Here is a 130,157-nt window from a genome sequence, read left to right on the forward strand (position 1 = left end):
TTCAAAAAAATACTTAATTCAATGCTCTATCAAACGTCAAACTGCCAGTGTCTGTGTGTGTGTACAATACACTATCCCACTTTGACAACTCTGCAAGGCTTTGATTAATTACTATTGTTGCCATTCGTTAAGCTCTACAACTCGTGCCCAACTTGAGAAATCTGATGTTTGAATCTCTCCTAAAGCTTGCACAGTTTCCATGACTCAATTTGATTGCACTCTGCACTCGCTGTTCAATTTCAGAGGCTAAGGCTTGCTCGATTTTGAGCTTGTACCAGCTCATGAGTGCCCACTTACTTCCAAACTTGCTTCGAATTTGGGTGTACTAAGAGTGTGGTCACACACACACAGTCCCACACTCACTCAATGCTCTACAAACCTTTGCCAGTGCTGACTTTTCAGCTTAGCTCCTGATTTCATTGCACGACCTCACTTGCAGAGTCTTACTTGATTGTAAGCTTCACAAGCTGCTTGACTTGCTATTTGCTGCTCAATCTCGTGCTTGCTCTCAATTCACCTGCTCATAGGCCTATTGCCAAAAAAAAATATGATCCTTTCTGTTAACCCTCACGGCTCATGGACACCCCATCACCTACGACGGACGTGTATTATGTATTTGGTAGAGTCAAGTACCGGGCTTGTCGGACCAATAGGAAAAGGGTAAGAGTGATCGCTGATGAGAGGCGCACTCTAACTGGGACATTCAAGGGATTAGCTGGCTAAGCATGGGCGCCCAAGTGTGAATGGGGTGAGCTCATATAAAAGCCAACTAAACCTAAATTTCACTCATTCTCTCATTTGTGCAATAGAAGAGTGCTCTTGCTCCATCTCCATCTCCATCTCCATCTTCTTCTTCTTCACCTCCTTGTGTGTGTGTGTATGTGAGAGAGAGAGAGAGAGAGAGGGAGAGTGTGTGTGCGATCGAGCATTACGAAGGCACAACGGCGGAGAAGCGGTTGAGCGCGGCACGACTGCAGCTTCTTCTTCATCGCGGCGAGGAATCCACCACGAAGGCGAGCATAGAGCGGTGAGTGACACACCCTTTGCTCTCTTGAGCTTGCTAGTTTAGGCTTGTTGTGTGCTTAGAGCCATTTGTGGCTCGCACACGGTGTATCGGCAAGTCCTTTGCTTCGACAGTGTGGCAAGGAGCACACATTTTGGCGCCGCTGCCGGGGAATCGCCCTGCACTAAGCCCAAGAGGCACTTTGTGCTTCTCCTATGAGTTGTTTGTAGTAGGAAAGAAGAGGAAGAGGAATAAGTTATTTTTCTGCAAGTTGTTAATTTCTGTATTGTCTGCAAGTTCTGTGATTTCTGCATAATGTTGTGTTTCCTGTTTACACACAGTCTTTGCACGGTTAGTAGTCGTTAGCTTGTTCGCAATGAATGAATAAGTAGGAAGGCAGTTAGCAATTTCTGTTTGCACACAGTTTTCTGTCAAGGTTTGCCTGCACACAGTCTTTGCACAGTAAGGTAGTGAGAGAGGAAGTAGGTGGACAGTTAGCCCACTGTCAGTAAGCAGTTATTAGAATGGTTAACAGATTAGTTAGTAGATTAGTTAGTGGTTAGCAGCACTGTTAGTAAGTAGATAAGGTAGTGAGTTGTCTGTGAGCTGTTGACAAAGAGGTTAGGTAGGTGTTGACATTGTGTGTGGCCAAGAAAGGGTCACCTAAACCGCGCGCGGTCGTCGTGACTGGGGGGACTACACTAAAATTTTGATCGGGATCGGGATCGGGATCATTTCCCCAAGTCCAAGCCCAAGCCCAAGCCCAGGCCTCAGGCCTCAGTCCTATGATATATACTAGACTCACTCTTATATATATACCCTACCCCCTCAAGAGGGAATGAGAGCATGTGGGACAAGTCCTCCACTCTCCTCCCTTCTCTTCCCACTTGTACCCTTAGACTTTCTAATTTGGGCCTAGTTCCCTACTAGAAATTGACGGTTTTAGGGATTCCGAGGGCATAAAGTGACCAAACGGAGGGCTGTAAAGCACGGCACGTCCCTCTGACCGAGACGCTCGTTTTGAGCTATCATACATTCTATTCTATAGCTCGGTCAAAAAAAAAGGACCAAAAAATCAAAAAATAAAAAAAAATTTAAGAAAAGACTTGGGTTGCAAAACACCCAAAAATACTAGGTGAGCAGCCTTCACGGGCACTCACTGACACTTCTAGGGGATCCAAGTCATATGAACCTACGCTCTGGACGAGTGTTAGAGCACGAGCATATTGGTAGTGCCTCCATTTACGCGGGCACCCATTATTCCTCCACCCTGGGTTCTGGACCTTCGGCCGGGACTCAAGGTAGCGCGATCCAAGATCCTCATATCGCGTCTAGTGATTCTTCCTCTGACTACGAAGTCATGGAGGGGTATCCTACACCAAACCCTGATAGTTCAAGTCAAGACATGCATGCCATGGGCCCACGGCCCGGGTCCAGCGTGTTTAGCCGCTTAAAAGAGACCCTTAGTAGAGCTACTCGCTCCGAACATGCGGTTAATGAAATAAATGAAGGGAGTGGGGAAGTAAATTCGTCATTCATGCCTAAAATAGACCCTATGCTTCTTGAGAGTGTTCATGTGAATGTTCCATCCACTGCACCTCCTGATCCTTTAGGACTATCTCCCTCTGAGGTTTTACTACCCGATGGTAGGAGTCTTGCCAAAGTACAAGAGATCGAACGCTATATGCAAGCAACAAGGGAGAGGGAAATTGAGAACCTACGAAGGCTAGAACAAAGTCGAGCCCTGAAAGCAAAGGCTCCTATGACAACAATCATGCCAGCCGAGCAACCGAGTGCTCCCAAGGTAGCAGTCACGGAGGGGCAAGCGATGGGGAGCAATAATGCTTCCACTTCAAGGGAAACCTCCAACACGCCAGGCCTAGATGGGATATTCCTAAACGAAAATTGGGAGTATGACCTACAAGCAAAAGCTTTAACTGATCGGTACACAGGACACACCTATCATGTGGGTTGGTTAGATGTTCTACAATCCACATCGGGTGCTACTAGCATAGATGAGCAACAACAGAAAGTCTGTGATGTCCTCCATAGGATTGTCGAGTTAGAAAGACAGAACACAGGGATCAACATGCCTTCAACAGGCCTAATGAGATTCTTGGATACGGGAAAGGCCAACCAACCAACCCTATCACAAATGGAGACTCCCTCAGTGAGCCCCCTTGATCCTCCATATGTTGTTTCGCCAGGAGCCTCAGTACAATCTGAGCCCACAAGTGGCAGCTTTACCTTCCCAGATCTAGCTCATCTTTCTCTTAATGACACTACGGCTACCATGCATATCCCAGTGGTGAGCATGACAAGAAGTACACCATGGAGTTCATTTGTTAACACTGCGCCGATGCCTAGTAGCACAGTGCCCCCAACTATACCTACATGTATGTATCAATCATGTGCACCTGTCGTACCTCAACCTCATGTAGCTCCTACACCTCCGATTATTCCAAGAGCTTACAATCCACAATGGCATTATCCAAACTCTTATACAAGTGGAGCCATGCCATTTAATAATAACATGCCATATCAGGCACCCCCTATGCCTAGGGCCACGCCTGTAAACTTTGGACCACCGTTTGGTACACCACCATACGAAATATGGGACCCAAGAGCCGCGCGTATGCCAAGGCCAAGGCCAACTCCCATCTCACATGTGGTTCCAGGAGCACATACACCCATTATACCTGCTCAAATAGGAGATTTGGCAGCATTTGCTCAAACTATCGGTCGCTCTATTGCGGAAAACATGCGTAGTGCACCTGATAGAGAGCCTAGGAGCAAGGCAATTCAAGTAGCTAAGCTCACACAGAAATTCAATGGAGACGGAGATGCTAGAAAGCATATGGAAGTCTTTGAACATGTGTGCGATTCCTTGGAAGAGCACAATGAGCTACACAAGTGTAAGGCTTTGAGTTTGACCCTAAGCGGAAAGGCTGGAGATTGGTATAGAACCTTAAGAGTAGAAGAGAAAACGATCTACTCTACTCTTAGGAGACTGTTCTTAAAAGAATACATACGAGAGGGAGTACTTTGGGGTGTAGCCTCTCAGCTCCAGAAAGCCCAACGAGAAGAAGGTGAATCCGTGAGAGACTTCATTAGTCGCCTAAAGAATTTGAATTCTCGATGCAATCCAAACGAGCGATTCAACAACAACCAATTGCTCGATAGATTCATTAGGGGACTACGACATGAAAGTATTTATAATGGCCTAGTCATTAGAGGTATCACTACTTGGGAAGCAGTCACCATGAATGCAGTCCAATTGGAGGATAATTTAATGATTGCAGGAGAAAGAGTGTCTGCCGAGCCGAAGTCTAGTAGCTCGCAAGCGTCAGGGCATGAGCCAATGAAGATAAATCCAATCGTGAAAGAGCAAACGATATCTGAGATGACTTTGGCAGATCTCACCAAGGCCATCCAAGAAAGCCTTAGGGGTAATCGTGCTCCACAAAACACTCATATGTATCCAAGAAGGGAGTTTAACGGGACTTGTAACGCGTGTGGTAGGTATGGCCATCAAGCGAAGGATTGCCTAATGCTTAAACACATCATGGAAAATAGACTGCCTATAGCTTGGGCAGACTCATCTCGAGTTTCTACATTGATGCCTACCCCACCCACGGAGCAACAGTTGCCATTATAGCACATGGTCCCTAGAACCCAAAATGTGGTCCAAACCACACCGTTGCCACCTCCAGTGCTAGGACCGCAACCCCCTCATCCAAGAGTTACACCTATGAACCAAATAGGTTGCGAGTCATCTAGTACTTATGTAGATTGCGAAGAGGACATAGACTCTAGTATCACCTATGGAGTCGACATGCTTGAGGAGTGTCCCATGTACTATATGGAAGACCATTGGGGACAAATCAAACCGGTATATCAAGCTACTGCGCTAGCAGCAAGAGGCCAAAACATTAATAGTTTTGCCAGGAGACCACCTCTTCAGTGCTACGAATGTGGTGGACCACATCGAGTAGCTGAGTGCCCCATTAGAATGCAAAAGAATGTTGCACTAATGCAAACAAGTCAAGGGAGTGCATTGGCAATGCCAATACTCACTTGTAATCGTTGTGGCATAGATCATTTGATCGCACAGTGTCCTAACAATCCAAACGCACCGAAAATCACACCATTGAACTTAATAGAGATTGTTGATGGGACACCACCAACTATAAACATAGCACCAGTGAATGCACTCACACGGTCGATGCTCCAAAAGCAAAATTACATCCTCGAAGAGAGAGATGTTCCCGAGCGAGAAAGAAGAAAACACGAAGAAAGAAATCTCTTAATGCTTCTAGCTCAAAACCTAGTTCAAAGACTAACATAGGGACAGGAGAGGATCCCGTGTATATGAATGACCCTGAGGATGACTCAGATTCGATAGAGACCACGGAGGCCAAAACTGTTACTACAAAGGAAAAAGCCAGTGAGGAGGATCACGAGAGGGAATTACGACGAACACCAAAAGAGTATTCAAAGTTAAACCACCCAGTTGCGAACCCCCAAGATAAGCCACGAGAGACAAAAAATGAGGATTGCAAGAGAAAGATTGGAACCTATCCAAACCCAACAGTGGAAATTGAACGAGTCCAACAACTGAGGGGTTTGGTGGAAGAAACTCAACGAACATTAGAACCTGAACCCAAACATATCCAGATGTCGAACACAGTGTTCCCCACACAAGTTCAACCTCACAAGAACTACAGGCCGTTAGCTATACCCAGTATCATTCGGGAAGAGAGTGAGGGTAGGACATCTGAAAGTGGACACACACCTTTCCTACTAGAGAGAATGTTTGGTGAGGGAATGCCCGACCCCCTTGAGGAAGTGGAGATTCCATCTTCACCATTCTCTTGTCAGGGTCCTACGTCCCACAAGATGCCATTAAATGTTGCCAAATTGATGGATTTCATGTCTTCAGAAGTTAGAACCACCATCATGTCCAAACTATATAAAGACCCCGAGCTAGTCTCAGCTCTTCGAGCCTTCCTCAATGGAGAATTATAGGCCGGATTACCACAGTTTGCACATATGAACAAACCTGACTCGGTAATGAATGATGAGGAACATTTAGCACCACCATCTGACCTAGCGGGACATGAATCTGTAATTGAAGTACCCGTTAACAAGTTGGGGCAATACTTTGAAGGTGATGAATCTAATGCTACTCTACCAATCACTACTAAAGGATTAACTATAAAGGGGTTCCTTGACGGTGGTGCGGGAGTCAGCATGGTGACAAAGAGTTGTTGGGAGTCTATGGGGCGACCTCACCTTGAAGCCACAAGCGTAGTGGTAAAAATGGCTAATGGATCTATTGTTACGCCTATTGGAATGCTAAAGGATCTCAGAATCAAGGTCTTGGGACACAAGGTAAGGCAGACTTTCATTGTTATGGATTTTTCCAAGCATACTATGTCATTTGAGATGATCTTAGGGCGTCCATTCATGAGGGAAGCAAAAATGGTGCATGATTGGTCCAAAAACCACGTCTACTTACAGTTCCAAGTCTCTGTCATTCGAGTTGATCTTTTAAGTGGTCGAACGCATCCTCTAGGAAATAAATTCATCATTGATAATCGATCAGACACAACAATTCACTCAGCTCCATTACAATATTGTTACACGTGTAACGAAGACACGTATATTGGGGAGAACTCTCCTTATATGGATATCCTACCCGGAATGGCTGAGTCAGACAATGTCGATTGGGTGCACCTAGCGACAACTATAGATACATGGGGAGCTAGAGGAACAACTTGGGTAACACCAGATGGGATAGAGATACCACAAATTGCACCAGTAAACATGTTAGGTGTAGCGCATGTAACATCTGATGATAGGAAAGAGGCACACCTACCTGAGAGTGAAACTGATGATTCCTCAAAGGCTTTAGGCCAATACACATCAGAAATGGAATCTCAGGGAGAAATGGATTCAGAACCTGAAGAAACATCGAGTGAACCAAGTATAGAAACTGAACACTCAACGCCTAGTACAACCATCTATGGTAATTTATATGAGAGTGAAGAAGATACAAGCGAAGACCTATCAGGCGAGTCGAGTTCAAACATTTACCAAAATCAAAACCTTAACAAGAAACAAAGGTCATATAATTGACGACGATATCGAGCAAATGTGAGAGCTAGGATAAACAAGGAAAGATCTACTGCAGAATGGCTTAGCTATCTAGGGGCATGTGATGCTCATCGAAAGCTAGTAGACAATTGGGGTGAACATCTCCAGAGTGTCGTGTGGTGCAGCTCGCGACCCATTGACCTCCCTCAATTGGAGGTTACAGAGCCGAAATTGAGTCGAACTATAAGAAGACGTCAAAACCGAGAGTTAGCACAACAACAAAAGGAGGCAGAACTAAAAGAAAGGTCTCCGTCAGGACAAGAGCCTGCTGACTTACATACGGCTCCTGAACATTTTAAATCTTATACCACGGGGGAGCGAAAGGTTGTGTATACCAAAGCCCAACGAATACCTACCAATGGAAGCAGTGGAGTCTATAATGGTCCAGCGGTAGTTAAAGAGATAGAATTAGCAGAACCAGGTGAGGAGTCTAAACCAGTCTTTATTGCTCAAGACCTTACCGAAACTAAAGAGGCTGTACTTAAGGAGCTCCTCAAGGAATACAAGGATATCTTTTCTTGGACATATCATGACATGAAGGGCGTTCCACCTTCTGTGGTGCAACATACGATTCCCATGATCAACACTGCTAAACCCGTCCAACAACGATCCTATCCAATGAATCCTAAGTACGCCAAAATTGTACAAGAGGAGATTGAAAAACTTATCCAATGTGGATTCATATACCCTATTGAGAACTCAGAATGGGTTTCTCCAATAGTCATTGTGCCAAAAAAGAATGGGAAACTAAGAGTGTGTGTGGACCTCAAGAAAGTTAATGCAGCTACTAGGAGAGATCATTATCCCTTGCCATATTCAGAACATGTGCTTGAGAGAGTTGCGGGCAAGGAAGCTTATAGCTTTTTAGATGGGTACTCTGGTTACAATCAAATCACAATTGCAGTAGAGGACCAAGCTAAAACTGCTTTTATCACAGAGTTTGGAGTGTTTGCATTTCGTGTTATGGCTTTTGGCTTAACAAATGCCCCTGCTACATTCCAATGATTAATAAACACTGCGTTTAAAGAATTTCTAAGGGAGTTTTGTGAAGCTTTCCAAGACGACCTTTGTGTTTATTCTTCTTGGGAGAAGCATTTGTTATATCTACGAAAAATATTTGAAAGGTGCAGATTTTATCGCATCTCATTGAACCCTTTCAAATGCCAATTTTGGGTTAAGCATGGAGTCATTCTAGGGCATATAGTGTCCAAGAACGGGATATCCACAGATGAGAGTAAGATTAAAGCCATTGCCGATTTGCCACCACCTACTAACTATAAAGGGGTTCAAAGATTTATGGGCCATGTTGGTTATTATCGAAGGTTTATTTTAAACTTTGCCGAGATAGCGCGTCCATTGTACAAGCTTCTTATCAAGTTTCACTGGACGGAAGAATGTCATCAATCTTATGAGTTATTAAAGAAGGCCCTAACAAATTTTGCTATTGGGTGTGTTCTAACTCGACCAAGAGAACATAAATTGGACTACCCTATTAGCTTTGCAAGTCGCCAATTAAATGATGCCGAGATGAACTACACTACTACAAAGCGCGAAGGTCTAGCTATGATTTACGCAATAAAGAAATTTCGCTATTACCTTCTTGCTACCAAGTTTGTGTTTTATGTTGATCATCAAGCATTGCTATATTTGGTAAACAAGCCGTGTTCCACAAGTCGAATTACACAATGGTTGTTAATTCTTCTTGAGTTTGACTTCACCGTTGTTGTGAGGCCTGGGAGGAAACATGTCATGGCGGATCATTTATTTCGTATCCCTAATGGCGAAGCTCCTACGGGGGTTGATGATGAATTGCCTGATACTCCTTTGTTCATTGTTGAGACAATGCCTGAATGGAGTGAAAAGATTGTTAACTTCTTAGTTAATGGTTTTCCACCCAAAGAGCTGCGAAAAGATATAGCTCGAAAATTAATCAAGGAATGTGAACCCTATTTCTTACTGGCTGGAACTCTCTATAAGAGAGGAAAAGATGATGTTCTTCGACGCGGTGCCCGCGAGGATGAGTATTTATATATTCTACAAGAGGCACACATGGGCGTGGCTGGTGGTCACTTTTCAGGAAAGTTGACTGCCCGAAAGATCTTACAGTCAGGCTATTGGTGGCCCACTCTGTTTAAGGATGCATCACTTTTTGCAAAGGGATGTGATGAATGCCAACGCTTCAAGAAGCCACAAAGAAGTGATAGGATGCCTCTACATCCCATCAAGGTACCCAACCATTTGAAAAGTGGGGCTTAAACTTTGTAGGACCGATTAGTCCGGTTGCACGTAACACGCAATCACGATATATCATTGTGTCTACCGACTATGTAACCAAATGGGCTGAAGCAAAAGCAACACGGAAGGCGGATGCAAAAACAACAGCTAAGTTCCTCTTTGAGAACATTATCACACGTTTTGGATGCCCCTTTGAACTTGTGAGTGACAATGGAACTCATTTTATAAATGAAGTAATAAAAGAACTCACATCAAACTTCATGATATCTCACCACAAGTCTACACCCTATTATCCCCAAGCAAATGGCCAAGCTGAGAGTACCAACAAAACTCTCATCTCCATTTTGACAAAGACAGTTGAGGCTAATCGCACTGATTGGGACCTAAAGCTTACATCAGCTTTATGGGCTTATCGTACTGCGTATAAAGTTGCTATTAATTGCACACCGTTTAAGATGGTGTATGGTCAAGAAGCAGTTATGCCATGGGAGTTTGTCATTCCTAGTCTTCGAGTAGCTTCTCAAGAAGGTTGGGATGGTAACCCCTTAGTTGAGCAATTATATATCCTGGAAAGGCTAGATGAAGAGAGGCAATTAGCTATGCGAAATGCTCTAGTGGAGAAAGATAGGAGAAAGAAGTGGTTCGATAGCCATTTAAAGGATAAAGACATCAAGGTTGGTGATAAAGTTCTTATGTACGGGGTACGTAATGAAAAGAAGAAATTGAAATACGCTAGTAAGGGACCATATCGAGTGTGTGAAATTACCCCGCAAGGTACCATTCGTGTGGAGACTCTAGATGGAGTTGAAACCATTGGATTCCTTAATGGGAGTAAATTCAAAAGATATTATGATCCTCTAAGCCAGGAAGAGTTGCAAGCCATCCATCAAAAGAAGGCTGCCAAGGAACAAGCAGAGCTTAAAAAAATCCAAGCAAGAGTTGAGGCTCGAGAACGACAACAACGTAAGCCAACGAGAGGCTAATCTGGGAATCACGCAAGCATTTTTCGAGGACACAGATGACGACTCATTAGAATCTGAGCCACCCCTACGATACCCAATTGAGCTAAATAGCCCCTATGAGAAAGTACTATACAATGCCTTATTAGATACGGGAGCTAAACACAATTTGTTATCCTATGGAGTTTGGTGTCAATTAGGGAAACCGACCCTATCCCCGAGTACGATGCAAGTCAAGGGCATTAATAAAAAGAAAACTGCTATTCTTGGAGTCCTTCAAACCCCTGTTGTCTATGAAAATGGAAGCATAGTGCAAAGGTTTCTAGTCATGCCCGCGGGAGCTATGGAAGGCAACGTAAACCTGGGACGCACATGGATGTTGGCAACCAAATGCACTATTGATTGGGATACTGGTAGTATCACGACGCGACCACCGACTCTTACCCCTATCATTCAAGCAAAGTCACCTACGTTGCAAACTCTAGCAAAGTTGAAGGATAGCCAACATTCACAAGCCAAGGTGGTTAACTCGTCTTTGTCGGCTACCTATGAACCTAGCATTTCAACATTTGTAGTTGCAGCAAGCAGTAATATTGCAAGTACTCAACGTGCACGACCTAAGAGTACATATCAATGGGTCCCCAAGGCCTTACTTCCAACTATCTCAACCCTCCCATCCATTCCAAGAAAAAATTTCCCCGGAAAACCAAGAGCGCGCCCTAGGAGAGTCAAAACCAAATCACGATGGATTCCAAAACGACTATTAGAAGCCCAAGGCTACTATGATGGAAATGAGCAAATCTGGGTACCTAAACGTAAAATGTGTCCTTCCCTATCGACAACAAACCCATATGAGTCAAACAATGTAACGCTAAAGCCAATGGCAGACCGTGGGAAGGGAAAGATCACAGAATGCTACACACCTAGTCCAGAGCTAGTTTGGGCTCCAAGGCAAAACCAATTTATTCCACCTAGCTCAGGAAGGGGGGAGTTCCATGAAGCTTCTAGCTCCTCATGTAATACATCCATAGAGGTAAAAGCTTCTACACAGCCTCCACCTACAATAGTGGACCTCCATGAAGCTACAAAGGAATCCACACCTTCCAGTGTTCAAGAATCACCTAATGAACCACTTCAAGTTCGATCCTGGGAGAGTACCTTACCACCCTTGCAACTCGACGAGGCACCTAAGGTAATAGAAAACTACTGGCAAAAATCTTCACCTATAACAACTTGGAACAACTGGTTTCAAAGGGTGACAACATCATTTCAAACGATATGATCTACCCAAGGTAGGGGGGAGTGTTTGTGGACATCCATTATTCACTTGCTTCCCTCTCAACCTTTCTCCCTAACCTCTTAATCTCCAATCTTAGGGAATGTATATATAAAGCCTTATACTCACAAAAACAAGATAAAAAAGTAAAAGAGCAAGAGCCATAACACAAATCATAAAACAAATTATGCACAAGAACACGACCCCTGTAATATTTGCACTCTAACCATCATCTATTTGCGTGTACAGATATGGCTAGTACGCTAGAGTCATCCACTCTTGCCTTGGGTGAGAGGTACCCTCGTTACTTTTCACAAATATTTCACATGGTCTTTCCAGTGCTTGCACATGTGAATGGGATTTGATAGGTACGCTAGCATGTGAGAGGAATTTTGAGGAGTTAGAATGGCTAATACGTCTCTTGACCACGTCTGATCCATACTTAGTAGAGAGCGTTTCTCCCATTGCACAAGCCTACCCTTTTGACCAAGATGACTATAGGCGTCTAGTGACCTTCTTAGTAAACATGGGCACCTATGATGAAGAAGAAAATTTACAGGACTACACGGATGGCACATATGGTCTCATGGATGATGACTTTGTTTATCTCGACGACGAGGATAGGGGTTTAGCCTTAGGGTTTCCCCCCAACCTCTACAATATCCTATTCCCTTGACTCTCTAGGGGGAGTGCAAATAATTAGGTTAGGGTTCCTTATGTTTTTTGTTGTGTTCAATAAGTGTTGGTACCTTTTCCCACTAATGTGGCTCCTGGAGGTATTCCTTTTGTTTCCTAGTGTGTACAGGAGCGTGTTGCTATTGATAGGATTTGGACCTTCATGGAATCTTTATCTCGACTCACTCTTCAAATCAAGCGCAACCATCGACACAAAGAGGTGTTTCTTGTCCATTAGCATTGCCCCTTATCTTTTTTGCATCTATGATTGTCTGCTTTAATTGTGATTGGTAGCCTAATATTCACCGCATTTGCTTAGTATCAAACATTTAATTCAATGTAATTTTTTGTCATAATCACTTGTCTAGGTTTAAAAATCAAGCAGTCCGACTAAGCTAGTTTGACCAAGTTAGGTGTTAGAGATCTTCTCTTAATACCATGGGGAATGCCTTCCTAATAATCAATGGTTACTTAGGTTCTTAATCCGATTTAGGCAGCATTGTGTGAAATGTACTAGGGCTTTCTAGTGGGCTGGACTCTATTGACCTTTAGCTTAAGTATTATAAAGGGAGTTTACTAATGTGATGAGCCTGAGGAGGTGTATCAGTGTTATATGACCCCCCAAAGTTACAAAATTAAAATGCTAAAAATGAACAAACAAAAAATCAAAGTGCCACACTGTAAAATCTTAAGCTGGAAGAGAAATCTCAGCTTGATTTGGTACTTCACTCACATATATTGCCTATGATACTAGAGTCCTAGAGGTTCCCAGTGTGGGCGCTTTTCCTTGAAAAGCAAAAAACCCAAGGCATACAAAATAATCACACACATCAAATTGAATCACTGTGAAAAGACTTTGGGGGGTCAAAGAAAAAGTAATCAGCCAGGCGATGATTTCATGAGAAATTCCTTTTATGGTAGCTTAACCACAAGGTCTTCTAGATATAGCCTCTAGTCAGCCCTCGAACATGAATACTTGGCTCTCGCGATTAAACAACTTAATTGACCACAGAAAATTAAGAAGCTTACCCATGGTCTTAATATTCGATCTCTAGTGCCTTTCGACCGTCAAATTAGCGACCCCAGACTTGTTTAATTTTTTACCTTTACATCTGTTTATGCATTTGATTACATTGTAATTTAATGTTCATTGCTGACAAATTGTTTGAAATTCTTTTACCAATCAATTTGTCTACCTAAAACTGCATATGCTTTTTAATCACTTATGAGAATGCAATTACTGTGCCAATGTTGTTTGATTTTGCAGTGACTGAAGAACTAAGGACATTCATCTCAAATGCTCTTCCACCTCGACGAACGAGCTTCAACTCAATAGCTTCCGAGGACGGAATCTACATCAGGAAGGAGGGCATGTTAACCCTCACGGCTCACGGACACCCCATCACCTACGACGGACGTGTATTATGTATTTGGTAGAGTCAGGTATCGGCCTTGTCGGACCAATAGGAAAAGGGTAAGAGTGATCGCCGATGAGAGGCGCACTCTAACTAGGACATTCAAGGGATTAGCTGGCTAAGCATGGGTGCCCAAATGTGAATGGGGTGAGCTCATATAAAAGCCAACTAAACCTAAATTTCACTCATTCTCTCATTTGTGCAATAGAAGAGTGCTCTTGCTCCATCTCCATCTCCATCTTCTTCTTCTTCACCTCGTTGTGTGTGTGTGTGTATGTGAGAGAGAGAGAGAGAGAGAGAGAGAGAGAGAGAGAGAGAGAGAGAGGGAGAGTGTGTGTGCGATCGAGCATTACGAAGGCACGACGGCGGCGAAGCGGTTGAGCGCGGCACGACTGCAGCTTCTTCTTCATCGCGGCGAGGAATCCACCACGAAGGCTAGCGTAGAGCGGTGAGTGACACACCCTTTGCTCTCTTGAGCTTGCTAGTTTAGGCTTGTTGTGTGCTTAGAGCCATTTGTGGCTCGCACACGGTGTATCGGCAAGTCCTTTGCTTCGACAGTGCGTCAAGGAGCGCACACTTTCTCTCGATGCTAAGATTCTTTGCTCCTCAATGTTGCAATCCTCCAAGATTGCTACCTGGATTTGCCTTCAGATCCCGCCATGGCTTGAACCTCGATTCACCTATAGAGAACCGATTGTGCTCAAAATGCTTCCAAGCTCGAAGGGGAGCTGCACACGATTGGGTGGGAGGGGGAAGCCGATGGATCGGGGTCCAAGCTATGATACCACTTGTAGGGAGGAGATCCCCGTGCTTGTGTGTGCAGGAAGAGGGAAGGAGAAGATGAGAGGGGATAATGTTTTTTTTTTTTTGGTGGAGCTTTTGGTGAGAGTGATTTCTCTCACCACTCCTTATTGTTCACAATATCCAAGAATAGGGTTAGTAGAAGAGATGGGCGGTCGGTCAGTTGGCCTGAACCCCAACACCTCTAACATCTATCAAGGTTTGTTGGCAAAACTTTTCTTGGTTACTGGTGATTTAGAATGTGAAGCATCTCTCTATCTCTCTTTGTGTGGAAATGCAATAGCCATTAAGGCTCGATGATGTACCTCTCTCTCTAATGTGTGTGTGAAGTGGCCTTGCTTGCCTTACAAGCTTATTGGCATCGCAAAAGATGCTAGCATGGGTGAGGGAATTCGTGAAGAGATTGCTAGTCATGACTATTGGAGTAGGAGAAACATATCTATTTTGGTCGACATGAAAGCACATACAATGCGATGTTGTAGAGAGAAGCAAGAGGCAGTGAGTTCAAAGGGGGTAGAGGGTGAGTGAGCGTAGATAAGGGAAGGTAAGTAAGGGTAGACAAGGGAATCGAAATCTCTTAGCTCAATATTTTTTTTAATGATAGAGCAAGTAGCTTGCAATGTTCTAAGTATAGATCCCCTTGAAGGACTACGCAAAAGGGTGGATTATTTCTACAAAAGCTTTGAAGTTGTGAATGAACAAAGGTTAAGGATCATGCCAAGAGAAACATTGTTGAAGTGACCAAGGTGTTCAAAGAAGACATTAGACAAAAAAATTATAGTTAGTGCAAGAGAAAAAGGTTGTTATGTTTGGGAAAAGTTTTGTATAAAGCCAAAATTTTTTGATGGCCTCTTAACGGTGAATGTTATCTCTTGGCTAATTGTTGGACATGCACAACAAGGGTAGGACCAAGAATATATAGGCTTCTTCCCAAATGGATGCAAATCGAGGGCTTCTCTCTAGTTGAGTCATCAATGCCCTCATTTTGAAGGCATGTGCGTGAAGTGCTTCAATTGCATAACATGTCCAACAAGGGAAGGGTGATGATCAAGTTTAAAGGAGACAAAGCAGGGTTGCTTTCATATGCAACTACCTATATTTACATCTCAAAGGCACGTGGTGTTACACAAGTTGCTGCAAAGATATTATTAGTCAAGGATTATAAAAAAGATGTCATGCTCGGCAATGATTTGATTGAAATGTATGCCAAATGTGTTGTATTCACAAAAGCAAGCTTCTTATACGAGATCTTGTGTATCCATGAAAGCAAGATTATTGTGGAGATAACGTCGCTTGGAATTTGCTCATGGCTAGATGTGTCCAACAAGGGCAAGAAGCTCTTGTATTTTGCAATGTTTGCGGTTGGTTACATGAAAGTCTTATTCTTGATCTAATGTAATTGTGTCTCTAGCATTTTATCCTTCTTCATTCTCTATGGCTTATTTACAAGTATGATATTGACCATAATGTCTTAAATTGTTCTTGAAACCTAGTTGTCTTTCCATTCGTCTTATAGATTGCAGAGAAAAGACTTTATTTTTTGACGCTCACTAACACCCACTCTCAAAACATCAATTTGCTATCAAGTTGTAGTTTTTTGCTTTTATATTTTGCAAAATACTCACTTCCAACCCTAGAAACCTAGCTCATAACAATGGGAATCCCTGACGCAAATGGAAAGGAGGTCACATCTCTTCATGAGCCTTTGAATATGGGAGAATAACGGCACGTCCAATGCAACTCATCTAAGGATCATGTGTATGGCATGTTATGTTGACTTGTCAATCATCTGTTATGTGCACAAAGATGATTTATAACTCAACATGAGCAATCAATCAACCACTAAATCAATTATTTATCCATTGTTTTATGATGTCCGTGTTTACAAGGAAGAACAACATTTCCCAAAAGAGTCTACATCTAAGTGCCTTACTATGGTAAGAATCTTACCTCTTGCCTCCCTTTTCTCATATGGATGTGAAGATAGTTTTTTTCTAATGACATACACCATAATCCCCCAAACACAAACATTTATTGCTTACCTACACCATATTCTTTGTGAGTTGTAGGTTTAGAGAGATTCCAATACACTATGTATCTACATGCCACCTTGCTATAAGTTGCTAGCACTCTCTCTCTCTCTCTCTCTTTCCCCTATGTAGCATGATATAAAATAATTGTTTGATTTAATCACGATTTCTATTTTGTTAAGAGTCTTTTTGACATCTTCACCCCATAGCACTTACCGTGCACATTTACACCCCCCCCCCCCCCCCCCCCCCCCCCCCAAATTTTTGGAGGGTCGAGGATGCCTATCTTTTTGTGTGAATTTACCGATCTTCTCGGAATTTACACACGTGGTCCTTGTCCTCCCAACCGTCGATCCCAAGTGGTCCTCGTCCTCTCAACCGTCGATCCCAATGCGGAGCAAAAACTTGTAATATACACTTCGCGAAAATTAAGTCCTCTGGTATACAAACGGAGCCCTACATTTTAATGCTTCGTTGTTGTGCTTCATTCTGCTGTTACAATGGCGCCATCGCCAGCCGATACGTCTGCTGCATTGCGGAGTCTTCCGGAGAAGAAGGAATCTTTGCGCAAGGTCTTTAGCGATTTAGAAGAGCACAGGTCTCTCATAACTCGTTGTTCAGGAGGGTGGAAGGAGCTCGAAACGCACCTGTCAGAGATACACGATGCTTTAGAACAAAGATTTGCAGAGATTGTAGACAAGGAATCGAAGTTTGGAGCAAGAATGAAAGAATTGCAGGAAGCCTTGGATAAGCGAGAGAGCGTCATTGAGAGTAGAGAACAAGCCTCTCTTGTGCGTGTGCAGGAGCAGAAAGATGCAGCAATTGCCGCCATCCGCGAACAGAAGCGGAAATGGATTGAGGAGAGGCAACTTTTACAAAGTCAGAGCCCTGCCAAGCCTGACCCTGACTCTGGGGAGTCCAAGCCCAAGCAGAAGGATATCAAATTCCAGAAGGATGAAGCGGGTAAACCTAAGTCTGGGGGGAAAGAGAAGGATGATTTGACTGGAAATGTAAAAGAGTCTAGCCTCAAGAATAATCATGATCCAGGTGTCAAGAAAAGCTCTAAAGAAATTGCTTCAACCAAGAGCAACCAGAAGGAAGGCGCTAATTCTAAGCTAAAGAAGGGCAAAGACAACTCTAGCACCGTTTCTCAAAAGAAGGAAGAAGCTTCAAAGCTTGATGATGTGGTAGGTTCAGATGAAGGCTCCATCTCAAAGTCTGAGGAAGAAAAGGAAAGGAAGCCAGGCACAGTGGTTGCAACAGACAGCAAGCATGATAATGTTTCAGAAGAACAATCGGAAGAAGCAGTTGGTAAACAAGGTTCTGCAGAGGAGAATGTAGATGATGTAGAGGATTGTCCGGAAGCTATGGAGGTTGGTGATGACGATGCTGCCAAGTCTGGGGATGACGATGGTAGTGATGAAGAGGAAAAAGAAGGGAGCCATAAGAAGGTTGAAGATTCAGAGTCTGCAGTAAAAGTTCGACCAGAGTTGATATCGTTTTGTGAAAAAATGGATGGACCAGGGCTTCACTCATGTCTAAATTCGCAGAAAAAGTCTCTAAAATTTCTCCGCAAAGAATTGCCCATAGCTATGAAATGTGCCGCAAATCCCTCTCAGCTAGTGGTGCAGGTGGTCAAGGAGTACCTGTCTGGCTCTGACAGTGCTCAGGCTAGGACATTTGCAAGTCGCAGATCATGTCTTGCCTTGCTTGATTCTCTTGCATTTGTCTTAGATGGCGAGAGAAAAACTGGCAATGAAGTTTCAGATGAGGTCAAGGAAGAAGCTAAGAAGGTTGCAGACTTGTGGAAACCAAAGCTTAATCCAAAGGGAAGCGATCAGTCGGCACAGGTGGATACGCACAGTTTTCTTCTGCTTGTGGCAACATTTGGGCTGGCATCAAGTTTTAGTGAGAATGAGCTTTGTGATCTTGTGATCCCTATCGCCTTCCGCAGGCAAATAGCCAAACTCTTACGCAAACTAGGACTGGCTCATAAGGCTCCAGGTTTGTTTCAGAGGTTCTTTTCGCAGCTAATTTGTGGTTTCTTCTTCATCAGCAGCTGAAGTGGGATGTAGGTTATCATAGAACCTCCGTAAGTGTACATCAAGAGCTGCTGTGCTGTATTTTTGGAGATAGTTTTTTGGTTACTACTTTTTGCCATAGAAACAGTGAACCCCTATTCCGCGCCCTTGCCGTGCTTAGTATGCATTATCTTTTCCGCTGGTTGCTTATCTATCTTGATCATGTGGCCACTTTTCCTCTTGTCAGGTGCAGGCTGATCCAGTTGTATTGTCTATGTACCACTGCCCTGTGCGGCCTCATTTCACTTAACCAGTTCAGCCCTCCCAGGCTTGTGTTTCCATTCTTTTCATGATGCCTTTGTCCTCAAATCCACTTTGAGGGCTTGTGGATGTTTCGTGTCTGAGACCAAATTGATCGGTGGATAAGGGTTGGTACAGTTCACGCTAGGATAAAAGAGTACACACCTCACTTCATTTCTCCCATAAAACAACTTCAACACCCGCCCTCAAAGTTACCAACTTTGCATGTCCATATCCTATACCTTTACTGACATGGTAGAGTAGCCTGACTGTGGTGACTGAGGTTTTGTAACTCTCCAGGTGGTGATGGACAACAAAAACAGCAAATTCAGCTCTTGTAGTGGATAAGAAACCAAAAATTCAGCTTACAGATAATAGAGAGAATAAGGTAGGAGGATCCAGATAGAGATGGGATAGGGAGAGAGCGAGAGCCGGATCTCCTCCCCTACACTGCACTGGCCCCTCAATAGGCACCCCCTTTCAGTATTTATTTATTTAGTAAAAAATATGACGGTACGAAACTCTTGAGAGATGGCGCTGTACTTATGGGAGAGTAGATTGAGAGACTGTGTTAAAAGACCCTTTCAATTGGCTATTTGGTCCTTGAAATAGAGATGTGTGTGTGTTTTTAAACATAGCCAAAGTGCCAAATGTCTGCACTTTCCTCTTCTTATTGTGTTCGGCAGATGTGGACATGTGGCCTCCTGCTTGGCTACCGGAGTATGTGTGAGGAGGTGTCCTTGGCTGAAGATGACCATTATTGGCTGCAAATGGGTCGCCTAGTTCAATGTGTGGTCGCCTATACACTTGCCTTGCATGTGTGGCCACCTCCCATGAGTGTCCACCTGCCTTGCACGAGCCACCACCTGCCATGCATAAACTCCACTTGCCTTGCCTGGGTGCCAACAACCAAGCTTGAGCTCTAGTTAACTTGCACTTGCCATGTATGAACTCCAATTGCCTTGCATGTGTCATCACCTTGTCACCAAGTGTCCACCTTCCTGTCAAAGGTGGCAGCAGAAGATGCAGTGGGACAAGAACTGGCTTGTGATCTGACGGACACCTCGACTCCGATCTAGAACAGTTGCAATGCCACATACATGAACAAGGCATTTGTTTTGAAGAGAGATCATGTCACAAACTGCTGACACATTAGACATTATTATAAAATAATAAAGCAGGACCTCCCGCTCACACACACAGACACACACATAAAACGTAAAATTGATTACGCAGCTGGCTTTATGGATGCTCCTGCGTTTTACGCTGACACATTGTACGAACGCCTCGAATCGTGTTGACAATTGCTACCGTGGTAGCGTACGAATTTCTTGCTTTTGCGCTGGTAGATTTGGAACAAGAGCTTTTGGGCCATATGCTTTTAGAGTTTGATGCTTTTCATGTAAACTGGTTTTTAGGTCAAGGAAGTACCAAGCTTCCTCTGGCAGTTTTCCTAGGTGGAAGTGCAGAGCAAAGGGGTTCCGGCAGTGTGCTGAGTTGAAACAATATAAAGGAAGACCAAAGGGGCGCTAGTGCTCTCTTATGGTGGAACTTTGCCACTCCCCGTCTCGTGTATCGTACGCTCTCTTTTAGTTCAATTGTTATTTGAAGTTACTTTGTCTGTTCTTTACCATTGGCGCGTGGTGCCTTCGCGTTACAGTGTATGAGAGCTCCAGTTGTGTGCTTTTCTCAAAGCATACCGGTTCTACAAAGAACAGAGAGAGCACCATGGCATTCATGGATTCGGCGGAGTACTCGCAGTTTCTCCTCCACGAACTTTGCGACATTCTTTCACGGCATTCATAGGAGAATCTCCCGATGCTACAGGGTTTCCAACAGATTTTGAACTACATGTTATCCCCTCTGATGCCCCAGGTGGTACCTCCTCCGACATCAAGAGCTTTCCTTTCATCAGTTTGTAGCTGACTATTGCATGGTCCCTAAGCTCTTGCATTGTAAATACTTGCTTGAGGCTTGGACAATTTTTGGTTGCTTGGTTGTATCAATTCTCTGAGCTCATGGCCTAAACCTTTTGGTGTCGGAGGAGGAACCACCTGGGAGAATTGATACTTGAAATTTGTGCAGGCTGCATTTGGTTGTATCAATTCTCTGAGCTCATGGCCCGGACCCTTTTAGGTTATTTGCGGGGGGAGTGATGAGGTAGTCGTCGAGTAGCTTCACACCGTAGACTATTTGTCTCGGGGGAGTGCTTTGTAACGTGCATATGTGAGCATTTGTGTTGCATTGTGATGTGCCAACCACCGAATATTGCTAATTGGGTGAGATTGCCTCGGTATATAATTTTAGTGCATCAAGACACCTGTACAAGATCAACGCGGTGTGTGTGATGGCTAATTTTGCTACGCTGGAATATCAAGAGCTCCGATCTGGAGTGAGAACACTGATTGCCCCTTGGAATGACCCTCAGAAATTTTTGAACTAACTTGCGTTGTTTTGCAGATATACAGTAATCGCGGACAATTACTCTTCTCTCAAGAAGGGGGGATGTCACAAACTGCTGACGTCAAGCCACTCAAGACCCAGCCGATTAGAGCTTCTCGAGATTAACCCTAGCCGACTTGCAGATCCCATGTCGAGGGGCCTAATCCCTAAGAGAAGCAATAGAAGAAGAAGAAGTCTTACCAATTTACAAATTCTCACTGAGCAAGGTGATTTTTAAAAGAACTTCCTACCAACTTGTGGGACCCCATTCGATGGGGCCCTAGTGACATTAGAATTTATTGCAAAATAAAGTAGGATCCCCCCCCCCCCCCCCCCCCCCCCCCAACACACACACACACAAAACGTAAAATTGATGATACAACTGGCTGTACGGATGCTCCCGCGTTTTACTCTGACAGGCTGTACGGATGCTGCAAATCGCACTGACAACTGCTGATGTGTATTTTGTGCTTTTGCGTTTGCAGATTTGGAGCAGTAGCTTTGGGCCAAATGCTTTTAGAGACAGCGTGTTGACGTGGTAGCTGCACTGATGTCCACGATTTGTGTTGTGGACCGTGGACGTGGCAGTTGTACGGATTTTGCGATGCAAACTTTTGGGACAAGATGCTTTTGACTTGAAGCTTTAGACTGTAAACTGCTTTTCAGCCTAGGGCCTTTAAACATGGGCCAGGCTCAGTCTTTGGCATGTCTCCTCGTGGGAGTGCAGAGGACAAAGTATCGGCGTGTACTGAGTTGCTGCAATATAAAGAAATACCGAAAGGTTTGGGGCTAAGCTCTCTTGGGGTGAAACTCTGCCACTCCTTGTCTTGTGTGTCGTGCATCTCTTTCAATTCAATTGTTATTTGAAGTGCTTAAAGTTGTTCAATCTGTTCTTTTTCGTTGGCACGTGGTGCCCATCCCGTTGCAGGAGCCTACATGGCCATGAAACCAAGCCAAAAACCCGAGCTAAACATGGCTAAACACAACCCAACATGAGAAGATAACCTCATATTGGCCGAGCACAACCATAAAACAACCCTCGCTCCCTAACAAGACCAACTATACGAATCCAGAGAGATGCCTGAACTCTAACATCACCTCTCAACTCCTAAAAAGAAAGACGGACAAGGAAGCTGAGTGAGCATTATGTAACTGTAAAGAGAGGGTTTTGTGGATGAGGGTATCTCCTATAGAACTTTGAGGTCGAATAATATAAGGCGTCGTAGTATCATCCTAGTATCGAGGCCGAAAAAAACTTATTTTTCCTCTGTTGGAGCCTTAGCACACTATTGGAAGGCTCGGCAACGCCTAGTCAACCTCACCACACCTTTACGGGCATGGCCCCCCGCCCCCCCCCCCCCCCCCCCCCCCCCCCCCCCCCCCCCCCCCCCCCTACCCCCCTTCGATTGGCTGGCCTTATCACCCTCAGGCCACTAACAGTTAACTAAACACTGGTATTGCCATCTTCGTCAAGCTTGCCTTTGCCTCTGTCCTCTTGCAAACTCGTGCATTTGCTTTTGGCTTCACAATCTCGAGCCAAACAAAGCGACCGCTTTCTTGAGAGCTTTATCCGCGCATAGGTTGCTAACTGGGTGTTGTACGGTCCACTTTCCATGGCCATTCGTTGGTGTTGGTCATTGTCGTCTCTGGCGCTTGAGCAAAGGGGGGGCCATGTTGTAGGTACGAGATCTGGAGATTTGAGTTGTCCTTCTCTCATTCCAAAAAGCCTCAAAGTTTCAAACAATCCAAGCCGCTCCAAAACTTTCCAAAGACCTAGGGCATCTTGACTGCTCAAGGCCACGGTTGAGGCCCCTTCCAATAGGCTTCCAATCTCTCAATCAAAAGCACAACAACGTTTCAAAACGTTGGTAGCAAAGGAAGTGAAGATGTCACGTGACACATCCCAACCCTATGTGTCCGTGGACAAGCTACACCACAACAGGGTTCGGTCAGTCAAGTCAGTTTAGATTAGTAGTGATCTGGCACTTTTGTGAGTCTATTCGTAGACCGTGCATGCCTAGTCACTTAGCTTAGATGCATATCCTCCGGTTGCACATAGCATGATCATCGGAATTCCCATCAGAATCCATCAGATTCAGTCAGGGGATTTTTCTAGTGCATTTAGCCTATTTTTCCTATTTTTGGGTTATTTTCACTTCTTATTTTTAAGTGACTTTCCAACAAAAGTAGGTAGGGCAATTTTGCTAAGTTAATATATAAGCAAACCCAAGTTAGCACTTTCTGGCAGAAGAGGCAGCAGGAGCTTCCTGCTCAACAGGCAACTTCTCAGCAGTACCCCCCCTCAGCATTAGATCCATTGCCACCCTCTCCCATCCCTTGGCGTTTTCCCTTCATAGCAGATCCATCGCCATCCACTTTCCTTGGCGTTTTTGGCCCGGCAAGCAGCCCCAACCACTAGCGTTTTTGGTAGCTAGCAAACCAGCAAAGGCCAGCGTTTTTGGATAGCAATCATCAGCAAGTTCAGCGTTTTACATCAGCAAAATCAGCAGAGCATCCCTGCTTGCAAGGATTTACTAACGCTAGGCTACTGCAGCAGATCAGCCATCTTCAGCATTGGAATACACCTGCTGCTGCAGCGTTTTTCAGCAGGGAATAGACCTTCAAGACCAGCGTTTTTCAGCCTTCCAGCAACAGTAGAAAACGCAGCCCAAAAGGTACAGATCCTCAGCATGATCCCCGAATGAGCTAGTCATTTTCAGCCACCAAGACAACCCCGAATTTCAGCCAATAGAAGATCCCAGATTTCAGCCATCAAGTCGTCGTCATCATCACCGTCGTCGTCGTCGGCATAGTCCCATTGCATCAGTCCATTGCATACGCATTGTACACCTTTGTGCAATCAAAGTAGACCACTCTCGCCGACGAGAGTGGGGCCTTCGGAGGAGGGTTTTACAACCTCTCGGTGTCGTATCTCTTCTCTCTCCTTCTCTCAGTCTCATTCACTTACACACACAATATCCACTCACTTTGTTCGTGATCATAGCACTCTCTACAAGACGGAAGACTCTCTCCTTCCCTAAGAACTAAAAGGAACCTTGAGCAATAAAGATCACTAATCTTGAGAAAATACAACATTCATTCCGCTGCACCTTACATTGGTATCAGAGCTTTGGAAGTGTTCTGCATTACTCAAGGAAAGAACCACAAGAATTTTTTTGCGTGTTGCAATCGCACGAACCTAAGTTCGCTTGGGCGTGTTGATTCCTAGTCGTGTTTTGTTGAAGAGTGATAGGAATCCCAAGAAAGAAGGGCTTGTCCAGCCTCCCCCTGTGTCTCTTTTCACTCATTGAGAGCGGACCGTGCACTTAGCGGTCGGCCAATCGATGTGAGGTGGGAAAAAGCAACCTTGGTGTGAGCGCAAGGCTGCCAGGGGGTGCGCCCGCAGAAAAGAGTAGAACTCGGGTGAAGAGAAGATCCTTCTCAAGGCGATTTGCAATCGAAAGAAAACCTCAAGAATCTCAAGAACCCAAGATTCTCACGAATCAAGGACCTCAAGAACCTCAAGACCCTCAAGAACCCAAGTTCCTCGCGAGCTTAAGACCCAAAGATCATAGTGTATGGTCGTCACCTGAAGCGGAATGGATACTTCGCATACAGGTGATGAGCATGAGAGAGGCGACGAAGACTCGTCCCCACCCGGAGATGATTTCTTCAACCCTCCCCCTTCGCCATCTACGCCACCAAGTGCACCAGACCCTATGGAGGCAATGGTCAAGCAGATGATGGCCATGATGGATAGATAGGAAGACAAGCGCCTTGCTTTAGAACGCGAGCGCGACGCAAGAAAAGAAAGAAAAGAACCAAGGAAGGAGGAAGCAGCAGCAAGAAACGCGGCATTGAAGGCCGATTGTGCCGCTCATAGATTGGCTTTGGAGGCCGAGCGTGAAGCTCGACGAGAGCTACGCACTCAATAATTGCTTGCCCAAGTCCTAGCCTCGAAGACTGATCCACCCAAAGATTGTGGGAGTTCGTCAAGTGGCGCAAGCCACGACGCGGATTCGAATCATCTAGTCACAGAAAAGTTGACTTTCAGTAAGTATGACGGTAAGATGGATGCTACAGTTATTCATTCTTGGTTGTATCAATTTAATGCTTATTTTGCGACAACTAAGAAGACAGAAAATAGCAAAGTTTTGACGGCAGCTATGTACCTTGCTGGTGATGCCATTAATTGGTACCAGGCATGGCAAGAGGCACAGCTAGCCGCGCACCTAGAGGCAGCCGATGATTTCACGCCCCTCTTTTAGTTGGGCTGATTTCCAAGACAAGCTCAAGGCGCGGTTTATGCCACCTTAGTACCTTGCACGATTGAAGGACGATTGGCGAGCTCTCAAGCAAAACGGTATGCCGGTTATGTCTTTCTCTAATCGTGTTTTGCAGCTCGGCACTCAATTACGCAAATCGGATGCGAAGTGCAAGGAGACATTTCTTTACGGATTGGACGAGTATATCAAGTATGATGTCGAGGTACTCGATCCAATCGATCTCAACAAAGCGGTAGCAATTGCTCTCGCCCACGAGATGAAGCACAACAAGGGAAAGCCTAAGGAGAACAAGACTTCCACAAGTACCTCGCAGACTTCTCAGAACGGTAAGAACAGTAAGAATGATACCTCTTCTAACCAATCTTGCAACTGTCTCTCATCAAAGAATTCTTCCAATGAATCTAAGGGTAAGGCTAACACAATTGCTAAACCTAAGCTTACTCCAGATAAAAAGGTAGCACAAGGAATTGTAGGAGGATACATCACGTCGGAAGAACAAAGCACTTATTCTAAGGAAGGTCGTTGTTTTCATTGTCACATTAAGGGTCGCATAAAAAGGACATGTCCTAAGCTTGACTCGAATGAATCTAAAGAACCCACAGCACCCACTACATCTGTCAATGCAATGAATGATAACACGATTGTGCCCAAAGTTTCTCAGGACTCTCCCATTGATGATTCTCTCATTAAATGTTATGGTTGTACCTCGGGGCACCGTTTTGTCATATTGTTTGACCCAGGTAGTATGCATGATGTGATCAGTTCCTCTCTTGTTGAGAGAGCTCGCCTCGAAGTTAGTCCGAGATCTCCTATCGAGGTCTCTGGCTTTCGTCTTGGTATGGACGCTCTCATCACAGAGGAGTGCCTTGATGTGTTGTTTGCAGTTCAACAGACTGCCTTCACTAGAAGATTTGTTGTTTCTCCTCTCTCAGGATGTGATATGATTATGGGCATCGATGGTTTCGTGATAATGACGCTCATGAAATTTTCGGCTAACACTATAACTCTCAATGCTGACAGTGATTCTCCTATTGTCATTCATGGAGAGGACATTGCTCCTTCTCCATCTCTCATTGCTACTATGCAGGACAAGGTTGAAAGGATTCGGGATAAGGAGATTCTCTCAATCTCTTTTTCTCCAAAGCATGACACACACAGGATTTGCATGATTATGAGAAGCATGATGATTTGGATGACAATGACAAGCGTGATGATTTGCATGATCAAGATGTGATTTCTCACAAGCATGATGAATTGCATGAAGATGATGTGGTTGTTCACAAGCTTGATGTATTAGTGGATGCTTTTCCTAGCGAAGCTAACGTCGTTGTAGATTTGATCAATCACCAAGAATCGATCTTGGCTTTCGAGTCGAGGTCCACAGATTCCCCACAAGAAGATTCGATAGATCCCGAAGAAGCGATCTTGGCTCTCGAGCCTTGGTCCAAGGACCATCACAGGAAGTATCATGTGTTCGCATGATTGATACGCACGCATTGTCCAAGTGTTTCATTCGTGAAGGTTTCTTGTATTTTAGTCAGCATCGTTATGTGATCCCTTTTGCTAGGCATAACGTATTGTATGTTGAGCACGTTTCTCTCATGGATGAGCACGAATGTATGCAGATTGTTGATGAAAAGCTGAAAAGTTTGTATGTAAGGAAGTCACATTCCATGTCTCTTCCTTGGCATGACACAGTTTCCGAAAGAGCACATGATAGTATGAGCACCAAGCATGGGCATTTCCATTGTGATTTGCCACAGTTGATTGATTTCCATCAAACAGAAACGATTCGACCTCATTGTCTGCATGTGTTTGATGAACGGGTTGTCACTCCGTCTATTTGTTCATCTACATTGCATACACAGTCTTTAGAGAAGACGAGATTTTTTTCCTTCACTTTACATGGAATGTGTATGTTCATGGTTATGTGTTGGAGATGGTTTCAGGAATTTTCAGCCATAGAGATTCTTGAAGAAGAAGGAAACACGACTCTAGACGAAGTTGAAGCATCGAAGGAACCATAGGAGACTTTGTGTCGCTCTCGGCGCGGCCCAAAGAAGCAAGCGTTGCAGACCTTTATGAAGTTCAAGTACCGCACAACCCACACAGCAGAGTGGGCCGACGAAGAGTCCCTTCTAGGATTCCGGATGCTGTTGGCGATCTCCCTCGACGCCATACAGTTCGGTACCAGTACCTCACTTTGAAAAGGAGGGATGTCACGTGACACATCCCAACCCTATGTGTCCGTGGACAAGCTACCCACAACAGGGTTCAGTAAGTCAAGTCAGTTTAGATTAGTAGTGATCTGGCACTTTTGTGAGTCTATTCGTAGACTGTGCATGCGCAGTCACTTAGCTTAGATGCATATCCTCCGGTTGCACACAGCATGATCATCGGAATTCCCATCAGAATCCATCAGATTCAGTCAGGGGAATTTTCTAGTGCATTTAGCCTATTTTCCCTATTTTTGGTTATTTTCACTTATTATTTTTAAGTGACTTTCCAACATAAGTAGGTAGGGCAATTTTGCTAAGTTAATATATAAGCAAACCCAAGTTAGCACTTTCTGGCAGAAGAGGCAGCAGGAGCTTCCCGCTCAACAGGCAACTTCTCAGCAGTACCCCCCCTCAGCATTAGATCCATCGCCACCCTCTCCCATCCCTTGGCGTTTTCCCTTCATAGCAGATCCATCGCCATCCACTTTCCTTGGTGTTTTTGCCCCGGCAAGCAGCCCCAACCACTAGCGTTTTTGGTCGCTAGCAAACCAGCAAAGGCCAGCGTTTTTGGATAGCAATCATCAGCAAGTTCAGCGTTTTACATCAGCAATATCAGCAGAGCATCCCCGCTTGCAAGGATTTACTAACGCTAGGCTACTGGAACAGATCAGCCATTTTCAGCATTGAATACACCTGCTGCTGCAGCGTTTTTCAGCAGGGAATAGACCTTCAAGACCAGCGTTTTTCAGCCTTCCAGCAACAGTAGAAAACGCAGCCCAAAAGGTACAGATCCTCAGCGTTTTACCCTCAGCATGACCCCCGAATGAACCAGTCATTTTCAGCCATGAAAACAGCAAGAAAACAGTCATTTTCAGCCACCAAGACAACCCCGAATTTCAGCCAATAGAAGATCCCAGATTTCAGCCATCAAGTCGTCGTCGTCATCACCGTCGTCGTCGTCGGCATAGTCCCATTGCATCAGTCCATTGCATACGCATTGTACACCTTTGTGCAATCAAAGTAGACCACTCTCGCCGACGAGAGTGGGGCCTTCGGAGGAGGGTTTTACAACCTCTCGGTGTCGTATCTCTTCTCTCTCCTTCTCTCAGTCTCATTCACTTACACGCACAATATCCACTCACTTTGTTTGTGATCATAGCACTCTCTACAAGACGGAAGGCTCTCTCCTTCCCTAAGAACTAAAAGGAACCTTGAGCAATAAAGATCACTAATCTTGAGAAAATACAACATTCATTCCGTTGCACCTTACAAAAGAGGACCTTACCGAAATGGGGCATCTCAAGATGTCGTTGCCAAGAGCGTAGATCAAACACTCGCAATGCTGGCTCCCGTGACCCTGCGTTTCAAATAGCATATCAAAACGCTCAAAGACCAAGTAGTCCTTTGCATGCAATGTTTCAAAACGTTGGTGTTTGTCACGAGGACGTGGCAGTTATTAACCATGTCACAGAGATGTGGCAACTGCTAACCTTGGTTGTTGGTTTCTTTCCAATGGGGTTTATTTTATTTGTTTTGAGACCCTCTTTTTGAAGTAGCAAACGGTCGGACATTGTATGGCCAATGTGAATGGTTGATTCACCCGCAGACGGGAAGTGGTCGGCACTGGAATTCGTATGGTAAGAGGATGTCCAGGCTCAGAGCAAGATCATATAGGTCTCCCCGTCGCACTTAGCAAGTTGGTGGATACTAGGAAGTGAACTCAATTAAGGAGTAAAGTCAAGGTGGGACTACCAACAAAAAGTATCCGACAGTTGGGCCACATTGCATTTTTGGATGCGGTCCCAATGAGGATAGATGGTCAGAAGACCAGTGGGAGCCCAACGGAAGCATCTCCTAAAATTTAGGGAACTACTATTTTGGGCCGTGAAATGTGTTCGCGTCATTACCTCCGGTATGACTAGGGGAACATTTTATAACTCTGCCGTGAAGTCAATTGGGCAACCGGTCAAGATATTTTTAAGCGGCGAACCCGAAACGGGAAAATGCTTGAAAATGCGCCAAGTGTCACATTTTCGTGAACTTTCCTCTTGCAGAAAAATGGGCGCTGATTTTTATGCTGGGAGAGGCCTCATTTCAGCTTTTGTCACAGGTTAAGAGCTATGGAGTGCTTCCTTTCCCTCTCATGTACAATGTGGTGCTAGGAGTGATGCCCTGCACACTACACACTACTCTCTCTCTCCCCTACGTGCAGTTACGTGATGCCCCACAAGAGGGCTCCTCATTTGACTGATGTACAATTGTGTGGGTTCATGCTTTTATGCTGAGGCAAGAGCCGTTTTTCAGCCATACGGATGCACGGACCATTGGGAATCGTGCCCCACTGGCAGAGGACAGTTAGGGGACTGTTTGGGGCTGAAAACAGGGCAAAAACCAGTAAATACAGCGTGCTGAATTTACTGTTTTTGGACAGGAATCAGAGGGTATACGCCAGTGCAAGCGAGTTCTAGCAGGGGAATTGGTTTCGCGCAAGTTTTGGGGCTGTTATGTTGCCGAAATTTGGCCAAATCAAATGGTATCTAGGTGGATACACGTGAAGAATTCCCAGGACCTTACCTTGTAATTTACCCTCCTAAAGAATAAAGAAATACCGAAATGGGCGCCAATTTTGGGGCCTACAGGTTGTCGGCGTCTGCTCGGAGCATTCTAGCTTCCGAGCCGTGTGTGTATTCAAGTGTTAACTCCCATCGCAGGTTCTCTTTGCAAAGTGCTCTCTGTGTGTGTGTTTAACGTAAAGAATTTCGGGTGAAAGCCAACGCCTACCGCCGTACGGGCCGGTTTCATGGTTCCATTGCCGGGATATCAATCACTTTTTCCTCAAAGAGTGAGCCTGGATTGTTCAGGGTAAAGACACACAGTGCAAGAATACGGGGATTACACTATGACCGACAAGGGGAAGGGAATTATGGAAGAGGGTTCCTCTCCAAAGGACAGGCAGGAGATTCCTATGGTTTTTGAGATTGGCGAGAGCTCACGGCCACGTCAGTCTGTACCTCGTGTCAACGTGAATGTCCCTCTAGTAGTAGGGGGCTTTATGACAGGGCAACTTGAGGATGATGCGTTTAAGACTCGGTTAGTTGCCGCGGTGAATGTCTTTTCGTAGCTGGTGCAGAATCCGAGGTTTATGGAATTCTTGCAAGCGCCACCAGTGCAACATCAAAATAGGCAACCTACGCCGCGTACGGAGCTTGTTGAAGCTCAAGCCCAGGTACTTCATGAGGCGCAGGAGGAAAGGGAACACTCGCATGTTGCGGAGTCGGGGGCTCCAAAGCAGGTTCCTCCCGTGCTTGAACAGGTGGCTAGAAGGCCTATTCCACAGGTTATGCCAGTTCAGCCCGCCACCTTTCAGAGCCAGCATGTTGTCTTGAATGGATAGGGAGCTGGATACCAGGCTATGCACTCAGTTTTTCCACCACCCACGGTACATCCTGGGTATTTCGGGGGTGGATCAGTGTTCCAAAGTATGGCTGGTTATGCTTCTGGAAGTCAGCCGTACATGCCAGGAACAGTGTTCGGGGGTATGCAAGGCATCATGCCAAACCCCATGTATGGTAATATCGGCATGCAGCAAGGTTTCCACGGCAACCAGGGCCAGTTTGGGGTGCCACAGGGTCATTTTGGCATGGCTGGTTTTTCTGGACAGCAGCCAGATATCGCACCTCTGACGCAATATGTGAACGGCCAAGGCGTGCCGATCATGCCTAGTACAATGCCCATGTTGCAGACCATTCCGTATGACAACTTGGGGGCACTAGAGAAGCCGAAGGCTTACAAAGAAGGTGGTGCAGCAGTAAAGTTCAATACCTTCAGTGGTTTCGAGGACAAGACAAAGGCACTCACTTTCCTCCAGCAGTTTGATACAGCTTATGCGGGAGGGAATTTTACAGAGGCCTCGAAGGTCAGGAAAGCTGCCACTTTCTTAAAGGACAATGCGCTTACATGGTGGACGACATTGTTAATGCAAGGACAGGCACCCGCCACTTGGGTTTACTTCAAGCAAATGTTTGCATCTGCTTGGCTATCAAATGAATTTGAAGCCGATGTCCTGACAGATTGGCACCAGCTTACGGCAGCTTCGTGCAAGAGCTTGCTGGAGTACAATAGGAGGTTTTGTAAAGCATTACTCAGTGACCTCCTACAGATTTGTGCCATTGACAGAGCAGATAGAGAAGTATTGTTGTGGGCTGCCTAAAGGGCTTCGCGATTACTGTACAAAGAACAGAGTGGCTACTCTTACTCAGCTTATGGAAGTTGCGAACACTGGTCTTGCCTTGTTGAAAGGAGAAGACAGTGGATTTCCGAGCAGTGATAAAGGAGGGCAGCAAAAGAAAAATTCAGCGAAGAAGCCCTTTGTGAAAACGGCTCCTGATGCGTCATAGGGGTCAGAACAGGCCACCAAAGACAAGGATTCAGTTGGGACTTCTGGAGCGCAGGCAAAGAAACAGAAAAGGAAGCCTTTTGTGCGCAAGTCGCTCGAGGAAAAGAAGGTCCTAATGGCTGAAAACAAATGCTTTATATGCGAGCAGCCTGGTCATATTTCTATCAATTGTCCACAAAGGAAAAGGCCAGCTGACTCAGAGGATAAAGAAGACCAGAAAGGCAAGAAGCCAAAACCCACGACAGGTTTAGTGCCAGACATGGTGGGTGACAGGCCCAGCACAGATGCCAGTGAGTTATGCAGGGCATGGGGTAAAGTTAGAGATCAGACGGCACTCATCTTCTTTGATCCAGGTGCCAAAGCCAACTTTATCTCACCAGAGTTAGCTATGAAGCTGGGCATCAGAGCTGAAGAGATGGGGTACACAGCAGAGGTAGGGTTGGCATGTCCTGGCCACTCAGAGTGTGTTACTCCCATCATTGGAAAACTGCGTCTGCATATTGAGTCGTATGTGGACACTGAAGAGTTTTACATCATGCCGCTGGAAGGTTGTGACGCCTTGTTGGGGATCCCGTGGATGTTCCGAGTGCATGGAGTCTTGGATGCCTACAACAAAAAGATCACTGTACAACATAGGGGCAAAACTCACATCTTGGATGTAAAGCTTAAAGGAGAGTCAGTCCCTATTGTATCTGCTTCTGCTATCACTTCTGTAATAAAGAATCATCTTTCTATGTACTTGATTTTTGCACGTGATGTCTCAGATAGGGATCAGTCAAATTTATCTGTGTTAGATAAAGAAAGGTCAGCATTTTGGCAGAAGTTTAGTGACTGTTTTTCTGATTCATTACCGTCGCAATTGCCGCCAGAGAGACCTGAGGACCATCGGATAGATTTGGTGCCAGGGTGTAGCCCATCAAATAGACCTCCCTACAGGGTTAGTGCGGCGCAGCAGAAAGAGATTATGGGCTAGGTTGAGGAGTTATTAGAGAAGGGGCTGATTCAGCCTAGTTCTTCACCCTTTTGCTCCCCAGTGCTCCTAGTGCAGAAGAAGGATGGCTCATGGCGCATGTGTATTGATTACCGTGCGTTGAATAAGAATACCATCAAGAATAGGTTTCCTATTCCTCGCATTGATGATATTCTCGATCGTTTAGAGGGTGCTGCAATTTTCAGCAGGATAGACCTTAAGAGTGGTTACCATCAGATTCGTATAAGCCCAGAGGATGTGCACAAGACTGCGTTTAGAACGACATTTGGTCTTTATGAGTTTCTAGTGATGCCGTTTGGGCTAACAAATGCTCCTGCCACGTTCAACAGAATGATGGACCGGATTTTCCGCTCGCATCAACAGTTTGTTGGAACATTCTTCGATGACATGATTGTGTATTCGAAGAATGAAGAGGAGCATAGGCGTCACTTGACCATTGTGTTCGAAGAGCTGCGCAGTCACAGGTTACTTGTCAATCCTAAGAAAAGTGAATTCTTCCTCGAAGAGATCCACTTTCTGGGCCACACAGTCTCAAAGGATGGTGTTAAAATGGATCCCGCAAAGGTCGAAGCTATCAAGACATGGCCAGACTTGAAGACTGTGCACGATGTCAGAAGCTTCTTGGGATTGTGTTCCTACTATAGAAGGTTTATCAGAAATTTTGCAGAGATAGCATCGCCTCTTCACGCATTGCAAAAGAAAGAGGTCACTTTCAGATGGACCCAAAAAGAGATTTCAGCTTTTAGTCTCTTAAAGGAAAAGTTGACTTCAGATCCAGTTATTGTTTTGCCAGATCTTAGGAAGTCATTTGTGGTCCAGTGTGACGCGTGTGGCAGTAGCATCGGAGCAGTGCTAATGCAAGATGGACGGGTAGTAGCCTATGAAAGCCGAATTTTGCAAGGGCCAGAGAGGACTATGCAAGTCTATGAGAAAGAGCTCTTGGCCGTGATTCATGCGCTTTCTAGCTGGAAGCACTACCTCTTAGGTGCTGATTTTGTTGTCCAAACAGATCATCAGACCTTGCGATACTTCTTGACACAGTCAAAGTTATCCGAAAAGCATATGCGATGGGCAAACATTCTTTCCATGTTCCACTTCCAGATTATGCATGTGGAAGGCAAGAAGAATGTTGTTGTTGATGCGTTATCAAGAAAGCCACAAATTTCAGCTGTGTCAATTCCTTATCATCATGAGTTAGATGACATGAAGGAACAATATACTGTTGATGAAGATTTTGCAAGGATCTTTGAACAGTTACAAGAGGGGCAACATCACGAGCACTACCTCCTCAGAGATGGTTTTATGATGATGCATGGCAGACTTTGTGTCACTAGGCCACTGCGACATAAGGTCATGGAAGAGAGTCATGTCCCACCGTATGCAGGGCATCGTGGCATAGATGCAACAGTTAAAGCGGTAGAGACGTTCTTCTATTGGCCTACCTTGAGGAGAGATGTGGATGCCTTTGTGCGAGCATGCATAGTTTGCCAAAAGGTCAAGTTTGACAGGCAAAAGGCACCAGGGTTGTTACAACCACTGCCGATTCCGGATAAGCCATGGGAAAGCATTGCTATGGACTTTATCTTTGATCTTCCAAGGACGCCAACAGGGAATGATGGTATATGGACCATTATCTGCAGGTTCAGCAATCAAGCCCATTTTATCCCTGTCAGGAAGAAGATAAAATCTGATCAGATGGCATGCTTGTTCATGTGCAATGTGTTTAAGTACCATGGTATGCCACAATCGATTATCAGTGATTGTGATCCTCGCATGACCAGTTTGTTCTGGAGAGGATTGTTTGAGAACATGGGTACTACGCTCAAGTTCTCGTCTTCGTTTCATCCACAAACTGATGGACAGTCAGAAGAGGCCAATTCTACTGTCTTAGATCTGCTGAAATGCTATGTGTCAGATAATAAAGGCAAGTGGGAACAATATTTGTCTATGCTTGAGTATGCGTACAATAATACGGTGCATTCATCTACTGGCAAAGCACCTTTTGAAATTGTTGAAGGCGGCAAAAAGGTTCCTGCCATTTTGCACACAAAGGACAAGATCTTTGAGGCAGATTGATATGTTGAGAACATGGATGAGATGTATAAGAAGATTAAGGTTGCCTTGGAGAAGACTCAGGCAAAACAGAAAAAGGCTGCTGATCGTCACCGTCGTGAATTGTTACTATCACCTGGTGATTGGGTTCTCTTAAGGTTCGAAAAGGCAAGGTTAAAGAAGATGAAGGGCAAGGAACAGTTGTTTCCTAAGCTCAGCATGCGTTACTATGGGCCTTTTCAAGTGCTTGACAAGATCAGCGATGTGGCGTACAGGCTGAAATTGCCTGATACGTGGAAGATTCATAATGCGTTTCACGTGAGTCTTCTAAGACCCTTCGTGGGTGATGTGCCAGAAGATATGCCAGTTGAGGATCAGCCAGAAGTTGAGGAACTTGATGAGATCCTGGTACCTGAACAAGTTTTGGCACATAAGGACAGAAAAGTTAAAGGACAAGTTGCAAGACGTTATTTGGTGAAGTTCAAGAACTATCCACCTATGGATGCAAAGTGGATGGAAGAGCATGAACTGTCAGAGTCACCAAATGTATTGCAGCTCTACCTTGAAGCCTTTGGGTTACAACCTACTTATGCCCCAACCCAACGTGTGCAAAGGAGGGGTAATGATAGAGCTAGTACATCAAATGTACATATGAATTCAGTGCCATAGATAGAAATGGCAAAAGTATGAAGGCCTCATTAAGTCATTTGTATCTATGTATGTTACGACCTTTCTTGCGGATACATGCGATGATAAAAGAGTGTTGATAGCACAAGATCATCAGTGGCGTGTATTTATGGAATGCAATCGAGGACGTTTGCGATTTCAAGAGGGGGGTATGTCACGAGGACGTGGCAGTTATTAACCATGTCACAGAGATGTGGCAACTGCTAACCTTGGTTGTTGGTTTCTTTCCAATGGGGTTTATTTTATTTGTTTTGAGACCCTCTTTCTGAAGTAGCAAACGGTCGGACATTGTATGGCCAATGTGAACGGTTGATTCACCCGCAGACGGGAAGTGGTCGGCACTGGAATTCGTATGGTAACAGGATGTCTAGGCTCAGAGCAAGATCATATAGGTCCCCCCGTCGCACTTAGCAAGTTGGTGGATACTAGGAAGTGAACTCAATTAAGGAGTAAAGTCAAGGTGGGACTACCAACAAAAAGTATCCGACAGTTGGGCCACATTGCATTTTTGGATGCGGTCCCAATGAGGATAGATGGTCAGAAGACCAGTGGGAGCCCAACGGAAGCATCTCCTAAAATTTAGGGAACTGCTATTTTGGGCCGTGAAATGTGTTCGCGTCATTACCTCCGGTATGACTAGGGGAACATTTTATAACTCTGCCGTGAAGTCAATTGGGCAACCGGTCAGGATATTTTTAAGCGGCGAACCCGAAACGGGAAAATGCTTGAAAATGCGCCAAGTGTCACATTTTCATGAACTTTCCTCTTGCAGAAAAATGGACGCTGATTTTTATGCTGGGAGAGGCCTCATTTCAGCTTTTGTCACAGGTTAAGAGCTATGGAGTGCTTCCTTTCCCTCTCATGTACAGTGTGGTGCTAGGAGTGATGCCCTGCACACTACACATTGCTCTCTCTCTCCCCTACGTGCAGTTACGTGATGCCCCACAAGAGGGCTCCTCATTTAACTGATGTACAGTTGTGTTGGTTCATGCTTTTATGCTGAGGCAAGAGCCTCCTTGAGCAGGAACGGGGGTAGCTAACTGCTGCTCCAAAGCAGGCACTGGTGAGGGTCATAACCTCACCGTACAGGTGCAAAATCAGCGCTGTGTATGCGCTGTAAATTCACTGTTTTTCAGCCATACAGACGCACGGACCATTGGGAATCGTGCCCCACTGGCAGAGGACAGTTAGGGGATTGTTTGGGACTGAAAACAGGGCAAAAACCAGTAAATACAGCGTGCTGAATTTACTGTTTTTGGACAGGAATCAGAGGGTATACGCCAGTGCAAGCGAGTTCTAGCAGGGGAATTGGTTTCGCGCAAGTTTTGGGGCTGTTATGTTGCCGAAATTTGGCCAAATCAAATGGTATCTAGGTGGATACACGTGAAGGATTCCCAGGACCTTACCTTGTAATTTACCCTCCTAAAGAATAAAGAAATACCGAAAGGGGCGCCAATTTTGGGGCCTACAGGTTGTCGGCGTCTGCTCGGAGCATTCTAGCTTCCGAGCCGTGTGTGTATTCAAGTGTTAACTCCCGTCGCAGGTTCTCTTTGCAAAGTGCTCTGTGTGTGTGTTTAAAGTAAAGAATTTCGGGTGAAAGCCAACGCCTACCGCCCTACGGGCCGGTTTTAGTGTTGGTAGCCCTCCTCAATGTGTCAAAATGTAGGGGAAAAGGGTGAATCAAGAGATGATCTCGTCTGCAACCGCGAGGAAACCTCCTCTCGGGACCGAGAGCCAACGGATCTCAGATCTATCACGATAGATCTCCTCGTACACAAGCTCCTTGCGCGAATCGTCCATTGTACGGGTACCACAATCACTAGAAGCGAACTGATAAGCTGTCCCATATGATGTATCTCTTGTGATCCCTCATGGATGAATTCGCATCCCAGGTCCTCAACTGCACCTTGCGGGCTATCCGCTTCATTGGAGAAACTTGATTATATAGTTAGGAAAGCTGATCCCAAATCAACTTCACGTCCTTCATCAATTAGATGTGACTGATACTGATGGTGTATTGTCGAGGATTATGAAAGATTGGATTTGAGCATCTTCCATAAGTTTGCTCCCGTAGGGTCCTTTGGCTTTTGAAAGCTGCTTGAAACAAAGCCTCCAAGCTCGTAAGAGTCGAAGACTGTTATCATGATCGGTTTTCAAATGGCATAGTTCTCGCCATTCAGTTGCCGATCTGAGGGAAAGGTAAGGTATCTTGATTGGTTGATCACCTACGCCGGAGTAGAACTGGGACCAATCTCCCCACTTCTTGTGACGGGTGGTTCGCCTCCATCGTCGGTCGCAACCTCATGTTGTACTTCTTCATCACAGACCAAATTCATGTCAGAATCATCTTTCCTCTCCATTGTGTTGGAGAACTTGGGCATGTGACTAGGCTAGGTCGAGGTAGAAGAGAGGAAAGCTTCAAATTTGCCACTACAGCCACAATCAGCCCCAAATGAGTGAAAAGGTGCAGAAAAAACAGCAAACCGTCTCTTTTTGTCGCGGAAATTCAGCACCAAAACTCGCTCAGATCACCAATCCGATTCAAGAGCACGCCATGGCTCCAATACCATGTCAAAGGTGCAGCGGAAAAGGGTGAATCGGTGATGATCTCATCTGCAATCGCGAGCAAACCTGCTCTCGGGACTGGGCAGGAAACAGATCTCGTATCTATCGCGATAGATCTCCTCGTACACAAGCTCCTAGTGTGAACCGCCCACTGCTACGGGCACGGCAATCACCTGCAAGCACAAAACACCACGTGTAGGAATGTCTACACGCTGAGGAGAGGGAGCACTAGAGAGAGAAGATGAGATGACTGGGAAAAACGCCAGAGAGAGTGAGATCATTGGTGGAGAGAGAAAACGCTAGAGGAAGAAAGTGGCCGCACATGCTTCAAACCGCTAGCAAGCTGAAAACGCTAGAGAGAGAGAGAGAGAGAGAGAGAGAGAGAGAGAGAGAGAGAGAGAGAGAGAGAGAGAGAGAGCCCAAACACTGGATCTTCGCAGTGAACCACATGCCAAAAGTACAAGGGGGGTTTTCTATATATAGACAATTTGCACAATTGCCCTACCTACCTAGAAAACGCCACGATCAAGAAAATGGCTAAAAATGCTAATCAATTTGCACACTCACTAAAAGTGACCTCACACACATATTTAGTAGGAGAAATGCAGAGGCCTCAAGAATCTTATCCCGCGAAACCTTAGGAACGGGGATCTTGCTGTCACGATTGTGACTATGTTAACAACAATACATCTATTCCTAGTTGTAGATACGCGAAGTGCCATCCCAAGGAGGACCCCTGCGCTTGGATGGTCACACCTCTTCGCCCAAGAGACGTGCCTCTTCGCCAAAAGCCACACTCCTTCGACGACTAGTCACACCCCTTCGCTCTTCGGGTGCGACTCTTCGCCCAATGGTTGCAGCTCTTCACCGAAAGGAAGTGTCTTTACGTCTAAAGTCATGTCTCTTCACCAAGAGACGTGTCTTTTCATTTGTGTCTCTTCGTCTCCTATATAAGGAGCCCTTGTATCACACATTAAATCAATCAACACAGAGTCTTCTAAGTCTTGTTTCTGAGTTCAGTTCAAGTTTCTTAAGTCTTAATCATGAGTTTAAGTACTTAATTAAGGATTAGTACCTAGAATCCTTACACCTGCCTCATGCCAGCCTACCTGTAAGGTGTAGCGGAAGTGAATGTTGAACTTTGCTCAAGATGAGTGCTCCGAACTATGGTCGGAAGGGAGAGCCTTCCGTTCCTTTAGTGAGAGTGTGCAAATGATCACAAACAAAGTGGATAAACATTGTGAATGAAGGTACTGAGACTGAGAGATAGAGAGAGAAGAATACGACACCAGAATGTTGTCAAACCCTCCTCCAAAGGCCCCACTCTCTATGGCGAGAGCCAGTCTACTATTGATTGCACAAATCTCTACAATGCTTTGGACTTGCCGGCGACATCGACATCCACGACGACGACGACGAGACGGGCTGAAATCTAGAAACACTAATGGCCGAAATCTGCAAATCTTTATTTGCTGAATTCTGACTCTATGTCGGTGACGATGTCGATGGCGACGATGCGACGACAACGTGCTGAAAATGCAGATGCTGAAATCTGCGTTTTTCGGTTGAATCTGCAAACTTCGATGGATCTGACCGTGCGGCGAGGATCTGCTGTGGAAAGGTGAGATCTGCGAGGTTCTACTGCGGAGTCTGACTGCGGAAAACTGAAAAGGCTGATGCTTCTGGGGGTTCTGTCGCGAAGGAATTGCAAAACACTATGTTGACTGCTGATCCAAAAATGGTAGGGCTGATCTGGGGTCTGATGCAAAAACGCTAGTGATCTGCTGTGTCTAGTTGTCGCGAGGCTGCTGCAAATGCAAAACGTTGGGTTGAATCTGCACTTGAAGAAAACGCTGGCTGTTCTTGGCTGAAAATGCTAGGTCATCCACCCCGGGGGGGGGGGCTTTGTTGAGAAGGTGCATTGTTGGATGTCAGGTCCTTGTTGCCTCTTCTGCCAAAAATGCTAGTGCTAGGGTTTCTTATATACTTGCTGTTTTAAATTGCCCTACCTAGTTCATAACAAAAGTCACTTAATAATAATAAGTGAAAAATAGCTAAAATAGGGAAAATAGGTCTATGCACTGTAAAAATGCTCGTGATGGGTTCTGATTGAAATCTGATGATCATGCTGTGTGCAACCAGAGGAGATGCATCTACTCAAAGTGCCTGGACATGCACGGTCTGCGAACAGACTCTCAAAAGTGCAAGAACATTTCTTAAGCTAACTAAATTGAACCCATGTCATGAAGTAACTTGTCCACGTACACATAGGGTTAGATGTGCACGTGACACTACCACATGATGGAGTGCATTGCCGAGAATGGTATGTCTATTTCAAATATGGTGTGGCATAGCCAGAAAACAACCCTCACTCTCTGATCTGCTCCTGGGAGATATTGGAGCCACCATCGGACAAGAATTTTGTCATGTGCGCATTGCACTTGCGCCACTTTGACAAGCTTTTGCTACAGTCTAGCCTCAGTCTCAGCTTAGGACCTAGCCTAGCACCCTTGTGAGCCTCTAGTAGGACGTGCATGATTAGGCAGGTCACAGTTGCATAACCTCAGTTAAGCACTTAAGCATATAGTCATATGAACAATCACTTAAGTCATTTATCAATAGGTGACTTTGACATGACATTTATTAAAAGTAGGTAGGGCAAATGGCTAAAAGACCTATAAAAAAATCCCTTTGGGCGCTAGAGAAGTTAGAAGAGGCAGAGGAGGAAGTAGTACCTGTAGCAGCCTCTTCTCAGCCATACCCAACGGATCTGGTGTTTTTCAGCCTCAGCGTTTTCAGCTATCAGCCTCACCATTTTCAGCCACCAGCATCAGTGGTTTTAGCCACCAGCCTCAGCGTTTTCAGCATACCGCCCTAGCCTCGTCGTGGTCGCAGTCCTCGCTGCAACATCACCATCCTTTTCAATTTTCAGCCATGGCCACTCTCGGCGATAGCAAATCAGCCATTGTCATCGTCATTGTCGTCGTCGTCGACGCAGCACGAAGCATATCCAGCAGCACCACAACATTAAGAACCTTTAGTACCCAACACTACCTGCAGTACCAAGTACCCACAATACCTACCACTTAGCCTCTCAAGTACCAAGCATCCACCGCAGTACCCTTCAATATCTATCGCAGTTGCCTTCAGTTTCTCAGCAGTACCAAGCATTTGCATCAAGCTCCTGTCAGCATTCATCACTTAGCATCATTGTATCAACATTTGTGCAAGAAATAAAGCAAGTACTTGCTTTGGCAACAGTGCAAGGGGGCCCTTGAGGGTGGTTGGGACGCGACATGCGGTGTCATCTCTCTCTCTCTCTGTGCGTCTCTCTCTTTCATTGAGTTCAATTGTGTTCTTTCAAGTGAAGTAAAGTAACCTTGTCACGTGCACAATTAACCCATGTGCATGTGGACAAGCTACTTCATGACAAGGGTTCAATTAGCCTAGCTTAGGAAGTGTTCTGGCACTTTTGTGATTCTGTTCGCAGACCGTGCATGTCCAGGCACTTAGAGTAGATGCATATCCTCTGGTTGCACACAACATGATCATTAGCATTACCACTAGAATCCATTAGGAGCATTTTACAATGCACAGAACCTATTTTCCCTAGTTTAGCCATTTTTCACTTATTATTAATAAGTGACTTTGTTGGGAAATTGGGTAGGGCAATTTGACTCGGGCAATATATAAGAAAAACTAGCGCTAGCACTTTCTGGCAGAAGAGGCAGCAGAGACCACAAGTCTGACAGTGCACCTTCTCAGCAAGGACCCTGGTGGAACAATTTAGCGTTTTTTAGCCATCAAGAAGCCTAGCGTTTTCAGCATTGCAGATCAGCCCCAGCGTTCAGTTGGAGATCATGCCTTGTGACAACAGATCACAACAAATTCCATAGCGTCTTTGCAGCAAGACAACAGATCAACCCATCGTTTTTGCAATTGCAGATTACCTCTAGCGTTTGCAGATTCTTGGTAACAGAACTCATAATTGCATGAGCGTTTTCAGTTTTCAGCATTTAGATTCTGTACAGCAGCCCCCAAACCTCGCAGATCTCACCTTCCCGCAACAGATCCTCGCCGCACGGTCAGATCAGCAAGCGTTTGCAGATTCAGCCGCAGATTTCAGCATCTACGTTTTCAGCGCATCGTCGTTGCGTCGTCGTCATCGACATAGAGTCAGACTTCAGCAGATACAAGATTTGCAAATTTCAGTCCTTAGCGTTTTCAGCCCGTCTCATCGTCGTCATCATCGCCGTCGACATCGTCGGCAAGACCATTGCATTCAGATCATTGTAGAGATTTGTGCAATCAATAGTAGATTGCTCTCGCCATAGAGAGAGGGGCCCTTGGAGGAGGGTTTGACAACTTATATGGTGTCGTATTCTTCTCTTTCTATCTCTCAGTCTCAGCACCTTCATGCAAAGTGTTTTCCGCTTTGTTTGTGATCATTTGCACTCTCTCACTAAAGAACGGAAGGCTCTTCCTTTTGTGAGTAAAAGGAACTTTTGAGCACAGTTCAGAGTACTCATCTTGAGGAAAGTTCAACATTCACTTCCGCTGCACCCTACATTGGTATCAGAGCTTTGACAATGTTCTGTATCACTCAAGGAAAGAACGACAAGATTTTCTTTTGCTTGTTGCGGTCGCACGTAACCCAAGTCCACTCCGGCGTGTCGATTCCTAATCGTGTTTTTAAGAGTGATAGGAAACCCAAGAAAGAAGGGCTTGTCTAGCCTCCCCTTGTTTCTTTTTTCACTCATTGAGAGCGGACCGTGCACTTAGCGGCCGACCAATCGACGTGAGGTGGGAAAAAGCAACCTTGGTGTGAGCGCAAAGCCGCCAAGGGGTGCGCCCGCAGGGAAGAGTTGAGCTCGGGTAAGAGAAGATCCTTCTCTAACACAGATTGCAAGCTAAAAAACGAACTTCAAGAACCTCAAGGACCTCAAGGACCTCAAGAACTCAAGAACCCAAGAACCACAAGAACCCAAGTTCCTCGTGAACTAAGGAACCCAAGACTTCAGTATATGGTCGTCACCCGAAGCGGAATGGATACTTCGCGTGGAGGTGATGAGCATGGAAGTGGCGAAGAAGAATTCTCCCCACCAGGAGGTTTTTCCGACTCTTCCCCCTCCCCATCTACGCCAAGGATTGCACCAAATCCTATGAAGGCTTTGGTCAAGACGATGATGGACATGATGTTACAACAAGAAGCGCAACGCTCGCTGCCTTGGAGCGCGAGCGCGAAGAAAGAAAGGCATCCTTGGATCGCGAGCGTGAGCAAGAGCGCTTGGCGGCCGAGGAAAGAAAGGCAATTTTGGAGCGTGAACGCGAAGAAAGAAAGTCAGAATTGTATCGTGAGAGCAAGGAAAGAAAGACAGAATTGGATCTCGAGCGCGAAGAAAGAGGGTTAGCCTTGGTGCATGAGCGCGAGCAAGCGCTCTTGGCAGCCGAAGACAGAAGGGTAGCCTTGGAGCGTGAGCGTGAGCAAGTGCGCTTGGCGGCCGAAGATAAACGAGCGGCCTTGGAGTTACAGCGTGAGGCACAGAGAGACCAACGCATGCAAGAGTTGGTCCTATAGGTACTTACCTCAAAGCTCGAGCCGGTCAAAGAGTTGGTGGTTCATCAAGTGGCATAAGCCGAGATTCGGACTCCAACAACCCCGTCACAGAGAAATTGACATTCAGTAAGTATGATGATAAGATGGATGCTATTGTTTTTTATTCTTGGTTGCATCAATTTAATGCTTATTTTGCGACAACTAAGAAGACAGGGAATACCAAAGTTTTGACAGTAGCCATGTATCTTGTCGGTGATGCCATTAATTGATATCAAGGGTGGCAAGAGGAGCAATTGGCCGCACACCTAGAGGAGGCCGACGAAGGTGCGTCCCTTTCCTTCAATTGGGCCGACTTCCAAGACAAGCTCAAGGTGCGGTTTATGCCACCTCAGTACCTACCACAATTGGAGGACGATTGGCGCAGTCTCAAGCAAAATGGTTTGCCAGTTATGTTTTTCTCTAATCGGCACCCAATTACGCAAATCGGATGATAAGCGCAAGGAGGCTTTCATTTTCGGGTTGGACGACTGTATCAAGTTTGATGTCGAAGTCCTCGACCCCTAGATCTCAACAAGGCGGTAGCAATTGCTCTTGCACAGGAGACGAAGCACAATAAGGGAAAGTCGAATGAGAACAAGACTTCTCAAAGTACCTCTCAGACTCCTCCGAACCCGTAGAACGGTAAGAACGGTAAGAATGGTAACTCTTCTAACTAATCTTCATCTAGTCTCTCAGAAAGAATTCTCCAAATGAATCTAAGGGTAAAGCTAACACAATTGCTAAACCTAAGCTCACCCCATATGAAAAAGGAACACAAGGAATTTTAGGAGGATACATCACGTCAGAAGAACAAAGAATAAAGTCAGAAGAACAAAGCATTTATTCTAAAGAAGGTCGATGTTATCATTGTCACATCAAGGGTCACATAAAAAGAACATGTCCTAAGATTGAATCTAGCGAATCTAAAGAATCCACAGAACCCACATCCTTTGTTAATGCCATAAATGAGAACACGAGTGTGAAACAAGTTTCTCATGATCCTCCCATTGATGAGTCTCTCATTAAGTGTTATGGCCATGTGAAGGGTCAGTGTTTTGTCATATTGTTTGATCCAGGCAGTATGCATGATGTGATTAGTGACTCTCTTGTCGAAAGAGCCCGCTTGGAGGTTAGCAAGACATCTCCTTTCGAGGTGTCAGGCTTCGCTCTCGGTATGGACTCTCTCATCACGCAAGAGTGCCTTGATGTGTTGTTTACTGCTCAACAAGCGTCCTTCCGCAGGAAATTTATAGTCTCTCCTCTCTCAGGATGTGATATGCTTTTAAGCATTTGATGGTTTCGTGAGCATAACCCTCTCATTGATTGGGCAGCCAATACTTTTACTTTCAATCCTAAAAGTGACTCTCCCATTGTCATTCGTGGGGAGCAAGTTGTTTGTTCTTCATCTCTCATTTCTAATGTGTAGGCGAAGATTGAAAAGAATCAAGAGAAGGAGACCCTCTCAGTCTTTTCTTCTCCAAAGCACGACACATATGATTTGCATGATAATGATGTGATTATTCACAAGCATGATGATTTGCAGGATAAAGATGCGATTGTTCACAAGGATGATGGTTTAGTTGATACTTTTTCTAGTGAAGCTAACCTCATTGCAGATTCGGTCAATCACGAAGAATCAATCTTGGCTCTCGAGTCGAGGTCCAAAGAACCCCCACAAGAAGCAAATTGTCCTACCTAGAGTTTGATAAATAAGTAAAATAAATACCTAAAGTCAATATAAATATTGGGATCACATTGGGCAATTCACTTGAGATGCCATAACTTTAACAGAAGTTACAGGTACTCTGTAGAATCCAAAAATGCCATTGTGCTCTGTCTGATCTTGGTAGGATCGGTATGCTTTCAGAAAAGCACACAACTGGAGCTCTGATACCACTGTAACGAGAGGGCACCATGTGCCAACGGAAAAAAATAGACGGAGCACTGCGATTGTTCACAAGGATGATGGTTTAGTTGATACTTTTTCTAGTGAAGCTAACCTCATTGCCGATTCGGTCAATCACGAAGAATCAATCTTGGCTCTCGAGTCGAGGTCCAAAGAACCCCCACAAGAAGCAAATTGTCCTACCTAGAGTTTGATAAATAAGTAAAATAAATACCTAAAGTCAATATAAATATTGGGATCACATTGGGCAATTCACTTGAGATGCCATAACTTTAACAGAAATTACAGGTACTTTGTAGAATCCAAAAATGCCATTGTGCTCTGTTTGATCTTGGTAGGATCGGTATGCTTTCAGAAAAGCACACAACTGGAGCTCTGATACCACTGTAACGAGAGGGCACCATGTGCCAACGGAAAAAAATAGACGGAACAAACTTTAAGCACTTCGAAACAACTGAATTGAAAGAGATGCACAACACGTGAGACACGGAGTGGCAGAGTTCCACCCCAAGACAATACTGGCCCCAAACCCTGGTGCCCCTTTCAGTATTTCTTTATATTGCTTCAACCTAGTACAACTCAAGCGACACTTCTTTGCACCTTCTACGTGGTGAGATGCCAGAGAGTGAGCCTTGAGCACATATTTAAAGGCCCCTTGGCCATGGAAAGCAATTTACATGAAAAGCATCAAGTCAAAAGCATCTGATCACCAAAAGCCAACGCTAAAAGCAGCTAGCGCAAAATACAAAAATCTGTACACCTGCCACGTCAGCAATTTGTTAGTGCAATTTATGGGCCTTCGTACAATTTGCCACGTCATCAACCAACGCAATTTGCGGAGTGTCCGTACAACAATCACTTCATCAACTTTTACACAATATTTTATGTGTGTGTGTGTGTGTGTGTCGGGGTGCTTTTATTTTTTAGGCCTTGTCGGATGGGGTATTATAAGTTGGTAAAACTTTAATAATTGGGCCACTCCGTGAGGAACTGTGAGTTGGTGAGAACTTCTTCTGCTTCTGCTGCTTCTAGGGTTTAGGCCCCTCGGCCGGGATCTGCAGGTTGGCTAGGGTTAGGCTCGGGGAGCCCCTAACCTAGTCAATCTTCAATGGCTTGACATGTCAACAATTTGTGATGGTTAAGGAGATTTTTGGAGTTCTCTGAAACACAAAAAAGTGTCAAAGTCGGCTTTTCAAAGCAAAAACGAACTTATAAGGCCATGGGAACTATTTGGAGATGAGTCCGTTTTTCAAAGCAAAAACGAACTTATAAGGCCATGGAAACTATCTGGAGACGAGTTTTGTGGCTTGCACATGCTTCTCCATGCACTCCCGGATCGGTCCGTTGGTCAAAATTAAAAAAAAAGAGTCAACATGCTACCTCTCATTAAATGTAGATAATCTTGTTAGAGATTTCATCTTCTATCCGTTGGTGGCTATCTCCAAGGAGCAGATTAGGGAGTGGTTGTGCGCGGTTGTATTTGATGTAGAACTATCTTTTTTGGCGGTACGAGCTATGTATGTGTCGACTAGATAGGCGGGCATGAGACAAGACCTCTACTCTTAGGTTTCCTCGGAGTAAGTCTCTTTTTTTTGCATTGTTCCCCTTGGTCATTTGGAGTTGGCCTATCTATGCCAACTGACATCGTTATGCCAATTATGCGTGTTTTGATGACCGGCTTTTCTATTGGGCCACCTCGAGTCGTGGGGTATGTATGGGATGAGATCGAGGCCCGAGCATGTGGAGGCCTTCCCTATATAGGGACCCTTGCCTCCCCTTTTTATGGTACCCCCCTTTTATGGTATGTACTTTTTGTAGAGTATAGCAGAATTTTGCATGTAGCGTGCATCCACTTCCGTCGTCAAGAAACCCATGGAAATACCTCCCAACACCCCTACCTTTTATCTTCACCCGCAATGTTTTCGCGACTGGACTATTCGAGTGGGAGTACCTGCTTGCAAGGCAGAGTAGTATCAAGGCTGGTATTCTGCGACAGTAGTAAGGCTACCTAGCAATTCATATGGTCGGTGTTTACATCGCAACAATACCTATCTCTGCAGTATCCACAGGTTTGGAGGAGTTTTCATCGGCTTATGCATCCACAAGCATCATAAGCATTCAACATGAAAAGTACAAAAAGTATCCACAGTAAGTTCAACAGTTGTGCCTCACTGTGACAGTGGGGGATGTGTCGCAGGACGGGCACCGCGTGCCACTAGAAAAGAACAGACTGAATAGACTTTTAGCACTTCAATAACAACCAAACTGAGAGAGAGAGAGAGAGAGAGAGAGAGAGAGAGAGAGAGAGAGAGAGAGAGAGAGAGAGAGAGAGACGGGGAGTGGCGAAATTCCACCCCAAGAGAGCACTGGCCCTAAACACTGGTGCCCCTTTCGGTATTACTTTATTATTGCTGATTCGCAAAGTACAACAGTCGGGGAGCACCTCCTTTGCAATCTGTGCTTTGAAGAGTGCCAGAGAGGGCCCTAAGGCTCATATTTAAAGGCCCAAAGCCTAAAAGCATCAAATATAAAAAGCTGACCCCAAAAGAACACTTTCTTAAAATTTCGGGATTTTCCTAAAAATCCACTGCGAATTGCGGAACGTTCGTACATGTGCCACATCATCATATCTTGTTGTGCAAAGTCTTTTGAGTGTATTCTGCTTTATTTTTAATGCCTTTATGTCACTTGGGCCCCATCCGACGGGGTCCCATAAGTTGGAGGGAACTATTCATTAAAAATAGGCCACTCGTCAAGACTTTGTAAGTCGGTAAAACTTCTTCTTCTTCTTCTTCTTCTTCTTAGAGTTTAGGCTTCGGTCGAGATCTGCAGGTTGGCTCTGTCTTCAGTGGCTTGACACATCAGCAATTTGTGACATTTCCCCTTCTTGAAAGAAAGTAATCGTCTGCGATTACAACTTATCTGCAAAACAACTCAAGTTAGCTCAAAAATTTCCGAGGGACATTCCAAGGGACAATCATTTTGCTCTTCTTTTGTTAAGGAGTTGCCTCTCCTTTCGGCTCTTTTGTTAAAGGAGTTGGCTTCTTCTTTCGTCCAAATCGGAACTCTTGATATTCCAGCGTAGTAAAATTAACCATCACACGCAGACCGCACTGATCTTCCACATGTGTCTTGATGCACTAAAATTACATACCGAGTCCAATTAGGAATATTCAGTAGTTGGCACATCACAATGCAACACAAATGCTCACATATGCATGTTACAGACACAACAAACAGCGTTGCTGAGCACTACCCCGAGACAAATGGTCTGCGGTATGAAGCTACTCAACGATTACCTCGTCACTTCCCCCGCAAATAACCTATTAAGGTCCGGGCCATGAGTTCAGAGGACTGGTACAACCAAACGTTTCCTAGATCGCAGACTGCGTCGCTTGGAGGTTCAAGCATACAACCAAACGCTCCCCAAACATCTCGTCTTCGTCGTTCCGAGGTTCAAACAATACCAAAACAACATTTCTCACTTCTCCACCCGGGAGTAAAATCACCAATCATTGAAACTAGTATTAAACTAGAGTTAAACAATTCAAATCGGCACCAAAACAGGTTCAAAACAGATACCATTCATTCAAACAAGATCACCAAACAAGTTCTCAAACAAAACTCAAACCTAAAAAGCAATCTCCACATCAGTAGAGCTCGGAAAGTTGACTGAATTTCCATCCTGAAACCTGCACCAAAAATTAGGGTTAGATTCCTTCCATAAGGTCGTAGCAAACCACAGCATGGTCTATCAGCTCTTGGACAGATAGTCTTCCTATGGCGGTGATGGCAGTCTCAAGACATAGCAATCACACTAGACCTCTAAGGTTATCAGCTCGAGAAGACACCTACTGAGAGATGTTGAGAAATTTGGAGTTATAATCTGCTAGAATTTCCATGGCAAGAATTTCAGGACAACCCACTCAGCTAGAAGGTACACTCCGAAGAAAGATGTCTGAAGGCATATAACATCGAGCAAAATTTTTCTTGAAAGCTTGCTAAGTCCTTGGAATGTGTAGCTTGGTAGCTATAAACATCCACCATTGCCTTTGAGAAAATCGGCAGCTCAAAAAAAAGTGTTTTGATCCTTCTCTTGCAAGTGATCTTTATGGCTCGTCTCCTGTAAGACATGAGCGATATAGACAGGAGCGCGCCTGATGCGCGATGAAGTAAAGGTGGGAGTGCCTAATAAGTCCGGGGTCGGGACCCGAAGATACTTCAAATAAAATTCAAGTTGTCTCTGGTTTGCTCTGTGTGCTCTTTTGTAGGACCGGTATGCTTTCAGAAAAGCACGCGCCTTATGCTCTGATACGTCACGGGACGGGCACCACGTGCCAATAAAAAGAACAGACTGAACAGACTTTTAGCACTTCAATAACAACCGAACTGAAAGAGAGAGAGAGAGAGAGCACGACACGAGACAGGGAGTGGTGAAGTTCCACCCCAAGAGAGCACTGGCACCAAGCGCTGGTGCCCCTTTCGTATTTCTTTATTATTGCTGATTCGCAAAGTACAACAGCCGGGGAGGACCTCCTCTGCAATCTGCGCACTAAAGAGTGCCAGAGAGGGTCCCCAAGGCTCATATTCAAAGGCCCAAAGCCTAAAAGCAACAAATATGAAAAACTGACCCCAAAAGAACACTTTCCTAAAATTTCGGGATTTTTCTAAAAATCCACCGCGAATTACGAAACGTTTGTACAAGTGCCACGTCATCATATTTTGTTGTGCAAAGTCTTTTGAGTGTGTTTTGCTTTATTTCTAATGCCTTTGTCATGTGGGCCCCATTCGACGGGGTCCCATAAGTTGGTGGGAACTCTTCTTAAAAAATAGGCCACTCGTCAAGACTTTGCAAGTGGGTAAAACTTCTTCTTCTTCTTCTTCTTCTGTTGCTTCTTCTTAGGGTTTAGGGCCTAGGCTTCTCGGCCGGGATTTGTGAGAGTGCGCGTGTGCTGGAGAGAGAGAGAGAGAGAGAGAGAGAGAGAGAGAGAGAGAGAGAGAGAGAGAGAGAGAGAGAGAGAGAGAGGACCACAAATGCATTGTGTAGGAAGGGGGCGATCAGCCCCCCACTGACTACCAGAGCAAGAGAACCTCAGTACAACAGATGATGGAAGTGGGTACCCCCCCCTGCCCTATAAATAGGTGCCCAAGGGGAGATAGGGCAAGGCCTGATAAAAAATCCCCACGACCCGCCCGGACATAGTGGGCAGCCGGCCCCAAACTCGGGCGGCCGGAGTAGGAGCAACCTAGACTATGGGTGGCTAGCCGGGAGACATATTAGCTGTACAAGTATGCCCTAGACTTGTGAAGCAGTAGAGTGATGTAAATCTAACACCCCTCTCAACACTTGATGCTGAACAAACCGCATGAAGCCGAAGATGTCTGCTGCGATGTCCACTGGAGGACAATACTCCAGTGAGCTCCGCGAGTGTAGCAACGATCTGGGATGTCCCAAATGCCAAGAAATCTCTATGGTAAAGTGCTGTCACGAGCAGTGTAGCAAACTGCTGTACTCCGTCGATACAAGGTGAAGATATTGCGTGAAGGTCCCGAACAGAGTGTGAAAACAACTCCTTGTCATGAAAGAAGTGCCAATAGACCGGCAAGTGTCCTGCCCAATAGGATCTGTGGTGTCTGTAGTCAAACCGTCTGGGAAAGATACAGAAGCCCAGGAACCGTCATGAAAATGCACGGAAGCCTGTCAATTGCATGAACCTGCAACTCAGTGTGGCCAGGTGACTAAGTTGTGTAAAACGCCAAGAAGGCTAGATGTAGTAATTTCGCCATAAACTCCCTCCGAATTAAGGAAAGCCAGACTAAGCAGTCTGCACTGTAGAAGCTACCGTAAGTTGTAGCAGTCACCAGGAGACCGCATGGACCACCACCGGATGGTGTCCTGTCAGTAGGTAGGGTAATCCAAGATGAGGGGAAAGCCAGACTAAACAATCTGTGCTGTGAAGGGTGAACCGACGCGTAGGGCGGTAGACTTTGGCTTTCACCCGATAACTTTACTTGAACTCTACGACACAAAGGACTTCACGAATAAACCTGTGACTGGAATTCAATACTTCAAGACAAACCACGGCCTAGCAGCTAGAGCGCTACCAAGCAGACAACGACACCCTGTTGGCCCCTAAGATTGGTGCCCCTTTCGGTATTTCTTTATTCGTATTATACTTGAGAAAAACCTTTAAACTTCTACAAGCTGTCCCACTTTTATGAGGCTGAAATTACTCTATTCAAACCCGATTTCGGCAACATAACCACGGTAGAAGTCTCCACGGACAAAATCCCAAGTAAACATTGACTTTCCACGCACTTTAGAGCACTTTGCAAAACCTGGCGAGAAATTACAGCTCGCTGAATTCTCTGTTTTGCGCTCCGATTTGTGTGCCGATCACTTTTGTGGATAGCCCTAGAGCTCTCGCACCTGTAGGGTCACTTGCCCCTTGCATTAGACGAGATTCCTCGCGGGAAATCTCTCTAAATTGTCATGTACAAGCACCCAATGCTTTCCCGAGGCTCCCCTGGCAAAATAAACGATCCAAACGCTTCCACCTAACCCTAACCAAGCTTTCCAAACCTGTCCGTGGCTGTAATTGTAGTTTTCTGACCCGATTTCGCAAGCATAACGGCGCAAAATCCCTGTAGGTCAAAAGTACACATCAAAGACACTTTCCCTTGCGGTATGGAAGCTTTCCAGTGAGCTGCAGGTCAATTTCAGCATGCTGTAATTTTCTGTTTTGCCACTATTAGGTGCCTACTGCCCTGTACACGCATCCCAAGGCCTTTCCGAGGCTCCCCTGGTGATTCCTTGTAGTTTGGGTGCGAAACCCTAAACCTGCAGAAAAACACAGCAGGCTGTAATTCTCTGTTTTGGACCGTTTCGAGCGGAGCAAGCACGCCTATGCGTGTCTCAAGTGCTCCCGCACGCCTATGCGTGTCTCAAGTGCTCCCGCACGCATTGGGATAGTTCCCCTGTAAATCGGACGAGTTTTCACGCGAAAAACTCTCCGTTAAAGCATTCCTTCGCGATGGAACTGTGCGTACTTGAAGGGGATTAGCAATTAGCGAATCCGGTTCCTGTACAGAAGGCTCTTGCCTTGGCAAACACACATAAAACCCCCAGAATTGTACATGGTCATCTGAGAAGCCCAACTAGTGGGGCATTACCATATGTGCAAAGGGGAGAGAGAGATGCGCGAGAGCAAATCGTCGCGCTACATAGAGCAAGGGAGAAGGCAAGCTTTCCATTAAAGGTGTGATCACCCTCACCCACTACTTACACACACTGTAGCACACTTAATGAGTGAAAATCAGCCCTCTCTCTTGAAATGGGCGCCCCCTCTTGGTGGCAAATCACCCTGGAGTTGAAATGTGTCCCTTATGCCTCTTGAGTTAATTTCCTGGTACCCACCAACTTGTAAGTGTAGCGAGGGGCCTAAATGACTTTCAACTGAGCTTAGACACCCTTTTACTGCTCGGATTCCAGTGCGGATTAGCCGGACCAACTTGTGGTAACCTGCCCTTCCCGATTACGGGTGAAACTCTTGGCCATCGGCCGTTTCACGCTGGCCATACAATACCCGGTCATTTGCAACTTCAAAAAGAGGGTCCCAAAAATTAAACAAAAATCATCGGAAAGAATCCAACAACTCAAGTTAGCAATTGCCACGTCCTCGTGACAGAAGGGCCTTTGAGAAGAGGTGTGGTCAGACCAAGCTGTCTGCACCGTAATAATCCTCTATGAAGAAGGGAAGCCAGACTGGGCAGTCTGCGCTGTGAAGGTCCTCTGAGAAGAGGAAAGGCCATATCAATCTGTCTGCACCGTCTTGCTTGTATCTCTTGCATCCAGTCCTCCGGTGTCAACCAAAACAGAATCCGCGCCAACAACGCCACCAAACCGCATCTCTCTCAATGTGAATGAGTTGGGAGTGGCCTACTGCCAAGGTCAGGGGATGAGTTTGTAGATCCAAGCAATGAACCTGTCCAAGAAGAGATCCAAGATCCTCTCCCTAAGTCCATGTAGATGCTCCTGTGTAAGCAAGTGATCTGACGTGTGCAGGTCAAGTGGTAAGCGCCTGTCCACCCAAGATGGTGGTGTTTCTTTGGGAATGTTGTGATTCCATGAGCATGGCCATATCTCCCATGAACTCCTCTGATGAGTGCATAGGTGTGTCCATAGCAAACCACAAGTCACCACCCCCTCTGGAGTGCGCAACCGCTGAGTGATGGCTGGAATGAATGGATCTCCCAAGGATCGTACGCCCGTAGATGATCAAGACGATGTCGAAGATACCATGTACTGCAGTAGTAAGTGAGAGGCCGCATGGACCACCATCGGATGGTGTCCTGGCAGGAGGTAACTTCATCCTCTGTGAAAAACACAAACCATGTGGCTGCTGTCCACCCAAAAATACAACTGCAAGGTGTGGAAAACGCTGCTGTCCAGCGATTTTCAGCGTGCTCGTACGCTCCCGGCATGGTCCGGAGCGGTGCATAGGGTGTAGAGACGGCGGGTAATCAATGTCACAACTGTCGGAGGGCTGAAAACAGATAAAAAACAGCAAGGGGTAATGGCTGAAATCTGATGAAAACGGAGAGGATACTCGCCGGCATTGATCAAGATGCAAAGCCGTGGTGGCGAGATCCGGGGTCCAGAAGTTGAGCGCTGCCCTCCTGTTGCAAAAATGCAGGTCAATTTGTAGTCCACTTTTTTTGCACTTGTTGGCACCAAAAACCTTTTGTTTGCTAAAAAAACAAAGGCTTGATGGGTACCCTAGGTGCTTAGCAACTTGTGGAAGGTGTCATCGATGCAAAGTGATCAATAAAACCCCCGAAAATGGGCTGAAAACCCAAAAACGCAGATGGAGCAGAGGACGTTTCGGGCGATGAAATGATTCGAGAAGTGAAGCGCTAGCAGCCTGATGCAAAAGCGCTGACCTGATTTGCAAAAACGCAGGTGGAGGGGGATCCTTCGCAACGAAAAACGCAGACCTCATCGCGCGCCTGGTTTGCAAAATGTTGGCAGATTTTTCAGAGAACCTGATGCGGAGGTGAGCTGTCCCAAGCCATGGAAAGCTTAAGCTGCTGATATCATGTGCCGTGTGCCTTGGCGACTGATACCATGTGAGTGCGCGTGTGCGGAAAAGAGAGAGAGAGAGAGAGAGAGAGAGAGAGAGAGAGAGAGAGAGAAGACCACAAACGCTATGTGTAGGAAAGGGGGGCGATCAGCCCCCCATTGACTACCAAAGCAAGAGAACCTCAATACAACAGATGATGGAAGTGGGTATCCCCTTGGCCCTATAAATAGGTGCGCAAGGGGAGGTAGGGCAAGGCCTAATAAAAAATCCTCATGACCCAACAGAAAAATGATACATGGAAATATATGAGGGCGCTCGGACAAAGTGGGCAGCCAGCCCCAAACTCGGGCGGCCGGACCAGGAGCAAGGACCAAGAGCAACCTAGACTATGTAGTATGGGTGGCGAGCCCGGAGACATACTATCCGTACAAGTATGCCCTAGACTTGTGAAGCAGCAGAGTGATGTAAATCTAACAGGATCTGCAGGTTGGCTCCGTCTTCAGTGGCGTGACACATCAGCAATTTGTGACAGGATGTCACGTATGTGTGGAGTTTGATTTCTAGGATTAAGTCTTTGAGATGTCGTATCTTTTTTAGTTTAAAGTTGAGTACTTGTTTCAAGTTTTAGCCAAGTAAGATATGCCTTTTCTAAAAAAATTTAAGTAAATATTGGTTTGTTTTATCTAGTTTTGTTTAACACCAAGTGAAGGGTTTTTTTTTTTTTGTCCCTTGCTTTTAGATTTTCATAAATGTTTTATCCCCACTTATAATTCATGAGTTTAGACTATTTTGAACTTATGAAGGATTCCAATTTTAAGACAAAGTTGTCACATAAAAAAATGGAGCCTTCTAGAATATAAGGAATTTGATGGCATGCTATATATCAATGGATAGATCTGGATGAGTGCATTCTAAATCCAAAAGGTCTGACAAGTTTTGATTTCATTTGTAAAATTTTTACTATGCACCCGTTTTGGACAAGAGGGAGAAATTCAAAGTGGCTCTCCTCTACCGTTTTCTTCATCTCTCATGCGGCTCTCCTCTACCGTTTTCTTCATCTCTCTCTAGCGTTTTCAGAAACGCCTCACCTCTCGCGTTTTTACTTTCAACCATCTACTCTTTAACCAAGTTGATTGTTCATAGTCTTTATAGATCTCTCTGGTTATTTCATTCTCTCTTCGTCTAGCCTTTCCTTTGCTACGTTTCTTGCAAGAGTGTAGGATTTCCTTGGTTGCCCAATGTTATGTGCAACGGAAGTGATTGATGGTGAATATTGAGGATGAGTGCTTAGTGCGTACTCAAGGTTCCCTTTAATGAATGAGAGAGTTCCTTTTACTTCATGGGAGATGTACTAGACTACAGAGAGAAAAGAATGATATTGTGAGCGAAGGTGTTGTGAGAGAGAGAGAGAGAGAGAGAGAGAGAGAGAGAGAGAGAGAGGGAGAGACTGACAGCAGATGGGGTCCCAAAGCCCCCTCCAAGGGCCCCCCTCTCTATTGCTAGAAAAGTATTTGCTTTAGATTGCACAAATGTTGATACAATGGTCCTAGATGCTGATGTGAACTTGATGTAGATGCTTGGTTCAGCGATGCTAAGGGCTGAAATGCAAAAACGCTAATGGGACTGATGGGATGTGCAAATGACGACGAGGCTATGGGTTGATTTGCTAACGCTGATGTCGACGATGGGTTGAAAACTGTCAAGTGCAGCGGAAGTGTTTAAGGATTTAGCTCGGATCTAGTACTTTGCACAAACACAAGGTTACTTTACTTCACTTGAAAGAGAAACCAAACTGAAAACAATGGACGAGAGAGATGCAGAAAGAGAGAGAAGAAACGACGACACGGCATGTCGAGTCCCCCTTGCTCTGTTGCCAGAGCAAGTACTTGCTTTATTTCTTGCACAAAAATGCCGATACAATGATGCTAGATGATGAGATATTGAGATGCTAATGGGTACTTAATGCTACCGATGTTGGGTATTGACGAGGTCCTGAAGGGTATTGCGTAAATGCTTGATACTGCGAGGCTAAGGATTGGGTGCTGCTGGTGCTTGGTACGGCGGGTACGTGGGTGCTGAAGATACTTGGATGCTAAGGACACGGAGGTCCTAATGATCCCTACCGTGAGCTAGGCAAGAGCCAAGCCAAAACGCAAGGGGTGCTAGATGCTAGGGTACCGCGTCGGCGTCGACGAGTGGTATTGGTATTGCGGTGCTACTGAAACCGGCCCGTTCAATCCAAAAAGGGCGGTAGACTTTACTTCAAACCTTGATTTAGCTTTCACCCATTATTAGTCGTCTATTTTACCTGTACTTTCAAGACACAACAAAGGGGAGAGGGATACAGGCTGCTAGATTGCACCTGTATGAGTAGACGGACACCAGATTGGCCCCTAACTTAGGCGCCCCTTTCGGTATTTCTTTATTGTTCAAAAGAGGGAATAAACGTTGTGGTTCCCTACAAGCTGCCCCGCACAAACTCGGCTGAATTTCCATTGTTCCAGCCCGATTTCGGCAGCATAACTGTACTAGAACCCTTCACAGTCAGTATTCCCACGCATTGGCCGACTTTCCCGACGCATACGGGCGCTTTGCAAAACCTGGCGAGAATCTGCAGCACGCTGAATTCTCTGTTTTCAGCCCTGAAATTGCACCAGATCACCTGTACAGCGGTCCCCTTGCGTCCCCGAACCTCCTCTGGGTATTAGGGTCCGTTTAGGGCCAAAACCCTAAACCTGCAAAAATACACAGCAGCCTGTAATTTACTGTCTCGGGCTCCATTTCGCGTGCCGGTCGCATCCTTAGCAAGTCCTCGAGCTCCCGCACCTGTAGGGCTACTTGCCCTTTGAATCGGACGAGATTTCTGGCGTGAAACCTCTCCGAATTCACCTGTACCTGCGGGGGGATTAGCCGCTAGCTAATCCAGTACCTGTGCAAGAGGCTCTTGCCTCGGCAATCGCGCATGAACCCACACAACTGTACATTGGTCAAATGAAGAGCCCACTAGAGGGGCATAACATATTGCCAAAGGGGAGAGAGAGGGCAGTGCGTAGCGTGCAGGGCATCACTCCTGGCACCGCACTGTGCATAAGAGGGAAAGCAAGCACTCCATAGCTCTTAACCTGTGACAAAAGCTGCAAATGAGCCTCTCCCAGCTTAAAATTCAGCGCCAACTCTCTCTTGCATTAGAAACTGCACCAGAATGTGCCACTTGGCACATTTATAAGCATTTTCCCGTTTCGGGGTTGCCGTCTAAAAATATCCCAACCGGTTGCCCAGTTGACTTCACGACAGAGTAAGAAAATGTTCCCCTTGTCATTCCGGAGATAATGACGTCAACACATTTTCAGGTCCCAAAATAGCAGTTCCCTAAATTTTAGGAGATGCTGCCATTGTATCTTTCTAGGTCATCCGACCCTCTTTGTACATTGCGGCCACATCTAGAACTGAAATGTAGCCTCTGTAGCAAAGGATTCCACTTTGGCTAGTCAATGACCCCACTTGGCTAACCATAGTCCTTGTCCAACCTTAGTGCTCTCTTGCCCTCAGGCCTGGACTCCCTCTAGATAGTTCCACACTAGCTATGCAATGCAGGGCAGTTAGATTTCCGGAGGGGTGTTTCCAAAAAGTGAAAGTAAATAGATAATAAGAAAGAAATCAACAAAAAGGATAGATAGTAGTCACACACTGGTGACAGCTGCCGAGGTGCTGCTGAGTACTGCTGGAGATGCTTGGTACGATGATGACGACGACGACGACGTCAAGGATGTGGGCTGATCTGCTATCACCGGGGACGACGATGGGCTGAAAACTAAAAACGTTGGTGGTGTTGCGGCGAGGACTAGGATTGCGACGAGGCTAGGGATGTATGCTGAAAACGCTGATGCTGATGGTTGAAAACACTGAAACTGATGGTTGAAAAACGCCAGATGTGTTGGGTACTGCTGAGAAGAGGTGTTGTTGCGGGTCTTGCTTCTTCTTTTGCCTCTTCTGCCTTCTCTAGCGCCCACATGGCTTCTTTTATAGGTCTCTTAGCAATTTGCCCTACCTACTTTTAATAAATGTAATGTCAAAGTCACTTAATAATAAATGACTTAAGTGATTGTTCATATGCCTATATGCTTAAGTGACTTAACTGTGCAAGTGAGGGTATGCAACTATGACCTGTGTGATCATGCACGCCCTGCTAGAGGCTCACAAAATGCCAGGCTAGATTCTAAGGTAACTAAGATTGACGCTAGACTGTAGAAGTAGCTTGTCGACGTGGCGCAAGTGACAAAAACTAAAAATGTTGGCTGGTTGATCTATTGTCTTGGGCTGAATTTTAGAAATGATGGCTGATGTGGGAATCTGAAAACGTTGGCTGATCTGGTACGATCTGAAAACGCTGGCTGATTTGGTGCAAAAACGCCAAAGTTTGGTGGTGTATTACCGGGAATCAAATTAATCGTGTGATCCCCAGGACGAGAAGGAGGTAACTCGCCTGGTAGGCCTTCAGAGAAACAGTCAGCTTGTGCGTGTAGAAAGTCTCGTCGTTCCTTTTCCAATTTAGACATATTTATCGTTGTTCGTCATTCAATTCTTTCAAGAAGATCAAGTGAACAAAAAGACTGAATTTCGTTAATTTGAAAACGGCCAAAGCCGATCCAAGTGGGACGGACTCACCCTTTAGTTTCACATCAAGTACAATTTCTTTGCCCTTCTCATTTTTGAAAGTCGCTTTCCTGGCCCTATAATCAACCACAACACTGTTCTTATGGAACCAAGGGATTCCTAGGAGGACGTCACACCCTGCCAATGGCATGATGTAAAAGTCCTCGTGCCCTAAATACCCTTGACAATGCAAACAAAGTTTGCCAATGACAGGTGTAACGGCAACATCCTGTCCGAGTGTCGCGAGAACAGCCTCCGCAGCAAATTTCTTTGGGAAGTCCACAGCAAAATCGCTCAATTTGCCACTCAAAACTGATCTTGTTTTGAAGGAAGAGGCAAGTAGAAAAGCATCCCAAAGCCTTTCGCAATATAAATCAGTAGTGTCTCTCTTGGTCATCCGTGATGAGCGCGCGGCGGTGTGTGCAAGTGAAAGAGCACGCGAGGAAGTGCAGTGTGTGTGCAGAGAGGGGAGGCGAAGGCCAGCTGGAGAGGAAGGGCTAGCAGAAGAGAGAGGGCTCACGTTTTTGGGAAAACTCAATAAGTGAGTTTTGGGTTTTTTCACCTTTATTATAAGTGTCCTTTAAAAAATGTGTCCAGGTTCAATATGAACCTGGACAAAGTATAAAAATGTACAAAAAGGGGTTATTTAGGCCTTTAACCCAACAACAAAGGAAGTGCAGTGTGTGTGCAAAGAGGGGAGGCGAAGGCCAGCAGGAGAGGAAGCGCTAGCAGAAGAGAGAGGGCTCACGTTTTTGGGGAAAACTCAATAAGTGAGTTTTGGGTTTTCCCACTTTTATAATAACTGACCTTTAAAAAATGTAAACCTGGACAAAGTATAAAAATGTACAAAAAGGGGTTATTTACGCCTTTAACCCAACAACCTCCCACATAAAGGCATAAATGGCGCCTTTAAGCTACGTGACTCCCACCATCTCTATGCATAGATGATGTTGTGCTTTGGGTAAGCACTTAGTGAGAGCATCGGCTGGATTTTGTGATGTATGGACCTTAACCAATGTAATAAGGCCATCCTCAAGCACTTCTCGTATGAAGTGATACCGCACATCAATATTCTTTGAGCGTGCAGGAAACATGGCGTTCTTTGCCAGACATATGGCACTCTGGCTATCATAACCAAGCATAGGTGCCTTGGCAAGGAAACCAAACTCACTGCATAGGCGTGCTAACCAAATAGCTTCTTTGGAAGCTTTAGTGGCTGAAATATATTCAGCCTCTGTCGTAGACAATGCAACAATCTTTTGCAATCTAGAACACCATGAAACAGCACCTCCCGCAAGAGTAAATACATAGCCACTTGTGGATTTCCGTGTATCCACATCGCCAGCCATGTCAGAGTCACAAAATCCCTTCAACTCCATTGGTCCTTTACCATAGCAGAGGCATTTGTTTTTAGTCCCTTTCAAGTACCTCATAATGGACTTTACTGCATCCCAATGCAACCTGCCTGGATTAGCAATAAATCGGCTCACAACTCCCACTGCATGCAGCTATGTCAGGCCTAGTAGCAACCATAGCATACATAAGTGAACCACAAGCTGAAGCATAAGGCACACTTTGCATGTCATTGGCTTCTTCCTTTGACTTGGGACAATCATCCTTGGAGATTTTAACATATGGCTGTAATGGCACACCAAGAGGCTTTGCTTCAGCCACGTTAAATCTGTCCAGCACCTTTTCAATGTACTTTTCTTGCGACAAATATAATAGGCGCTTGTCTCTTTGCGGTGTAACACGCACTCCAAGTATATGTTTAGCTGTCCCAAGGTCTTTCATTGAAAACGTAGATTTCAGCTGTCCTTTAAGAGCATCTACAGTGCTTCTTTTCTTTGCAGCTATCAACATATCGTCTACATAGAGCACAAGAATGATCGGGCTGCCATCCTCATCACGTTTGGTATACAAAGAATGGTTTGCATGGCTTCTTTTGTAACCATGTTTAAGCATGAAGCGATCAAACTTCTTGTACCACTGTCTACATGATTGTTTCAGCCCATACAAGCTTCTATTGAGCATACCAAATGTTCCTTGCCAGGGATGACAAAACCCTCGGGTTGCTTCATGTAAAGCTCTTCTTCCACATCACCATGCAAGAACGCATCCATTTGGTCCATTTCCAAATCAAGAGCAGCCACAATGGCCAACAATACATGCAAAGTGGTCATCTTCACAACAGGAGAGAACACTTCCTGAAAGTCTATGCCCTTGGTTTGAACATATCCCTTTGCAACAAGCCTTGCCTTATACTTGGGTTTTGCATCAACAGTTTTGATTTTATACACCCATTTGTTAGGAATAGCCTTCCTTCCTTTGGGCAATTCAATCAAATCCCAAGTATGATTAACATGCAAAGCTTTAATCTCTTCCTGCATAGCAAGCTCCCACTTGTCGCTGTGCTCACATGTCTTTGCCTCTTTATACGTAAGAGGCTCTCCCTCATCTGTCAACATAATGTAATGCAAAGAGGGGTCATATCGACTCACAAGCCGTCTTTGACGAGTAGACCGCCTCACCCAATGATCCAAATTATCCGGCAATGGGTTTACATCAGGTGGCACTACAAAATCATCAACAATGGGCTGTTGTACATCATTTTCAGCACCATTTTCAGCATTGTTTCTTGGCTGCAAATGCCCTTTAGGAGCCTCAATTTGCTGTCAAACATCATCTGGCTCAAACACCACTGGATCATCTACATTTTCAACCATTTGTGGTGCATCTTGAGGGTCAAAAATAGGCCTAACAGGTAGCTGGTCATGCTGATTATCGGAATGTACAAGATAAAAAATAGGCCTAACAGGTGGCTTGGCATGCTACATACATCGGAATGTACAAGATCAAGCACACAAGATTTACGAGAGACACCAGAGTAATAAGAACGCTTTACTTGCTTGCCATATTGACATTCATTACAAAAATCAAGCTTTGTGCCTTTCGCATCAAGCTTGTTCAAGGTACAAAGCTTAGAAAGGCCCTTTTGGCTCATATGGCCAAGCCTCTTGTGCCACAACTCCATGTGAGAGTTAATTTCAGCCAATGCAATAAACTTGCCCAACACGGCCTTTCCATGCATGCAGTAAATTGTCCCTTTCTTTGTGCCCTTTACAACTCAACCTTGCGCCTTTGGTCATTTTCCATGATCCTCTCTCAAACAAGATGCTGGAACCATGCATATCCAACTGACCAACAGAAAGCAGACTGTTCTTGATTCCCGGCACATATCGAACATCATGCAAGACAAGCTCATCTGTGCCATCTATGGAGAGATGTACAGTGCCAATACCCTCAATGGAACATGCATGATTGTTTCCAAGGTATACATGGCCACGCTTGCCTACATCAAAAGTAGAGAAACACTCCTTGATAGGAGTCACATGAAATGAAGCACCGGAATCAACAATCCAAGTCTGGGACAATGCATCATTGACAGTCAACAAAGCATCAATAAGGTCACTCTTGGTGATCTGCATGTCCTGTGAATGAACATTTAGAGAGGAATCAAAGTCATAAGCATCATCATCTGACAAAGTGGCACACAAGATGTCCTCTACATCTGACAGCTCCTCAATCATGACACTAGAAGCCACATTGGCCTTCTCTTTGTCCTTTGAGCTATCCTGTGCATCTGCCTTGACTTCCTTCTTCTCTTTCTTTTTGTCTCGACCATTCTTTTTCCTTTCTAACTCAGCTTTATAGTACTTGCGATCGGGTTTCGTGTGACCTTTCCTGCCACATTGATAGCAAGTCACATCACCCTTGCCTTTGCTTGCATTTCCCCTTTCTTCACTCTTACTCTTACTCCTTTTTGCATAAGCATTCTTCTTTTCTGTCCTGCCTCTAACCATGTTGGCAGAGCTGCCTCCCTCTTCACTTGCTTTCCTCCTGATTTCTTCATTCAAGATAGAACCCCTAACACCATCAAAGGTCAAATTGGGGTTATTGGACAACGAAACCACCAAAGTTTCCCATGACTCAGGTAAGGTCATAAGCAAGAAGATAGCTTTCAGCTTATCATCAAAAGGGGGCAAGCCAGAATCCTGTAACTGCGAATAATGACAAGTTCTCTGCCTTGCTCTTGGACTCATCTAGTTGCATGCCAACAAGTTTTCGCATCAAGTGCACCTGGTTGACAGGTGTCGTATTTTCATACATTCCCTTTAATTTCTCCGACACATCAAAAGCAATCGTGAGACCTTTCACATCAATGACGGTCTCATCTGTCATGGCCATTTTAATGTATGTAACGGCTTACCTGTTCATGCTAACCCATGCTTCATCTGCCATAGTCTGTGGCTTCACCTGTTCAAGTGCCGCTTCGCAATCTTTAAGAAATAGGATTCGTTGAATCCTGTGTTTCCAAATATCAAAACCTGTTCCATCGAACCTCCTAATCTCGAAGAGGTTCTTCACATCCGAAGAAGATGAGGCCATAGTTGCACGAAATAAGAGGGAAAATACGCTGAATTTTTTGGCAAAATGCACAAAAATCGGAGTATAGCCTCACAGAGATGTGCACTACAGCTCCAAATGGTCACAGGAGCAATTTGAGGCAAAATAGGTCGATTTGGGCACAAAATTTAATTTCTGAAATTTATGCGCAGGAAATTTCAGCGAGCGAATTTGTGCTCGAAAACAACAAATTTAGTTGTTTTTAGCCTCAGAAGACATACATAAGGCTAATACACAGCCTTTAGAAGCATGTAAGCGCAAAAGCCTCAATTTGTAACATCAAAATTGCATGAAATTGAGCCACAAATGGTCATACATCGACAAAATTTGTCAAATGTGCGTAAATTGCATCAATTTGCACTTTCCCAATGTAATCGCACCATAAAAACACTTGCAAAAACCTGCGTAAATCTGAAATTTGCTTAAAACACTTGTTTTAGGGCTTGTTTTTCGGCAATTTCAGTGTTTTCAGGTAGCGGGGACTTAGCAAAAGTATTCCCACACCTTAATACATCATTTGCAAAACTTGTATTTTGGTGTCATAACCTGTAATTTCCTGTTTTTGACCTAATTTCAGCCTGTTGTGGGTCAATTTGGGTTGTCGGGAGCTCTCTAGTGTCCGGGGACGAGTCCTTTGGCGACGAAATTGCAAAATCTCGCGTGAAAGTTGACCTTCTTGGCTGAAATTCAGCGTTTGCAATTTTGGGGCAAACCCTAATCGAGGCTCTGATACCAGTTGATGAGCGCGCGGCGGTGTGTGCAAGTGAAAGAGCACGCGAGGAAGTGCAATGTGTGTGCAGAGAGAGAAGGCGAAGGCTAGCATGAGAGGAAGCGCTAGCAGAAGAGAGAGGGCTCACGTTTTTGGGGAAAACTCAATAAGTGAGTTTTGGGTTTTCCCACTTTTATTATAAGTGACCTTTAAAAAATGTGTCCAGGTTCAATAATATTGAACCTGGAGAAAGTATAAAAATGTACAAAAAGGGGTTATTTAGGCCTTTAACCCAACAATCCGAAGATGATTCCAAGCTGTAATCACATCACATTCGTACTCCTAAGTGAGTCAAGAGGAAATAAAAAGTCGCTTGAATTTTAGCCACTTTGTCGGTGTTTTTCGTAAGAGAAGAGTGGACCACCATGTCTGTGCATTTCCTTTCAAATAAGATGCTACCCTCCTAATCTTTGAGTGCGCTGAGTATCAACCTCAAGAAGAAGCTATGTCAAATTACTAAATAAAAGCAAGAGCTTTGTGGGCATCTCTAAACCCTGAAAAGGTATCAAATTCGATTGCTTGTCCACCCTCCTTGAATTCTTTGGTCTTCTTGTTCTTATCTTCGAGAAAGTCGTGTTGATTGGCTCTATAAACATGCTTCCTGTTTGAATAAAACGTCTGGTCCTCAGAGTCCGAACTCTTAGAAGAGGATGAATCCTTCTCAAAATTGTCAGAAAATTGTTGGGATCTTTGGTGGGATTTGCTTTTCTTGGCCTTCTTGTTCTTTCCATGTCTCTTGTTCTTTCGTCGTTTCTTGCCCTTTCTGTTCTCATCACTAGAATCCGAAGAGGAAGAAGAGCTGTCAGAAGAAGATGAAGACGAACTGGACACACCCTCGAAATGTACATACTTCTTTGGTTTTTGTGCATTTGAAAAAGAAGACTAACGTCCCAAGTAGTCTGCTCCTTTGCTGCGTCTCCAAGTCCCCAGAAGTTGGTTGACTCGTCTTTTGACAACGTCGTCGAGTTCATCTTCAGTGAACATCCGGGGACAGGAGGTTTTGTCAAAGCTGACTTCAAGGGTGAATCGATGGCCGTCCGCCATCGAGAATGCATCTTATTAATTGGGTGTCAGGTCAAAAATTTCGCGTACTGGGGATCCTTCGAAAACTGGAGCATCTGCTTCGCACAAGCATCAACTTGCTGTTGACGTTGCTTCTCCATTTATTCGTACTCCTTATACCGAGGTGGCCCGTACTCTTTGTCTGCTATTCCATTAGAATTTTCCGTGTTGTCATCCGATCCAGAATTATCGGGTGGGCTCGTCTGATTCTTGCGGGAGTCATCACTTGAATCTATGCGTGTCGCGGAAAAAGGGATCGGACTGGCAAGATACACGAGAGAATCACTTAAAAACACTTTGCAACTTTAATCACAATTCACTTGAGTCGACACGGCCCACCGTAGTTACGTGCCCAGAGATATTGGCCCCAAAGACTGGCGCCCCTTTTGGTATTTATTTTTATATTAATGCTTGAGCAAAGTTACAAGGCCTGAGGGTCCTCTCTGCTCTGTTGCTCGTCAACAAGACTGAGCTAGAAAGTGGCCTTGGGTTCGTATTCAAAGGCCCTTTGGGGCTCTGAAAAAGCAGTACATGAAAAGCTTCAAACTGAAAAGCTTTTAGTCCCAAAAGCTAGAGCTAAACTCTGCCCGTGCGAAACATGGAATTCTATATAGTTGCCACGTCATCTGTCAACGTGAAACACCAAGCTGCCACGTCAGCACGATTTCCGCTCTCTCTCTCTCTCTCTCTCTCTCTCTCTCTCTCTCTCTCTAGTTCTTTAATGTCTCTAGGCACCATCTAACGGGACCCTATAAGTTGGAACAACTTATGCTCCAACTTATAACTTGTAAGTCCCTGGGCGAACATGCCACGTCATAATTTTGTGACAGAGTTTCACTCCCAGATTGCATTGGCCCTAATTCCTAGCGCCCCTTTCGATATTTCTTTGTATCGCTTCAACAAGGTACAAACTTTGGGAACTCTGCTCTGCTTCTCCACGTGGTAGAATGCGAGAGAGAGAGAGAGAGAGAGAGAGAGAGCAGAAATCGCGCTTCGCCTATCTAAAATCATCTCACATGAAAAGCTACCGATCTCAAAGCTTGAGGCCCAAAAGCAAGCGCCCTCTGGGCTATCTTTACAACATGGAATTCTGCAAAACGTGGGTGTCTGCTACGTCAATATATTTTACGCACATTTGAGTGTGTGTGTGCTAGTTCTTTTACGGTTTAGGCCCCTCGTCCAAGTGAAAATATTTACCCCCTTTGGTCTTCAATTGAGGTTTTTAGGCCCCTCGGCTATCTTCTGCAAGTTGGGCTTTCGTGTTCAGCTTCTAGGTTTTACGCCCCTTGGCCAGCTTCAATAAGTTGGTCAAATCTTTAGGGTTTGCCACGTCAGCAGTTTGTGACATACCCTCTATCAAGTGAGTCCAAAAAGTCGAGGGTTATTTCGAGGGTCAATCAGTTTTCTTATTCTGTATCGGAGCTCTTGATATTCGCCATCTCACCCTGACCGCGTTGATCTGTAGAGGAGTGTCTTGATGCCCTAAAATTACATACCGAGGCAATCTCACCCGATATGGAGCAGATATGGTTGGCACATCACGATGCAACACAAATGATTACAGATGCAACCACAAGACATAAAGACAAACTCTCCAATGAATACTCTCCCTGAGTATCGAGGTCCGAGGCCATGAGAAATTCCAAGGCACACTTCTCCATGAGAAATTCAAAGGCACACTTCTCCATGAATACTCTCCTCGAGAACCGAAGTCCAAGCCATGAGTTTCACTGGCCTGATACAACCAAACGCTCCTCAAGATCGTAGCCTGCGTCGTTCAGGGATTCCATGCACGACTAAATGCTTCCCAGACATTTATATGAATACTCTTTCCTAGATCAATACTCGAGCCATGAGCTACTCAGATCTTTCAATCACAAGTTTTCGTTGAATGCTCTTCCCAAACCAATGTTTGAGCCATGAGCTATTCAATTGAAATCAGGATCAAAACCAAAATCAAGCAATTCTCAATCGGGACCAAAAGAAGTTCAAAACAGGATTTTGAGTGTTTGCCGGTTGATCTTCCGTAACAAATCACATTTGTCCTTCATAAGCTTGTAACCGACCACATCATGGTCCATAAGCTCTTACATAGTAGAAACTTGTTTAGAAAAAGAGTATTCCCATAGAGGTGATGGATGTCCAATGGTATAGCGTTTGCATTGGTCCTTTAAGGTGATTAGCTTGAAGAAAGATACCGGAAGGTAAACATCAAGGAACCTTTGGTTGTAGTCTTTCATCGTTTCCGTGGCAAGCATTTTCAGATTACCCCATTATGCCAAAAGCTATAGTATATACTTCAAAAAGGGATCTTGTGTGGCTCCGAGAGAAAATATTCGTGAAAGCTTGCCAAGTCCTTGGAGCATGCGCCTTTTAGCTATAAATCTCCACCATTGCATAGCATTATCTTGAGGAGACCGATGGCTTGAGAAATCTTTGATTTTTTAGTGTAGTTCCCTAGGGCATAGATGTTGTCTAACTGTTGCAGGAATTGTAAGGCTTTCTTTCTATCTTTCACCCCTGAAAATCTGAAATTTTTTAGTGTTGATCCACTATCCTTGAAATCTTTTGGCTTATTTGAAGCAAATCCAAGATGTGGAAATGTCACGTGCACATCTAACCCTATGTGTACGTGGACAAGCTTCTTCATGACAAGGGTTCAGTTCAGTTAGCCTAGCTCAGGAAGTGATCTGGCACTTTTGTGAGTCTGTTCGCGGACCGTGCATGTCCAGACACTTAGACTAGATGCATATTCTCTGGTTGCACACAACATGACCATTAGATTTGAGTCAGAACCCATCAGGAGCATTTTTACAGTGCATAGACCTATTTTCCCTATTTTAGCCATTTTTCACTTAATATTTTTAAGTGACTTTTGTTGGGAACTCGGTAGGGCAATTTAGTCAAGCAAGTATATAAGAAACCCTAGCGCTAGCACTTTTTGGCAGAAGAGGCAGTAGGGACCAGACATCCAGCAGTGCACCTTCTTAGCAAGACCTCCACCCCCCGACAACAAACCTAGCGTTTTCAGCCAAGACAAAGCCCAGCGTTTTCAGCATTGTAGATTAGCCAGCGTTTTGCATTTGCAGATCATCTGGCGACAGCAGATACAGCAGATCCCCTAGCGTTTATGTAGCATATCACAGATCAGCCCTAGCGTTAGCAGAAACTGTTGAACCAGGCCTAGCGTTTTTGGATCAGCAGGACAATCTAGCGTTTTGCAGATTCGCCGACAAAGAACAACTAGAAGCATCAGCGTTTTCAGTTTTCAGCAGTCAGACTCCGCAAAAGAAACCCCAAACCTCGTAGATCTCACCTTCCCGCAGCAGATCCTTGCCGCACGGTCAGATCCACCGAAGTTTGCAGATTCAGCCCGGAAAACGCAGAATTCAGCAGATACAAGATTTGCAGATTTCAACCCTTAGCGCTTTCAGTTTTCAGCCCATCTCGTCGGCAAGTCCAAAGCATTGTAGAGATTTGTGCAATCAATAGTAGACCTCTCTCGCCATAGAGAGTGGGGCCTTCGGAGGAGGGTTGACAACATTCTGGTGTCGTATTCTCTTCTCTCTCTATCTCTCAGTCTTAGCACCTTCGTTCTTAGTGTTCACCACTTTGTTTGTGTTCATGCGCTCACTCACTTAAGGAACGGAAGGCTCTCCCTTCCATAAGTAAAAGGAACCTTGAGCACAGTTCGGAGCACTCATCTTGAGCAAAGTTCAACATTCACTTTCGTTGCACCTTACAAGAAAATAAAGATAGGCATACTGGCTCCAACCGTTATACCTAGGTGGCGGTGGGGGAGGTGGTGGTAGAGGCGATTGCATTGGGTAGGAATCACGTGGTTGCACCATGTTTTAGAAAATTTCTTTGATTGGAATAGAAGACTGAGTAGGGTGTTGGGTAGAAGCCCTTGTGCTTTCTGGTGCCGAAGGAGGAACAACCTAAGGCAACAAAGGCAACAACATGTAATTCAGAAATTGTTGAAAGCTCTGCAGAATCACGTGGTTGCACCATGTTTTAGAAAATTTCTTTGATTGGAATAGAAGACTGAGTAGGGTGTTGGGTAGAAGCCCTTGTGCTTTCTGGTGCCAGAGGAGGAACAACCTAAGGCAACAAAGGCAACAACATGTAATTCAGAAATTGTTGAAAGCTCTGCAGAATCGGGAGGTTTTGTTGAGGATGCTTCAAGAGTATGTCGTGGAGTTCGTCGAGGAGGAACTGCAGGTACTTTGTAGAATCTAGAATTGCCATCTTGCTTTTTCTGTTCTTGGAGGGACTTGTATGCTTTCAGACTAGCGATGTCTGAAGTTGTGATACCACTGTACGGGATGACACCACGTGCTAACTAAAAAGAACAGACTTTTAGCATTTCAAAACAAGTGGAGAGAGAGAGAGAGAGAGAGAGAGAGAGAGAGAGAATCCACATGAGACACAGAGTGGTCCACTCGGACAGCATTGACCCCAAACCCTCGCGTCCCTTTCGGTAGAATATTTTCAGAGTCCACACAATATTTTTAGAGGCCCTTGGCCTCTCCAAAAGCATCTCACATGAAAAGCTACTATTCCTAAAGTTCCCTTTGAGCTGTCCGTACAACGCTGCCACGTCAGCGTGGAACTCCACAAAATGTGGGTGGTTTCCATGTCAGCATGCTCTACGCAAATTGAGTGTTTGTGTGTGTTCTGGTTCTTTTAGGGTTTAGGACCCTCGGCCAAGTCCTCCAAGTTAATCCTAACCCCCTTTGGTCTTCAATTTAAGTTTTTATTCCCCTTGGCCATCTTCTGTAAGGTGGGCTTTCTTCTTCAATTTCTAGGTTTTAGGCCTCTCGGTCGGGTTCAGTAAGTTGGTCAAATCTTCAAGGTTTGCCACGTCAGCAGTTTGTGATAGTATTAGAGCCATAGTGTGCTCTCGAGTCGGATTGGTGGTATGTGTGAGTTTGTGGTATTGATTTTTTCTGGCAAAGAGGAGCATACAGTTGGTTGCTGCTGTTTTTCACCCTCTTGGGACTGATTTGGTTCTGGTTGTGGCTGAATTGCATAACCCTCTTCATGTCAACCTATCCTCAAGTTCAAGTTTTCCTGAACCATGGATGTGGGTGAAGGTTATGGCAAGAACTGTGTTCATGATGAAGAAGAACGTGAATAGGTTGCCTATGATGGAGCAAAGACCAAAGGCGAGTGGGATGGTCGCAATTATACTCTGTTGTTGGAGATCAATTAATCAAGATTCCTACTCTACCCACCCTTTTTAGGATCGGCAATTGAATGGTGAGAACTATGCCATTTTGAGAGCAACTACGACGGTAGTCTTTGACTCATATGAGCTTGGAGGCTTTGTCAGTAACAACTACCAAAGCCCAAGGAACAAAGTTGGGGAACCATGTCAATGCTCGAATTCAATTATTCTTTATCCTCAACAGTACACCATCAGTCATCAGTCACAACCGATTTATGAACGATGGGAAGATGATTTGAGATCGACTTGCCTCTTTATATGATCGAGTGTCTCCGATAAAGCGCATTGCTTTGGAGGTGTAGTTGCAGACTGTGGATGCCAAGCAAACATCCACGAGGGACCATATCAACAAGATGCAAGATCTCCAGCAGGAGTTACTTCATATGGGCAAGAGGGTCAGTTTGGATGATATGGCTATTCAGCATTTGGCCTAGTTGCCTCCTTGTTACACCAAATTTTATTCTTTGCTGATTATGAGTGGCTGATTGAATACTATCACTTGGACCAAGGGGAGCCGCTTAATACGGGGAGGAAGTCATGCTCTGAATTGTTGACCAGTTCTTTCAAAAACAACAAAAGCAAAAGGGTAAGAAGAAAAGCAACTTGAACAACAAGATGACGGATGCTAAGAAGGAAGCTTTTGTTGGGTTAAAGGCCTAAATAACCCCTTTTTGTACATTTTTATACTTTGTCCAGGAACCTGGACACGTTTTTTAAAGGTCACTTATAATAAAAGTGGGAAAACCAAAAACTCGCTTATTGAGTTTTCCCAAAAACGTGAGCTCTCTCTCTCTCTCTCCCTCTTCTTCTGCTAGCGCTTCCTCTCCTGCTGCTCTTCGCCTCCCCTCTCTACACACACACTGCACTTCCTCGCGTGCTCTTTCACTTGCACACACCGCCGCGCGCTCATCAACTGGTATCAGAGTTCGATTAGGGTTAGCCCCCAATCCTGCAAACGCTGAATTTCAGCCAAGAAGGTCAACTTTATCGCTAGATTTTGCAATTTCCTCGCCAAAGGACTCGTCCTTGGACACTAGAGAGCTCCCGGCAACCCAAATTGACCTAAAACAGGCTGAAATTAGGTCAAAAACGAGAAATTACAGGTTATGACAGCGAAAATACAGGTTTTGCAAATGATGTATTAAGGTGTGGGAATACTTTTGCTAAGTCCCCGCTACCCGAAAACCCTGAAATTGCCGAAAAACAAGTCCTAAAACAGGTGTTTTAAGCAAATTTCAATTTTACGCAGGTTTTTGCCAGTGTTTTTATGGTGCGATTACATTCGGGAAAGTGCAAATTGATGCAATCTACGCACATTTGACAAATTTTATCGATGTATGACCATCTGTGGCTCAATTTCATGCAATTTTGATGCTACAAATTGGGGCTTTTGCGCTTACATGCTTCTAAAGGTTGTGTATTAGCCTTATGTATGTCTTCTGAGGCTAAAAACAACTAAATTCGTTGTTTTCGAGCACAAATTCGCTCACTGAAATTTCGTGCGCATAAATTTCAGACATTGAATTTTGTGCCCAAAACGTCCTATTTTGCCCCAAATTGCTCCTGTGACCATTTGGAGCTGTAGTGCACATCTCTGTGAGGCTATACTCCGATTTTTGCGCATTTTGCCCAAAAATTCAGCGTATTATCCCTCTTATTTTGTGCAACTATGGCCTCATCTTCTTCGGATGTGAAGAACCTCTTCGAGATTAGGAGGTTTGATGGTACAGGTTTTGATCTTTAGAAAGACAGGATTCAGGGAATCCTATTTCTTAAGGATTGTGAGGGGGCACTTGAATAAGTGAAGCCACAGAATATGACAGATGAAGCATGTGTTAGCATGAACAGGAAAGCCGTTACATACATTAAAATGGCCATGACAGATGAGACTGTCATTGATGTGAAAGGTCTCACGACTGCTTTGGATGTGTGGGAGAAGTTAAAGGGAATGTATGAAAATACAACGCCTGTCAACCAGGTGCACTTGATGCGAAAACTTGTTGGCATGCAACTAGATGAGTCCAAGAGCGCGGCAGAGCACTTGTCATTATTCGCAGGTACTTCATCGCAGTTACAGGATTCTGGCTTGTCCCCTTTTGATGATAAGCTGAAAGCTATCTTCTTGCTCATGACCTTACCTGAGTCATGGGAAACTTTGGTGGTTTCGTTGTCCAATAACCCCAATTTGACCTTTGATGGTGTTAGGGGTTCTATCTTGAATGACGAAATCAGGAGGAAAGCAAGTGGAGAGGGAGGCAGCTCTGCCAACATGGTTAGAGGCAGGACAGAAAAGAAGAATGCTTATGCACAAAGGAGTAAAAGTAAGAGTAAAGAAAGGGGAAATGTAAGCAAAGGCAAGGGTGATGTTACTTGCTATCAATGTGGCAGGAAAGGTCACAAGAAACCCGATTGCACGTACTATAAAGCTGAGTTAGAAAGAAAAAAGAATGGCGGAGACAAAAAGAAAGAGAAGAAGGAAGTCAAGGCAGATGCACAAGATAGCTCAAAGGACAAAGAGAAGGCCAATGTGGCTTTTAGTGTCGTGATTGAGGAGCTGTCAGATGTAGAGGACATCTTGTGTGCCACTTTGTCAGATGATGATGCTTATGACTTTGATGCCTCTCTAAATGTTCATTCACAGGATATGCAGATCACCAAGAGTGATCTTATTGATGCTTTATTGACTGTCAATGATGCATTGTCCCAGACTTGGATTGTTGATTCCGGTGCTTCATTTCATGTGACTCCTATCAAGGAGTGTTTCTCTACTTTTGATGCGGGCAAGCATGGCCATGTATACCTTGGAAACAATCATGCATGTTCCATTGAGGGTATTGGCACTGTGCATCTCTCCATAGGTGGCACAAATGAGCTTGTCTTGCATGATGTTCGATATGTGCCGGGAATCAAGAAGAGTCTGCTTTCTGTTGGTCAGATGGATATGCATAGTTACAGCATCTTGTTTGAGAGAGGGTCATGGAAAATGACCAAAGGCTCAAGGCTTATAGTAAAGGGCACAAAGAAAGGGACACTTTACTGCATGCATGGAAAGGCCGTGTTGGGCAAGTTTATTGCATTGGCTGAAATTAACTCTCACATGGAGTTGTGGCACAAGAGGCTTGGCCATATGAGCCAAAAGGGCCTTTCTAAGCTTTGTACTTTAAACAAGCTTGATGCTAAAGGCACAAAGCTTGATTTTTGTAATGAATATCAATATGGCAAGCAAGTAAAGCGTTCTATTACTCTGGTGTCTCTCGTAAATCTCGTGTGCTTGATCTTGTACATTCTGATGTATGTAGCATGCCTACTAAGTCTACGGGTGGTGCATGTTATTTTGTCTCCTTTGTTGATGATCATTCTAGGAAAATTTGGGTTTATTTGCTTAAGTCCAAGGATGAACCTTTGCTGCATTTAAGAGATTTCATGCATTTGTGACCACCCAAACAGGTAGAAAGCTAAAATGCTTGCGTACAGACAATGGGGGGGAGTACACAAGTGCTGAATTTAATAAGTTTTGTGAAAATTTGGGTATTAAGAGGGAGCTTACTGTGCCATACAACCCTTCTTCTAATGGTGTGGCTGAAAGATTCAATAGGACACTTTGTGAGAGGGTGAGATGCATGTTGTCCACAGCTAATCTCTCTCATGGATTTTGGGAAGAAGCTTTGAAAACTGCAGTGCATATATGCAATCGATCCCCTCACATGTCTTTGAAAGGTGACATCCCTGAAGAGGTTTGGTATGGCAAGCTTGCTTCATATGATCACTTACGCATTTTTGGTTGCGAAGCTTTTGTGCATGTTAGACCTGAGTTGAGGAGTAAAGTAGATGCGAAGTCCATTAAAGGCCTCTTCATGGGATATGGTGAAGAAGGCGAAATGGGTTACAGGATTTGGTTACCTCAGCTCAAAAGGGTTGTACGCAGCCGGGATGTTGTTTTTAATGAGGCAAGGCTGCTTCAAAACAATTGTGCCTCAAAGCCTGACCATAAAAGGGTGAAATTTCAGCATGACCAGCTACATGTTAGGCCTATTTTTGACCCTCAGGATGCACCACAAATGGCTGAAAATGTAGATGATCCAGTGGTGTTTGAGCCAGATGATGTTGGACAGCAAATTGAGGCTCTTGAAGGGCATTTGCAGCCAAGAAACAATGCTGAAAATGGTGCTGAAAATGATGAACAGCAGCCCATTGTTGATGATTTTGTAGTGCCACCTGATGTAAACCCATTGCCGGATAATGTGGATCATTGGGTGAGGCGGTCTACTCGTCAAAGACGGCCTGTGAGTCGATATGACCCCTCTTTGCATTACATTATGTTGACAGATGAGGGAGAGCCTCTTACGTATAAAGAGGCAAAGACATGTGAGCACAGCGACAAGTGGGAGCTTGCTATGCAAGAAGAGATTAAAGCTTTGCATGCTAATCATACTTGGGATTTAATTGAATTGCCCAAAGGAAGGAAGGCTATTCCTAACAAATGGGTGTATAAAATCAAAACTGTTGATGCAAAACCCAAGTATAAGGCAAGGCTTGTTGCAAAGGGATATGTTCAAACCAAGGGCATAGACTTTCAAGAAGTGTTCTCTCCTGTTGTGAAGATGACCACTTTGCATGTATTGTTTGCCATTGTGGTTGCTCTTGATTTGGAAATGGACCAAATGGATGCGTTCTTGCATGGTGATGTGGAAGAAGAGCTTTACATGAAGCAACCCGAGGGTTTTGTCATCCCTGGCAAGGAACATTTGGTATGTATGCTCATTAGAAGCTTGTATGGGCTGAAACAATCATGTAGACAGTGGTACAAGAAGTTTGATCGCTTCATGCTTAAACATGGTTACAAAAGAAGCCATGCAGACCATTGTTTGTATACCAAACGTGATGAGGATGGTAGCCCGATCATTCTTGTGCTCTATGTAGACGATATGTTGATAGTTGCAAAGAAAAGAAGCATTGTAGATGCTCTTAAAGGGCAGCTGAAATCTGCGTTTTCAATGAAAGACCTTGGGCCAGCTGAACATATACTTGGAGTGCGTGTTACACGGCAAAGAGACAAGCGCCTATTGTATTTGTCGCAAGAAAAGTACATTGAAAAGATGCTGGACAGATTTAACGTGGCTGAAGCAAAGCCTCTTGGTGTGCCATTACAGCCATATGTCAAGATCTCCAAGGATGATTGTCCCAAGTCAAAGGAAGAAGCCAATGACATGCAAAGTGTTCCTTATGCTTCAGCTTGTGGTTCACTTATGTATGCTATGGTTGCTACTAGGCCTGACATAGCCCATGAAGTGGGAGTTGTGAGCCGATTTATGGCTAATCAAGGCAGGTTGCATTGGGATGCAGTAAAGTCCATTATGAGGTACTTGAAAGGGACTAAAAACAAATGTCTCTGCTATGGTAAAGGACCAATGGAATTGAAAGGATTTTGTGACTTTGACATGGCTGGTGATGTGGATACACGGAAATCCACAAGTGGCTATGTATTTACTCTTGCGGGAGGTGTTGTTTCATGGTGTTCTAGATTGCAAAAGATTGTTGCATTGTCTACGACAGAGGCTGAATATATTTCAGCCACTAAAGCTTCCAAAGAAGCTATTTGGTTAGCACGCCTATGCAGTGAGTTTGGTTTCCCTGCCAAGGCACCTATGCTTGGTTATGATAGCCAGAGTGCCATATGTCTGGCAAAGAACGCCATGTTTCCTGCACGCACAAAGCATATTGATGTGCGGTATCACTTCATACGAGAAGTGCTTGAGGATGGCCTTATTACATTGGTTAAGGTCCATACATCACAAAATCCAGCCGATGCTCTCACTAAGTGCTTACCCAAAGCACAACATCATCTATGCATAGAGATGGTGAGAGTCACGTAGCTTAAAGGCGCCATTTATGCCTTTATGTGGGAGGTTGTTGGGTTAAAGGCGTAAATAACCCCTTTTTGTACATTTTTATACTTTGTCCAGGTTCATATTGAACCTGGACACATTTTTTAAAGGTCACTTATAATAAAAGTGGGAAAACCAAAAACTCACTTATTGAGTTTTTCCCAAAAACGTGAGCTCTCTCTCTCTCCCTCTTCTTCTGCTAGCGCTTCCTCTCCTGTTGCTCTTCGCCTCCCCTCTCTGCACACGCACTGCACTTCCTCGCGTGCTCTTTCACTTGCACACACCGCCGCGCGCTCATCAACTTTGAGAGCAGCATTGGAACAAATGTGGAGAGAGAGGCCATAATTGGTGGAAATGGTCAAAGTGGGTTGGAAAGTCCTCTTCTTTTGGTGCTATAGTAAAGGCCTGAGCGTTTCTCCATAAGGAGATTATACCTTCCTTCCAAGGCTTCCCGGAGGTTGAGACAGTTCTTGCGGTTCGAGACTCTCGAGATTGGATCCTTGTTAGTGGCACTTCGTGACACATGCAACCTTTGAAGTAACGGTTATCCAACATGCTACAACATTGTGGTTTCGTCTTCGTTGGGGACAAATTAATGAGACCTATTCACAACGAGGCCACTATGGAGTTGATCCCAGGACCCATATGGCAAAGGGAGGTTGCATCCTCCAAGGTACTTTTATGTTTTGAAGTTGGGTCTTCCAACTTATGTCCGTGCACGAGGTGTGCAAGTTGGGCGTGGAGGCGGTCTTCTCGGAGAACTTGGTTGCTATTCGGGACCGTGACCTCGGCAAGGAGGTCAAAAGGAGCAATGTGGAGCACGGTCTCTACAAGCTTTGTGTGGTTACAGACTCTCCTATAGGTGACCTTTGGGATTTCGGTTAAGCCTCTTGAATATTGAAGCTCTCTAGTGTCCGTCATGCTTTTTGTGATTAGATGATAGAAGGCTTACGAGATGTTGGGAGTAATGTGCATTCTTGGGAAGCAAAAGCACTCTACATGTTGAGCTACTGTGGTAACCGGTTTTGGAGTTGATTCACACTGACCTCTGTGGACCTATGTAGATTTCATCCTTAGGCGGAGCTCTTTACGTTGTTGTTGGTGGATGATGTCAGCCTCTTTAATTGGGTATACTTCTTTAAGCACAAGGGCAAGGCTTGTGAAATCTTTAAGAATTGCCAGCGAGGAAGCAAAGACTTTGTGTGGACAAGGGTGGAGACTTGAGAGTTCACCTCTAATTCTTTTGTCCACTTTTGTGCAGACCATGCATCAAGTGAGAGCTTGCGAATACTTGATCACCCTCAAGGAATTGAGTAGTGGAGCGGAAGAATAGAACTGTGGTGGTGATGGTGTTGATAATGTTCTAGCAATGAGGTCTATTGAAGACATTGTGGGTTGAGGCAGTTGTGACAAGAGTTCATATCCTCAACTCGTCTCCTACAACTTCGCTTCCTTGACAGACTCCATTTGAGGCTCATTACGGTAGAAATCGTGATCTTTCCCATTTTCGGATTTTTGGGAGTGATATGCCTCTGTCCAAGTCCAAGTGGATGATTTTACTCGACTACAATACCCTCCAAGCCTATCGACTTTATGGTCCAGATAGGAAGGAGATCGCGGTGAGCTTTGGTGTGGTTTCCGAGCATAATCTCTCAAAGGGGGCTTCCGCTCCCAAGTCTTCCACATTATCCCCAGATTTGAGGAGATGAACCCTTCTCTCCAGTTCTCGTCCCTCAAGCTATGGAAAGTGATGCATGGGACAATCCACTCCTTTGTAAATAGATCCACAAGATTGCGAGTAGAAGTCATCTGGTTGTCTTTGTACGAGCTCTTCTTCAAGCTAATCCCTCTTTGCTTGGTCTTTGCACCAAAATTCTCCTCTAGGATGTTCCATGCTTGACTTGCAGTGATGCAATTGTCAATGAAGTGCAGATAATTATCATGCAATGCGGTGATACTTATTTCTAATGCCTTCCTTGGCTTGAGCTTGTGCACTAAGTGCTCTTGTTTGATGTCTTCGCTAGGCGATGCTTCATTGGCTTGACAACGGACCACCACAATTGGTTTTCCATAAGGTGCCCCTGTAGGTTGGCCTGCCATGTGTGACCATTGGATTTCCCTACGACCTTATCTCCCATTATGCAACTAGAGGGTCTTAATGCTTGGAGGTGTTCCAAGGCCAATGTCTACCTCTTTACAATAGCATGAGCACCATGTCATCCCCGTAAAATGAAATTGATTGCATACATTTAGAAATTCTGCTTGGATGTGCAAATTTTAGCTTAAGACAATGGAAAGGGCGACTGGAGAGAAATTTTTTGGTGCCCTTTGAAAGTTGATTCTTGAAGTCGAAAGCTTGAGTGTTGATAATTTTGAAGTCGAAGAGATTTGAGTCCCTTGGGAGAGCCTTGAATGCTTGAAGTTACTTTATTGGAACTCCTTGAAGCCCCTTGAATAGTGGCCTCAAAACTTTAAAGCTCTTTGAGAAGAGCTTAAATATTTTCTGCCCGAAGACTTGTGCCTCAGCTCAGCTCAGCTTGTGGGAACCTCCTCTAGGGAGAGAGGGAGGGCTTGAGCTCTAGTCGGCGTGGAAATGGGCCCTGGCTGAAAGATTCTTTGATACCTTGGGACTTCGCAGGGAATGGAGATAGTGGACCACCGCGGGAAAAGACCGCAACAGACCTGATTTGGGACTTTCGGCCCGATTTGATACCGCACATCGCGATCAGGACTTAACGCAAAAAAGGTATTGCTGCGTCGCGTGTGCCCAGCCCCCTACAGACCCGCGCAAGCCATAGGGGGAATTTGACCATAGTTTTGGTGTCCGTCCAACTTCCTTCATGCAAAACTGGGTGTTGACCCCGCCGCCTCCCACACTGCTATTCTTATTTCAGTCTTTGTTTTTCGGGCATAATCCTACCCTTTTTTTTCCATTTTTGGTAGCTAGCTCAGGGTTCAACGTATTTTTGGTTTTCTTTAGGCCATGCTGACAGTTGTAGGTTCTGCTAGTTCTGATTTCTTATGTCAGCATGATGTAGTGCTATGTACGCCATGAGATTACCTTCAATTCCCCACATTGCCCTCAGATAACATTACTGTCCATCAGAGTAGTAAGAAGAAATTTCCATCTTCTCACGCGTGTGATGGAGTTGTCTTGAAGGCATTTGCTAGGTTCTAAGCTGCAGAAATACCAGCAGTGCTGGAAGGAACTATGTCTAAGATGGTGTGTTTTATATTTTAGCACGTGCATTACCAGCTTGTTAGAGCGCAGATGATCAAGTTATTTATTTGCTTTTATGGACAATTGGCATTTACAAATCAAACTGTTTTGAGTAGTGACTTGTGTCCATAGTTTCTCAAACTGAACTTACACATGGATTGTAACGGTTGCAACTTTGCAGACGTTGTGGAGCACCTAATCAAGGATGGAAAAGAAATAGATGCTGTTAGTTTCATTCAAGAGTACGAACTAGCTGAGAAGTTTCCACCGGTACCTTTACTGAAAACTTACCTTAAATCCATAAGGAAAGGTCACACGGGCTTAAGCACCGCAGCGGAAAAGGTATGCTTTCCTCTGATGTCGGCCCCACAAATGATTGGTGCCTTTTCCCTGGTGGACTCAGTTAGTTTTTCTTAATTTACAGAATGAACTTCACATGAAGGAACTAGATGCTGCAAGAGCAATTCTCAAGTGTCTTCAGAAGTATAAGCTTGAAGATTTCCCAGTAGAGGGCCTTCAGAAGAGGATTGTACAGCTGGAGAATTTGAGCTCGGACAAAAAACGGACCTCAGATGCGAACACGAACACTAACACTGCAAAGAGGGCACGAGCCAATGGCCCTGGTGGTTCTTTTCGGGCTTCAGATAGGTTTGGTGGAAGGGGAATGGGAGGTCACAATTATGGATCGCAATACGGTCGAGGGAGTAGAGGTGGGTATCCATATCCTGGTGGGGTGCCCAGCTTTCCTTCATCCTACTCTCATGGAAATTATCATTATGGTGGGGGCCCTCCATCTTATCAAGGGCCTTATTTGCGCTGAAGTGAAAACTGCTATGTCATCTTCATCAGTGTCATTTTCTAGCTGGTGTAGATCATGCTTTTCAACCAAAAGGTGCCGACTTGAGTAGTGCAAGGTGGTAAGAGGCGGGCTAGCAGCTGTTTTTCATATTTGACTGTGCATTGGCAGTTTCTTTTTCTTCAGTTTCCTGCCCATGAACCTACGCATACATGGCGGTGGGCTCATTGTGTCAAAACTTTTCTCTTGTGTGGTACATGTGCAAAGCAGAAGGTTCATCGTGTGTCAAAGATTTTCTTGTCCAGAACAGCAGGTTCTATGTTCGTTGAAAGTGTCTCTTAACTGAGTGAATGTGTCTATTTGATAGTTTCAAGCTTGGGTTGTCCAATTCTTTAGCAATTTAAATGCGATGTGCTGTTAGGCTTGCATGAAAGGTGTACTTTGTTAAGATACACATAATGCCACAGATGTGGATCATGGTTTCTTGAGAGTGTTCAGGAGTATCATCTCGTTCTGGTTTGACTGTGTTGTTTAAGGGTAATCTATGTGAAGCCTTACGTGGCAAAGCTTTAATTTGCAAGTTTCGAGTCTTGTGCTTTATGATTCGAGGTTAGAAAGCAAGGTGGGTAGGTGACACTGGACATGTCATAATCGATTTAACACATTATTGTGTGTAAAGTTTTTTATGGCTTCATTTTATCTTCTTGGTAATGATTACATGTGTCATGGCGAATGCCAATTTCTAGAGGAATGTGAGCTTGTGGTAGCATGTGGCATTCCTTGAAATCTTGGAGTTTGCTTCGCATTAATGTGATCCTTATGTTAGTACGCTTAACAGGGACTTATCGAAAACATGGCATAATGTGCAACAATATCCAAGAGAGTCCTACTTGTCTTCAAAGATGACTTTGCACCGAGCTTTGTCTACATAATGTTTTAAAAGGATCATAGATTGATGAAATCTCAGAACTTTTGGCATGGCAACGCCTTATAGAATAGAATCTAACCTATTCCGCTTGCGAGTATACTTGGAATATTGACAAAAGTAAAAATTTTCACAAACTCTAATAAAGATTCAATTTTAATCTTCTAGAGATATAGTAATAGAAATTCACTTTTGACTTGTCACTTGCAGTAGTCAAGAGTAACTTGTCCAATTGGTCGTGGCAAGTTCTTAGTGAGCCATAAATTTGTTCTCCATTGGCTTGTTCTTCTTTGATTTTATGCCTTCGGCAAAACCTCACATTTTCTGATATCTTTTCAAAAGGAATTGTTCATCTTTCAATAAATCATAGAATCCATCTAATCTTGTTCACACTTCACTAATTTGTTCATCTAAACACATTTTAAAATCCATCTACGCCCGTCACTACATGGCCACCAAAGGACTTATACAACCGGCAACAAGGTGTGCCAATACAACAACGAGAGCAAACAATCTTTCCCACCTTGAAGCAAACGCCACTTAACCTAGAAGGTTATCGTCACAAGGAAATGCACTCAATCATGATTAGGTTCATCAATGGTACATGGGGCACCATTTGTTAGATCAATGTTTTCAGAAATTATTTGGGCATTAATTGCGATGGCATCAAGATCATGGACCTTTAAACCCAATGGTAAAGCATGCTATATTTTTGTGTATGCATGTCAAACTATGTAATTTCTCTAGGTATTAACATAGGTGTAGTGATGTACGTTCAGCTGATACAAACTACACATGCTGAACTATGGATGGAGCTTGAGATGTGACATAACAAATTTTTGCAGTGCTTGTATACAGGAGATAATTGTAAAAGGTCATCAAGCAAAATGATGGATTTGTTAATGAAACTATTGAGCAATGTCCCATTGGTTGTGTGGTCCATCAAAGTCCTACAAATCTTGCTCTTAAAGCTTCAAACATGAGTTGTTCTCTAAAATGTTACTGCTAAGCAGATTTCATGTTGTTAAACTGCTAATAGAGGAGTCAAAAGAGCCATTGCTAGTCATCCCAAATGTTTATACAGACGTGTGAAAAGTGAATGCAATACTACATAGTATTTCCATGTAATTGAAGAACTTCCAAATTCAATCCAAGGATAGTCGGCATGGATTCAAATAATCTGCCAATACCATATTGCTAGACTTAATTTTGAATTAAAAACTATAGGTTTGGTTTTGCATGACGTGTCACAGGCATGAACACATCGATTCAATGTAGACTGCAAAACGAAGACCTTGCTCGATACATGTACTAGACTTTCAGAATTATAGTGAAGTATGCTATTTGATTCCCAAACCTTATTTCCAAATATGGAGAGCGTACCTCGTAAGGCAACCCAAAGAGACACTTAAGAAATTTGACTCTGGGCATGGTTGGCCTTCATATCCATGACATTTCTTATTGCAAGGTAATGTACAAACGGCTGTAGATACAAGTTGAAAGCCAGAGAGCTTCAAAGAGATAAATATACCATGTTGTTCGGATCATCAAAATGCACAATTCACATGTATACGTAAGTTTTTTGAATAAATAGTGGGTGAGAAACATGCTGTCAACACCACCGATATAAATTTCTCAATAACAAAATTATTATTCTTCAAGTACCCTAAGGCAATATAAAAGTAAGACTTCAGATGAACCGTACATGCTTTTTACTGACGTTTTGGGGTTGACATATGCATAAATAATAAGCAAACAAATATTTTGAAGGCATGTTGCACCACCCAATTGATCCTTTTCGAGCTTACATTATCATAGGAACTTCAACCTAAACTTGCACAGCTAGAAATGAAGCTTGGTCTACCTTTATCAGCCTCGTAGAATATTGAAATATAGAAGCAATTTATGTACATTGGCACTCTCTACTATATAGACTATGGATGGTCGCACTTGGGTAAATAAGGGAGATCGATACTTTTCTTGGCGTTACACCCACCCCCTCATCCTTTAGTAGAACTTCAAGTTAAACCTTGCTCATCTAGGAAATGTACTCCTGTCATAATCAAATCAGGCACAAATGGCCGACAGGCAATGTATGACTGGGGAATGGTCCCTGAAGGACCATTTTCAGGGACCATTCCTGGCCATCAAGAGTCAAGGAAGGAAGCCGGGAGGGGGGGGGGGGGGGGTGGTGGTGGTGGTATAGAGAAAAAAACTTGGCGCTGACTTGGGCATGCTAACTTTGCAGGTGTAACAGTCGCTAGCTGCTCTTACTGAGCACATGCAGTGTTGCTGAGCAGATCATGGCGCAACAAACTAGTGCTGCAGGAACCATTCCGGAAGCTGAGGTGTCAGTACCTCCTTGCATTCCGGATGCTAGGGTGGCAGGATCTTCATGCATTGCTGCACACCTCATTGGAGGGCAGATACCAATTTTCCATGCGCTGAGGTGGCATGCATCCAACAGTGCATGGGAATGTACGGCAGGAATGGAAGTAGGGGTTAAACACAAATCATCCAGTCATTACCAACAGCTCTCCAGGTATTTGATGGAAGCCCTGGAAAACAAAATACAGCCATTAAACAAACGTCATCCAGTGAATACCTTTTTACTCTTTCTACCCTCGAGAAACTTCTGCAAGTCCTGGAAAGAAGATGTGAAGCTATGCCCAATCCATGTCATTTTCAAAGCGTTCATACCATGATCCTCCGTCTCCTCACAGCTTCCAAACAAGACAAAGCCAGATTCTCAAAAAATCAATTCAAAAGACCCTGTTCAATCTCTAATTCCACCTGTGTACTTTTTTCGGATATGAAAATGTTGCACTAAAAAAAAGGTTTTCGAGACACCTTTGGAGTGTATTAACAATACTGTTATCCAGTGGAAACATATCCATACAAATGTCTTGATGTTCTTTGCAGTACAAATAGATATATCCAGAAGCCCACTACATTAAATTCTTACTAGCAAGACCCTCCAATTTATATGCTGCTCCTTGTATAAGAAATTATGCTGATATTCATCTTTCCAAAACTATAAACTGCATGAAACTTCTGGTCATGCTGCCCACTTCCAAGTTTAAATGAGTCCGTAACAATCAGGAGAACTGCGATTCATATTTTTCAAAATAGCGGCAGATTCAGGTGATCATGTCGGTTACACGGATTGCAGTGGGGAGGTAAGTATAACTTTAGAAAGCAACAGGTGAACCGACGGAAGAAGATTCCTAGCAGTCAAAGGCGAGGTATGTCTCCGCGATCTATAAATGAGGGGAGAGATTTAGGCTCAAACCCCCTTTGCATCAGTACATATTTACAGGTCATCTTGAGCCAGATTGCCAAATGATCCTAAAGCTCAATTTTACACTTGGTAAAACAACCCATATCAGAAACAGCACCCAATAGCTTCTTGAGAAAGAGCCTCTTGAGTTTATGGGCTGACCAAATAGCTGCTCAGATCTTCCACTGCATAGGCAACAGAGCTTGGGTTATGAATATTAACATCAGTTACCTGCTCACTTATGTGGGCAGAGTTTTGGGTAGCTTTTGATCCTTTTTGTTTATTCCTAGAGTCTGTTGTTTTTGTTTCAGAAACCCAGACCTTACCATCTTGTGCAGAGAGATTAGCTGGTAGTCTGCCAATTTGATTTTGTAAAGCCACCACTGGGTCATGCTGTGCCTTCGATCTATTGCCCTTTTTATTCATGTTGACTTGCTTCAACTCAAGTCTATACAAAGCACATGCATCATAATGGGTAAGTTCATACTCATACAGATGCCACTCGAACTGTGGGGTCGGCTGAGGATCCATGTAATATGACCTCTTTAGCCCACCCAAATCTTTCATGATCTGCTTTCTGGATTCATGCCACCCCCGACCGTTGTGATCTGGCAGAGAGCGTTGCTTCCTAGTTCCACTCTCGAAGGCCCTGCGAGGCTTGTCAAAGAAAAGCCACTCCCGTATAATCTCAGCTTGAAGCATGGAGGTATCGAACAGCTCTGATCAAAAGCAAGCACCCATTAGCTACAAAAACGCAAGCTTGAACTAAAAGACAGAGGTTACAGACAGGAAGCTTTGGAAAGACCTTGCAAGCTACTCAAAACTTGCATCTCTTAATTTAGAAATGAGTATGGGCGATGTCCAACGTAAACACAAAGCTATTGACTGCAATACAAAGTGGGCAGTCTTATCATTTACAGAGGACAGACGGTGTAAAGAGTATTATATGCCATGCACCAGCATGCAAATTCATCAGGTACAAAGTGTTGAATGCACTATAAAATGACGGGTCTTATCATACGCAGATTCGTAGACTGTGAACAATGTCTGATGATGCTCAAAGATCATGGAACATCAAGGAAATTATGAACAAGTATTGCCTTCAAACACTACTTACAAGCAACATATTTCCGTAAGCCAAATTAAATAATTAAATCTTGGTGCTATTTTTTATTACTATGATGACCAATCTGTGTCTGAACCAGCTTCAGGCCAGCCATAATACAAGGAAATTGTTACTTACACCAAGAAGAAAAAACTTTTACAGCAGTAAAGTGGTCATTTAATCCTTGAAGCAGCACGCAACATCAGCTTTTACTCTGCCTGCTTGTGGTGGATGAAGCTAGAAAGTTACAAGGCGTCTCCATGGTGGGCACCGAACAAGGGCTGATGATGATCAGCCAAAACACACCGAACAAGGGCCTGCTGTGGGCCACCCTTGATGTGCCCCAGTCTGATCCGCAGGTATCGTGCTCTTTAGGGCTGCATGTGAAGAGCAGTGGTGGCTGATGAACATTGCAAGAAATGGCTGCTAGGGTTAAGGACAAGTGTCATCAAATGTCAATGCACATGAGATCAATGTGCCTCGTAGACGTGGTACTACATCCCACATTGTCGCAGATTGGTGAAGTGGCATTGTACTCCCCATACAGAAGAGCTAAAAGCAAAGACCAGAGAGCCAAAGAGAGATTGCGGAATAATGACGTAGCAGTTGCTGTACAGATCCGCCATAAAACCCACTGCAAATTATGGTGCAGAATGCAGTGTGCTGACCAGATGACGTGGCAGTTTCACACGATGCGGACATGGCAATTTCTCCATGCAAGCTTTTCTTGCACATTCCCTACGTGGAATTATTGGTGAAACCCTCAGGTTAAAGCCAACCCCAAGGTGAAGGCGACTAAGTCCTCTTATCGAATCCAATCCTTTTGCACAGTGAAGTTATGCATCTCAAGTGAATGCCCAATGTGATCCAATTTTCATTTTAGGTATTGTTGAACTTATTTGACATAAGAATTGGATCGGACAATTCGATTAGAGGTATATAAGGACCTCCAGCCCTCTTTATAATAATCATCTTATTCATTGCCGAGTGTGTTGGTTGATACAATGTGCTATTGACCAGATACACACATCTTCACACCAGCTGCGGATCAAGACTGGGAGATACAGCAGAGGCCAGAACATGCCCCCTGTGTGACATCGAGCCTGAGACAGAGTTGCGCTACACATGCCACTGCCCCGTCTACTACGAGATACGAGGCCGCTTCCATTGCTTGCTCAGAAAGGGCTTTGGACCATTCTCTAGAGTCATGCGGTACGAGGATCAGAGATGCCTGGGTTTGTTTTGCTCGAGCTGCGCAGACACAGAGAGAGCCTGATGAGAGGAGAGGCTAGCCAGTCTCACAGACAGATCACATACTTCTTTAGAGCTGCCACTGGACACCCGGAGGAGTTACTACCACAACAGAGCTCATCGCTTTACACCAGAGGCATACTGATCGACCGAGCGACTGAGCTGGGGAGATCCAGACGCCCACGACTGTGGAGGACTACACAACATCGACGGAGGCTGCATCAGAGGATTCGGATCACTTTGGTTCGACATGCACGACGCCCGGTTAGACTACTGACCATGGAGGAGATTGATGAAATCCGCTAGCGACCGATGCTGGATCTCTTGTGATCTAGCTATCCTAGCTAGCTGTTTAGCTGCTTAATTCACACCTAGCAGTTTAGGATTCCATAGTATTTTATTTTGTCATTTTGTCATCTTGTTACTCTTGACTCTGTATCAGATCCACCACATTGTAACTTTCTGGTCTCATAGGTCACTTTGGCCTTTTGAAGACGTTAATATAACATAACATTTCATTTCTCTCTCTCTCTCTCTCTCTCTCTCTCTCCGCCTAGTTTAACATGGTATCAAAGCAAGTTAGCTCACAACCATGGGAGATGCACGCAGATCAGCCCACAGCCGCCTCCTCCTCCTCGCAGTACCCCAGCATCTAGCACCCTTGCGTTTTGGCTTGGCTCCTGCCTAGCTCAGCGTAGGGATCATCAGGACCTTCGTATTCCCAGAACCCAAGTACCTTCAGTATCCAAAGTACCCGCAGTACCAAGCACCAGCAGTACCAAAGTTCCCCGCAGTACCAAGCACCCGCAATACCCAGTCCTTAGCCTCGCAATATCAAGCATCTACACAGTATCCTTCAATACCTCATTAGTGCTTAGCATCAGTAGCATCAAGTACCCACTAGCATCTCATGTCAGGTGCAACGGAAGAGAATAAGGATTTGCTCGGATCTAGTACTCCGCATACAAACACAAGGGACACTTTACTTCACTTGAAAGAACTGAACTTAACTAAAAGAGAGAGACGAGACGACACAGGGATGTCGGGCCCCAACCCTCAAGGGCCCCCTTGCACTGTTGCTAGAGCAAGTACTTTCTTTATTCTTGCACAAATGCTACTACAATGATGCTGATGCTAATGGGTATTGATGCTAGGTACTGAACTGATGCTACTGGTGCTGGGAACTATTGGGTACTGATGGGTAATGAGAAACTGAGAGGTTCTATGCCGACGACGGTTATGTTGACGACGAGGTACTGATGGGTCTATATCGATGACAATGATGTTGACGACAAGGTACTAAGGGTCTTTGTCGACAACCATGAAGTCGACGACGGTACTGTGTCGAGAACAGTGAAGTTGAGAACGGTTCTGTGTCGAAGACGGTGATGTCGACGACGGGTATTGTTGGTCTATGTCAACGACGATGATGTCCACAATGACGACAATGGTGACTGTGACGATGACGACGATGGTGTCGTCGTCAAGTCCGGGACTACGACGACGATGAAGGTGTTGCGATGACGATGACGATGACGATGACGATGACGATGACGATGACGAAAGTGTCGTCGTCAAGATAGGGATCTGCGATGACGACGACGATGGTGTCGATGACGATGGCGTCAAGGCTGAAAACTGAAAACGCTAGATGCTCTGCTGGAGATTTGCTATTGTGGCGGTACTACGGCCTAGATCTGCAACTGCTTCGCCAGGATAGGGCTGAGATGCAAAAACGCTGGCTGATCTAGGCTGAAATTGCAAAACGCTAATTGAGGTCTGCTGAATCTGAAAACCCTAGATCTGGTACTAGAAGGGGAATCTGGCGAATATCTGCAACCAGAGGATGCAGGTTCTCAGGAGGCTAAGGCTGGAAACTGAAACGCTGGTGGTAGTGGCTGAAAACGCTGATTGCTGGAGGCTGAAAACGCTGGGCTGATCCTTGAGAAAACGTTGGGACCTGTGGGTGCTTGCATGCTCTGCTGCGGGTGGCTGCCCTTCTATGTCCTGCTTCTTCTGCTTCTACTGAGTGCCCAATGGTTTCTTTTATAGCTCTTTAGCAATTTGCCCTACCTACTTTTCCAACAAAAGTCACTTATTATATAATAAGTGAAAAATGTGTACTTTGGCAAAAAGGGTTCAATGCTCTGAAAAATGCTCATGCTAACTGACTATGCAAGAGAGGGTATGCAATTGTGACTGGCCTGGGCATGCACGTCCTGCTAGAGGCTCACAAAGTGCCAAGGTAGGTCCTACGCTAAGACTGACGCTAGACTATGGCAAAAGCGTGTTCACGTGGTGCAAGTGAAGTGCGCACGTGACATCTCAGCATCTCATCATTTAGCGTCATTGTATCAGCATTTTGTGCAAGTAATAAAGCAAGTACTTGCTCTCGCAACAAAGGAAAGGGGTCCTTGAGGGTGGTTGGGACCCGACATGCCGTGTCGTCTCTCTTTTCTCTCTCTCTCTCTCTCTCTCTCTCTCTCTCTCTCTCTCTCTCTCTCTCTCTCTCTCTCAGTTTCTCTTTTCAAGTGAAGTAAAGTAACCTTGTGTTTGTGTAGGAGTACTAGATCCGAGCAAGTAAAATCCTCACTTCCGCTACACTTGGCACACGTCCTGCTAGAGGCTAACAAAGTGCCAGGCTAGGTCCTAAGTTAAACTAAGATTGACGCTAAGCTTGTCCACATGGCACATATACATTGTGACAATTAGAGTTTTTATATTCTGTCCAATGGTAGCTCCAATATCTCCCATGAGCAGATTAGGAAGTGAACATTGTTTTGTAGCTATGCCCGACTACATTTGAGGTAGACGTACTTTTCCGGTGATAAAGAGACATGTATGTGCCCACCCAGTAGGCTAGCCCCTTGTTCCTAGAGTTTCCTAGGGTCAGAGTCTCTATTTCTACATATATTCCCACTTTTTGGCCGATAGGCAACCAAATTTCGTCCCACAACCAGTTTATCACTTATTATGTAAGTAATGTGGCATATTTTCCCAACACCCCCCCCTTTATTGGGTTGTGGGGTTTTTAGTAATTAAGTCGGGCAGACCCTACAAAGGGACCCCATTACCCCTTGTATTCATTTCAATTTATGCAAAGTTGAGCCAACGTTTTGGGAGCAGTAGCGTTTTCTCTATGCCTCTCTCTAGCATTTTTGCATCACAACCCCCCTCTCACTCTTGCGTTTTTGCATATCTGTGGCAACGTTTCCAACATCTCTCTAGAGATATCTAGTAGCTTCCCATTTTCACGGGTTTGCTCGCAGGTACTTGATCGTCACCTGATTCACCTTTTTTGTTGCACCTTTGACATGGTGTAAGGTGCAGCGGAATGAATGTTTACGCTTTGCTTAAGATGAGTGCTCCGAACTGTGCTCAAGGTTCCTTTTGTTCTTATGGAAGGTAGAGCCTTCCGTTCTTAATGAGAGAGTGCTATGATCACAAACAAAGTAAGTAGACACTGTGCGTGCAAGTGTATGAGACTAAGAGATAGAGAGAGAAAAGAGATCGACACCAGAGACGTTGTAAAACCCTCCTCTGAACGCCCCACTCTCGTTGGCGAGAGTGGTCTACTATTGATTGCACAATCTGGTACAAATGATATGCATGGGACTGATGCAAGTCTAGGCGATGATGACGAGACTGACCTAGGGCTGAAATCTGCAATCTTTCTACTGCTCTCCAAAAACGCTATGGGCTGAAATCTGCGACTAGCCCCAAAAACGCTGATTTTGGGGCTGTTTTCTGTGGGTCTTTGACGCTGAAAATCTGCAGGTGTAGGGCTGAAAACTGAGGTCTTCCTGGGGCTGAATCTGCTACTTCTTCATGGGCTGAATCTGCTACCTTTCGGGGCTGATCTTGATGGTCTTTTAGGGCTGCAAATCACTGCATGTGCCGGATCTGCAAGGCTGAGGCTGAAACCAAAAACATTGGGCTGTTGTAAACCAAAAACGCTAGGGATGCTGGTCTTTCCAAAAACGCTAGCTTCTCCATGACTTCCGGCGATGAAAGACGATGCTTATGCAAGCGCTAGTGACTGAGGATGGTTGGCGATGTTCCTTGTTGAAAAACGCTAGGCAATGGGGGATCTGCTGCTTGGAGGGAATCCACCAAGGCTTGGTCTTGCTAAGAAGTGGCCTGCTGAGCTTGGCTCCTGTTGCCTCTTCTGCCATTTAGTGCTAACTTTGGTTTGCTTATATATTTTCTTACCCAAATTGCCCTACCTACTTTTGTTGGAAAGTCGCTTAAATTAATAGGTGAAAAATGTCAAAAATAGGAAAAATAGGCTAAAATCACTGGAAAAATTTCCCTGATGGAATCTGATGGATTCTGATGGGAATACTGATGATCATGGTCTGTGCAACCAGAGGATATGCATCTACACTAAGTGACTAAGCATGCACGGTCTACGAATAGACTCACAAAAGTGCCAGATCACTTCTAATCTAGATTGACTGGATTGACTGAACCCTCATCATGTTGTAGCTTGTCCACGGACACATAGGGTTGGATGTGTCACGTGACACATGGTATTAGAGCCAATGCATGCTTTTGAGTCGGATCGGTGATCTGCGCGAGTTTGTGGTATTGATTTTCGAGACAAACAGGAGCGTACGGCTGGTTGCTGCCTGTTTTTCACCCTCTTGGGCCTGCTTTGATGTTGTTTGTGGTTGATTTAGACAACATGCTTGATCTCAACCTGCCCTGCTAGCCTTTTCACATGTCCAAGTTTTCCTCAACCATCGAACAAGGCGAAGGTTCTAATAGAAATTCGATCCATGATGAAGAAGTACATGAAGAGGTTGCCAATGATGAAGAGTCGGGAGATTGGTCCAAGTTCCACTCTAGCGTAGGAGATCTGTCACAAGACGGGCACCACATGCCAACGGAAAAGAACAGATTGAACAGACTTTTTGTCACGTGACACATCCAACCCTATGTGTCCGTGGACAAGCTACAGCACGACAAGGGTTCAGTCAGTCCAGATTTAGGAGTGTTTTGGCACTTTTGTGAGTCTGTTCGCAAACCGTGCAATGTGCATGCCCAGGCACTTAGAGTAGATGCATATCCTTCGGTTGCACATAGCATGATCATAAGCATTTCCATCAGAATCCATCAAGGAAATTTTCCAATGCATTTAACCTATTTTCCCTATTTTTGACATTTTTCACTTATTTATTAAGTGACTTTTGTTGGGAACTGAGTAGGGCAAATTGGGTAAGCAAACCTAGGCTAGCACTATTTGGCAGAAGAGCAAGGAGAACACAGGCCACAGGCAGCACGTTCCCCCTCTCTCTCAAGCAAGACCCTTTCCCTCTTGGTGGCATTTTTCCTCCAAGCAAGAATCGCATCTCCTTGGCGTTTTTCAGCAAAGCTTCATCGCCATAGACTCCATCGCCATAGACTCCATCACCCTAGCATTTTCAGCATCAGCCTCATCGTCAGAAAACCAGCGTTTTCAGCATCAGCCTCATCGTTAGAAAACCAGCATTTTCAGCTTCAATAGACCAGTGTTTTCAGCTTCAGAAAACCAACGTTTTCAGCCTCACAAAATCAATGTTTTGCATCAGCAAATTCAACGACAAGAAGCATCCCAAGCATTCAGCTTTCAGCCATAGTCTCGTCCTCGTCGTCCACACCGTCGACATCGACATAGCGCCATTTAGATTTGTACCAGATTGTGCAATCAATAGTAGACCACTCTCGCCATCGAGAGTGGGGCCCTTTGAGGAGGGTTTTACAACGTCTCTGGTGTCGTATTCTCTTCTCTCTCTAGCTCTCAGTCTCATGCACTTCCATTCACAGTGTAACTTCACTTTGTTTGTGTCCATTGTACTCTTTCATTAAAGAACGTAAGGCTCTCCCTTCCCTAAGAAAAAGGAACCTTGAGCACAGTTCGGAGCACTCATCTTGAGCAAAGTTCAACATTCATTCCACTGCACCTTACATTGGTATCAGAGCTTTGGGCAGTGTTCTGTATCACTCAAGGAAAGAACCACAAGAATCACAAGATTTTTTTTTGCTTGTTGAGGTCACACAAACCAAGTTCACTTGGGCGTGTCGATTTCTAATCGTGTTTTTGAAGAGTGACAGGAATCCCAGGAAAGAAGGGCTTGTCCATCCTCCCCTTGTGCCTCTTTTCACTCATTGAGAGAGGACCGTGCACTTAGCGGCCGGCCAATCGATGTGCGGTGGGAAAAAGCAACCTTGGCCGCCAAGGGGTGCGCCCGCGGAAAAGAGCAGAACTCGGGTGAAGAGAAGATCCTTCTCTAACACAAATTGCAAGCAAAAGAAGACCCTCAAGAACCTCAAGAACTCAAGACCCTCAAGAACCCAAGAACCCAAGACCCACAAGAACCTAAGTTCCTTGTGAACTTAAGAACCAAAGATCACACTGCTTGTCCACGGACACATAGGGTTGGATGTGTCACGTGACAATATTCCTTCAAAGCGCTTCCACTCCTATGTCTTCCACATTATTCCTAGACTTGCCTCTTCTTGGTGATCCAAATGATGACCCCTCTCCTACAGTTGAGGCCTCCTTCTCCGATCCTGTCCCTTGAGCTTCGAGAAGCGATGCACACTCATGATGATGCAATGGGTGTTGGTTCTCACCATGGTGTAGATGATGAGGAAAAGATACCATATGCTCCCAATTTAGGAGGCAAACCAATCAAGTTAGCGAAGTTGTCAGGTGCGCATTGCACTTGAGCCACGTGGACAAGCTCCTACAAGTCAGCATCGGTCTTAGTTAGCTTAGGATCTAGCCTGGTACCTTGTGACCCTCTAGAAGGGCGTGCATGATCAAGCAGATCAAAGTTGCATACTCTCACTTGCATAGTACAGTCACTTAGGCATACAGGCATATGAACAGTCACTTAAGTCATCTATTGATAAGTGACTTTGACGTGACATTTTTAAAAAGTACTTGGCCTTCAATTTTTAGAACATGCAAACCCAATACCCGCAGGGACATCCAATGCCCACAACACCTCAACACCTAGCGTTTTCAAATCAGCATCATCTACTAGCGTTTTTGATATTCATTAGCATCAACATTTAGCCTTCAGCATTGTAGCAATTTGTGCAAGTAATCAAAGCAAGTACTTGGTCTGGTAACTGTCACAAAAATACGGAAGCGTAAACTGACGTTTAATTGCACTTCAAATACTCAAGAGAATTAGAGGGAGAAAGAAAACTTGACACTCCATTGGGGACCAGAAGATGGGCTGGTCCCCCCCCATAAAGAGAATATCTTTATTACTAAGGGAGAATCTTTACAAGCACAGGAACGGGGCATACGCCCGTCCTCTATTCTTACTTCTGTTCTGTTCTGACTACTGACTGAGAAAGTGTTTCCACTTTCTTTCTGCTTAAGGGATTTCCCATCTTCTGCGAGACTGGTTGGAAGCTCTCGAAGAGAGTCTATCTTCCAAAACAACTCATCGGAAGCTCTCACAGAGGAGAGTCCATCTTCCGTTATGTGTTGCCTTCATGCTCATTCATTCATGCATCGAACACAAAAGAGAAACAAGCAAAATGCACACGCACATGCTTGCTGTAATTTTCTGCACATAACCTGAAATTCTTACCTGTGCACACCCCTATGCCGAAACAGAGGTCTTCTTCGCGATGGAATCGCGCCAAACTTGATGTAGACTTAGGATAAGGAGAGAGAAGAGAATTTCTATGGCTGATCTGCTGAAAACATCCCTAATCGAGGTGATTAGGGGCTGAAAATAGAGTAAGAGAGCGTCTACGGCAGCTTCTCGCGATGAAACTTCACCAGAAGGTGTCTATGACTGTGAGATCCCTTGTTCTTGACAATGGGAGCACAAGGCTACCACATATGTCGCAAGGGGCTGCTCTCAAGCTTCAATGGAGGGCTCCACCGCGTAGAGCACGCTCACATTAGGGGGGGTAGGTGCACTGCCAGCCCTGAAAATGGGGGAGGGGGGGCTCCTAAATAGCCATCAGGGAGAGGGGGCGCTAGGAAGAGAGAGAGGGTGAGAGAGAGTGAGAGAGAGTTAGTTTGCATTGGTAAGTGTGCCACTTGGCACACTTACTTTAAAAACTTAAAAACCATTCAACTTTTGACTTTAAAAACTTCTAGCTCATTAATTAAAAAAAATGTGCAACTAACTAACAACTGCTACCAATGATTCTTTTATGAGAACACCAAAGGTCTGCCGGCACAATGCCGCACGGGCACTGCACCACCTTTACCTGTTCACACTTGTCCGCCCGCCCGCCCGAGCACAGACCGTTAAATTTAATTTCACGAAACTTACCCTAATGCTTTATTAGCTTTATTAGCTTTAGGGTCACTGTTCTAAGGACCCCATCTCATTCATGTGCTTGTACTGACGCGCGTATTTTTCTGAGCCTAAAACCTGAGGCTACTGCTTACCCCTTTCTGAAGACCCGATTTCCCAATCACTAGGGCTTCAGGGTAATTTCTGCTAAGGTCCCTCTGAGGTGTTCTAGCCCGCATTTACGCTCACCTGAGGCCTTAGAACTGCTAGGTCTATTCTGGTGTGCACACAACTAATTAGATAATTCCTCAACTGTAGAGCGTCAACATAACTATGCAAGATGTCAGGGTAGTCCTTGAGATCGGACTCAGTCATCCACTTTGCATCTAAAGGAGTGTAATTCTAGAACTTGACTAAATACTTTCAATGCAGACTCCCCGACTTGAGTTGTCTCTCCGAGTGGTGTATTATCTGTTCAGGTTGAAGGATTTCCTCAGTCTCTTCGACTTCTGGAGGATCTTCTTGTACGGGCGCCACTGGAGGAGGTCCAACATAGGGTCGGAGGAGACTGACATGAAAAGCATTATGGATTCGCCAATTATAAGGTAAATCCAATCTGAAAGTCACATCATTGACTTTATCTGTAATTTTGAAAGGGCCGTAGAATCTATGGGAAAGTTTGACAACTTTCCCTTTGCCGACCCGCTTTTTCAATCTAGCTTTCTCAAACCGAAGCAGGACATATTGTCCTTTTTCAAGATTGAGATTCCTTTTGTGCTTGTCTGCTTTTCTCTTTTGTTGCTCTTGAGTACGAAGAATCGCTTGATTTACTTGTTGATGGGCAATATCAATATTGCGCACAAATTCATCTGCGGCGAAGATGTTTTCTTTGGTCACCATAATAGGAAGTAAGAGTGGCTTCCCGTAAATAATTTCGAAGGGGGCTTTACCAGTTGAGGAATGTATGGTATTATTATACGCAAACTCAACTATTGGTAAGTACTGTTCCCATTCGGATTGTCGTTCCGAAACATAGCACTTGAGGAGATCTAAAACAGTGGCATTAGCGATTTCGCTTTGACCATCTGTTTGAGGGTGATAAGCTTATGAAAAATCAAGCTTAGTTTCCAAGTTTTCAAACAATGCCTGCCAAAATAGACTAGTCATGCGGGGATCTCTATCGCTGACAATAGTCTTTGGCAACCATGGTGTTTAAAAATCTGAGCTAGAAATATTCTAGCCATGTGATCAGCTTTGATCGTCTTTTTTACTGGAAGAAAATGTGCTTGCTTACTGAACCTGTCTACTATAGTCCAGATTGCATCATTTCCATTCTTGGATCTAGGAAGATCCGTAATAAAATCCATGGCAATACTTTCCCATGGCGTGTTAGGCACAGGGAGCGGCTGAAGCTTGCCATAAACTTTATGTCTGTCATATTTCACTTTTTGGCATACTAAACACTCACGTACATGTTTTTCAATGTCCGCACGGAGTGTTGGCCAAAAGAAATACCTTTCGAGGGCACTAGTGGTGGAAGTAATTCCCCGATGCCCGGCATAAGGAGAATTATGTGCTTCATCCATCACCTTTTGTCGTAAGGGCTGAGCTATGCATATTGCTTGTTGACGATAGAGTGTATTATTCCTGATAGAATAAGGTGGCTTTGAGTGACCAGCTTGAAGATCTGCCCAAATTGTGGCGAAGTCGGGATCTTGAGGATTCATCTCGCTGAGAGATTCTAGTTCCTCATGATAAATTGTTGTTAGTGCATTGATCTTTGGACGCCTGGAGAGAGCATCTGCAACTGCATTCTTTGTTCCAGAAGTGTGTAAAATTTGAAAATGAAACATTGAAAGAAAGTTGGCCCATCTCATCTGCTTTTCGGATAACTTTCTCTGTGTGAGAAAGTAGCGAAGACTTTGATGATCTGTCTTGATAATAAAATCAACTCCTAATAGATAGTGTTTCCAAATGGAAAGAGCATGAATTACTGCCATTAGCTCTTTTTCGTATATGGAGGCATGCAACTCTGCATCTTTAAGGCGCCGACTTTCATAGGCTATCGCGTGACCCTCTTGGTTCAAAACTGCTCCTACACAATCTCCAGATGCATCACAATATACCTCGAAAGGTTTGCGAAGATCAGGGACGGTGAGAACAGGTCCGTGACTGAGTAGATACTTAAGCTTTTCGAAAGCTTGTTTTTGTCCAGACCCCCAATGGAATGGAATCCGCTTCTTTGTCAAGTCATGGAAGGGACCTGCTATCGCGGCAAAAGCTCGAATGAAACGCCGATAATAAGAACAGAGGCCAAGGAAACTTCGTACATCATGTACCGTAGTTGGCGTAGGCCATTCTACAACTGCTTGAATCTTATCAGGGTCCATTCTCACCTGGTTGTGAGATACTATATGGCCCAAATAGTGGATTTCTTTTAGAAAGAACTCACTCTTCTTAACATTCACAAATAATTTGTGTTTGCGTAATTCTTCAAACACTAAGACGAGATGCTTATAGTGTTCGTCTTCCGTCTCTGAGAAGATTAAGACGTCATCAAAGAAAACACCTGTAAAGCTTCTGTATGAGTGGAAGATTCTATCCATCATTCTGTTGAATGTAGCTGGTGCATTAGTGAGCCAAAAAGGCATCACTAGAAATTCATACAACCCGAAGGTTGTTCTAAATGAAGTCTTATGCACATCCTGAGGAGCTATGCGGATTTGATGATAACCGCTCTTCAAGTCTATACGACTAAAGACATTGGCTCCTTGTAACTTATCAAGAATGTCGTCAATCCGAGGGATTGGAAATCGATTCTTGATTGTGATCTTGTTTAGAGATCTATAGTCTATGCACATGCGGAATGTGCCATCCTTTTTCTGTACTAGCAAGACAGGTGAACAATATGGAGAAGTACTAGGCCTTATTAAGCCCTTCTCCAAAAGTTCGTTAACCTGCTTGAGAATTTCCTCTTGCTGCATTAGACTAACTCGATAAGGGGGCTGATTTGGAGGAGAACTTCCTGGGATCAAATCAATTGTATGATCCTCAGGTCGCGAAGGTGGGAGTTCATTTGGAAGTTCATCTGCAAAACAATCTTTATATCTTTCTATTAACTTAAGTCTTTTTTGCTCTAAAGAGGAAGAAAGTTGTGAAACAGACACATCTCTCTCTCTTGCAAAAATCAAGTACACTGAAACACACTTCTTCATTTCTTTCTTGATGGCAATGTGATTGGCGATAGGAATACGCCAATCACCTACATCTGCAAGTACAAGATACTCCTTTCCTTTATGAGCAAAAGATAAGGTTTTCTGAACATAGTCAGGAATGGGATGCATTTTGTAGTGCCAAGGCATTCCCAAGATAACATCGCATCCTTCAAGTGAAGCTAGTAAGAAAGACTCTTGATCCTTGTAGTCGTCGACCTTTAGATTCAACTTCCCTATGATTGGAGTAGAGTTTGAGTTATGCCCTTTGAAAGCAGATTGCGCTTGAATAGAGACTCCAAAACGATTGGGCTGCAAGTTCAGGTCGTCAGCTAGCTTGGTAGAGATGAAGTTGTCTGTACTACCAGGGTCAAACAAAATAAGAGCCCGCTGGTTGTTGATACTATCCCATGCTTTGAGAAGAGCTCTTTCTTTTCCATCCTTGGTTGTATTTCCCTGTACATCTGGGACTGCATTGGAAGAGGGTGGTTGTGGAGGTTTGGTAGGACAGTCACCCTTCATATAACCAACTTGTCCGCACTTGAAGCATCTTCCTTCACTAATGTATGTTCGCAACTCAGCAGGAGAGAGATATCTCCCTTTCTTGGGCTGATTTGGCTTTGCTTCTGCTTCGGAGGCGGTTCTTTTCTTCTTTTGAGAAGCAGTAGAAGAGGTAGGCTGCTCATGGAGAGCCTTCTGCTTAGCATGGTAAGTGCTTTGCTCCATCTTCCTGGGAGTACCCTTGTCATGTATTCCATCAGCTATGCGGGCTGATTCCATAAGTATCTGCAAGTTACCTCGAGGGTAAAGCTTCATAGCCTTTTGCAAGGCTTCATGCAAACCTGCTTCAAACTTGCGCATCTTCTCCGAATCGTCAATCTTCTTGAATGGAGTGACTTTCAAGAGAACGTCCCAAAACCTATCCACATAGCGTGGAACAGTTTCGTTCTCTGACTGTGAAAGTCGATCCCATTCTTTCTTTACCTTTTCCTCATAGTCTGGAGAAAGGAACTGTGCGTAGAACTCCTTCTTGAAAGCGGTCCAATCTTGGGGTTTGCGATCTTCCAGGATAAGGGTTAACCACCAATTGTTGGCGGTGCCTTTCAGGTACAAACTAACATGGCGAAGCTTGGATCTTTCTTTAAAATTCCCTTCAGCAAATGCAACTTCAAATTGGCGGATGAAAGCCAAAGCTTTGTCATTATCACGCCGTCCATTGTGGGTGTCGAATTTCACATCTTTATCTCCCGACTTGAATGTTTTTTGCCTTTGGTGCTTCTTCTTATGGTGCTCCTTCTTTCGATGCTTAGACTCCTTGGGGACAGGAGTCCTTTCCCTTGAATGTACTTCTTGCTGCGATGGATCGTCGAGAAACATGTCTTCCGGAGAAACTATGTCTTCCAGATCCTTCATGAAAGAGAACTGAGGGGAATCAGGGGGATCCTGCTCTTGAACTTTTGGATTAAACCGCACATGACGTTTTGGAGATTTCTTCTGCCTCTCGTGCATGTGGGAAGTTCCAATCAAAGGATCTTTTCTTGGTTGTGGCGCCTTTGGGTTCTGCGGGATTTCTCCCGACCCCATCGGCATTTTCTCCTTCCCTTTTTCAAGAGTATGGAGAATCTTTTGGACTTCTGGATGGGAGAGAGCTTTCTGCAACTCTTCCACCTGCTGTTGAAGGAGAGAGAACTCTATCTCGCGTCCTCCCATTTCTGCAGTCTGCCAAGAGTCGTCAATCCCTTCAAGAAGAGAGAGAGGACCTTGCTCTGGTACCACTGTCACAAAAATACGTACGCGTAAACTGACGTTTAATTGCACTTCAAATACTCAAGAGAATTAGAGGGAGAGAGAAAACTTGACACTCCATTGGGGACCAGAAGATGGGCTGGTCCCTCCCCATAAAGAGAATATCTTTATTACTAAGGGAGAATCTTTAACAAGCACAGGAACGGGGCACATGCCCGTCCTCTATTCTTACTTCTGTTCTGTTCTGACTACTGACTGAGAAAGTGTTTCCACTTTCTTTCTGCTTGGGGGATTTCCCATCTTCTGCGAGACTGGTTGGAAGCTCTCGAAAAGAGAGTCTATCTTCCAAAACAACTCATCGGAAGCTCTCACAGAGGAGAGTCCATCTTCCGTTATGTGTTGCCTTCATGCTCATTCATTCATGCATCGAACACAAAAGAGAAACAAGCAAAATGCACACGCACATGCTTGCTGTAATTTTCTGCACATAACCTGAAATTCTTACCTGTGCACACCCCTATGCCGAAACAGAGGTCTTCTTCGCGATGGAATCGCGCCAAACTTGATGTAGACTTAGGATAAGGAGAGAGAAGAGAATTTCTATGGCTGATCTGCTGAAAACATCCCTAATCGAGGTGATTAGGGGCTGAAAACAGAGAATTAAGAGAGCGTCTACGGCAGCTTCTCGCGATGAAACTTCACCAGAAGGTGTCTATGATTGTGAGATCCCTTGTTCTTGACAATGGGAGCACAAGGCTACCACATATGTCGCAAGGGGCTGCTCTCAAGCTTCAATGGAGGGCTCCACCGCGTAGAGCACGCTCACATTACGGGGGGTAGGTGCACTGCCAGCCCTGAAAATGGGGGAGGGGGGGCTCCTAAATAGCCATCAGGGAGAGGGGGCGCTAGGAAGAGAGAGAGGGTGAGAGTGAGAGTGAGAGAGAGTTAGTTTGCATTGGTAAGTGTGCCAAGTGGCACACTTACTTTAAAAACTTAAAAACCATTCAACTTTTGACTTTAAAATCTTCTAGCTCATTAATTAAAAAAAATGTGCAACTAACTAACAACTGCTACCAATGATTCTTTTATGAGAACACCAAAGGTCTGCCGGCACCATGCCGCACGGGCACTGCACCGCCTTTACCTGTTCACACTTGTCCGCCCGCCCGCCCGGGCACGGACCGTTAAATTTAATTTCACGAAACTTACCCTAAGGCTTTATTAGCTTTATTAGCCTTAGGGTCACTGTTCTAAGGACCCCATCTCATTCATGTGCTTGTACTGACGCGCGTATTTTTCTGAGCCTAAAACCTGAGGCTACTGCTTACCCCTTTCTGAAGACCCGATTTCCCAATCACTAGGGCTTCAGGGTAATTTCTGCTAAGGTCCCTCTGAGGTGTTCAAGCCCGCATTTAGGCTCACTTGAGGCCTTAGAACTGCTAGGTCTATTCTGGTGTGCACACAACTAATTAGATAATTCTTTTCTCGTAAATAAATTAATTATTTACAAAGTCTGACTTAGTTACAGTAACAGAGCAAGGGAGCCCTTGACAGTGGCTAGGACCCAACATTGGGTGTCATCTCTCTTTTCTCTCTCTCTGCCTCTCTTTCATTGTGTTCAATTCTCTTCATTGAAGTACAATAACCTTGTGTTTGTGCGAAGTACTAGATCAGACTTCAAACCTTTAAACCCTTCCACCGAACCTGACATTGGTATCACAGCTCTGGATGTGCTTTGGCTTTGCGAACTCAAGGGAAGCATCAAGAACCCAAGGAGAACCAAGAACCCAAAGAACCTTTTTTTTTTTCTCAAAGAAGTTTCCTGTCCTTGTATCGGACTTATTAGCCACTCCCACCCTTGATCCATCGAGCATCGAGCGCGCTCCTGTCTTCATCACTAGGTGTTAAGTCTTCTTCTCTCTCGCTATCACTCACAACACCTTCACACAATATCATTCTCTTGTCTCTCTAGTCTATTGCACCTCTCTCTCATGAAGTAAAAGGAACCTTGATCCTTGAGTACTCACTGAGCACTCATCCTAAGTTATTACCATAAATCACTTCCGCTCCACATTACGACCATGAAATCAAAGCTTGATGTTAGGTGCAACGGAATGAATGTTTGCGCTTTGCTCAAGATGAGTGATCCATATTTGCTCAAGGTTCCTTTTAGTTCTTATAAAAGGAAGAGCCTTCCGTTCCTTATGGAGAGTGCTATGATCACGAACAAAGTTTTGGATATTGTGCGTGCAAGTGTATGAGACTGAGAGAAAGAGAGAAGAGAGATACGACACCAGAGACGTAAAACCCTCCTCCGAAGGCCCCACTCTCATCGGCGAGAGTGGTCTACTTATGACTGCACAATCTGGTACAAATGGTATGCATGAGACTGATGCAAGTCTAGGCTATGTCGACGACGACGATGGTGATGACGAAGTCGACCGAAGGCTGAAATCTGCAATCTTTCTACTGCTGTCCAAAAACGCTATGGGCTGAAATCTGCTAATCTATGTCGGTGACGATGTCCATGACGACAATGCAACGACGACGCGCTGAAAACGCAGATGTTGAAATCTGCGTTTTCCGGGCTGAAACTGTAAACCTTGCAGAAACTGACTGTGCGGCGAGGAACTGTTGTGGGAAGGTGAGATCTGCGAGGTTTGGGACTTGATCTGCGATGTCTAACTGCTGAAAACTGAAAACACTGATGGTATGGCTGATCCTGTCGCGAAGATCTGCAAAAAAAAGCTAATGTTGATCAGCAAACCAAAAACGCTAGGGACTGAGATTGGTCTTTCTGTCGCCATGGTTCTGCAAATGCAAAAACGCTAGGCTGATCTGCTGTGTAGTGATGGCATCGGGGCTGATCTGATCCCAAAACGCTAGGTCTCTTGGGGGGTTCTGCTGAGAAGTTGCCTGTTGAGCGTGGAGCTCCTGCTGCCTCTTCTGCCAAATAGTGCTAGCTATAGTTTGCTTAAGCCTTATATACAAACTTAGCAAAATTGCCCTGCCTACTTTTGTTGGGAAATCACTTAAATTAATAAGTGAAAAAATGTCAGAAATAGATAAAATAGGCTAAATGCACTGGAAAATTCCCCTAACTGATTCTAATGGATTCTGATGGGAATGCTTATGATCATGATGTGTGCAACCAGAGGATATGCATCTATACTAAGTGACTGGGCATGCACGGTCTACGAATAGGCTCACAAAAGTGCCAGATCACTTCTAAATCTAGACTGATTGAACTGATTGAACCCTATTATGCTGTAGCTTGTCCACGGACACATAGGGCTGGATGTGTCACGTGACACTTGATTCCATCGAGAGGAATAACACGTGGGAGTTGGTTCCGCGGCCACCAAATCAAAAGGCCAATGGTATCACGTGGGTCTACAAGAAGTACGAATCATATAAATGCTTGGATGAGCACGAAGCACGCCTCATTGCCAAGGGCTTTTCTCAGAGAGCGAGACTAGACTATGACGAGCCCTTTGCACCAACTACTCAGCTAAGTGTTAAGTCCGCGTATGTGGAGAAACTCCAGGATTCTCAGTTCCAGCATCGAGTGACAAAGTTTACATGCGTAAGTCTCTCTATGGCATAAAGCAAACTCCTCGAGCGTGGTACCAAAAGATTGATTCTTTCTTCCTATGACATTCATTTCATCATTCTTCTGTAGACCCAGATTTTTATCTTTTCAAAGAGAGATGATTGGTGACACTTGTTATCCTCTACATTGATGATCTTTTGACAACAGGTAGCCATGATCCACAAATATGTAGTATCTTTTATGAAGAAGCCCGCCAAGTCACATATGAAGCAAGAACTTTGAATCTTGCGGTATTTGAAGTAGCCTTAAGTCATTGGGCATATGGTATGCCATTGGAGGTACACACTTCAAGATTACTCGAAGTGATTCCGAATGTGGTGGAGATCGGAATTGACGACGTTCGAGAAGTTACACCTTTTCTTTTGGTTCGGGAGCAATATCATGGAGAAGCAAGAAGCAACCTACAATTGCCTTATCTTCCACAGAGGAAGAGTGTTGCCTACAATGCATTATGCTACACGTGAGTGAGTGTGGTTACAAAGGTTGCTTTTGGTTTTCCGCAATAGACGACCATGATCTACTCAAACAATCGAAGTTGTACAGCCATTGCGAGGAACCTGATGTTTCGTGCCAAACCAAGCATATAGAGATACGATATCACTTTGTTCGTGAGAAGACCCTGGATGATAATATTCGACAAGAGTATTGTTCTACATCAAATAACCCTGTTGATATCTTTATCAAATCTTTACCACACGTAAACTATCCCTTCATGCCAATTCCCTATCCAAGAGTTGAGAGAGGGTGTTAAACTTTATCCTCTCTCCGATGGTAGCTCCATATCTTAAGAACAAATTAGGGAATGAGGGCTTTTGTGGCCATTCCTCGTCGTATGTGAGGTAAACATACCCTTTCCGATGGCACAAGCCATGTATGTGCCCAGCCAGAAGGCTAGCATGAGACAGGACCCCTATTCATAGGTTTTCGAGGTCAGAGTCACAGGACCAGTTTATTCCTTATTATTTAAGTGACGTCGCATGTTTTCTTGGTGGCCCCCCTTTATTGGGTCGTTGGGCTTTAGTAGATGAGTCGAGTACATTATGGGAGTCCCTATAAATCAGTCACAAGGGACACCCATTTTTGGGCTTCCCATCCCCATTTTTCGGTCCCCACTTGCCGTCCCGCCCTCTTTTTTACACTAAAAATCCATTCGAGCCCCGTCCCCTATCCCCACTCCTCGGGACGTGTCCCTTGTGACTATGCTATAAAGGGACCACCCTATGCCTCCTTGTTGTAGTCATTCTAATTTATGCAAAGTTGAGTCAGCGTTTTGGGAGCAGTAGCGTTTTCTCTCTGCCTCTCTCTAGCGTTTTTGCAAGGCAATCCCTCTCCTCAGTTTTCGCGTATCTGTGGGCGCACTTTCATTATCTCTCTCTAGTGAACTCTCTCACCTCCTCTAGCCTCTTCTACCTCTCCTGTGTGCAGGTGTTGCAGGCTTGTGGTCACCCGAAGCCTGTGCAGTGGGCTGCCCTAGTTCAGAGGCAGTTTCAGTGGAGATCCGTTGCAGTAGATCTGAGATGTGGCTGCCCGATTGTGAGGAGCTTTGCTCGCAGTTGCAGACTTGATCATCATCCAATTCACCTTTTACAGCCATATGGCAGGTGCACATCAGAAGCACGCCATTCTACCTATCGTCACCTGTACAGTCAGCTCTCCTTCATGAAAAGCATTGTTAATAGTGTGCTTTTCTTCCAAATAAATACTAATGCATTTGTCCGTTTGGTGGCTAAAAGCCTCCCAGAACACCAATCCATTTGTGTCTACTTGTGGGTGAACATTGCACTCAAATTGCCGGCTGCATGCCAGAGCTCAAGGAAATAAACTCCCTTTGAGCACACTCAAAGTACACACACAATGTGCCTTCCTGAAGGACACTACAAAAGAACATATTACACTTCTGGAAAAAGTGCACTTACTTATGCACCTATTGTGTGGCTAAAAAAATCTCAGTTAGCTTTAAATCACTATGCACTAAGAGCGTAGGATTTACAAGATCCTTGAAAAAATTCTACAAATGTTACAGCCCCTTTCACAAATTGACTCTTATCTACAACTCTTTTACAATTTTTGCATGCTATAACATCACGAGTATAAATGCCCTCGTACAATTTCGTAATTTCATCTTATAGTTTTGGTGCATGATATTAATCAAACATAGCACACTCACTCAGCATGCAATAATTCAAAAAAAAAAATTACCATAAGCATTCCATGGCGATTTTGATGTGGCTGCACCCTCACATTCAGGAATGCCAACCGCTTTATTCTCACTCTTTGCAAGCAGAGAGGAAAAGAGGGGGCCATCTTTCAAATCAATTCCACCTGGCCGAACAACAGGAGAACGCCCACCTGCACCTTCATTGAGGGCCAAAGTTGCATGAAAAGTGCTACAATAATCTAGTAGCCATTCTGATCTTGCTGCTGGTCGAGGGCAATCCCATAAAGCACACTTTGGACCAAGAAAAGCTGCAGGAGGGGGAGACATAATGGATGAAAATGGTTCATTTGGAGAGCAATCAATAGCATCCGTGTAAAATTTATGTGAGAGAGAATCTTGCAAACACATTGCAGGGCTTGTCAACTGTTCGTCTAAGACTAGATTATTGTCATGCCGCAATGATGAACACTCTGCTTGTGTCTCCACTCGCAGTAGTCTTTCAAACATTTCTTCCTCGAAGCTCTGCGCTTGAACTCCCACAAAACCAGGATGATAGTCCTAAAAAGCAAACAATTAGCATATGTAAACATGAAACTGGTTGGTGAGAATTACAACTTCATTGATGATTATGTCCCAACTCTACGAATCTCTCTAGTGTTTTGATCTGAATACGTTAAAAATTTGCTTATGACACCTACTAACCTGTACACAAGTTGATTCATTGTTACAATAAGCGAGTGGACTACGCTCCCGTTGATCATACACAGGCTTGGCCAAACAAGCAACTAAACTGCTAGTAGCATCATCATCTTCCTCTGTCAATTGAAGAAGCCTTTGCATGTCGGAAGAGAGTTCCGATGAGCTTGGACTAGCAACCTGCAAAAAGCAAGAGAATTGTTGCAGCACATGCTATGTTGTAACAAAAAAAAACATAATCACTGGTTATGCAGGGTCACATGTTGGTACGTATTTTCAAAATGCTGAATGAATATATACAAAACTAAAACTAGCAAAAAGCAATGTATCTGGAGCATCAATTCTATCATTGCTTGGTGCAAGTCATGAACCTGTGATTTGTTTTAACGGTAGGGCTTTGCAGAGTCAGCTTGGCCTAATGAGCTCTATAATTACAAATAAGCAATCTCCTTTGTTATTTGAAAGAAGCTATGGACATGCAAACATGTGTTTAGCTCATAACAATGTAGACCCCTTTGCTAGTGTGCATTTTCAAGATTCTGCATTAACAGAATGCTCCCTTGGTCATATGAGAGAGGATCTCAATTGTGAAATGAAACCTTATAGATGAAGAAAACCCACCTCAACTTCAAGAAATCTCCATATTACATCTCAGATTTATGATCCATCGGTCAAAGTTAAACTCACGGAGTTGCAATGGCAATTAGATGGGCAGCGAGTAGACCAAACAGCTCAATGGTGCCTTCATACTTTAAACAACAACCTTTTATGTAGTATGAAAGAGTCAGATTGTGCGTGCGTGTGTGTGTGTGTGTGTGTGTGTGTGTGTGTGTGTGTGTGTGTGTGTGTGTGTGTGTGTGTGTGTGTGTGAGAGAGAGAGAGAGAGAGAGTCCGCTTACGGCCAAAGAGTTAGCCGGGGATGCTTCATGAAGCTCCGCCTTCCATTCTCGGAGCATCTGGTTGACCTGCTCTTCCAGCATCGCGACATCTCCACCCCTGTTTTCTTTGCGCGCCTGCTGCAGGCTGCAGAACAAGCCCTGCAAATCATCCACCCGGTTCTTAGCCTTGGCCTTGAAGGAGTGGCTCTGCGCGGAGGACCTGCTGCTGTGATGCCGTGCTTGGCTTCCCATCGAAAGCTCGCTTCCCTCTGTGCAAGCGATGACGCGTCAAAGCTCAAAGGACGAAGTTACAGCTTAAGAGTTCAAACCCCATGTCCCCTACTCAAAAACAAACAAGAAGCATCTCCATTATCAACCTCACTTTTCTACAAAAAGTTAGATAAAGCCTACAAATTCGTTATGATTTGATCTTCTATCCATGGCATATATATACTGTGCCCACACTCAGCTTTACAATTGTGTGCGATTTTGTTCTATTCCTAGCTTATCCTCACCTTGGAATCTCTCTCTCTCTCTCTCTCTCTCTCTCTCTCTCTCTCTCTCTCTCTCTCTCTCTCTCACACACACACACACACACACACACACCCTATGAATTTACCCTATTTCTTTTTCTATCCAAAGGAAGAGCATATGCTTTGCCTAATTGTTCAAATTCAAACTCACAAAATCGATACACCAAACTCATTTCGACGAAAGTTAAGTCCCTTTTTGTAAATGTTCAAATTCAAACTCACAAAATCGATACACCAAACTCATTTCGATGAAAGTTAAGTCCCTTTTTGTAAATGTCCATTATTGCATATTGTTAAGCATGGCAAAGCCACATCTTGACATCTTTTTCCACTCATTGTACGCACAAAATTTGAGCTTTCCCTACACGTGCTCGAAGGACTTACCTAGAGTGAAAGTGGAATATAGTATCATTATCATCAGCTAAGGCACAGATGTGCACACTCAAGCTTAATTCACATTTGAATCTTCCAACTAAGGAGTGGTGTGATGCACATAGGATGCATATCACATCACATGCTCACTCACTACAAGCAAAATTGAGGATTACCAACACTCAATACATGATGACGATGGAATAAATGCATGATATTGGTATAGTCATCGGTATAAGAATGGATAAGTGTGTCAATATGTGTAGGCAAATTGATATCCTCACATATACCAATGTGGTTTTTAAGGAAAAGAAATCAAGACCCCTTTGCTCATTTCTAGCCACAATTTGTGCAATGCAAACGCATGCCTTTAGAGATAGACAATAAAATTGTCAGGTTCTGCAATTTTTTATCTTTATTTGTTTATTTATTATGATAGTCAAAAGAAGCTCTTTCATTTCAATTTTATGAACCTTACTTTAAATTCAAGGTATAATATTACGAAAGATGCTCTTATTTAAAATTTAACATGTCACTGTGAGAGAGAGAGAGAGAGAGAGAGAGAGAGAGAGAGAGATATTAATATTGTAAAAATAGACAAAAAGAGAGACAAATAGAGATCTACGATATTTATATATGTAGAGAGAGAGAGAGAGAGAGAGAGAGAGAGAGAGAGAAGGGAGAGGGTAGAGAGTAGGGTAGATATATGGATGTGTGTGTGTGTGTAGAGAGAGAGAGAGAGAGAGAGAGAAGGGAGAGGGTAGATATATGGATGTGTGTGTGTGTGTGTGTAGAGAGAGAGAGAGATGTAGATGCGGAGTGCAAGAGAGGGAAGGAGAGAAGGGAAGGGGATGAGGAGCATGCACAAGATGTGGTGGAGCTTGTGAGAAGAACCCTTCTCACTCTCCTTATTTTCTATTAAGCAAGAATGTAATGGGCGGCGCCCGTCAGCCACAACCTGGTCACGGAGCCTGAAACCCAACAATCTCCCACTTGAAGGTCAACGTGGCTCAAGTGGCTAAAGAATGTAGGGACTATTATGTACAATTGTACAAATGTGAATCATGATTGTAGCTTCACCCTACGCCCATCATCTCTATGCAATGTGCAAACCGCTTTGAGGCTAAGCTCTTCGTTAGAGCATTCGCTGGGTTTTCATCCATGTGAACTTTGACTAACTCAATGCGTTTGCTAGCCAAAATATCCCGTACCACATGATACTTGACCTCTATGTGTTTCGACTTGGAGTGAAACACGGGGTTCTTTGCTAACGCAATCGCACTCTGACTGTCGCAATGTAGCACTGGAGTCTAGTGTATACCAAGGTCTCCCACTAGACGAGATAACCACACAGCTTCCTTACTGGAACTGGAAATTGCAGCATACTCTGCCTCAGTGGTGGAAGACGAAGTGCAATTTTGGATACATGATCTCCAAGAAACTACTGCTGTAACGACAAGAAAACATAACCAGATGTGGATCACCTAGTGTCCACACAAACCGCATAATCCAAATCAGTGTATCTAACAATGGATGCATCACTATTCCCAAAGTGTAAGCACTGCTAGATAAGCCCTTGACGTATCTCAAGATGTGCTTCACTTCCCAATGCTCTCTGCCTGGATTTTTCATAAACCTGCTGACCACTCCCATTGCATATGCAATTTTTGGCCGTGTGTTAACCATAGCGAACATGAGACTGCCAACTATCAAAGAATACGGCTCCTTTGCCATCTCTGCCTTTTCAATATCTGATTTGGGACAATCATGCTTGCTAAGTTTTTCGTATGCAGCCATTGGGATGCTCAATGCTTTTCCCCCTTGCATATTAAACCATTGCAAGACCTTGTGAATATACTCTTCCTACGAAAGTTCAAGTATACCACATTTGCAATCTATATTGATAGAGACATACCAAGAAAATGATGTGCATCGTCCAAATATTTCATAGAAAATTGCTTGCTTAAAGCATCCTTGAAAAGTGAAATCTCATCTTTTGACTTCCCGATGATGAGCATATCATCCATGTACAAAATCAGAATGACAAGGGAACCATCGTTCAACCTCTTTGTGTACAAGGAGTGATCCTCTTGGCTCCGTACGTAACCCTGAGACTGAATGTACTTATCGAACTTGATGTACCATTGCCTTGTGCCTTGCTATAATCCATACAAAGCTTTCTTGAGTCTACACACCAGTTCTACCCGTGTTGGCTTCTCAAGCTTTATCGCAAAACCTTATGGCTGTTTCATGTAGACACCCTCTTCGGGATCCCCATGAAGAAACGTTGTCTTCACATCCATTTGGACTAATTCCATGTCCTCGATGGCTACTAGACCAAGCATAAGATGCAATGTAGTCATCTTGCCCACTCAAGAAAAGATTTCATTGAAATCCACGCCTTTCGTTTGCTTGAACCCTTTAGCAACCAATCTTTATACTTAGGCTCGGGATCATGTGTGATATACTTCTTCTTGTACATTTATTTGCATGGCAATGCCTGTTTACCCGCAGGTAACTCTGTCAATTCCCAAGTTTCATTTGCTAAGATCGAGTTATACTCAGATTGCATAGCCTCTTCCCACTTCATGTTACCATCCATTTGAATGGCCTCTTTGTAGCAAGTGGGTTCACCGCAGTCAGTGACTAGCAAGTAGTTCAATCCTGGCTCAAAATGCTCAGCTGCATGAGATGTACGAGTAGATCTTTGGAGTGCCTGACTATTGGACCGCTCTCTCTAGAGCAACATGTGTGTGTACTAGTGGAAGGTGCATCACTAGCATGTCCAACAATCTGTGTAATTGGCGGTGAGGAAACATCCTCAAACCGTACTCTACGATACTCAATGTCTTTCATTGGCTTTCTATGCATCTTAGACTCGTTGAATACTTGTGAGCTTCATATAACCTTCTTAGATTCTGGGTGCCAGGGACGATATCCGATCTCTCGTCCACACCAATATCCAATGAAGATGCACTTGTGTGATTTGGGATCCATCTTTTGTCTAAGCACTTTTGGCATATGTGAGAATGCCTCACACCCAAATACACGTAATATGTCATAATTGGGCTCTTTGCCCGGCCACATCTTACGAAACCTTATACTTTAGTGGTATACTAGGTAACCGATTGATCAAATAAGCAGCCGTCGTAACAGCTTCTCCCCAAAATTCTTGAGGTAAGTTGGTCGTAGACAACATAGAAGTGACCCGTTCCTGAATGGTTCTATTCATTCTCTCAACCACACCGTTTTGGGCGGGTGTGTAAGGCGTGGTAAACTATCTTTTGATGCCTCTTTTACTACAAAAGTCCTTGAACTCAGAAGGAGATATACTCACCTCCATTGTCACAACGTAAAGCTTTAAGCTTTCTACCCGATTGGTTCTCTACCAATGCTAAGAACTTATGAAAGACAGTAAAGACGTCGCTCTTTGCTTCAAGAGATAACCCCACACCTTTCTAGTAGAATCATCTATAAATGTCAGGAATTATAATGCTCCCCTAGAGACTTGACTGACATAGGTCCACACAAGTCGCTATGAATCGAGGTCTAGAGGACTCCCTAACTCCTTGTCTAATGGCGTTGATGTCAACCTAGTTTGTTTGCAATGCTCACATAAAGAGAAGTTAGAGTAATCTAACACATGAATATAACCAGAACCCTGTAAGACTCTCATTCTCTTTTTGACTCATATGTCCTAGTTGGTTATGCCACAACTTTGTAGACGACAGCTCGACTACACAAATAGAATTCTCTTTCACATAATAGACATAAAGTGAGTACAATGCCTTTAAGATGGCCAGATTTCCCTTCTTGATAATCCAAGAACCATGAGCAAATATGGTAGTATAACCCAAATCATCCAGTTGTCCAACTGACACCAAACTCTGTGTCAATTTGGGTACATGTCTGACATTGTGCAGCATAAACACAGTGCCATTACGCATAGAAAACTTGATGATGCCCACACCACATATATTAAGCTCATAAGGATTGCCTAGCTTCACTGTGCCATGTGTGGTAGTGTATGTAGAAAACCACTCCTTGTGAGGAGTCACGTGAAAGCTAGCACCTGAGTCCACAATCCAATTCTGCACATAGCACTCATCAAGAGCTAACGATGCATCAGGACTCAAATCCGACGTGAAAATCAACACATCATTTGGCACGTCAACAGAAACTATCTCAAGGACTGGAGACTCAACCACATTAAGTTCTTCAATTTTCACGTTGCTTTTGGGTTTGTCAGACTTTGCTTTCTCTTGCCCTTATCATGCTGCATTGTGCAGCAATCTTTCTTCAAGTGTCCCTTTTTATGGCAGTAGTAACACTCAACATTTTTCTTGTCTTTGCCGCAACTCTTGATACGACCTTGCCTGCAATGTTGAGAACGACTGCGGCTGCGACCATGCTGCCTTTGCTTGTCACGATTTCCACTAGCCGCATACGTATCACCATGCCCACTTGCATCAAGAGATTGACATCTAATCTCCTCAGTGAGCAATGTACTTGTGACATCATTGAACACTAACTTGCCATTCAAAGCTGAATTGCTAATGGCTGTGCAAAATATGTCCCATGAATTGGGTAGAGAGCATAACAAGAAAATAGACTTGAGTTCGTCGTCAAACTCACTAAAGCCCTGAGATGTCAACTGATTGAACAAGGTTTTGAACTCATTTAAGTGTTCAGAAACTGTGCTACCTTCTTTCATGTTGAGCTTCATAAGCTTTTTCATGAGAAAAACTTTGTTGGATGCACTTTTGCTCTCCCATGCTGAACATAAGCCATCCCATAGAGCCTTGGCTGTTGTCGTCCCTATGATAGGGAAGAACACTGACTCACCTAGTTGTAGATGTATAGTAGCCATGGCTTTTGCATCCAAAAGATCCCACTGAGCCTGCATATAGCCATCACTCTCTATACGCTCTTTCAGTGGTTCTGATAGACCTTTGTTAGTCAAAACATCCTTCATGCGCTCATTCCACAAGGCGAAGTTGCTACCATCAAACTTGTGGATGAAATACTCCTCCTTTTTTTTTGTTGAAGAAGCCATCACTGACAAGAGGGTTTAAGAGGTGCCAAATTATGGTGAGGAGCTACAAAAATTTGGGCAGAGTAACCTTTGTATCGAGAGCAAAACCTCAACCGAAATAGGCTCAAAAGTGCCAACAATGAAAGTCACGACTCGCGAGAAAAATCCGACAGAGTCTCCATTATACGAGGAGTCAAAACTCAACTCAAAAAACACATAGAATGTGCCAACTGCAATAACTAAGCATCAAAAAATTGTCACTGTCACTACCGTGTGACCTTCAACTCGGCTTCAAAAGCATAAGAAACCGCCCAGATACATATCCTATGGTGAGGGTACCATAAGAGGGAACTCCAGCTACGTGTATCACCGAAGGTATCTCAACATTTGAGAATACCCCAGCACAACAACCCGCTATTCGACTTCACCTAATTGCCTTGGCTTGCAAAGTTGCGTGCTGCTGCCCACCTTGCTTGTGCCTCAACCCATGTACACAAGGCTCACGGGCTCTGCTCACTCGACTTGCTGCCCAAATCCCGTCAATTCTTTGTTTGCTCAAGTCCCCCTAGTTTGCCTTCGAGTTCAATTTCCCTCTCATTGCTCTGCTCGGCTTTGCCCACTCACCAAACTCCTTCAATCTGCTCGTGACTTGCTATTGCCCGAGAGGCCTTCAAGCCTTTGGAGATTCCAAAGCTTTGCTTCCTTGATTCTGCTGCTATCGACTCAACTGCTCAACAATGCTTGATTAGCCCTTTGCTTGCTTTGCCCGCTCTACTGTCATGTATGCACTCCTCGATCGCTTCAAGCTCTGCATGCAGAGATTTCCTCACTTGCTACCAAGGAGGTGTTGCACATGCGGGAGGGAAGGGTTGGGGCTCGAGATCGGAGGTTGCTCTAATACCACTTTTAGATGCGGATGCGGAGTGCAAGAGAGGGAAGGAGAGAAGGGGAAGGGGATGAGGAGCATGCATAGGATGTGGTGGAGCTTGTGAGAATAACCCTTCTCACTCGCCTTATTTTCTATATAAGCAAGAATATAATGGGTGGGCGCCCGATCACAACCTGACCAACGGGGCCTGAAACCCAGAGAGAGAGAGAGAGAGAGAGAGAGAGAGAGAGAGAGAGAGAGAGAGAGAGAGAGAGAGAGAGAGAGAGAGAGAGAGAGAGAGGCATAAGAAAATTAGACACAAAGAGATAGACAATTATAGAGAAAGAGGCAGAGATAGTGGTGCATAGAGAGATAGGGCGAGAGGGGGAAAGAGAGTAGGAAAACAAGATACATAATCAAAATATGGAAGCAAAGAGAGAGAGAGAGAGAGAGAGAGAGAGAGAGAGAGAGAGAGAGAGAGAGAGAGAGAGCATTAGGTAGGGAAGACGAAGAGAGAATAGGATGGCAAACGCAAAAGATAGTGGGGAAAGAGGGAGAGGGATAAAAAAGACACTAAAGGGAGAGAAATAGTGAGTGAAAGAGAGATATGCCAGGGGAGAGTGTTGTGAAACTTGAACTATCTAAATGAAACCTTAGCACCTATATTAAAATTTAAACAACATTATGCATCGAGGAGACCTAAAATTATAGGTGAGACCTGACAACTTAAACAATATCTTATCAAGGCTTGAACAATGTAGATGTTCCTAAACAAGATCTACCTAAGACAAAAAAATGAACTCTAAACTTTGATACCATAAGACATGATGCAAACCATCCAAAAATGACATTCAAGGCCACTCACTCAAGTCTCTTTTATAGATACATGATGTGTTTGCTATAGACTCTATTGTGCTTAGAGAGAGAGAGAGAGAGAGAGAGAGAGAGAGAGAGAGAAGAAGAAGACTATGGACATACATATTAAAAAGTTATGTGTAGAGTTTGGTCATGTACTTGATGCCCTAAGCACTTGACATTGAGAAAATTTATCAAAGGGTAGACCTTTTGTAAGAAGATCTATAGGGTTGTTATATGTGTGAATCATCGTGGTTGTCCTCAAGCACCTTACAAAGCACAAAGTGATACGTCACATCAATGTGCTTGGTTTGTCCTCAAGCACCTCACAAAGGAAGTGATATATCACATCAATGTGCTTCATCTTTGCATGAAACCCTACGTTCTGTGCTAGCTGAATGACATTGATTATCACAATTAAAAACTAGAACTTCCACATCAATTCCCAAACCTTTTACTACTTTTAACCATAGAAAATTGCAAAATCATAACTAGATGCCAAGCTTGCCCCGAAGAAAACTAGTAAGACTTTACAAGTTATAGTAATTCTCACAAGTCCTTCAAACTTTGACCTACTATTTTGGCAAATTCTAGTATAAATACTAGCAAGTCCTTCAATTTTTGACCTAATATTCAACATAATTACCTTTTTTCTCCTTGAAATGTGGTTAGAGGAAAAGGTTTTGACAAGCCTTGGTTTGCACTCTGGGCACTACATAATATGTTTGCAAATTTGAAACTGGATAACATTGTTTTTTTATTTCCATGCCCATGCATGATGTGATGTGCCATGGTAGTAGTTTTGAGTGCTAGTTCAAAGTAGTACTCAAAATATATCAGGAGGCTCTTGAAAAAGAAAGATGGTACTATGCGATTTCAAATGGCTAGTTGAATTTATGTAGTAAAGACTAAGGTGCAAACCAGGGCTTGCCAAAGAGTTTTTTCAATTTGAGTTTTGAAACTGGATAGCATTGTTTTATTATTTCATGCCCACATGTGATGTGATGTGTGTGGGACAATTGAAGGTGCAACAAATTGAAATTTTTGAGTCTTCAATAGTCCATGGACTACCTTGCTAATGTGGAGTGGGAAGGAGAGCAAAAGACCGCCACCATAGATTCAAAATCTATCACAAGGCCCACAAAATAAACAAAATGGTGTTATCCACTTTCAAAACTCCAATTGAATTTATGTAGTGCAAACTAGGTCTTGCCAAAAACCTTTTTCATAGTGGGAAGGAGGGTAGAAGATTGCCATCATGTCAACAATTTTAATTGCCAGCTTAGAATAGCACTATAAATATATCACAAGGCTGATCATCCCTGCACGAATCCCAATACAACCATGACTTGCACAGTTGGTGCCCGACTATGGCCATAGCTACCATCGATTCAACCTAGCACCTCCTTCGATAACCCTAGCATGAAGCCTAATACAACCACAACTTGCACAATTGGTGCCCGTACCAAGTGCCATTCACCTTGGCCCTAGTCTCGTCCATGGTGCTCCTCCATGAGGCCACCATATGAATCTACTGCTTTCTATTTGCCACCAAGTCTGTTAATTTTGCCACCATCAAGCCCTCAACCTACCAGAAATACATATACAAATAGAATTAAAATATTTAAAAGTACTTAAATAAACCTTAGAGTGGTCTACCTTTGTGTCTAAGGGTCTTATCACACACTACATGAACAATGTTGCGAGAGGGGGTTGACAATGGAAGTATGGAACTCCACATTAATTTTGGCAGAGTTATAAGGAGAAGACGAGGGTTGAGAGCTAGCTATTGATGTAAGCCAATGGATTCTTTTGATAAGACTCTAAGCCTGAAAACCCCTTAATTCTTACTCTTTGCATCCCCTACACAAAAAACTCCATATTAATGTCTAGTGAAGCTTAATTTTCCCAATTGAGACAATTCAACTTGGAGCAATGATTATTATAAGATGATGTACACTTCTAATAAAAGGGGTATGCCCATAACAACCTAACCTATTCCTCATGGATGGTACAAGCATGGGCAAAAAACTCACTTCTTTAAGCCATACCACTTTTGTCAACATAATGGGACCAATTCCTTCAACAACAATGTAGAATCATTCCGTGATTTTGATTGATAAATCCAATATACATGCATCTTCAACAAACCCAAACTACATTGACTTGACGAATAAACTCACCCTGCACAGTTTGAAACAACTAATACTATCCCTAACAACAAGCTACAGCTCCACACTTGGCCACATATGGGCTCCATTGACTATTAAGCCATTCACAATGGGAACCATTACATACTTGCACTTTCCACCTTCGTAAGCACAATTTTGTGAGTTCCTAACCTTATGTGATAGTGCAAATCTCTACAAAACAAGTAATTTTGTAGTTTTTTGTGGATTGTGCTATATAGCATAGGTTGGTTTATAGTTTTTTGTCTACACATGCAACCATTGCACTAGGTGCATTCACTTACCATGGCTAGCAATATTGATTGTTTTTGCACGCTGTCCCTTGAGGAAAACTTGGATGGAGACAACTACCCACTTTGGGAATACATGGTACAACATGTCCTTCATGCAAAGACAATGGAACATTATGCATGATAAGACCAAGCTCTATGGATAATGGTGCATGATCTAATAGTTCAATAGCTAGAGTTACTTTGCCTACTAATGAGAAGACACATTGGGCCACTTAATATGCACTAAAGCTCATGCGCTATTCGTGCTTTCTATTAACTATTCCGTTGCTCCACACATTTGCTCAACAAAATAAAAATAAAAATGCATGGAATAAACTTGCTTCTCTTTATGCATGCCATAATGAGGCAACATAAAATATTGCCTTCGTGAGAAACTAGAATCAAAGGTTATTCACAAGGAGGATGATCATGAATGTATTTCTCGTAGAGATTGGAGATCTTAAGGAGCAGTTAATTGCCTTTGGTGATGTCATGCCTAACATTTCCCTTGTGCAAATAGTTTTTTATGCATTGTTATCAAACTCTTGCCTCCACTTGGAGACTTGTCAAAAAGAATAAATTGGATGTTATGTAATGGAAATGGCCTATGAACTTTGAGAATAGCAGAATCAAGAGAATTAGAGTGAGCATTTTTGCGAGATCACTTTGAGAACATATAGGGGTGAACTTAATTGATGGTAGCAACATAAAAATAGTACTTAATTGACTTGGCATGAACAATACTTTTGCAAGAGAGAGTATTAAAGAACATGAAAATAGTTGAGGATTGGATTTACTTGGAGCCGATCCCCCCTTCAAAAGGCGTTTGTATTATAGTTTCTCCCATCAAGAGAGACTTGGTACAATAAAATCTTTGTGTTCCTTGTGACCTAGGTAATGCAATAAAGATGGAAAACTTCATGCATCATGACCATAACATAGACTTTGAAAAAGCATTAACTATCCCAAGCCTGAGTCCCAAGGCCTCAAACACCTTCGAAGGTGGAGAGAAATAGCGAGGAATGAGGGTAGGGAAGAGGAAGAAGAATCATTTATAAGAGAAAGAAATAGTTCCTCACTTATCATCATTCTTCTTGGTTATCATAGCATAATAACATAGTAATGAAGATAAAGAAGATGGCAAGCTTAAGCATTGAAGCATGGCTCCTGGTTGGGTTTGCATTCCATAGCCAAGAGTGTTGGTGTAGGCTCTCAACTTCTCAACAAGCTTGGAGAAGGAGATGGAGCTCTTGCACTTTGCACTTCACACACTGATAGTGTGTGTGTGTGGGGGGAGGGTGGGAGAGTATACCCCCTCTCATGCTTGGTCCACCCCTCTCTCCCTATCTCTCTCTCTTTTGTATTATTTAATTATATTATTGGGACATGTGTCCTCTTTTTCTTCTTTGAGAGAAAGAACTTAATTATTTATTTTTATGCATCTAAATTCTCATTGGACTCCTTCAAAGTCTATCCAATAGGATAGGCACATCATGAGGGCCAAATGGGGAGGATCTTGACATGTGTCTTTTATGCTTCTTAAGAGATCATGTTTGAATTGAACACTTCAAGCACCTTACTCATTTAAGCACGAAAATCGTTTATGCCTCTTGAGAGATCATGTTTGAATTGAACACTTCAAGAACCTTAACATTTAAACATGAGAAGACCTCAAGCTTGGGCAAGGTTCCCACAAACACCTTAAGCACCTTACTTAGCAAGCACGACAAGCACCTCATGCTTGGGTAGGATTCCCACCTCAAGGTCACCCTAGCTTGTCTAAGGTCAAAGGACTTTTTAACACTAACTTTTGGAGGTCTTTAATGAAGCTAACCCTAAGGTCTTTAAGCTCCATTAGGTAGCATTGCTCTTTAACAAACCATCTCTCATTTGGACCCCTTTAACCTTGGCCCCGTGTTGAGACAGATCCATAAGCACATGTATATATTCTAGCCCTTGTTCCCGTTTATTCTCCCACATTAAATGATCAGTTTAATATGAGAAAATCATTTGTGTTTAGATATTAGATTTTATGACATTACTTCTCTCTTGAAATCATAGTTGTACTTGACTACGAGGTAGAAGAGATAAAGTCTTAGTCATTATTTTGCGTTTCTTAGCGTGTAGAGGATCCCTTTTCACCCTACGACATTATTCCAGAACGGATGACTAGTCCATTTGGTGCTTGGGAGACGTAGCTGCCGGAAGCATGTATGCTCTTTAGTCCATTTTATACTCCCAAAGTAGAGTGACAAATCTTACTTGGTGTTTGGGTGACGTCGTCATCACAAATATGATTCTAAGCATGCATACTATTTAAATTTGTGCACAGAAGAGGATTAGTCTTATAAGTCAAAAACATTGTTCATTTAGAAAGCATTTATATTTGCTTACTCTAGTGTAGCATTGTAGCATTGACAAGGTTCATACTATCCTTAAACTGTATTCTTTGCATCGATCTAGCATCTTCAAAAGGATAATTTTTGAACCTAGTAAGATACTGTCGGATAATCTTACCATGTCGTCGTACCTTGTCTTCATGCGCTGAAGGATAGCTTCGGGTTGTAGCACCTGTTCTTGGTCTTTGATTTATGGAGGGTCTTCAATAATTGGTTCTCGTGGTGGATCTCCTTTGTAGGGCTTAAGTAGGCTCACATGAAAAGCCTTGTGTATGAACTATAAATGGTTGGGCAACTTGAGTTGATAAGCTATGTCATTGATTGGCTTCAAGATTTGAAAAGGACCATAGTATCTTTTTGCTAGTTTAGCATAATACTTTTGATGGCCCGTAGGATTTTTGCCCGCCGTTTGCCTCAATCGAGCCTTGAGAAACTTAAGTAATACCCAATCATTTTCTTTGAACGTTAAGGCCCTTCTGTGCTTGTCAGCAACAACTTTTTGCCTTTGTTGAGAGATGGATATAGCCTCCTTAAGCTTTTGAAAGGATTCTTGTAGGTCACGGCTATACTCATCAGCAGCAGTGAAGATCTTCCCATGTATTTTAAGTAGCAAGGTACTTTTAGGTATTCCCTCTATGATCTCAAAAGGTGCTTTTCCCGTAGTAGTATGGACAATATTATTGTACGCATACTATACAAGGGGTAAGTACGTCTCCCATTGTGAGCGTTGATCTACTTCTCTAACATAATTCTTTAGTAGATTGAGTACCGTAAGATTGACTATCTCACTTTGGCCATCCGTTTATGGATGATATGCCGAAGAGAAATTCAATCTTGTACCTAGATTTTCGAAGAGACCTTTCCAAAAATTACTGGTCATTCTAGGATCTCGATCTGACACGATGGATGTTGGTAATCCATGGTGTTTGAAAATCTAAGATATGAAGAGGGTTGCCATTTGGTGCACCTTAATAGTATTTTTGACAGGAATAAAGTGTGCTTGCTTGTTAACCCTGTCAACTATTGTCCATATTCCCGTATTCCCATAGATAGACTTGGATAATCCAAAGATAAAATCCATGGATATACTCTCCCAAGGTGAATTAGGGATTGGCAATGGCTGGAGTAATCCAGGTTTCTTCCCTCTATCATACTTAATATTTTGGCATACCACACATTTTGAAACATACTCTTGTATGTCCACTTTCATAGTAGGCCAATAGAAGTACGTCTCTACTCCTCAAAGCGTAGGTTGAATGCCTCTATGCCCCTCATAGGGAGGAGCATGGGATTTATACACGAAGGGAGTGGGTAACACATAGCCTATTGCCATGGAGAAGATAACCATCCTGTGAGATGAATGGTTCCTCTTTCTTCCCCAAATCAAGGGTTGACATTACATCTTAAAGTCAAGGTCAGTAGCATACTCATCTATCATAGAAGATAGATCATCGTGAGTTGCTATAGACACCGCATTAACTTTTGGTCATCGTGAAAGTGCATTGACCACTTGATTGTGCTTATTAACAATGTGAGCAATATGAGAATAAAATTGCGAAAGAAAATTTGCCCACCTCATTTGTTTGTCGAAAAAGTTGATTTGCGTCATGAAGTACTCGAGACTTTGGTGGTCTGTTCGTAAAATGAATGGAGTCCCCAATAAATAGTGCTTCCATGTGTCTAAGGCATGTAGAACAGCTAAAAGCTCTTTCTCATAAATTCCCAAGACCCGTTCATCCGTATTGAGCCTTCGGCTCTCATATGCTATGGCATGCCCTTCTTGAAGCAAGACTGCTCCAAGGCAATCACCACAAACATCATATTGGACTTTAAATGGCTTTGAGAGATCCGAAAGCATGAGGGGCCTGGTTGAGAGGTAAGCTTCTCTTTGAGCTTTTCAAAAGCATTTTGCTCCTTACAGTCCATGAATACTTAACATTCTTCTTTGTTAAGTCATGTAATGGTCCTGTTATTTGAGAAAATTTTGCTATGAAACATATACAGTATGCACACATACCAATAAAGCTTCTTAGCTCATGTAGATTCCTTGGATTAGGCCATGCTTTTATTACCTCTAACTTTGATGGATCCATACGGATACCATCTTAAGAGATAATATGACCTAAGTATTGAATCTCTTGAAGGAAAAAAATTGCTTTTCTTTTGGTTGAGAAAAAGCTTGTTCTCCCTCAATGCTTGAAAAATCACTTGGAGATGTTGTTTGTGTTCCTCCAAGACTTGGAGTAGATGACGATATCATCAAAGAACACTCCAGTGAACTTGCTGTAGGGTCTAAATATTTTCTCCCATCAAACGATTGAATGTGGCTGGTGCATTGGTCAAGCCAAAAGGCATGACTAGATATTCATAAAGACGAAATGTTATACGAAACGCGGTCTTTAGGATATCTTCATCCACTATCCTTATTTGATGATAGCTACTTTTAATGTCAATCCTACTAAAGTAGGTGGAGGCTTGCAACTTATCAAACAGATCTTCTACCTGACCACTGGAAATTTGTTTTTGATAGTGATATGGTTTAGCACTTGATAGTCCACACACATATGGTATGTACCATCTTTCTTTTGCACTAAAAGGACTAGAGGACAAAAGGGAGAGGAGCCACGCCTCACCATCCCTTTGTCTACCAATTCTTATACTTGCCTCATGATCTCCTCTTGCGGAGCTTGGAAACTCGATAAGGAGGCTTGTTAGGTAGTGAGCTTCTCGGTAGGAGTTCAATTCGATGGTCATCATCCCCATGTTTTGAGGTAAGTCCATAGGGATATCATCAATAAAAACATCTTGGAATCCATTTAGAAAACTAGACAAGTCTAACTCTTCTTGATTCTTACCATTTTCATTTGATAAATCATCAACATCATTAGTGGATTCTTTGACAAAAATTATGTATGCAGAACCGAACTTTTCATTAACTTATCAAAAGCCGGTGAATTTACAACTGGCATAGTACGATCAGACTCATTAGCATCTATATACGTGCTCTTTTCCCTGTAGGTGAAGTAGATTCTCCTTTCAGGGAACTTCATGTTGGCAGCCATGCGGTTGAACCATGGTGCCCCTAGGATAGCATCCTCATGTTGGAGAGGAGAGATGAAAAAGTCTTCTTTGTCGACATAGCTTTGGACATGAAACCTCAACTTCCCAATCAAGGGAGTAACGGAGGCTTGCTGTCCCTTGAAAGCTGTGTCAACAGTTACACTATCTCCCATATCAAAAGCTTGAATGCCCAACTTGGTGGCCAACTTCGTTGATATGAAGTTGTGAGTAGAGCCAGGGTCAAACAAGATGAAGGCATCATGTTCCCTTACCTTTCCCCTGAAGCATAGGAGAGAGGTGATCCTTTGCAATGAGCATCCTCTTTTGGAGCTTTGATGGTGGAAGCTCTAGGAGTCTCACTGCGGGCATTTCTCTTGGGGCAAGAACAATAGCCACGTCCTTGCTCCCCACACTTAAAACACTTTATGGTAATTGCAAAAAGCTTCAAGCTTTTCAGGAGAGAGTTTTTTTGAAACTTTGTAAACTCCCTTATCCTTGGACCGATTGTTGTTATTGTTATTGGAACTACCTTGGGAAGAGTTTTGGGCATTGGTTTTCCCCTTTGCATCACTTTTGTCTTTGTTTTCCATGGGCTTGACATTTCGTCTAGCCCCTTGCTGGAAATTGATGCGGGAAGCAACCATGGTGTGGTGGATTACTTCGGTGATAGAACCAAGCCGTTGGGAATTGACATACTGGACCATTTCTTCAGGTAATCCCGCACAAAATTGTTGCTTTTGCTCGACAAAGTCTATCTTTTGGAGACAATAGCCTTGAGATGTAAATCCCAAAACTTGTCCTTATATTTGTGAATAGACTCATGGGAGAGAAGATTCAAATTGCGTCATTAGTACTTTGTCCTTTGCATCACTTGCAAGGAATTGCTTCATGATGGAAACTTGTAGAGTTTTTCCATGTATTTGGGTTTCTTCCTTTGTTTCTCTCTTCCCTTTCGGAGTGACGAGCAGAAGGACTATGTGTTGATCGTTTCCTCTTGGGAGGAGTTGATGATCGTCTAGACCGCCGTCTTTGTGGAGCCACATCTTTAGAGGAACTTAGGAATTCATTACTTTCTTGTTCTTTGGATTCCTCCTCTCGTATCCGAGAGAGTCTTCTTTTGGGGGTCTCATCAAGAGGCCCATTAAGCTCTCTCTCCTCTTGGAGAGGAAGGGAAATCCCATAAGCACAAAGTTGTTGAGTAACTTCGGCTTCCAAAGCAGGGTTACCCATAGCTTGCTGCAACTTAGTAACAAGATAATTGACAAGCATGGGGGCATCATCATTAGCACCTCCATGTGCAAAATCAAAGTTATCAATGTTCATTCTACTCTCTTGGTTATTGTCAGCCATGCTAATTATACTTATGTGTTTACTTAGTGTATTCTTTGGCAATTCAAAACCTTAGTTGCTACTCCTCTTAGCCTTTGAAAATTAGCACTTAAGTATCTACACCCAGGGCTCGAATTGGTTAATTATAAAGAGTAGTGGAATGGGTCTAATATTGCAAAAGTGCCGAGGGCTAGCTCCTTTCGGACTTCTTATGACTCAATAATGGTAAAGCTGTAGGCAAGTTTAAAAGGATCCCATTATTAAGACCAAAGCTCCCGAGGTGTGCAACATATCCCACATAGTGGGCTCAACAAAACCAATAATAGATCCCAATCCCACTTACCCTAATATAATTAACAAAATCAACCATTAATAGGATACTTAAGGACCTCTCTTCTTAAGCAAGAAAAGAGAAACCAAATGCTCTAATACCAATGTAATAGAGTTGGCCTATGAACTTTGAGAATAACGGAATTAAGAGAATTAGAGTGAGCATTTTTGTGAGATCACTTTGAAAACATAGAGGGTGAACTTAATTGATGGTAGCAACATAAACATAGTACTTAATTGACTTGGCATGAACAATACTTTTGCAAGAGAGAGTATTAGAGAACGTGATAATAGTTGAGGACCAGATTTACTTGGAGATAATCTCCCCTCCAAAAGGCGTTTGTATTATAGCTTCTCCCATCAAGAGAGACTTGGTACAATACAATCTTTGTGTTCCTTGTGACCTAGGTGATGCAATCAAGATGGAAAGATTTATGCATCACGAGCATAACATAAACTTTGCAAAAATCATTAACTATCCCAAGCCTCAGTCCCAAGGCCTCAAACACCTTCGAAGGTGAAGAGAGCTAGGGGGGAATGAGGGTAGGGAAGAGAAAGAAGAATCATTTATAAGAGAAAGAAATAGTTCCTCACTTATCATCACTCATCTTGCTTAGCATAGCATAATAGCATAGTAATGAAGATGAAGAAGATGGCAAGCTTAAGCATTGAAGTATGGCTCTTGGTTGGATTTGCATTCCATAGCCAAGAGTGTTGGTGTAGGCTCTCAACTTCTCAACAAGTTTGGAGAAGGAGATGGAGCTCTTGCACTTTGCACTTCACACAATGAGAGTGTGTGTGTGTGTGGGTGGGAGAGTATACCCCCTCTTATGGTTGGTCCACCCTTCTCTCCCTATCTCTCTTTCTTTTGTATTATTTAATTATATCATTGGGACATGTGTCCTCTTTTTCCTCTTTGAGAGGAAGAACTTAATTATTTATTTTTATGTCTTTTAAAGCCTATCCAATAGGATTCAGGCACATCATGAGGGCCAAATGGGGAAAATCTTGACATGTGTCTTTTATGTTCTTAAGAGATCATATTTGACTTGAACACTTCAAGCACCTTACTCATTTAAGCATGGGCCTCTTGAGAGATCATGTTTGAATTGAACACTTCAAGAACCTTAGTCATTTAAGCATGAGAAGCACCTCAAACTTGGGCAAGGTTCCCACAAACACCTTAAGCACCTTAGTTAGCAAGCACGACAAGAACCTCATGCTTGGGTAGGATTCCCACCTCAAAGTCACCTTTAGCTTGTTTAAGGGCAAAGGACCATTTAACACTAACTTTTGGAGGTCTTTAATGAAGTTAAACCTCAGGTCTTTAAGCTCCATTAGGTAGCATTTCTCTTTAACATACCATCTCTCATTTGGACCCCTTTAACTTTGGCCTTGTGTTGAGACAGATCCATAAGCACATGTCTATATTCTAACCCTTGTTCCCATTTATTCTCCCACATTAAATGATCAATTCAATATGAGAAAATCATTTGGGTTGGTTAGATATTAGATTTTATGACATGTTATGTAGTTTGAGATCTTTGTATTGTTGAAAAGGCATTTAGAAAAACCAAGGCTAAGCAATGTGCTATTGAATAAGCATACAGCAAATAAGAATACAATTATTGCCACTTGTAATGCTTCTTTGAGCAATAGGCCTGCTATTATTACAAGGCAAATGATCATCTCACTAAGAAACATATTGAGCTTCAGGCTAAAGAGGGTCACCATAAATATTCAAATGCAGCCACTGTAGATGCTTCCTCATGTGAAAATTTGGCAAATGTTATGCAAGATGCGAAATGGGCTCTTCGTAAGCAATGTCAATATGACCCATATGTTCATGATGCATGCATTATAGAGTCTATGGATTGTGTATGGTACTTTAACAGTGGTGCAACAAAGCACATTTAGTCACATCATGATTTCTCCACTTCTCTTAAAATTGTCCCTTACAAGAATATTGCCATAGGTGCCAATAATACTTTTAAACGAGTTACGCCAGCTAGTAAGATTATATTCAATGCTGGAGGTGGAAGCTTTTTCACCCTTGTTGATTCTTTCTATGTAGGCAGATCAAGAAGATTCTTTTGTGTCTATTCTCACTTACAAAACTTGGGCCTTATAGCCAAGTTTGCGGAAATAGATGTAGTATGCATGATCTCAGTTTTGGTATACAATCATGGCATTTGGAATTTTGTTTTGTGGGATGTATAAGCCCAATCTACAAGAACTGTTTAGAACATTAAACCATGTAGTTTCTCATTCCAAGCTTTTTTGTAATGCAAAACTTTGGCATGCACATCTGGTCATCTAAATTTTGTCATTTTGATGTGCTTGTAGATATTTGATATGGTTGCTTCATTGCTTCCTCGACATAACCACTCCATCAACGACATCAGAAACCATGATTGTGGCATACTTGGTATTGTTGCAAGAGACCATAAACAAGCAAGGTGAAGACTTATCGGCACTTGCGATGGAGAATGACACGCTAGGAGTTCTTGTTACTTACAATTGGTTTTGAATACTTTTAAAGAAACACATGAGCAACAAAAGGGTAAAGAGGGGTGAAATGCATGATTAAGAAAGGATTGGAAGATTCTATATCAATTGTAAAAGATCACAAGCACAAACATTATGTATGATTAAGAAAGGGTTGGAAGATTCTGTATCAATTTCAAAAATATGACAAGCACAAACATTATGTATCTTTGAAAATTATGACACCAAAAGGAGTGCCCAATTTTGTAGCCAGTTGTTAAATTCCTCATCATAAAAACCCCTTCTACTTGCATGGATAAAGCAACCATTTATTGATTTGGAGGAAGGCATTGCTTATTTTAAGGGCAAGGTGATGTTATTGTCTCTTTGGGGATATTAATGCCTGTACAAAAAGATTGCAACATGATACACAACAATTTAACATACCATGCATTTCAAAGGAGTTGTAGGAAGTTCACTTGTATAATTTTACTTCAATGTCTAAGAAAGAGCCAAAATCACTATGGAAAGCTACTTCTACACATCTGCAATAGTATATGTATGCTCATTGCAAATGGTGTATCTTTATGGAGTAAAAATGGTGGATTCACATGTAGAAAGCACAATAGGGATAGTGTGATTGACTAATTGCTACTCTCTGAAGCCATCATGTTACATGTTTTGGGCCATGGGCCTTTGTGATTGGAAATGTTGGATATACTGTCTTGGCATGTGGGTTTTTTTAATGATTGGAAATCTTCTCCGTGTCAAGCCAGTGTCATCTGTGAAAATTAAAACTAGTCGATGTGATTGATGTAGAGTAATTTTAGTATTATTTTGACAGTCCCTATTTCTCTCTCTCTCTCTCTCTCTCTCTGTCTATGCAATTGATTCAGAGTCAATTCAATATTGTGATGACATGTCTCACTCCCCCCCTCTCTCTCTCATTAGTGCAACCATTTTTGACGTAACAACAACAATTTACTAGTTTGAGCATAACTAAACTCCAATTTGGGCGACCTCTTGCCTCAATTGAAGAGCAACACAACTCCTACACATTGATATAAAGACAAACAAAATTTGATCAATGTAAGGATTTTCTACAGCAACATTTCCAAAGCGAATTGGTTTAGCAAATTTGACTCTCATCTCTTGTTTTGCGTACAGTGTCTTTCGACACTCACAAAGGTTCTTTTTCTTCAACAAGGTTTAGAAACATTGTAAAAATAGATCCCAAAATATCCTAATACTGAAGATGGCAACATAACCACTCCATCAACGACATCAAAAATCATGAATATTATGGCATACTTCTTATCGTTGCAAGAGACCATAAACAAGCAAGGTGAAGACTTATAGGCACTTGCAATGGAGAATGGCATGCTAATAGTTCTTGTTATTGAAAATGAGCATCTAGAAAAGGCACTTAAGATGGAAACAACATATTTGATGAAACTTGAAGAGAACTCTCTCTTGTGGATTTAAATACTTTTGAAGAGACATTTGAGCAATGAAGAGTGTAAAGAGGAGTAGTATGTATGATTAAGAAAGGGTTGAAATATTGTGTATGAATTGTAGAAGATGACAAGTACAAACATTATGTATCTTTGAAAATTATGACACCAAAAAGGGCGCCCATTTTTGTAGCCGGGTGCTGCATTCCTCATCGTGATTCCCCCTTTTTCTTACATGGATAGAGCATTTGTTTGTTAATTTGGAGGAGAGCATTGCTTATTTTAAAGGCAAAGGTGACGTTATTGTATTTGGAGATATGAATGTTTGCACAAAAATATTGCAACATGATAGCAATTTGATATACCATGCATTTCAAAGTTCACTTGTATGATCATACTTCAATGTCTGAGAAAGAGCCAAAATCACTCTGGAAAGCCACTTCTACACATGTGCAATAATATAGGTATGGTCATCATAAATGGTGTATCTTGATGGAGTGAAACTAATGGATTCACATGTAGAAAGCACAATAAGATGGTGTGATTGACTATATGCTACTCTCTAAAGACATCATGATACATGTTGTGGGCCATGGGCCATTGTGATTGGAAATATTGGGAATATCTTGGCATGTGGTTTTTTTATAATTGGAAATCTTCTCGTTGTTAA

The 130,157-nt window shown here is 43.9% G+C and overlaps 2 protein-coding genes across 3 annotated transcripts; one reads left to right on the forward strand and one right to left on the reverse strand.

The window, feature by feature from the left end:
* The first annotated feature begins 16,993 nt into the window (after window positions 1-16,993).
* On the forward strand, window positions 16,994-81,608 carry LOC147453713 (uncharacterized). Its single transcript, XM_086515816.1, has 3 exons — window positions 16,994-18,557; window positions 80,568-80,728; window positions 80,811-81,608. The coding sequence occupies exons 1-3, from the start codon at window positions 17,054-17,056 to the stop codon at window positions 81,204-81,206; spliced, it is 2,061 nt and encodes a 686-aa protein (XP_086371942.1). The 5' UTR covers window positions 16,994-17,053; the 3' UTR covers window positions 81,207-81,608.
* Window positions 81,609-84,866: 3,258 nt separating this feature from the next.
* VOZ1 (vascular plant one zinc finger protein) lies at window positions 84,867-108,698 on the reverse strand. 2 transcript variants are annotated; one of them, XM_086515818.1, is made up of 5 exons: window positions 108,326-108,696; window positions 107,433-107,606; window positions 106,772-107,288; window positions 85,714-86,106; window positions 84,867-85,572 (listed from the first exon to the last, which is right to left on the reverse strand). In XM_086515818.1, the coding sequence occupies exons 1-5, from the start codon at window positions 108,554-108,556 to the stop codon at window positions 85,538-85,540; spliced, it is 1,350 nt and encodes a 449-aa protein (XP_086371944.1). In that variant the 5' UTR covers window positions 108,557-108,696; the 3' UTR covers window positions 84,867-85,537. The 2 variants fall into 2 exon arrangements, with proteins under 2 accessions (XP_086371944.1, XP_086371943.1); XM_086515817.1 differs by having other exon boundaries at window positions 84,867-86,106; window positions 108,326-108,698.
* Window positions 108,699-130,157: the final 21,459 nt, after the last annotated feature.

The sequence above is a fragment of the Adiantum capillus-veneris genome, chromosome 7 (genome assembly GCF_014529385.1).
Source record: "Adiantum capillus-veneris isolate H3 chromosome 7, ASM1452938v2, whole genome shotgun sequence".
In the NCBI taxonomy this organism is placed as follows: domain Eukaryota; kingdom Viridiplantae; phylum Streptophyta; class Polypodiopsida; order Polypodiales; family Pteridaceae; genus Adiantum; species Adiantum capillus-veneris.

What these genes read in the sequence shown, in the direction of transcription:
- LOC147453713 (XM_086515816.1), top strand. Translation starts at nt 17,054, where the DNA reads ATGGCGCCATCGCCAGCCGATACGTCTGCTGCATTGCGGAGTCTTCCG. An exon ending in ACTGGCTCATAAGGCTCCAG is followed by an intron (nt 18,558 to 80,567) that starts GTTTGTTTCAGA and finishes GCAACTTTGCAG; the next exon opens with ACGTTGTGGAGCACCTAATC. An exon ending in TAAGCACCGCAGCGGAAAAG is followed by an intron (nt 80,729 to 80,810) that starts GTATGCTTTCCT and finishes CTTAATTTACAG; the next exon opens with AATGAACTTCACATGAAGGA.
- VOZ1 (XM_086515817.1), bottom strand. Translation starts at nt 108,556, where the DNA reads ATGGGAAGCCAAGCACGGCATCACAGCAGCAGGTCCTCCGCGCAGAGC. An exon ending in CCCCGGCTAACTCTTTGGCC is followed by an intron (nt 107,607 to 108,325) that starts GTAAGCGGACTC and finishes TGCTTTTTGCAG; the next exon opens with GTTGCTAGTCCAAGCTCATC. An exon ending in ATGAATCAACTTGTGTACAG is followed by an intron (nt 107,289 to 107,432) that starts GTTAGTAGGTGT and finishes TTTGCTTTTTAG; the next exon opens with GACTATCATCCTGGTTTTGT.